The sequence below is a fragment of the Anser cygnoides genome, chromosome 3 (genome assembly GCF_040182565.1).
Source record: "Anser cygnoides isolate HZ-2024a breed goose chromosome 3, Taihu_goose_T2T_genome, whole genome shotgun sequence".
NCBI classification, from domain to species: domain Eukaryota; kingdom Metazoa; phylum Chordata; class Aves; order Anseriformes; family Anatidae; genus Anser; species Anser cygnoides.
Genome location: NC_089875.1, coordinates 63,813,346 through 63,957,524, shown reverse-complemented (window position 1 = coordinate 63,957,524; position 144,179 = coordinate 63,813,346). Strand labels below are relative to the sequence as shown.

At 39.1% G+C, this 144,179-nt stretch overlaps 2 protein-coding genes and 1 long non-coding RNA gene across 6 annotated transcripts; all 3 read right to left on the bottom strand.

Moving 5' to 3' along the window:
• Positions 1-15,697: 15,697 nt before the first annotated feature.
• LOC106032490 (uncharacterized) lies at positions 15,698-19,073 on the bottom strand. The gene is made up of 3 exons (XR_010830392.1): positions 18,914-19,073; positions 18,257-18,309; positions 15,698-17,070 (listed from the first exon to the last, which is right to left on the bottom strand). It is a non-coding gene; the product is annotated as an uncharacterized lncRNA (long non-coding RNA).
• A 6,634-nt stretch (positions 19,074-25,707) lies between these two features.
• Positions 25,708-117,984, bottom strand: ARHGAP18 (Rho GTPase activating protein 18). 4 transcript variants are annotated; one of them, XM_048048090.2, is made up of 16 exons: positions 90,993-91,243; positions 68,306-68,362; positions 62,988-63,187; positions 60,671-60,906; positions 58,305-58,377; positions 51,447-51,616; positions 48,813-48,978; positions 46,082-46,173; positions 45,258-45,335; positions 42,348-42,507; positions 39,757-39,839; positions 38,364-38,570; positions 37,399-37,545; positions 32,031-32,155; positions 30,736-30,797; positions 25,708-28,049 (listed from the first exon to the last, which is right to left on the bottom strand). In XM_048048090.2, exons 1-16 carry the CDS (start codon positions 91,226-91,228, stop codon positions 27,958-27,960), a joined length of 2,184 nt encoding a protein of 727 aa, XP_047904047.2. In that variant the 5' UTR covers positions 91,229-91,243; the 3' UTR covers positions 25,708-27,957. The 4 variants fall into 4 exon arrangements, with proteins under 4 accessions (XP_047904047.2, XP_047904049.2, XP_047904048.2 ...); XM_048048092.2 differs by lacking the exons at positions 68,306-68,362; positions 90,993-91,243 and adding an exon at positions 117,721-117,984; XM_048048091.2 differs by lacking the exon at positions 68,306-68,362.
• Positions 117,985-127,095: 9,111 nt separating this feature from the next.
• Positions 127,096-139,731, bottom strand: TMEM244 (transmembrane protein 244). Its single transcript, XM_066993187.1, has 6 exons — positions 139,699-139,731; positions 133,330-133,415; positions 132,726-132,799; positions 130,153-130,278; positions 128,330-128,374; positions 127,096-127,461 (listed from the first exon to the last, which is right to left on the bottom strand). The coding sequence occupies exons 1-6, from the start codon at positions 139,729-139,731 to the stop codon at positions 127,367-127,369; spliced, it is 459 nt and encodes a 152-aa protein (XP_066849288.1). The 3' UTR covers positions 127,096-127,366.
• Between the last annotated feature and the right edge of the window lie 4,448 nt (positions 139,732-144,179).

The window sequence follows — 144,179 nt, the reverse complement described above, 5'->3', positions numbered from 1 at the left end:
AAATTTCTGCTGTGTTATTTGAACAGCACTGAGTTTTAACAGAGGCTATGAAGTAGAAGCATCCTCGAGATTCCTAGCATGGTACATGTTGCTAATCTTTACTGTCATCTATTTAATCAAGCCCTTAATGTAAAAGCAGCTTCCAAAGTTAGACTCTAATGCTCAATGCCGTCCATTTGTGAGATATTCTGAAAGCAGCAGCCATCCCAGATCTCCCTTAAATAAAACTTAGAGAACTCAGCGAATAGCAGTTTAAACATCAATAAGAAGAAAAAAGTTGCTTTCCTGATTCTCACTAAAATGCCAAATCCTGGTGATTTTCCACTGTATGTTTTAGAGGACTATGAAATCATCACTGAAGTGTGGATTATCTTTTCTATGGGTTGTTTCAAATTGTCAAACTTTACTTTTGCAAAGGTTGTGCTTGGACATGCAGAGAATACGCTGTACAAATGTAAAAACAACTACCTACAGAAAAGACTGCAACAGCAGAAGAAAAACCGAGCAGTTTACACTCAGCAATAAAACACCACAACCACGCAATTAAAAGGAAAGTGATTTTTTTTTCCCCCACGGTGAGCTTGAATATACTTTTTCAGAATTTCTGACATGCCTGGAAAAAGGATGCATACGATATTTGCAAAATTGTGCTGCCAGAGAGCAGTCCTGCAGGGGTACTTTGTATTTTACAAACAACCTCTTTGGCATTCAATTTTTTCTCTAAACTGCCACAGGAGAAAACTTTAAACTGTGAAAGTACATTAAAGAGATGGTAATAAATGTGTTCATTGCCACTCCAATGATTTGGGGATTCTAACATTCATCAGATACACCTGAAAAAAAAGCATCTAACTCTTGGGAAGCCCTGAAGTAATTGACTTCAGTAAGTATTTCTAGTTTTCACTTGCAGCTGGTCCTTTAATATTAACAAACAGTTAATGGTTGTGCAACTTTAATGCACGTTTGATGTGTTCATTAAAGCATGCATTTGTCTCTGAAAAAGCATAATTATGGGAAATGTATGGTATTACTATAACTTCTACCCTTTCCTATCATGACTAACAAACACACCATAAAACATTCATGTGTTTATTTTATTATTTTTAATGTTCCTTGCATTTCACCTGCTCTCATCCATATAATATTTCAGGATAAAGATAAAGATAAGATAAAGATAAGCTTGAAAAGCTTAAGAAAAATAGGTGATAACATTTCAAAAAGTTGAATAGTTCCAAAATTCTTGTCAAATATGAATAAATGAAGCTCCAAGACTTACTTGTGGAAGGTATTATTGGGATGAATTTCACACAAAACCTTGACAAGCCAAGCCATTTGGCCCATCACACACACAGACATTTGCTAGTTTAGAGACACATTTCCCCAGACGCTAGCTTCTATTCAGCATGTTGGATTCTTTTTAACATAAGCTTGCTTGCAAAGTATTATACGTTTTTCAGACTTGAGGCCACAAGGGAAATTCAGACAACTGAGACTAGAACGCCAGGAATTAATTCCACATCCTTCCTCAGAGGCAAGGAACTGCCAGTGGTCTGCTCAGCCCTACATCCGCAATGGTCTTTCACACAAAGATGGCTTTGCCTTAGAAACAAATACTGGAGTTTCTGCATTAAAGAAATGGGGGGAAAAAAGCCTTTATGTTCTGTGCTCTATTGAGTTATTTCTCTCTTGCATGGCCTGGGAGGAATGTGTGGGACAGAGCAAAAACAATGAAACAACGAACATTATTACTTTTCTTAAACTTTTGTGTGGAAAGAAACAACCAGCTGCTGTTCTTGGCTAAAAGAAATAAATTCAGTAGGCTGAAACAACAGCTACTTTAGCAAATGGACAAGTTAAAAGCAAATTGTAAAACTGCCTAATTTTTTTTTCATAGATCATTGAGTGGGTGCATCAAATACTGCTAGAAAAGCTTTTTGCCTTTGAAGATTCAGTAGAGTATCTGGGAATGATCCCAGCTGCCTATTATTACCTTTTGCTATACAACGGACTCATAGATTGGTAGGTTCCGAATAGAGACTGAAAATGCCTGAAAATAGAAGATTTTGAGCCTCAGAGCTATATTCAAACTGCTAGATAGAGACTACATCAGTGTTGAATGTGCCAAAAGCAGTCATATCTTCCCAGTTTAGGACTGTAATCTAACATACATCTATAAAACACAAGTATTTAAAACCTTATTTTGGTGGGGTTTTTTTGCATTTGGAAGTTTTTACTTCTTTTTTTTGGGGGGGGGGCATGCATTAAATAGTTTTCAGTGCTAAAGTTCAAAACTAGAAAAAATTCACACAGGTGATTTTAAAATTGTATTTAAGATTAATCTTTTTGAGTGTGGTCACCTTGAGGCTTTTGTGACAAAGATTCACTCTGTGAATGGGACAAATGCTTGTTCATCTCTAGCTTTAGCAAAACTGCTATGTATGAAAAAAGTTGTGCTTTCAATTTCAAATATACCCAATTTTCAACTTAAGTGCTTTGTAAAGAGCAATATACTTGTGCTTTCTACCTCATCATACTTTCTTCTCTTCATGGAAGTTCATGAAGAGCAAACTGTTTTGTTGTCGTAGTATTGTTCTTTAGAGCTCACAAGAAAAACTTAAGATACTTAAAAATCCAAACCATTTTTCATTTGTTTTAACATAGAAAATATGAGGGATGCCAATTCCAGCTTTCCCTTGATCAGACCAACAAGAAAAAGTGTATGCCACACATTTCACGAGAACTTATCTACTGAAGGACCTACAGAAGATCACCATCCCCACATACACAACAGTTTTTAATCCTTTAAAGAAGACTTCGCCGTTTTCATCTGTCTAAGGGTTTATGAAAACCTATAAAACTCTTCTGAAAATATCCTATGCAATGAAAAAGGTTATTTTCAGACAATTTAATGAGGTGCTATAGCTGGACCACTGGATTTTTTTAGTCTAATACTTTTTTTTTTTTAAAACTGCATTTTCCAATATCAAAACCCTAGCAGTTCTTCAGTCAACCATCAAGTCTTACAGTATACATATGAGCTGAACTTCTGGTGTAAGTATGTAAGAAACATCACCTTTACTGTCTCATGCTTCATAAATAGACACAAAACTATCCAGAACTTTCTACAGAATTTCTTAAATATACTGCTGATGTGTCACACAAACCCCAAATTATTCAGTCTATATATTCCATGCTGTTATTCTTCATACTCAAGAGTATAAATAATTTCTTTAAGTAGCTGAAATCCCAGATGATTCCTGACATTATGCATCTATTTTAACTCCAAAAATCAAACTTCTCCCATTTCAAGTTTAGTGGTCAATGTAGCATAAAATGACAGCACTTCAGAAACTTAAGTATCTAGTTTAAGCAAAGGAATAAAATTCTAGGGAGAAAAAAAGAAAAAAACACTACATCAATCAGCTCTCCTCTCTCATACCTCTCACGCTCCCACTGGGACCAACATCACAACCTGTAGTTCAAATCTAACACGGTCTCACAATTTTCACTTGGCTACAGTTATTTATTCTGAGGAGAACTGCATAAAACTTTCTTAATGCTAGAGTCACTTCTTTTTTCCCTTGTTTTTAGAAGGGATGTTTGAGTACAAAATTAAACCTGTGCTTTCTGCTTGCCATTTAGTATTTAAGGTTTACTCTGTAATAATGATAATGAAAGTAGATGTCTGGCATTTGAAAGACTAACTTTTATGATGTATAGCATTGCAAAATATTCCACAAAGCCGAATAACCTGCTGTGACATCTCCCCTTTTAATCGTAATTTATTTTGACAACTTTGGTACTTCTAGTTGGCACGAGCAAGGAAGGATGACTGGCAGCTGAGGCCCTGGAGTCGTAAATTTCCCATGGTTTCCTTCATTAGGATTCTGTGCTACCGTGTAACATGACTTTGATTTAACAGCCAAAGGCCTCATTCGTTCAGGAGTTTCATGTTAGTAGGAAGAGCTGGCCATGCGCGTGCCCAGGCCTCTGCATGGAGGGACCACAGGGCACGGAGTGATGCAGGCCCCGACGTCCCTCAAGGGCACAAAGAGGTGGAATAAATGAGGGCCTCTCCTCCACAGCTTTGAATGACTTGGGGTTAGAGCCTTCTTAGGCACTGAGATGCCTGGAAGTGAAGGCAGGCCTAAGACAACACAGACTGATGGCCCTACAGTGATGTCAGTGTTTGTATCAGTTTACCCCACCTCTGGATTCAACAAGGATCTGAATGCTACAAGTTGTCTCTAATATTTCTTACTCACCATTTGTTCAAGCAACCCCTCTATTTCCTTCCTCTTTTAAAAACTTTATGTTAAACTCGCTTGAGGGAAAGTTATCACCCCTCTTTTTTCCTTGACTTTTTAGTTCTCTGCAAAGCAGAGAAAGATGTTCTACAGCTGAGGTGGGAGTCAATCATTAGCTGAAAGGAAATATTGCTGCTCAGAAACAAAAGATGCCACGTCAGTATTTTGTTACTGATGTCAGACCCATTTTTTACTTCAAAAGGCCAAAGGAACTGACTCCAGTAAGACACAACAGGCTCTCATTTATCACCATATCAGCACATGCCATTTCCAGAGCTCCGCTAGCTCTGAGGCCTGCGAGCCCTGTGAGCTGAGGCTGCTCTGTTCCTTCCGCTCAGCCAGCAGGGCTGCATGCCCAGAGCATGCCACGACCAGCAAGCAGCAAACCATGGACACTCCAGGGGCAGCAGACCAACCCGCTTACACTCTGGGTGTTCTGCTTCATTTCATGTCACTGGCGAAAGCTTTCTGCCCAACAGGACTTGGTGGCCCTGCCACAATTCACTATGACACCCAGTGTTAGTGTTACGCTTGACTAAACACAACAGAACCCCAGCTTAGAGAAAGACTTCCAAATCCAAGTAATATCAAACATTTCCATCCGTACAGAAATATCTGACCAAACAACTCACCTAAAATTCTCTTAATAGGTTCCTCAAGAAATTTCTGAGCTTCCCACAACGAAACGAACTCCCATCTCAGCAAACCTGAGATGCAAGCACAGCCGCTTACGTCTGTCACAGAACTGCAGCATCTTAAGAAATTAACCTTTCATACATATTCATTCAACCACACTTCTTGCTGCTAATGGCTGTATTATTGCTACTATTCAGTCCATTTTGATAATCTGAGCAATTTTTTCTCATTAAGCTACAAATAATTTAACAATGGGGGTGAATTTGGCTGGAATAGCTGATCAAACTGGTTGAGAATTCACTGATACTGAGGCAAGTAAAAAAACATATATAAAAAAATCAACATGGCTTCTGACTGCTGTTACAAGTCTGCTGTTTTGTAGAAAATCTCAAAGTAATAAGGCCAGGGTATGGATAATACTACAGTGCATCTCTTCCAGGCCACAGTCAGCTGGACAGAGGGGTCAGAAAGAAAATCCTCAGATGAAGATGATATATTAGAACTACTTGCTACCAGGGGTGGGCCTAAATGAGAAAACCCACTTCTCACCTACTGAAGGGAAAGATTACAACATGCAAAACACTGAATTTGGGTCTAGATAGGAGATTATACATTCGTACAGCTGTGTGGACAGTTCTGAGAGGGAAATAAGCGGGTCAGGAATGCCATTATAGCAGGGCAGAGAAAAGGGTTGCTACAGCTGGGAGTACTTCAGCTGCAAATCTGCGCCAGAGCCAGATGCAAAATGGCTCACAGTGGTTTGTTTCTGGCTTTTCTCATGCAGATGACAGAAAGAAAAAATGTACTATAAAATCTGCTCAAAGTGTCTGTATAGTCTCACTGTGTTGCTCACACCTCCTGAAGATTACAACTGTTCAACAACAAGATAATGCTTATGGGTATACTTTGTTTTTACAAGTGTGTAGGGTTTGGTTTTTGTGGTGTTTTTCTTTTCTTTTTCTTTTTTTTTCCCCAAATTATGATGGGCCAGAAAATTCACCGCTGCTTCTCTCTTTTATATAAATAAACATTTATATATATAAAGTGCCTGTCACCATATTGATAAACCACTCTGATGGCAGGGGTAAGAACAGGAGTTGGCCTGTTAGTACCTCAGCACTTCTGTTTCCAGCCAATTCAAAAAAAAAAAAAAAAAGCCACAGGACTGGGTTGCTTGGCATCCATCCTACAGAGGGACCACCAAGAGGAACAGAACCCTGCATCCAGACATTACACTTCAAAATACAAACTAAAGGCAACAGTGCTGCCTTCCAGCTACATTTAAAGATTGCGCAGTCATTATTGACTAACATCCAACAGAGCCACCTCAAACCTTGTAAGGCAGGGTTCAAAGAGGTACAGTGAGCTGAACGTGCATCTATCTCAATGCTCTAAGAACAAGTTTGCAAGGTGCTAATATATTCAGTGCAAGACTAAGGCAAGCACAGCCACAACGATCACACCTTTGCATACGTTGTCCAACAGGTATGTCATTTTATTCTTTTACATATTTTCATATACTTAACCAAGGTACCCGTGTGCTCTCAAATACCAGCAGGTATTGGCACATTGTATTTTTAAAGTGTCTAAGGTATTTTTCCATAAAAGACATCAGATGTTGCTGCTGCTTAGGAATTATTAAAAGTACTAGAGCAGAGGGAGAATTAAGTTTACCACTTAGCTGCCTAGTCCATGGACCATTTTCTGTCCACCTCTCCTCTGAAACATTTTTGAAATTTAAAAAAAAAAAATCCTTGGGGAAAAAAATCGCAACCTCCTCACTAATTAATTTACATTTGTTTTTTATATCTTTACTGGCATTTCTCTTTTCTGTGGTGATTTTGATTGAAAAGTGGTTGTTCCTCTTTTACTTTGTGGTGTGTGACATCTTTGTTACATGCTGTTTTGTGCTATATAAGAATATACAGTTTTGACTGCTACTTATTATTTTGCCCTGGTAATCTATAATTAGTCACCTTAGTGATGACATGTTTCTTTCTTCATAGCAATACTCCTTTTACTAATTTTTAAAATTATTAATTACAAAACAAAAACGTATTTGTCTATCTTCATTTTTCTACCACTTCATATATAGCTTATTTGGGGCAAGCAAGAAAACAAAGTAAGCCTTTTCCCTAATGTCTGGAAAGGGGGATGGATAGGCTTAGCTCTAGACCTAGGAACAGTCCTGTGGTAGGGAAAAACACTAACAACGGGGGGGGGGGGGAATAAAAGCAAGGGCTTGAAGAAACCAAGGTTTCTGCTTTGATAGCAGCTGTCCCTATGAAACATCAGTGCCCACAGCCCTACTTGGCACGTGTTGCAGTGGGCAAAGATCAGGGAGCAGGGGAGAGGAGCTGGACAGTTCGTAAGCTTTCAGTGATTTTTAACTCACCCTTTCTAAATGTAGTTACTCCAGCTTTATGTAGGTTTCTCTCTTGTGAGCCAGTTCAAGATGATACAACAGCACTTCAATTCTGTTGCTGGTCAAATGCAAGCACACCTCAAGGTAAGGGCAATTTTACAATCCTGATTCATTTATCAAACCTGACAAGTACTGCACATTATGATTTCCATGTGACAGTTTGACTGTAAATTTACCCTCTGCAAGATCCTTTTATATGCATTCAAACTAATTTACCTCTTGCTGATCGAGTCCTACCTACCTCGTAATTTGCTTAAATGCAGAGCCTAAATTGACTAAATCAAATGCATTTGCGCAAACTCAATAAACAGAGCCATTACCCACTGAAATAAGCAAGTCTCCTAAGAGCGTCAAATGCTTCATTACAGTGGAAGAGTTGGCTCAGGAGCCCCACGCCACTCCAGCTAACGACCATGTTTCTCTCTTCATTTCATTAGCCAGTCTGAGGCCTCCAATACTTTTTTTCTAGAAACGGAAGCGCAAGAAGCGTACATAGCTTTATCAAGTACGGCAACCAAAGCAGCTAAAGCTCATTTTCCAGTGTAATGAAAAGGAACCAGTGCAGAAAGATACATTTAAATATCCCTGCTAATGCATGCATTAGCTAAACCATAGTCATTCTTAAAGATCTCAACCACATAGCACACTGCCTCCATTTGTGGAGGAGGTCATAAAATTATTGCAGCTCTGTGTCAGCACATGATTTTTATAGCAATGCAAAATACAGCTGAGTCACCTGGCTCTGTGTCTGGCACAGCACCTCAAAAGGCACTTTGGTTCGCCATTGCAAAGCAACCCCTCAGAAACAAACACCCTGCCTTCAGCCACAAGTGCATTCCGCCCCTTAATGAACGATGCTCAAAACAGGATCCACCTGACAAGGATGAAAATTTCAGTCACTTGCACCACAATCTACCCCAAATACTTATTAGTGTAAATTGATCTTCATGGTTTTGTAATTTAAACATCATTGTAGCATTAGCAACGGAAGCCAATATTTAATTAAAAAAAAAAATGTGTGGAAAACTGTGTGGATTCAAAAGTGTTTTGAATTGAAAGTAAACTTCATGCTTATTGATAATAATATCTGAATAACGCTTGCATTACACCACACATACCAATAGTTTTTCTAATACAGGGAAGGAAAATGCAGGGCAGTGCTGCTACACTAGGTATTCTTGCTAGAATTCATTATGAGGGTACACCTGCAAACCCTGATGCAAAGGGGAGTTTAAGCACAGCTATGTTCATTGTCAGTTTCAAACTATAAACTGTATTTCATCTATCTAGCTGACGTGAAGGAGGGAAAAAAAAAAAAAAAAAAAGCTTTTACCAAAACTAGTAACAAAATGCAAACATTTTTTGCTGATATGTATAAAATAAAATAAACTCAAATATATAACTAGAGCTGAAAGTCTTAAACTACCAGACTAATTTTGGGAACAGCCACATTTTTAATGCAAATGATTAATAAACGTGGAATTTATGAAATGTTTATCTTTAAAATGCTTTAGAAATCTATTTTTCTATTAATAACCAAAAGTAGTAATCTGGGCTTGCTGCAAATAGTATGCTATTGCAAACCCATAAAATCCAGGAAATTAAGTCATCCGACACAGTAACTACACCATTCCTCTTCAGCTCTTTCTCCTTTGCCACTTCTGCCTTTAGTTCCCTATATGCTAATCTCCATCAAAAATTAGTAAGACACTGTTATGGTTTCTAATATAGCATGCTAAAGAATTATGTACAGATCTTCCAAAAACAGATTTTCCTTGTTCATGCCTGAGTAGCTCTGGTGTACCTTGATGTACATTGGTCCTGAACAGTGATAGCACTAATAAAGGAGGAGATCTTGTGACTGAGAAGTAATTATTTACTGCATGGGGTGTTGATGCTCCCTATCTCAGGTGTAAAGAACATGAAAGGCTTATAAATTATCAGTGCTTTGCAACAACTATTAATTTTTTAATATTTCTATTAAGGATTAATCATGGTTGATGCTAAATGAGAGGAACTGCAGGTTTGTAGGATGATGCCAGCTGAGAACCTTGCAGCACAAGCTTAGAAACAACATCAGCAAGGCAATGCTTTTTATAAAGGTTGGTGTGCATGGTCAATGGGTTGTGCCTCACTTAACTGAGATTATTTTTTTTTAATGGAAAAGGACATTGAAAAGGAAGGCAGGTGAGGGAAAAGGGTGTAAAGACTGCGGCACCACTGGGTGACAGCATAAAAAACTAAAAAATATATATATTTCTTTAAACAGTGGCCACTGAGAGACTTCTGCGTGCTGTATTGAAATTTAAGATATCTAAAACACTACAGTTAGGATCTTGAACGCATCTTTTTGTTTAATTTGCTTTTTAAGATTGCAGTTAAGATTTGCTATGTCTTGCCTGCCCCAAAAATGTGACAAGAATCCAGATGTAACAGCTCAGGCTACTCAGCAAGGTTCTCAACTGGTAAACAAGGGAGAACAGGATTTCTAAATACTGTGAATAGAATTAAATTCCTGGATCTGAGTCCTGGTTTTGTGTTTTTGTTGTTTTGTTTTGTTTTCTCTTGTTGCTTTGCGCTTGGTGTTTCTTTCAGACTTCTTAGAAAATGTACTTCATTTCTATGCTGAGTATTGGCTTTAATTTTTATAGTCTTTATATACAAACTATAGCACACTACATAGCATAGTAGAATTTACCCACTGGTATAGGTCCAGGATTAGTCACATCTTTCACAGCCCTCAGTCTAAGACTCAGTTCTGAATTTATCCCAGTCACAATTAGGCTTGCTTGGGCACTCAGGGAAATTTATGTATCAATTTGGTGTATCCTGAGAAAATCAGTGAGCCAAATAACTAGTAAAGATATACAGCAAGTCGCAGTGGTGTCACTGCTTTAGTTCCAGCACAGGAGTTGCATCAAAACCCAGGTGCAGCTGGTCCATTGTTTCAGTAAAACTGATTGCAGCCATCAGCATCCCTCTGCCCAAACCCAGCTCATCTGGAGCATGAGGTGTGCCACCGGTCTATAAAACAAAAATGTGCTGCAGTGGCCTAATTCCTTTATTTTCCCTGCAAGGGTGTATTAGATCACACAGCACTTTCTTTGCTTTGTACTGATACACTGCCAAGTTAAAAATTGCTAACAGAGCATACGCTCTGGCTGTGATACACACAAATAACAGCAAATGGTGTAGAAAGGTCTCCATGTGGACTATAGGTTGCTGTTTGGACTTGATGATCTTAAGGGGCTTTTCCAACCTAAATGATCCAAGGACTGTACAGAGACTCAGCTGTGGCCCCGTACACGCACAGCATCCACGTCACCTGTTCCTGCTGCTAGCAGTCCTGAATTAGAGGCAGCCCAGGTGTATCTCCAGAAATCGCAGTCTCCTTGAAGAGATGGCACAGGCAGATATTCCCAGGGGATGGTCAGTTTGGGAGCAGTTTTGTACCATTTTTTCTTTCTGGACTGCTGCCAATGCTGCCAGTGGCACACAGCTGTCAGTCACCCAGGCTCTTCAAGCATGTGGACAGCTTGTAGAAATCTAGCCTTACGTTACACGGAGATGATATATAATCTCATATTCCTCTCCCTCCCTGTGGCATGACAGCTGGCAAGCAAGTATCTCTAAAGAAGGTCCACGGACATAGCAAACCCTTTTATGCTTGCACAGTACAGAGTGATGCTGTTTTAAAAAGCAAGATTAATTCAACCCAGTTCCATCCCTCCACTTCCTCATGCTCCTTCCCTCAAAACGGACTTCCTTGACTATGGGAATGAACAAGAACTTATTTTTAAAAGGTGTGTTGTCTTCATTTTTTCACAGCAGATTAGACATGCACATATTGTCAGTCTGTCTCTTGCTGATCTGGTTATAGTTAGTGCAATTTCAAACTAAAAAACAGAATTCATCACTCACCGCCTTATCTTGAAGCCTGTTTAATGGGACAAGTGCATGGAAGAGACAGCCATTGTAGCAACATAGATAAAATTACTCTCTTCATGGACCAGAGAGCAACTGCATGACTCTCAGGAACCAGTGGTTGGTTTGTTATTGTTGCTGTTTTTCTAGTTGGCTTCTCCCACTCCAAGGGAGATAACAGTTTATACCATGCTAAAATGACTCCTTTTGCTCTGCCCATTGAGACATTCCATTTCTTCCTCAGTTTCTGACTTTCCAGTTTCCTGTCCTCCCCTTGCCCTTTTTGTGCCTGCCCCAACAACATTTGCCATGTTGTCTGCAAACCCAACCTGAGTAAGCTGACAGAGAACTATTGGTCCCTTCAAGGCAACTGAGAAATTAGAGGAAGCACTGCAGAATCAGAATCTGCAAACATATTTGAGGAATTCACTCTGAGCAATACTCCAGTCAGCATTTTATTACTACATTTCTAAATTGCTTCCTTGCAGTTCACTATCAGACACTCTATCCAATCCCTCTACTTTAAGAAATTGTTTAAAGTAATGCCAGCTGACAAAGATGTAATTATTGTATGTACAGTACATGTTAAGCTTGTCATGGTGCTGCTTTCTCAGGAGGCTTCAGAAGCCAGACCAGCATGGAGCTGTGCAGCTGGTTTTCCTGCTCAGTATCCCTGTTTTTCCTTTTCCCCTGACAGCTATTGCTAGCTGGTTCTCTTCTTGGTATTAGAAGATGGTATTAGAACTCTTCATATACTTGTAAAATGGGATTAACACATTAGCACAGCTGCAGATAGGGTTATTTGTCCCACTTCAGCATTGTAGCATAAACATGCACAAGAGCTTCTATGGAAGTAAGATTTATTACAAAGTTCTCTATAGATCCATAACCATGGAGACTACCAGGATAGTATCAACTACATTGAGAAGAAGAGGCAAGCGATTTGAATGCTGCAGAGCCTCCTCAATGTCTTTGTCTTAGAGTATATTGTTTAATTTTACTTACAGTCAAAGTAATTTAAAATTATTATTAATATTTTTAATCTTTTCAATTCAACTTAATATCATATCAAAAACATCCACTACTGACCCCCCTTCTTTGAAATGTTTCATGGTCAATTTTCAGTATGGTACTCCGAGGGATATGGTGAGATCCTCCATATTAACCAAAAAAGGACCTATTCCTGCCCTGTTCCCCACTGTAAGTCAGTGCACAGAATTAAAGGCTAACACAGCTTTCATATCTTCAACGAAATGGCAAATCCTTATGTGAATGAATTTCAAATACTTTAATAGATTTTTTTTTCTTAACTCCCCACCTTTTTTTTCCCCAGGAGCTGAAAGGTCTACAAAAGGTGCAAAGCTAGCAGACAGGTAAATATCGTGTTCATGAGGGAAATTTTAAAAACCTGAAAAAAAAATGTAACTCTAAATCTTTTGCATTCATTTCTAAGCAGATTAATGTCTGGGAATCTTTGCAGAATGAAGTTTTGGATCTCAACATGCATCTCAGTTCTTTTTCATGAACAGAAACTCAACCCTGCCTAAAGTGCAATTGCAGCACTTGCAGAACAAGTTACTGATAGAGCAATGTCATTAACAATGTCATCCTCTCTATTATGGCTTCTTGATCCAGCCTACTGATGAATATTGGGAAAGTGTTACTAATATGCAACAAAGCACTATACAGTGCACATTTCATAAATCCTCCTTCTTTCATGTGTATAAATGCTATTGACTGTGGAAGAACAGACTGATGACATTATTAAAAAATATTTTTGTTATTGGAGAACATGAATAATTTTCACTTCAAAGACATCCTGACATATATAACACTAGTTCACTTCTGAGGCTCGGGCAAGCCAAGAAGGCCAAAACGTCCTGGCTTCTATCAGAAATAGCATGGCCAGCAGGACCAGGGAAGTGATTGTCCATCCCCCCGTACTCAGCTCTGGTGAAGCTGCACCTCGAGTGCTGTGTTCAGCTTTGGGCCCCTCAGTACAAGAAGGACACCGAGGCCTTGGAATGTGTCCAGAGAAGGGCTACGAAGCTGGTGAAGGGCCTGGAACACAAGTCCTGTGAGGAGCGGCTGAGGGCACTGGGGGCGTTTAGTCTGGGGAAGAGGGGGCTCAGGGGAGACCTCATTGCTCTCTACAACTGCCTGAAAGGAGGTTGTAGCAGGGTGGGTGTCGGTCTCTTCTCCCAAGCAACAAGCGATAGGACAAGAGGAAATGACCTCAAGTTGTGCCAGGGAAGGTTTAGGTTGGATATAAGGAAAAATTTCTTCACTGAAAGGGTTGTGAGGCATTGGTACAGGCTGTCCACGGAAGTGGTTGAGTCACCATCCCTGGAGCTATTTAAAAGATGTGCAGACCTGGTGCTTAGGGACATGGTTTAGTGGTAGGCTTGACAAGTGGTAGCTTGGTCAATAGTTGGATTTGATGATCTTAGAGGTTTTTTCAAAACTAAATGATTATGTGATTCTAAGCATAATGTTTCCCCTAAACCACAAGTCCTACAATACTGGCCAGTAGTTGCTGTCCCCATCTCTACCGTAACCTTGATAGTCTGGTAGTTTTCAATGCCTCCACCGACTGGGTCTCTGCATCTTCTTTGAGGAACATGGCCCAGGAGCCCTACAAGGACTGTGATTGTACCTAGATCATGTTGCTCTCAGGAGCCTATGAGCTCAGCTTGGCTCTCATCTTTCCTCTGTCACCACTGCCCAGTAGAGCTTATAATTTCTACCCACCTCTTCACTTCTTGGGCTGTGATACTTCAGTGGCCCATTAGGACATGGGAATTGCTGCTTCCAGTCAGACCCCATCTACTCCAAGCATTCAGAAAGCAGCCACAGACATACTGGTGTTAGATTAGGTTCAAGGACCCTTCAGTAGGCTGACAGAGGAATAATGGATCCGGAGGATGACTCAGTTCAGGCATATCTCTGACAAGCACAGAATGACTTATGAACACGCAGAAGGAACTCTTTTCTGAAACTTCATCAGCTCAGCATGTAGCAGCCCCTCCCACAGACTGGCCTTGCCTCACACTTTTTCCTAAGTAAAGAAAATCCTGTACTGAAGGTCTCTGTCTCCCAGGGAAAAAAAAAAAAATCCTGTTGGGGTATACAAATAATCCAAAAGAGTTTATGAAATCACAAGAAAACCTTCACCCATCTCTCCCAGCTGTTGTCATTACTCCCAGTGCTTTTATCCCAGAAGACCCCTTCTCAACAGAAAAAATTACACCAGCCTCAAGCTCCTACAAGTCTCTTTGAATAGGCTATCTTGTTCAGCTTGCAGCAAACAAGATCCTACATCATGCTGCTGTCACTTCCAGCTGAAGAATGTAGCATTCAGTCCAAACCACATAACAAGCCAGTTGAAATTTCCCTTTGCTTGCTGCAACATCAGCGCCTTGTTATTTATATAAATATTCAATTTCAGATTTTGATAGATATTGATTTGACATTGTTCAGTTTCACCGAGCATTCCCCTCTGCCCATGTTGTAAAACAAGGAACAGGGATGCTTCCAGTTTCATTTTGTATTACATTTCACAGCATACATCTTTTTCTAAATTTTTTCTGCCTATAAAACTGAGAAGTAATCTCATTTCCTACAGGGCTGAGCAAAGAGAATGAGAAACTCATTCTGCCATGCAGGCTATTCAAAGTGCACGCATCTGAACTGCAGGATAGGACTGATGTCTGATCAATAAAGGTGGGTGGTTTGTCATTGTTTCTTTAATTTGCTTTTAATAGTTTTTGTTAGAATGTAAAATCCAAGCATCAAACTATAGCTTTAGCGATAAAGGCACAGACCTTTTGAAAGGGTAACCACTTAAAACTGTGCTCATCTGTCTTTGAAAATTGCTTTCCCAGTTAGTTCTCTTCAGTTCCCTAAAATACTTCTAGTATAATATGAAAAGGAAGTACTTTCCACATGCCAACTTTAGAAGCAAATGAATACAAAGCCCAGTTTTTCTTATGGATAATTTGTAGCAAATTATGCCAAATTACGCCAAATTACTGAAAATGGAATTAAAAAGAAAAAAAAGTGCTAGCTGATATAACTTCAGTTGCTACAAAGAATTAGCTACCTGCTAACCAGTATCTCACTGTTTCAGTATCATATTGTTTAATGTTTAATCATATTGTTTAATGATCATGTGGGATCATGCTCTTAGGAAAAAAAGGAAAAAAAATAGTAAGTTCATATGAAAACCTGGCCCATAAAAGTTAGAACTGACCCATCTGTTCCTTAATAAACTTCAGGGAGACACCAGAGACAATTAGGCTGAATTCTGCTTACTTCACATTTTCTGTTCTTCTGTTATAAGACGGTTCAACTTGTTCTGTAGGGTTGTGTGGTGTTTTTTTTTTTTTTTTTTTTCTCCAAAGGTAGCTAGGTAAACTCTGAGGACAGCCTGAAGGGGAAGAGCAAAAAGCTCTTCCTGGGGGAAGGGACATGAGGAAATGCTATATTAAGGTAAATTTGCAGGGACTTCTACTTTAGGAACAAATGTAGTAGTTTTCTCCAACCTTGCCATCAGATTGCCCTCTGTCTTCTGAAATTTCTGCCCATTCCTGAGCTAAACCATTTTTTGTACACTAACCATAAGTAAGGGTAAAAGTGGGGCTCCATATTGAAGACGTGGCTGTTGCCATAACTTCTGAGATTAATGTTCTGTACCTGACACTAAGAACTCCAGCTTCTTTGTTCTCCCACCCCCTCACCAGAGACTAGACAGCAGGTGCATTGATGAGGACCAATTACACTAAATGAAGCCAAAAGCAGATAAAAGTCATCCTGAAACATGCTCAGCCAAGGCATTCCTGACACTGTAAATACTTTAAAGTGATACAAAAGGTCAGAGGAGAAATACATTAATAACTTAAGAAAAGATCATTTGTACTTATGCTATTTCATTCAGAAATGAACTGCATTTGTGAGCAGTGTGAGATTTAAGAAAGACTGGGTAATTACAGAGGTTGTTTAACTTTTCTAAGCAGGTCTTTGATGAGAACGAAGAGAGAAATCTTAAGGGTACAGGGCTGCTGGTGGCTTGCAGTCACTGTAAGCCTGAATATATGGAGTGCCTGCAGAAACCTAGCTGCTGGGTTACAAATATAAAGCAGGCACAGCTGCCCTTCTTCAGGTCCATGTGGCACGACTGCCTTCAAGGTCACGGGGATGCTGAAACAGCACAGCTGTACTGGAAAGCAACAAAAAGGGGTGGAAGGAGAAGAAGGAGAAAAAAACATGAGTTGGGAAAGAAAACAGACTTTCTGAGCCTCAAGGACAAAAAAGAAGTCGATTAGGATTCAAACAATATAAAAAGGGGAAACCTTGCGTTCCATCAAGATTTTTTTTTAGTAGTAATTAATAATCAAATTGTCAGAAAGCAGAGGAACTGTGCTGGAGCAAACCCTTGATGAGAAAGCCAACAATCCAACAAGCCTGCTTCTGAAATGCCACTCAGAGGTACCCCATCAAAACAGGCGGCCTTCACAGGGACAGTTTCAGTGCGGTGCTGACCTTCCAGAGACACTCTCTTTTTAAAAAGCATGGAGAAAGCAGGTTTGCACTTCACTTTTGTTCATTTTGGTTCTTCAGCGAGCTCTCAGGGCCATAGGGTCAGGGGTGCTGGCAAGTGTTTCTGTGCTTTCAAATGAGACCTGGAGCCCTGAAGGCGAGCTGCTGCAGAGGAGAGCTGAGGACTGGCAGCGCAAGGAGTGAGTGGTTTGAAACTTTCGCTGCCTCTTCCGATGCAGCCTGTTAAGGAGACAAAACCCTCAGTCTCGAGAGGCACTGTAAGTGTTTCACACAACATTAAGCACAGAAATGACAAAGCCCTGTTTAGAAAGCACAATTCCCCCTGCCTCGGTACACCAAAGCACAACTTGACACAACCTGTCATGCTGCTAAGGTGCCAGGGTCCCAGCCACTTTTTTTAAGTGAATCCCATGAGAGAATTGCTGTGCTTTTGTGAACCGGGACCTGCTCCAGCACGGACTCCAATAGAAACTGGCTGCAAAATGTAAAAGAAAAATATTTAAAAGGTAAAGAAAAGCAGAGTTGCCCACAGGTGGGAATCACATCCTTTGAGTAGCACACTACAGGGAAGGTGTTACAGGGGAACAGAAGGGTCTTACAGCTGCACTGACGACTCTGAAGCAAAATTTACATTTATATATGTTTAAGACAGCATTCAAAGACAAACTGCACAGGGATCTGGACACTCTTGAATTCCTTCTACCGTGTACAAAATGCTACAATAGTGCAAAGGAGAAGACCAACAATGTGAATCCTACAAAATATGTCCATAATCATGGCAGAAGCTTCAAAACACAGGTCTTGACACTGCAGCAGGGAAAAGATGAGCAGTCTAGGCACAGTGATTCCCCAAGGGTCTCAAGACAACCATGAAGCTTGTCACCAGGGCAGTCCAACAGTGTCAGCACCTGCAACATCCCCATCTCAACTTGTGTGAGAAGCAGAGGTTCACATTAGCAGCAGCCTGTGTGCCACAACAGCTCCATGCCTATCTAGGTGCTAGAAACCAACAGAGTCCACCTGAACTGCTCAAATTTTTCCTTAGCTGAATGGTAATAAAAATACATGAAGTTACCATCTCTGTGGTGGAGCTGATGTAGCAAGAAGTCTCATGGTGTGAGATCAAGTTAATGAATACGGAAGTCATTCTCTAAATGGGGTCAGGACTGTGGTCCTTGTTCTTAGGAGAAGGGCAGACAATACTGTGAGCTATCGCTGAAACTGTTCATATCTGTGACTTTTGAGACTAAATGGACTAAAGAGTTAAAAGCCTCATAAGCTGTGAATAAAGATCTGAGTGGAGGGGACCTGTTTTATGGTCTATACCTTTACAAACAAAAAGTAGACTAGGTAGGAAGTTAAAGACTACACCACCAGTGGTAGCGTTCTCTGAAATGCTCCTTACATTGCAATGTTACAGAAGTGGTACAGAAGGTCCCATGGCATCTGAGGAAATTTCTGGAACAGAAGGAAGAGAGGAAAAACTGTACAAGAAAAATATTCTTCACCTAAGCCCATACAGAACCATGTTGCTACCACTTTCAAGGTTATAGGAAAATTTTAAATCAAAGGCAGATGTAGAAGAGCATACTGTTCAGAGTGATGTCACCTGCAGAAAAGCTCCACAATTTCAGATAAAGGCAAGTGACAGAGTGGAGCAGAAAAGTGCCATTTAACAGGAGGGAGAGAGGGAGGGAAGCATGACCAGAAGTCTTTAAATATATATATATATATATTTATACACACACACACCTGGATTTGATTAAGAATATTACTATGATGGGGATATCAAAAACCAGGGTGGGAAGGGGGCAGAGGGAGGACTAACATGCTGCAAAACATAGTAATCATAGATACAAATTCCATACACAAGGAAGAGATGTGGACTTACAGAGAAATAACAGAAACCCTATGGACTCAAATCCTAGGCAGAGAAAAGAAGAACGTGGTGTTATGACCCAGCCATGAGCATACCGCTGACTGTCACATACTGGAAGAGGCTCAGAGGTCAGAGAAACCACAATTAAAATTAAAATTAAGAAAATTAACACTAGCTACTTACCAGCACCAGATGGTCTTCACCCACAAATTACAAAGAATTCAAGTATGACACAGCTGAATTGCTAGCTGTAGTAAACCATTCCTGAAGAGCGCAGTTCTGTAAGGTCATGACTTCTGAACCCATTGGAGAGTTTTTGAGGAAGTCCATAAGCATATGGATAAGAAAGATCCGCCCCCCCCCCCCCCAAAAAAAAAAAAAAAAAGTCAACAAAAGCCTTAATTAAGAAATTAAGTTGCTGGAAGGGTGGGAGAAGATTGGAAGAAAAGGTTCTCACATGGATAAACAGCTGTTTAACAAGAAAGAAAAGGTACAAACACATGGTCTCATTGCAGGCAGGTGTAGTGCTCAGGTTCATGCCCTTCAACACAGCCACAACTGATCTGGAGGTGGGAGTAAATAAGCAAAGCGATAAAGGTGGTTGCTGATACTGAATTACTGAAAGTTTTAAATAAACAAACTGCAGAGAGCTCCAGATGGACCTCATGACACTGGTGACCTCAGGACTGACTGGTGAAAAAGTGACAGATGAAATTCAGCATTGATAAGTTTTGCAATTAATATGAAAGAAAGTCTTCAACAGCATACACAGTGAGTGACTTTTAACTGTCCACCAGCAGACAGGAAAGATCACTGATTTAATACAAATAGTAATAAAAATGTCAACTCAGTGATTAAAAATACACAAACACACAGACACACACACACACACAAAAAAAAAAAAACAGAAGTCATTAAGGTACAGAGAACAACAGAATTGCTATCCCACCATATAGACCATTGCATGTTTGCACATTCACCTTCTGAAAACCTGCAACTGGAAAGTACCTTCCTGATTTCCCCTAACTTGAAAGGACAGAGCAGAACAAGAAAAGGTTCAAACTAGAGCAGTGAAGACAACCAAACTTCTGGAATGGTTTCTGCACATAGGACAATGAAAAGAGCTGCAATTCTGACCAGAGAAAGGCCATCAAGAAGGCCTATGAAACCGTAAGAGACATGACAAAGGTGAGCATGTAGGACTGTTCACTGTGTGAGGAAGTCCCTTCCAAAGGGACAACACACAGTTAACTGAAAAACTCATTCCCATAGGATGTGGTGAATGTCATCATTTTGCAGGGGTTCAAAAGCAATTAAACACACTTTTTGCATATTGCTAATGGGCTTTATAAAAATTGTGAGAGCTAAAATTAGTTAAAAGTAAAGGTAGAGATAAATGAAAAATATATCACAGATTTTCACAGATTTCTAGGTTGGAAGAGACCTCAAGATCATCGAGTCCAACCTTCGACCTAACACTAAGTACTCCACTAAACCATATCGCTAAGCTCTACATCTAAACATCTTTTAAAGACCTCCAGGGATGGTGACTCCACCACCTCCCCGGGCAGCCCGTTCCAATGCTTAATAACCCTTTCGGTAAAGAAGTACTTCCTAACATCCAACCTAAAACTCCCCTGTCGCAACTTTAGCCCATTCCCCCTCGTCCTGTCACCAGGCACGTGGGAGAACAGACCAACCCCCACCTCTCTACAGCCTCCTTTAAGGTAACTGTAGAGAGCGATAAGGTCGCCCCTGAGCCTCCTCTTCTCCAGGCTGAACAAGCCCAGCTCCCTCAGCCGCTCCTCATAAGACTTGTTCTCCAGACCCCTCACCAGCTTGGTCGCCCTTCTCTGGACTCGCTCAAGCACGTCCATGTCCTTCCTGTAGCGAGGGGCCCAAAACTGAACACAGTACTCGAGGTGCGGCCTCACCAGAGCCGAGTACAGGGGGACAATCACTTCCCTAGACCTGCTGGCCACACTGCTTCTTATACAGGCCAGGATGCTGTTGGCCTTCTTGGCCACCTGGGCACACTTCTGGCTCATATTCAGCCGACTATCAACCAGTACTCCCAGGTCCTTCTCGGCCAGGCAGCTTTCCAGCCACTCATCTCCCATCCTGTAGCTCTGCTTGGGGTTGTTGCAGCCCAGGTGCAGGACCCGGCACTTGGCCTTGTTGAACTTCATACAGTTGACCTCAGCCCATCGCTCCAGCCTATCCAGATCCTCCTGCAGAGCCTTCCTGCCCTCGAGCAGATCGACACACGCACCTAACTTGGTGTCATCTGCAAACTTACTGAGGGTGCACTGGACGCCCTCATCCAGATCATCGATAAAGATATTAAAGAGGGCCGGCCCCAGTACCGAGCCCTGGGGGACACCACTAGTGACCGGGAATAGCCACTCTAATCAGTATTGCCCACACTCAGCATTTATGAAGGGAATCTTTAGGATATTATTTTGTAAGAGTAAGGACATCTCACCTGTACAATGACTTGCGAGACAGCACACAATAAACAGACATGGGACATCACCAGTCCTGTCTTCATCAGCACATCAAAATATGCTTTTTAGAATTCAGGCTACGCCATTGCTACAGGTGTCTTGGAGAAAAAAAATCATTTTTTTTCCTAGCCTTACCAACAGTGTTTTGGACTTGCTTAGCAAGTCTTTCTTTATTAAGCTGATACCTCTTACAACGATCCAAGCAGATTTTAGCAACTTAGAAATTCTTAGGAAAAATGAAGAGCACATAACATCCACATTGTGATTGTACAGAAAAATACTTCTAATTATACTCAGTTTTCACTATTCCCAGCAACAGCCTTCAAAGAGAGAAAAAAAAAAATTAAAAAGAAGGAAACAAACAAACAAAGCACACACACCATCTACAGGGAACATTTCCTCTCTCCAGGCTGACTGGGGCATGGGTGTTCTCTGCTTTCAGCTCTTCCTAGAAGACATCTGATCAAGCATTTCTGCATGGATGACAGTAACATTTGGTCTACAGAATTGATTTGGTCTACAGAATTGATTGTCAACTTGGAAGGAACTGGAATAATCAAGAATCCTCTTCTGAAGTATTCCATTTCATACTCACACAGTGGCCTATCGTTACCTTAACAATACTTTCAACAATAAGATTTTTTCTTTTCCAGAATTGCATCTCTTGCATCTCCAGAATTCCAGCTCTTGCATCTCCCTCTACCATCTAGCCAAGCAAAACTGGAGCAAAATCAGAATACCTTCCCTGCAGTATTTGTAGTTTGTTACAACTGTATTTTATTACAAAATTAAATATATATATATATATTTTTTTTTTTAAATAGAAAAAGTTGAATGACTGAAAAGGGTTTTGCATGGTATGTATTCTGATCTACTTTTTGCAAGAAAAAAAAAAATATATATATATATCTGAACTTGTAACTATGCCATGCCAGAATTGCTCTTTGTCTCCTTGCTAAACCCAATGAAAAGAAAGTCCTTTTTTTTTTTTTTTTTTTTTACTGGTTCAAAATGGTACGTTAAAAGCACCAGCGCAGGTTTTAGCGAGGATTCCAAGACTGCATAATAATGGTTTCACAAAGTTGCTCTTATCTCTATCATCCTTATACCCCTACGAGATACAGCTTATTTGAAGATCAAGCATTTTAAACAAAACACATCCCTGATGGATGTCACTTGGCTGCATCCCAAGATTTTACAGTCAGAGAAGCAAAATGCTGTACTGAGTAAGTATGAGACTGCACAGAAGAAAAGGAGCCAGGCTGGAAGACTGAGATAGGCAACTCTCAGCTCTGTCTTTCATGGATGTGCAGCTCCCCACAATGAGAGCCTCAATGCCATTTTGCCTACTCAGGCTGCAGTTCCTGCTGGGAAAAAAAAAAAGAAAAAAATTCCTCTGTTCATGCAGACTTAAGCAGATTCATGAATAAGGATGGTTTCTGGCAGAGGATGAGCATCCAGAGTAAGAGTTTGGGAGCTCACCTGCCTTATAAATTATACAACAAAATGTGGAAGCATACAAGAATATTATTAAGGCAATTATATTAGGTTACACATACTAAGTTTCAGACTAATCCAAAATCAGAAGGCAAGACTTAAATTAATTATCTCTTCTTGGATTAGGGGAAAAAAGTCAATAAGCGAGAAACTGTTTTCCAGGTGCTAATCTAATGCAGCCCAAGGCTTGGACCCTCAATCAAATTCTTGAGCTTTTCTGTGCAACTATGTGTTCCCTCATTTATTCTGGGTCACTTGGAGCAAGTCATACATTTGCACGTTGACAACCAGCAAAGGCACGTCCAGTAACTCACGTAAGCTTGTGAGATTCTTCTGCGCATTTCAGTCCTCGCAGTTTCACCATGTCCAGACAATTGGACACTGCAGTTGTACATCACTGAGGCATCACCTCAGATAAATGAGTTACGTACATTGTGACTATCTGCAGGTATGAGGAAAACGTTAAATTACATACATCAGTTTAGGAAGTCAAAGGGCTGCCATTACGGATGACAGGAAGCATGGCACAAAAGCAGACAGGAACACACGTGTGACCACTGGTAGAGAGCACATCTCTATACGGTATTTTAACCGAGCACTATATTGTATTTTAAACTCTCACCTTCCCCAACAGGTATTGATTCACTACTATTTATGTTGCCAGAGAGACGACTAGAGGTTATCAGAGGTGTGTAACCAGTGTTGCAGCTCCCGGCATTCTCAGCGCGTACCCAGCAGAGGTGTGCACGCAAGCGCCAGCCCTGGGCTGCCACGTGCTGCTCCCACACCGTGGGGAACACCGAGCAGAGGCAGTGGAGCTACGGACAGTCACAGACACACCAGGGGATGGACACTTGGCTGGCCATGCCCTATCCAACGGGGAGGTACGGACATTCATCCGCCGCGGCCCCAGCTCTTCGCTCGCTATCCAAGCACTGCAGTGAATTAGGATGGATGGCAAACACACCTTAATGTAACCACATAGTAGCTTCTCTGCTCTGAAAACCCAGGGAATCCCATGGGAAAGAAACCCACAGCTGGCTTACCTGCAGGACCTGATCCAGTGGCTAAACACACAAGCACAGGAGCTGAGCCAACTGAAGCAGAAGCTAGACGTTTTTGAGAGCAATGCGTTACAGAGGTAAGACATAATAGTAAAATACACAGACTTTGACTCTCAGCATGAATGAATGCTGTTTATTGGTCTTACAGAGACAGTAAAAGAATGTCAGATCCTTTCAATTATCCCCAAAGTGAGCAATCAGGGAGCGGTAACATCTGTAGGGATTTTGAACCAGCATCTCCGCATGATTCAGAACAACTTGAAAGGCAAGTTGTGTTCCTGCTACTGCTTGTGAAGGCTACCATTTCATAACGGCCTGTTTCAGATCAGATCTATGTCCAGGATGAAGGTAACTCCCAAGAGACCTACAAGAAGGGGGAGCAGATCCACCACCACCCACCTCCCAGGTGACTGCATTAACTGCGGGCACAGCTGTGCAGGAAGGGTGCGCATTTAGGTGCTGAGCCCAAAGGGGATGAGCCACGCTAATCAGAAGCTATGGAGAAGCTGCACCACAAAAGCCAGCCGAGGAGAACAGCTGCAGCACAAGCAGCAATTACTCGCATCAAGTCAGGGAGGAAGCCTCCTAAGACAGAAGGCAAGGCAGGTGAGGGCTTTCACGAGCACGGCCGACGCTAACTGCCTCTGGGCTCCTTCCACGGTCAGAGCACGCGCACGTCCTCTCTCCCGCCTCTGTTCCAGTGCTTAAATAAAGGTTGAATTTATGCTGTCATCCTTCCTTCGATCAAAGGACTTGTCCTGCCTCTGTCTTCCTTCCAGTTGCCTCGTTTTATGAAGCTTGTAGAAACTTAATTATTTTTGAGACATTCCCTCCCCCCCCCAACTCTCTTTGCCAAAAATGATTGAAGTCTGCCAGCAGATTCAAAAGTAATTAGGGGAAAACACACACAGGCAGCAAGATTACCCCAGACACCTTTCCTTTGGAAACCAGGCTAAAACGCACAGTATTGTATTTATTAAAACAGTCCCCTGAAGTCAGATTCGTGATTGCTGAAGTCCCATTATTGGCGATACAGCAGATTTTTAAGACAGTTTTTGGAGGATTATATTCGGTTTCTACAAATCAGATTGATTTTGCCCCTTCTGGCTGCAGGCAAGCCATTTATGAACAGTTTTCCCATCTGCTAAATGGAGATGAGAAGTACTTACCTGTCTCAGATGCAGTCTGTGTGCAAACACAAATAATGGTTTGAAGATCTTATAAGCACTGCTCTACATAAAAAACAATTATTGTAAACATTGCTATAAAATTAGTGCAATACGCATTTCATTCTTTTTGCGTGGCTGCAACCTTTCAGAAATAGAAGTACAACAGAGATCTAATCCTTAGATATATTTAGGTGCATTAGAGGAAATCACTCAGCAAATCTCTCACCAAGTTAGCTTTCTGCTGCAATTTAACTCTTAAATGCTTACTAAATGTGTATGTTTTATTGAAGGCTTTCCAGAAACACCGGGCAGATGGCATCGGAGGAGACCACCGAGACCCCTGCTCCGGCAGGGCCGCCCCGAGCAGGGCACCCAGGTGGCTTCCAGGGTCTCGGAGGAGGGGAGCCCAGAGGCCACGGAGGTGGCAGGCAGCTGGGGGCCGGTGGCTCTTAATTCTTGGGTGCTGAAGGGTAGAGAGACGGAGGTTTCAGTGGGCTCCCAGCAGGCAGCTGGTCCCTTGCCTTGCAAGGCGTTACCTCAGGGTGCTGGGCAGCCTGCACGGCCTGCTGCAGCCTTCACCCCAGGGCTGCGAGGCTGCTGTTAACATACCGAGCAGCGTCCCTCTTCACACACAAAACTACAGAACTACACCTGCAAAGATGTAAACTGTGAAATTAAAAAGTAACCGCCGCTTGGTGTCGTTTGTGTTTTGCATGCTAACATAATAAATGAGAAGAGAATTCAGAAGAAAAAAAAAACATATTTAATTATAAAAGAGCTTTTTAAATTAAAAAAAGATAATGGCACTAAACCAGAAACAAAGTTATTTAAAAGATCATAGCCAGAGGGCGGTTGTAATTTTACGCTGAAACTGTACAGCTGTTCTATCCTCTGCACTTTGCTCCTGCTTAAAATAACATCTAGCACTGCAGTAGCAAGCAATCTTTTACAGAACTATAAAGAACACACATCATTTTTGTATTACATGACAAAACATCCTCTATTTATTACATTAGATTCATAAATATTTACCTAAGTATTTCACCATTTCTCTGTCCCTTACGTTTAAAGAACAGCGAGTGTATTTTGTTCTATTGACAAAACGATTTGTCTCATGGGGTTTGCCCATAATGGCACAGTGCAACAGCACGTAGGGGTACCCGCCGAGATGGAGCAGCGGGGGCAGTACAGCCACATTAGAACAATTTCCGATTTCATTCATCCTGCATTTGAGATTCCTTCCCTACGTGCTCTCCCTATCAAGACAGCCGTCAAAAAACAATAAATACTTACACCCCCCAAATTGTTCGTACGCTGTGGATAACTAATCAGTAGGTGCCTAATTTTTTTTATGACCTTTCAGAGTTTTCTTTCACTGCTTGTACAGAAAATGGAGAGTTCCAGTGGTTACTTTGGGAACAACACAGGGCCCACATCCAAAGCTCAGCAGAAAGGCCCTTGATTCCTTTAATCAGCTTTGATCAAGTCAAAAAAAAAAAAATCTAATCCAGTCCTTGATTGTATGTAGAATATTCCCTAAGAGGTCAATATAATCGTGTGTGCATTGAAAGAAAATACTTAGTTCCTAAGCTATAATTTCACAGTAGTTATTTCAGGTAGTCTGCACACAGGTATGAGCACTTAAGCACTGGTGAGCTAGTTTTCAAATAAATTGTAAAGCGGTACACAGGTTAGTGAGCCCAAAGCATTGCTGTGGGACCTGGGCTCTGAAGCTACAGTCCACAGCTCTTCATGCTGCAGTAAGCCATGTCAGCCTATAATTCATTATCAGCAAATTCCACAGGAAGCTTTCAGTCCTTCCCTTGCAAAGAGAAGGATTTGCAATAGTTCATTGTTGGACTATTAATTTTTAAGTGGTTTAGACAGTATCAGTCAAGGAAATCAGGACTTGATTTCTAGCCTCATCTACGATAGCCCAGATGGTAGATAACATCCAAAAAGCCTATGTAAACTCCATGGTAGACCTTTACACAGATTTTGAGTGAAAGGTTTGGTGGTTTGCTAGCTATGAAACTGAGGCTACAGTTTCTCTCCACAGCTATTTTATTCATTTTATTAATCCTGAAAGTTTTTATTGTGCTAGTAATTGGCAGGTTTTGGCAGTTCACAAAATGCTCTGCATTCTATCAGATGTCCTAAAAACCTGGAACCAGTTTATGCAACATGTCTGCATATCACTGCTGAAAAACCTAGAGGTCTTTCTAGTAGATGACAATATTCCAGAAAGGACACTGCCAAGAGTGGTGAGCTTCAAAATTACTCACCTTGTCATATGGTCCTATTAAAAAAATAGTATCAAGAATACAATCAACCAGAATAAGAATAAAAAATATTTAAAATCTCTAGCAAAAAAAAGCTGCATAGAAAGCATTTTCACAGTTGTTGTTTGTTGTGTTTTTTTCTAAAGTTTTTTTTTTTTTCACCTAGAAAGTGAAAAAAATACGATTTCCAAAGACAAAGTATATTGCATTGCAGGTTTTTCCTGTGAATTTCACACTTACTTGGGAAACAGTTTTAAATATTTTTAATACTGTACCATTCAGAAGTGCTGATCAGGATTTGGTTCTCCAGTGTAATAACACTGCAAAAACCTACATGAACACACACTTCTACACAGATTGTAGATCTCTAATATAAAGAGGTTAAGCATCTGTTTGAAAAATAAATTCTTCTGAAACAAAGCCTACCAGATGGGAGTATCATCAAGGTAGATTAGTGCCATTAAAATATTTAACTGACTTATTCTCATAACAAACGAGTGGGAAAACTGTGTTATCTCTGATATTTTTCTGTAAGTAAAAGTGAGAATTTACTGGTAATCACTGTTGGGTTTCCACCACCTTTTTTTTTCACAAGATAGGTTTCTATTAATACATATAATACAGTTGAATGTTGAAAGGATAAACTATCCCTTTAAAACATTCAGCATTAAAAGTCCACAGGTTGTTCTTCTGCCATTTGTCGTGAGCTTAACTCTGCTTAGATTTTATAACCCACTCAGCATTTGGGTTGAGCTGGTATAGGTCCTTCATGTAGGTATCATCATCAAGGCAACGTTCCCCTAGGAAAAAAAAAAAAAAAAAAAAAAAGAGATGTGTGGTTACACTGGTATCAACAACAACACCAGGAAATTATTTTCAAAGTTGAGGCTTTGATCCATTTAGTTTTTTAAGCTATCTCTGTGGTACTTAACAATGGATGACACAGCTAAAGCCTGGAAGTGCTCTTATCCTTCCCATGTCTAGGGGAAGTGGAGCAGAGATGTAGGGAGGGAGGGAGGGAAGGAGAGCAGGGGCTGTCATTGGGGAAGCTGTAGAAAATTCGACTTTGTGACACTGGGTCCAATTCTTCATGCAGACCAAGTGCATGGGAGCTCCCCTATGTGAAGGTTTTAAAAAAGGAAAGCAGGGTCCTGGTTCTCTTGTGGTTAATTCAAATTTGCATGGAAGCCCATTAAAATTTCAGATTATTCTCCCTTTCTGAAATAGAAAGTTTGAGCAAGGTTTGTCCTTGCTAAGAAGGCGTTACTCTCCATCCTGCTCCTCTTGGTTAGCAATTCTGGATAGCACTTGCAATGGTTACTATCAAAGGAGGAAAAGAGGTACAATGGTTTTGGTGCACTACAAGCAATTAATTTATGTCGAGTAGCTATGATGAAAATACCCTACGCTGATCCATCAAGATCTGCTTACTCCTCCCATTCCCCCCCAGGCAAAGCATCATCTCATGCATTTGCAGATGTGCATCACAGCTCCTCTCCTACTCCACCGTGCAAGCGATTGGGGTAAATGGCTCACAGCCTCTTTAATGTGCCAGCCAGACGTTTTTGAAATATGTTCTCCTAAAGCAGGAGGCAAGCAGAGGTGCTACACTGCAGCCAGGTCTGCCTGCCAGCTGTCTGGACTCCCTGCTCAGAGCAGGCAAGCCGGCAAGACTCCCTGCTTGAGTAGGCTCCCTCTGCTCCCTCTCCATCCCCTCTCAATGCCAGGTGGCAGCCTGTCCTCCCTCTGGCATTTTTATCCCAGCCTGTGTGCCATGTACCACCCATGCTCCTGGACCAGACTCCCAGTGGGAGCATAGGGACAGTGAGTTATCGTTTCTGTATCCAGTCCTGGTCACAAAGCAATAGCAGAAGTTCTGAGCAGTGCCTGGAAGCCCTACAGTGTACTGGGTACTCAAAAAAAAAAAAAAAGTCCAGAGACTTCATCAGCCCCATCTGTTAGGGGAAAGGAGGATGGTAGCACTGCTCATGTTGCAATTATGAGTGAAAGCACAGGAGTGTATTACGAGCCTGTCAAGTCTTCTCCCATTTCGGCTCCCTGTGCATAGGTCAGTCCCACTGGGCAGAAGGAAAGAAATGGAAGATCAGGGCAGCTGGTTTTACCTGTACAGCATGTAAAAATCAGGGAGTTTCTCTTATTTCAGCTGAGAATATTAATAAAGACTAGTATTTGTAAGATGCGATCAAAGTTAAAATTGTCTGTTAACAAGTCATTCAAACCAAGGAAGCATCTAAACTTTCTAACCTACTCCTTTAAAAAAAAAAAAAAATCTACAACTGGCCACATATTTGCTCCAAGAGAGACGGATAGTTTCCGTCACATGTTTAAAGTGATACTAGCTTGTTCCAGTTTCACAGGAGTTCTGTTGCAAAAACTTTTTCTAAAATTGTAACACCTCTATATAATAAAAAAGACAGTCTCCCTCCTTTAAAACAGTTGTACATCTGGGATCACAAGCTGCTTTAACAGGCATGGCAAATGTGTGTACATACTGGATATGCAAAAGAACAGATAATACGTTCATCTGGCATCCACATATCTTAGTAACTTATTTTTTGCCTTCAGACTTAGTAAAAACCCTAAAACATATCTTCCGTAGGGAAAGTAGGAAAGTGTTATTTTTAATTTACATTTCGAATTTTTCAGTTTAGAAAAATTGATTTAAAGTAGTGGATAGATAAAAGGGAAGAATGCTAAAAACAGCAATTATATACAGGATTTTAAATTGCAGAGTACAAAAGTACTGGGTATTCATGGAATTTTAAAGCTTCAAATAGTTTAAAAGGCCATGCTTCAAAAGGAAAAAGCAAATGTAAGATGTTCAATACAATACAGAAGTCCAGTACAGAAGTGTTTTCTAGTTTTTTGGTTTGTTTTCTCAATATATGAAAAATACTGTGATTGGGAACTGATTCCTAGTTTAAAAGTACTTTGCATTCATCAAAGAAAATTTTAGATCTGCATTCAAAATCATCCTTTGGACTTAACCTTGCTGATCTGCTATTTGCTTTAATCAATGGTTACAGAGAGCAGGATAGACTAACCGTCTTTCATCATTAGGTCACTTTTCTGTTTCAGTGGTTATTTCCCTGTAGGAACCTGCAAGCAAAACTCTAATGCAAAGCATGAAGGGCTGTAAGTTCATTTATTATGCCTCAATACAAAGAGATGAAGAAGATGAACTTCAAGCACCTTTCTATTCAACCTTTTTATGCTTCTTCATTGTACATATGTACCAGGAACACCTGTAACAGCAGCTGTCTTCCTCTAGGAGAGATAATAATGTACTACTAATATGATGATCATATCACCTTTTCTGCTTCCTTCTCCCCAAGGTTAACTTTCTGTCTCAGTGTCAGAGAGAATTAGGGACGTGAGTAAATGCAATCACTCAATGAAAGTGCATGGACAAAGCGCCAAGCAATCCTATTATAGCAAGAGAAGTTGTTCAGAAGCCATCCTTACCAATATTTCCTCCTATTTCATAAAGAAAGACCTCTTCTTTCTTGAGTGTTTGAACATTTCCACTGTCAGGAACAGAAAACACTGATTAACTATATTGCAAAAGAGCTTGTACACCAACCACTGAGACACGTCTCGGAGAAGTTATGCTAATTAAGATTAGCAGTGGACCAGTTGTAAACCCTTTGTGTTTATGCTCATTTACTGATACAGTAAGTGAACAAGAATATTCTTGCATGCCAGTGCAATTGAATAGTCCTGCAAGTGAGCAATAAACTACAGAAAAGGTATAACAAGATAGGCATGAAGAAACTGTGGATTTTCAAAAAGCATTCCATTGTTATTAGCAAGCAGCCTGATATTTACCCTCTAATTTTTCTTTCACTGCTGCTGCAAAAATAAGTACTCCCCTTACACACTTCACATTTCTGAAAAAGCCAAGTGGTTGGGTAGGGGAAACCACATTCTTGCTGTTTATAATTTTGCTGCAACTAAAGCAGTAAAAAAACAGAGAGTGGAAGAATAAAGTCCCCAAATTATCAAGAGATTTTATTTTTCTCACTGCTTAACTGTAATAATATATGCTATGGTGCAGCCAGAAAATAACTTTCTGTCAAAAGTTTAAACCCCTGTAAACAGCATTTAGGAAAAAGTGGCTTCTTGATCTCAACCAGAGCATAATGTTATTCCTTTAGCATGAATAGTTATATATGATGCACATGTGTTAATTTTTTTTTTGTTAAGTCTATTCTGATTTCTTACTATGCCCATAAAAAAAAAAATATATATATATATATATATATAAAGTAGATGTAAAAGCTTGATTAAAACTTCTCCCTTTCTAAAAGGATTTGGATGACTCAAATGTAGCTTTACTTCTAAATCAATGCACAAGCAACATTTTCACATAGTTATATTCCAAAACCTATAATACAATTATATATGAATGGATTTTTAATTAAATGCTTTCTTTCTCTTTTTCTCATTTCTTTCTTCGACTTACCTTCTTGGAGATCCTTCCTTCTTCCCAGAAAGTTACAAATGTATTCCTGACCCATCAGACTAAATAGTAGTTAATTTTCTACTAACAGCACTCATGCATTCTTGAAGGCTTCATGAGCTTTAGTGGTATTAGAAACTCTAGGTTAATTCCTCACACGTGTATTCTAACAGGATAAATTTGACCCTAAGATTCATGAACTCATTTGGATTCAAACTGTTTTAAAACTTTTTTCTTGATAGAAAATATGAAAATCCACTTTTCCTGACAAGTTAAGAAAATAAAAACGTGTTTGTACCTTTTCTGGCTGAGAAACCTGGCTACTATATCACTGGCTTTCAGTTCTTCTGTCAGCTGTATTGCCATGGAAACTTTCGAAAGATGAGGCGCTTGCACCCGTATCACTCCCTGAGGAACATCAGCCTGTAAAGCAATAATGGTGTTGGAACAAAGCTGCTAGCAGCTGGCTTTGATGAGTTTCTCAAAATACAGTATAGAATAAGTAACAGTACAGTGCTCTGTAAGTGCACTCCACTACTGTCTACTGCACTTCGCTGCAGAAATATGAGAACTACACAGAAATTCAGTAAATTACACCAGAACTTCAAATCTCTTTTTAACAGCAAGAAGAACTTTAGAACAAAAGAACGGTAGTATTTAATTATTTTTCAAAGATGTTAAGAATAACAATAACAATTACCACTCTATTAAGAACACTCTTGGGTATGATAAGAAGCACATGAGATTGATATGGAAAACGTTTGCTGTAGGCATGAACGCCAGGCAACTCCTCCATACCACCCCTATGAAAACTTCCAGAAGAAACCTTTCCCTTTTCATTTAAATTGATCTTCATGGAGGAAAAGAAAAAAAAATCACAAAGTATTCATGGGTCATTCTACTTTAAATGATTCCCCTTTTCAGGAAGTATAATTTCCTTTTAAAACAGGTATTCACTACAGCAGCTTTTTATCTCTATTTTTTTATTCTCCAGAATATATTCAGCTAGCCAACCTGCAGGTCTGACTACATAATGGATTTGTATTTTATTTCAACTCAAAAATAGCTGATGATGAATATCAATCATATTACTTACAGAGAAAGAGGACTCCAAAGGATGTTTTTTCTATTCAACTTACAGTACATGCAATTGAAGTTACAGAAGGCATAATTTATTTGTGAATAAGGTTCTAATTTCTGTTCCTGAAAATCTTAAGGTAATTTTTCTATCTGCATTACATTACCATTTACCAGAATGTATTCATTTTGATAGGAAAAGAAATGTAAGACTATCAGTAGCCAAGGTTGATTATGACAGTTCATTCTCTTCTTTTTTTTTTCCCCACTGTTTACTGCAATTTTAAGGCTGAACATTTCTTCTTCCAAAATCAATGAACAAATCTGGGCACCTAGGAATCTAGAACAGTTTCTCTGAAACCATCTGAGCTAAACTAATAGAGAACAAGTATAAATGTGATCAGAATCAGATGCACAGCTTCACAACACAGCTTGAGAAAGGCTCATTAATATACACAGGTGATGTGCTACGGTAAGTAATTTTAACCAGACAATCCTTCTATATCTGGTCCTTTTATTATCAATTTTAAAAATAATAGACATAATAACTATTTATGTCTAAATCATTAAGAATTACCAAACTGAGAATTTCATAATAAACATGCAATCAAAGATTCATAAGGCTGCAACTAATCTCAAAGAGCAATTCCTTGTATCTATCTTTAAGGCCTCCACCTATGAAAATAATGGCTGTAGCTATTCACTAGAAAGCTAACTCCTGTTTAAACATCTTTTATCATTTTTCAAACTGTTGGGATCATACTTCCTGGCAAAAGGAAAGGATACTTTCAAGGATGCAAAGGTTATTAAATAAACTGGTCTTTCATCAAATTCAGCACAGTAATTTTTTTTCATTTTAGTACACATTTCTGTGTTAGTTTGTCTCAGTTCATTTTATGGAGACTTTTCAAACTTCAGCTGGATAAGTCTTTTTCTCTGTACAGCAGGCATATAGTAAGTATTTTAAAACGCCTGCCTTGAGTGTATAAGAGAAGGAACAAGAAACATCTAGAGAGCTGTAGCATTACGGTCACAGATCAAACAGAATAATTACTTTGTTTATTCAAACAGAATCATTATTAGCTCAGCTAATGAATGCATTTTGCCACTTTTACTACCTGCTTTTACAGAAGAACGCATGCTCAGCTGCACTGTATGTTCCTGGTGCCCAGCTATAGAAAGAACAGATACTGAGCATCCTCTAGCCCATTCATCACGCAAGTTGGTGCGACAAAGTGACCACAACCACCTAGGAGCTGACTTGCAGAAGGAATGTTCTCTGCATAGCATAGTTTAAAACATTCAAGTTAGCATTTTTGGGGAAAGCTTGAGCTATGTTTCACAAAAGAGCCACAGGTGCTTGGCTGTAGGATCTGGGGTGGGTCTCTTGTGGTCCATTTTGCGTCACACACTTAGATATTCATCAGGCTAGACAAAGACAGGAATGAAGTGACTGCACAGATGATGGAATAGAACATATACCTATGAAATGTGCAAATGATACCAAGCAGGAATGGGGCACAAATGTTACGTAGAACAAATCTGGAATTCCAAATGAACTTGCTAAAGTCTGAAAGAACAGTGGACAACAAATTCAGCAAGGGTCAATAAGTTTATGCTATGAAAATTCAAATGTTATACAAACAAAATGGCTATAGGACTCATTGGTTATTCTAACGTGTATTAGAGAAGTCCAGTAGCATTGCATTGCGCCACTAACATGACTGCTATTTTGGAACAATAGTGACAGGAATATAGTGACAGATGGTATAAATCTGGCTATGCTAGTAGTTAAATACCTAGTCCTGAGAGCATCTTTCTTTGCCTGGCCTAGGGCACTATGCACACCAACAGCAACATAAAGACTTGCTCCCTAACACAAGTCTGGGCCGTAGAGCTGTATGTGTAGGTGCTCTGAAAAGCAATCAGCCTTCATGAGCCCCATTAACTGCTCTTAGCGCTGTACAGAGATTTTGCCCCAAATCTGCTCCCCTTGCACAGTAATTTTTGTTTAACCTCTGTCTTAAAAAGGGAAATGTGATTGAGTGAAAGGCCTCATCAGAGATAAGATGAAATTTTATCCTTTACGCAGATTACCAAGTGAGCTGACTGTCATTGAGAATGCTGATACTGTGATATGTCTGAACATTATGGAAGTGACACAAGCTCTGGCTATCTATGTTTAACTACATGCGGTACCATAGCATGTGGTAGAAAACAGCAACCTTCACTTAGTTTTTATTCAGCTGCAAGCAGGATGATTAAATTTTAAAAGTTACAAACAGCTTTCTCCGGAGCGGTGATTCACCACAAGTTTAAGTACTTCACTTGCCAACTAATAGTGGAGTTCAGTTCACAAACTGCACAGTTAAATCTCCTCAATTTCAAATTAAGTCAATTCAAATTGAAAATTGAAAAAAAAAAAAAGTGTGTTTTGTTTTGTTTTCTTAAAGAACTGAGTTAATTTTAGGTATATGGAAAAACGTATAAAAGTCATTTACAATGAAGCCATTTCATATTTGGGAATATGATTTTAAGAGTACTTGTTTGCAGGCACCCAAGTTATGGAATGCTTTGTATAAGAATGAAGGATTTCAGAAAAAATCTACCATTTAATTTTGCAGGGAATCCCCAGAGATTTCTAGGGCTTAAAGAAAATTCTTTAAAAGCAACTTTACATTTATGTTTGGGGATGAAGTTTGGGTAAGTATTACATGACATTCCAGTCTTAGCTCTCTAGTGGATTAAAAAGGCATATTTTACTACAAAAATCAACAGCACTGAATTATAAAAAATCCTCTGAGGATTGCAAAAGCACTTGCCTATTTCAGTGTATTTGCTGTTATTTCCATGTTGAACACGGGATGGCAGCATTTCTTTAAGTGTCAGCCCATGTTAATTCAACTGACTTGTATTCAAAGAATCCTCTTTTTATTAAACAGTATAAAACAAATGTCAATATTTAATTGGCTTTATTTTAAAATTGTAGATAATAGCAGATTCTGTGTATAGATTCCTTCAAATATATTCAAATAAATATGAAAGTATGGCTAGGTATCACCCAAGGAATTAATTCATTTTGAACATTTAACGATGTCTCAAATACTGCATACAAAAGGAACCTCATTTAGGTATAGACAGGATGTAGGTATATGATTCTAGCAGATGTTGGCTGCAAATAAGGATCCATCTTTTTGCAGATTCAAAAAAAAAAAAAGAAAAAAGAAAAAGTTATAGGATCAAACCAGGCAGATATGGCAGATATTATAATATATTCACCGTATTCTATTTTTTATCTTAATATGATGTTAACAAACTGTGCTTTTAGCAGAATATGACCTTTTTTTTTTTTTTTTTTTTTTTAATAAGAGTTTGACATGCACATCTTGATAAGAAAAAGATTCTGACCAATGCATTTTTACAAGCTACCACAAGATGTCTCTAATTCACCGGAATCTTCAATATGACCTCAACCCATAAAACGGTACTTTCATAGCACCTTAATCCAGTAAGTATTCAGTATGTTATGGGGTCACATATATTTGATGCTATCTGTATATGTATTTAAAATATTGGAAAAATATATTTCAAGTGCATTATAATTTAGATGCTATTCTGTATAGTCTAATAAGGTTTATCAATTGTAATTATTAACTTCATTAAAATTGTAAATAAAAAGCAATTTCAAGATGCATGAGACATTTTTGAAAAGTCAGCAGGAGGAGCTCAATTAAAATACTTCTGAAGTAAAGGAGAATAATGACACTATATTGCCAAGGAACTTTTTTTGTCTTTTTTAAGAGTTACGAAGAGTGCTACATGCCTTGACATCACTGAGGGGTCTAGCAGTAGTCACTTACTTACTGAACTAAAGGTTGTGTTCACAGGGATAAGTTGGGATTGGACACTTGGACAATAGCTAATTAAGAAGTAGTTTATCAGTTTTCACATTTGTTTTGTCTTTTGTTGTTGGTAATGGTTTTGTCTAGTTTTGCTTGTTGGTTTTATTTTGGGGGGATAGAGGGAGGGGAGAAGGGGAGAGCAGCTGTGCACGCTCTAGCATGCTTCACGTTACCAGGAATACTTAAATTCATTGAGACAGAGCTCAGTGGTGTGGGAGCTCCTATAGGCATGAGAATTGAATACTAGCTTAGTTTCCAAACACTGTTAAATATGAAATACTGCAACCTAGCAGAGAGATTGTGTTTTGTTTTGTTTTTAAGTAAACACACAGAGTTCCATTAGACAGCAATGCATCTAAACCTTGGTACAATAACAAGTGTCACAACACTTTTTCTCTCTACAAATACTGACCTAACCTACTACTGTTTCAGATGCCCAAATTGAAACGATCTATGGGATATCATTTTTCAAAATAGAAATATTTTGAAAAATAGGGGGAAAAAATAAACAGCCCAACCTTCCAAATGTGTCATGCTGGTAACCCATAACTATAAAACCCATATGGTAATCTGCTATTTATTGAAACTCTCTGATAAATAAATGCAGATATCCTCTCAGCTATAGCCACTTTTTCACTAGAGATGGTAATCTTATTAATACAGTATTTCAGATATATGTTTCCTTACATCGTTAGGGACTTTGTCCTGTTTCTCATGCTTTTCGCGGTCATAAGCCATCTTTTTCAGCAGTTTCTTCATAGCTTTGTCTTTTTTCTCCTTCTTTTGGCTTTCTGCATTTTGTTTTCTCACTTGGTTAACAAGAAACTTGGGAATCTAGATGAATATAGATAGTAAGTATGAATATATACATCACTTCAATAAATAAATTATCAAACATTGTAAATTTACAGATTGTTAAGTAGAACTGGAAAAAAATATCTATTTCCAGTAGAAATCTGATTCAAATAATATGAAGTTTTGAAACAATTTAAAAAAATGCTACACTTGTGATGTTATATTCGATTCAGTAAGCTCTCAGAGGAAGAGAGTTGGAATTATACAGTGTTTTTACTCTCCTCAGAAAAAAAAAAATCACTCAGCACATTTTACATTGTCTGTGCCATGGCAGTAGTAACTATTCCACATTTGCAGCAAAAGTCAAGATTGTTTAAAGTTCCTGATGGACAACAAAGCTTGAAGTTCTCCAGTCTGTCTAAGTGAGAGCTTTGCTTGAGAACCATGACACAAGTTCATGTTTTTATCAAAGCATGTTTTATATAATACCAAGTCTGGCCCAAAAGAGAAATGGACTAAAACACCATGTGTGCTATGAATATCTCTAAGCAGAAAAGAATAAATTCCTTGTAACAATGCCTACCAATAGGCCAAATACCAGGATTCCCCAAGGACTTATTTTTGAGTTCACTTATGGTACATACTAAATACTAAAACTCTGACCGTCAGACCTTAACTCCAACACAATATGTAAATGTGATTCTGTTTCACTCCTACCTTGCTACCTATGAGCAAGGCCCCAGCTGGATGGGGCTGATCTTTCTTTAAATCATGGAAATAAGTTCACTTTACTTCTTTGTTCAGATGCCTTGTTTGTGAAATTTATGTATTTTTTCCCCCCTTAGGAATACACTTACTGTCCAGAGGAGTTTTTGGTGCTGAATCATAAAGCGCATGACATTTGCTGTTCCAGCTGCCATAACAAACTCGCTTTGTTCGATAGTCTTTGAGCCAAACCCATGAAATGTGAAAAGGTTTGGGGCCATCACCATTGCAACATTGTTTAGCGTCATTTTATTTTTGTCTCGATGATCAATTACCCTTTGGAGGAATTCAAGCAGTACCTGAAATTACAGCAGAACTTAAAGCTCAACTTTGCACAAGAAAAAGTTAGAGTGAAACATGATGCTACATATTCTTGGAAAAATCTATTTATACCTAATAAAACTACATTAAAGCAATTAGAATAAGAACTGTGGATATGTTCCTTCACAAGACTGCAATGCAAGTTTTCTTTAAGTAATGAAGTAAATAATTCTTGTTAATTTTGTGGATAACATTTTTCAAAAATATTCAAGTGACTTTGAAGCTCTGTAGAGTAAGACACTTCTTATGTAGGTGCGTAAGTATCATCACACAGATACTTTTGAAAACACTGCTATTGGCTTTTCTTAAATAGAAGGTGAACACAATAATGCCAGCTGTCATGAAAACATGGAATAGCTAGTTCTGTAAGGTACACAACTCATGAGTAAACCACACTGCATTATGAACGAGAGGCAGCCAGTTACAAACCGTCAGTCTTCAATTAATTCTGTTCCAGATATTTGTAACTCAAGCCAGGAACCCCCCTGAGTGCTTCTACACAGTAAATAACTCAAAAAGGAAGCTATGTTTAAACAATAAGAACTAATAGGGTTTTTTTGGCTGTAGTAGAAGATACTCTGCATTCCATACAAATCCTGCAAATTCATTTTTCATTGTAGCAAAATAGTAAGCATATTCTGAAAAAGATGGCTGGCTTTGCTACAAAAGGGCAAGCCCAAGTTGGATGTTTCCAAGAGTGATGTACTGCAAGTATCAATAGGAAGTGTAAATTTCTTGCTTATTGGGTTGAAACGCACAGCACGGGCAAAAGTGAAGAATGAAACAAAAGAGCTAAACCTATTTCATAAAAGCAAATGTTCATCCATAGTATTATAATACTTTTTCTTTTTCATTGCAAATAATAACTGCTGCTGCTAAAATAAGGAAAAAAACTTGTGAGAGAAAAAGTCATTCACTGTGAGATGATTATTGCAATCTGGGAAAATTTCAAATCATACTTTTAAAGTCATTTGGGAGGAATTAGGGTCCTAAGTCATTTTTTATTTTTTTTTTAGTTCTGAGAAATAAATTTTAAAAAAAAAGAATCATTAATTCCAGCATTAACTTTGAACTAAAAAGAAGGATGCTAAAAGACAACATTGCTTGTAAAGGTGGGTTCAGAAACAGACAAAAGTGCAGGAAAAAAGCATTAGCAATTCTAACCTTCAGAGTGTCTCTGTTTGCTTCAGGAAGAAGGATAACCAAAAGATTCAAAGCTTGCAGCTGTTGTTTCTTCGTTGGAAGATCTGCCAGTGAAGCACACGAACCTCAGTATTTTAAAATTGTCATTTGTCCTCTTCAAACAGCATGATTTTAAAGTGGAAACCTCTTGTAAAATGCTGAACGCATACATATGGCTTGTTGTGATAGTATGACAAAGGACTGGCAGATCCTTCTTTTCTAATAGTCATTTCCAAATGGTCTCGTATGATTCAGTTGCTGTATGACTCAACAATCTTCTGGCAGTCCTTTTTAGATGCCTTGTGATTCTTTATTTTGCAACATTATGAAGTAAAACTAGTCAGCTAATGGTTCCTCCCTTTTTAATCCTGTGCCCCAGCATACAACAGGGTATATTCAAAACTGCTGTCACGGTTTGTCTGACTGCCTAAACAGTTGCACCGTCTCCCAGGTCACCCCCGCAGAAGGAATACCACAGGTTGCTGAGTAAGGCAGGTCTCCAGTAACATGAGCAGCAGCAGCTGCAGTGGCAAACCAGTGGGGATAAAGACAATAGCAGAGAAGCTTAACACATATCTGCAGCAGTAAATGTCATACTAAACGTGGCAAGCTTTAAGAAAAGTGCCATTGGTTCTGCCATCTACCCAACTGCTAGGTGGTGAGTCATTCAGCCAAGATGCTGGATGAGTGCATCCCTCAATTTCTCTGCCTCCTAGGAAAGTTCCTAAGTCCTGCCAGTGTGGAGCAGTGGAAAGCCCCAGCTCTCTCTGGTTTCTTATTGTGAAAAACTTCCTCCTGTCATGCCTTAGGGAAAGTGCTCTGGCAAGTCTTCTCAGCAGATTCCTAACAATCAAGCCATACATAACGCAGGGGAAGAAGGGGTACTTGCACCTGACATAGTTTTATTACACTATTTCAAAGCTCAACAGGGCTGTTTTTGTGTATTCTAATGGGATTCCAACTGAACTGCTATTTCAAATATATTTCTTCCAAAGCTATTTGGGAGATACAGCCAAAAAAAGTTCACCTATGAAACAAAAAACAGCTTGCTGACTACTTTCTACCATAGTAATAAAGTAGGGATATGAATAAATTAGTGGCAAATTATATAGCCATTTAAAACATACAAGCAGTGACAACAGTGTACCTATGTGCTTAGAAAGACATACAATAAAAGGGAGGATTAAATTTAGTTCCAAAACCCCATGCCACAATGCTCAAAAAGCAATAAGAACCAACCTTTTCTTTGGAAATTAAGTTAAAATACAATTGCAAAACAATTAAAATTCATTACTTAAATCATGGTTTTCCATCTGTTTACCTAAATAACGTTTTACTTTTAGTTCTTTAAATTATTTAAATTAAGAAAGTTGTTTAAATTAAGTCATTTAAAGTCTAACCACACTAATTAAATACACTCTTGAAAAATCCTGTTTACTGTCACAAAGATGGCCCTTTTTCCTCTAACACCTAATCTTACTGCATGCACACAATGGGCAGACAATTTAAACAATAGTAGGCTATGAAGTGTTATGTCTGTTTTATATCATATGCTTTGGCTCCGTGTATGTTGCATCCTGTTACCTAAGTATTTTCTGGATAAGTAAAACCACATAAGCCTTCAGACAGCTCAGGAGTGGCAAGCAGAAACCATCGTGGCTCCAATCAGTATCTGCTAAGTGGAACAACCTTGAGGAGCTGTTAGCTGCCAGCATCACTTGAAAACATTCTGGCCTGCTTTAATTTGCTGCTCATTGCTGCAAAATCAACACCACTATGTAACAGGCTTAAGCTCCAGCTCCTATGCACACCAACTGAATGGCCTGCAACCTTGAAAAGAGCTCTCAGACTGGAGAGTGAAACAGCCAACAGTAAAGATTGACTGCCTGTCCATGGGAATTCCCTGAAAATACCCTTAGAAATGAGCCATCATTCAGCCTACAAAAAGACAGGAATAGATTTGTCTCAAACCAACACTCCTGTGTTGGCTGGGGAGTTAACGTCTGTGGATCCGCACTCCACAAAGCTGCTTTCTTTCTATTACAACCAGTATGTTTACTGTCTTGGTGACCAGTTGGCAAGGAGGACATTTTCACAGGAACTTACTGATCTCAAGGGATGAAGGATGACCAGCAGTTCTGACAATTCTGGTCTAACTCTTCCTGTTGTAAATGGATAAAATATCCACCATGACTACGTTAAAGAGAATAAACTACCATTTGTTGGATTTTCTGCAGAACTATTGTATCTTTGCTATTGTTTTCTTTTGAAACAAATATTGTTTATAAACTGATACCATCTTAAATAATTTTCTTATAACTCATCTATAATAGTTCTAAAGACTATTAGAAGCATATCAGAAAATGAGTGTGCTTTTTTATTTTGTGTGTAAACTACTGAAGTAGATGTTTCATGAAAAATGGTATTTGTACATTAGCAAAAATGTACCCATCTTTTTGATGAGAAGTCCTATTTGTTCACAGAATATTAATGAAAATGCTGCTATGGCAAAGAAGCACTTCTTGGCACTGGTATCACTTCTTTGCAACTGAGACAGAAAGGACACTACTCACTCTGTACATCTTGGAAAGCTTTGAGATATTCCACAGTGAGGAGTGGCTGAGGCAGTTCACGGATGAAGAGTTTTAAAAGACTTGCTGCATCATGTTGCTTTACATTTTCCCAGTTGAAAGTCCCTTCATAAAATTTTGCTTCCAGTTCTTGGCAAAGACTCTGAAAGGTAGTAGACACAGTGAGCACCGATAACATTCGTCTGCTGTAAGTTATACATTATACACATGGCAATATTTTCCTTATTTTGGAAGGGGAAAAAAAAGGGAATATCTGAAATATTACTTAACTCCAGCTGCCGCCAATCTTTTGCTACAAAAAGATAAATTGGAGATCAGAAGCACTGAATGCAAACAAGTAGTAATAGGCAGCAGACTGCCAAACTATACAGGAAGAAATCCCATGGGCCTGTCTCGGGGCCATATGGAATATAAGAACCAGATACCATATTCATTCATGTAAGAGTTACGGCTTCTCCTCCTCCCCAGAAACATTAAGATGTGGCTGTCATACTCAACTATCCTGAAACTACATACCAAAGGGTACTGATTTAATGTATGCATGACCATCTTCTTAGATAAATATGGCAATTATACACACTGACAGGCAGTTTCTTATCAAAATATATATTAAGGTGGGGCTGGTTCTCTTTTTAAAGTAAAGGGAAAAGATTAGGGTGACAGGATAGCTGGATGTCTTGCCATCTGTAGGGAACTCCATGCCTTTGGATCCATAGACCTTTGTCTAGTACTGGATGTCAAGTTCTCCATGGAAGGGGACTGCAAAATATGCTGTTAAGAAGCAGAATAAACAGCACTGATAGTCTCAATGACACCTTGTAAACCCTGCCCTCGTGACAGTGCTACAACTGAGCTTCTAGAGATGTTAAGCATGGGAACACCGCAATGACTGAGCTGTTGAGTCCCCACATAAGCATCAGTCCCGCTGCACGCACTTCATTTGTTTCCCAGTCTGGCAGAGCAGGAATCGGCCTCGGAATTCCTGTCCCAGTGAAGCCAGTGGCACTGCAGGCACCTCTCAGCAAGCCTCTTCCTTCTTAGTGCCTAAGTTCTTCCAGACAAAGAACAAGACACTTACTTGTTTTGCAAAGAATGTGAGACAAAGTGAGGGAAAATGCTATGGAAGAATACGGCCTTAATTATTTATCTGGACAAGAAGGGCACATTGGATAGAGTACTAGATACATTTCTAAGATACTGTTCTCACTGAATTTAACTTTGTATGGAAAATGGATCTATTTCCAAAGAAAATGTGGACGCTGAGACTGACGTGAAAATTGGATGTTCTCAACTGTCCTCAGGGAAGATCTTCTGTCTCCAGGGATTACATAGGAGGTTCAAGGGTGCTAAGATACTAACTCTGATGTCTAAAGTCAAGTGGGTATCATTTCCTTCCCATCAACAAAAGCAAGCTTTAGAAATGAAGATGAAAATTTTCCCTCTGAGCCTCTCCAGCTCTTCCACCCACATTTAGACTAAATCACCATGGCTAATGTAGAATTAAACTACTAGATAAAATGAATTGTTTTATCGGAGAGGCAAGAGCAGAAATGTTAACTATGCATCCTAATGGACCAACTCTAAGGTTTTACAGTAAATGTATTCAACTACAGGGTATTGTAAATATGCAATATATTTTCTTAATTAGAACTCTAAAATCTATAGAGTAAGATAGTGATTTTTTTTTTCTTCATATCTGCACCATTTTGTGAAGATACATAAGAAGGAATATTTTTTTGTACAGGAGAAAAAAAGTTTAGTAAAACTAGAGAGAGCATTGGTCCTTCAGTATGCCAAATTCTTTGTTTTCCTATAAAGTTTTCCATTTAAATAAGTAAAAGAATGTAACACCTTTACTAACAAAAGAATTACTTAACTCAAAGAAGCAAATTCTGCAAATAAATAAGCAAAAAAATAATGAAAATCAAATAGTTAATGATCCTCTGCCTGGGAAATTGTATTAAACTGATAAAGATCAAAGAATAAACAAATAAACAAAACCATTCCAAAATCATTCCAGTATGCAGAACTGATGAAGAGTGGAAAATAAAGAATGAAGGAAACTTGTAAAAAAAAAAAACCCTCATAGTTACTGGTAAATAAACAAAGCCAGTTTCCGTAATATTCCCTTCTTTTCAGTTGTTTCTAACGAACCAGGTGCTGGACAAAGTTTGACATGACGGAGGCTGGCAGATGTCTTCAGACAGCTGAATCCACTTAAATTATCCTTTCTATTTAGCATTTAAAGCCAGTGCAGACCATCTTTTTAACACATTGACTCTTGGCGTGAGTCATACTGTGTATTTAGTTTCCTGCATTAAGGCAAATGCTGGGGAAGAGTCTGTGTGTAATTGGCACTCATTCTGTAAAGTGTCAGTGTGAACGGACGTGCCTAACAAGATTGCGCTTAGAGAGCTGAGCAGTTATATTGCTGTTCATAAAAATAAATCTGAGGGGTTCTTCAGTGCATGTTGGCTGCCTTGCCCTGTAACACGGGTTAAGTCTAGCTATTAAAGCAGGCTCACAATGCCAGAAAAAAGCTTTCTCCTGGGGTTGAAAGACTGTGTATGAACTGTTCAGATGATTAAGCTAGTTCAGGGAAAAAGCAAGAGGCTGGAAAGCTTGTGCCAAGAATTAATGAGATTTTGGCACAACTGAATTTGAAACATAGCCTTGACTCTGCTTCCAACTTGAACTCTCCCCAAAACTACACTGGATCAAACCATCAGCTTCCTGGCTAATATAACCCAGTTTTCTTTCTGAAGAGATTTTGCTTTCTGTTTTTGAAGATTTTAATAAGAACCTGGCATTAAAATATATTTTCATGACTAAATAAAATCACTGAGTGCAGATAAGCTTTTGAAGGTGCTGAGAATCCATGCAATGCTTTACCTTTACTCTTGTTGCAACTCCTGGTATTCGAAGAAGTCCTTCTGTTTCCAGAGTTGTCTCTTCTATCTGGGAAATTAACTGTCAAACACAAACCAAACTGCATAAATGAAGATGTCAATTAAAAATTACTCATAGATAGTTCTAATATACGGGAATCTTTATGTACTCATATGTGTGTACAAACATATATTACATGTAGGTACACAAACACAGTTGAGAAATGGATTAGAGTTGCTGTAGATGTAGAATAAAACCTTTAATATGGCTCTCGGCTCACACATTTTGTGAACACAATTAAAGAGTTTGTCTATTTAATTAAAAAAGAAAACTGTATTGTCTACAGACCTCCTTCAGAGACTGAAGCAGTTTTTTTCCAAAACTACTCAGGCTTCAAAAATAAATCCCAACTACTACCCCTGTTAAAATGTTGATTCAAAATAATTACAGTAAAATTAGAGATACAGTACTAACTTTCTCACAAATACTCTTCTTTACATCTTTAACAGAGAAGATCTAAGTACTTAGTACTAAGATCTAAGTATCCTGGAACACACCAGTAATCATTCACAATGCTAATAAATTGGAGAGCAATCGCAACAAAAAGCAAGCTCAATTCATTTAAGTCAAAACACGCAAAACATCACATTTACTAAATTAGTAAATAAAGCTTTTTTAAATAAAGTTTTTTTTAAGTTTTTTAAATAAAGTTAAAATAACTTTGACTGGAGAAAGCTTTGCTACACGGAGCAAATAAATTCAGGACAAATGTTATTTGATTGTCATTTGCAGGTATGGAACAAGTTGACTTATTTGTGCCTATTTACCTTTTGAAAAATCAGTGGGATCTTGGTGCCTGGCACCTTCTTCTGATCCTGTTCCAGTAAAACTGACAGTGGGACACCAAACAAGCCAGAGTCTGAAGAAGAAAGCAGAAGAAACAGATATTATCCTTATCTGTTCCAACACATGAGGTAGTGGCATAAAACTGTATTTTTGAATTGATAATCCTATTCATTCAGAGCTATTGACCTTTTGTTCAAAGTGTTTAAATGTCTTTGTCAATCAAGTTATTACACAAAACATTGTGGCTAAAGTGACTCATTCATCTCTTCCTTCAACCATAAATTAGGATTCTTCTGTTTGGACTTCAAAGTGCCATCCACATATTCTGCAGTACAGTGAAGCAAATTGCATACAGGAACCATCTGCATGGTTCTGGTTTGTAGAATGGTTGTAATGATGAACGTGGAATGCAGATCTTCATCATTCAGTGCAAGTTATTATAGTCAAGATGCAAAAGGCATGAGTAAAATATCAAAAAAATTGGCTGCTAAAATTAAACATGTAGTTATTACCTAGAGTTACTCTCAATACCTCCCTACAACCATTTCAAAGAAGCACTATTCAACCCTTCAAGTGTTTTTTTTTTTCAACATCTTGTTGAAATTGTTTTTCCAGTTGTTGAAAAGCAAAAATACAGTTAAATCTGGGTTGGAAAATGGCCTTTACAAGGTGCTAAGGTAGCACAAATAAAAAATAAAATGAAACCTAGTCTCAGTTAATCTAGCCTTGATGCAAAACTAGCCTTAGTCTTGAAGTAAATGGGACACCCATGTGATTATGGCCCAGCTGAATAGAAGAGAATGACTTCAGAAACACTGCTACACCAGCAACTGCTAACCCAAAGTCAGTTGCCAAAGAACTCTGTCACAAGTACTGATAACTGCTGCATGTGCCATTTTTCTGAAACGGCATATAACATTACACGTACCTAAAAGCTCCTGCGTGGTATGATGCCATGCCAATATTGAACACAGAACAGCTGTAATTACTAAAAAGATGTCAGCCCTTGAGGGAATGTGACATATATATCTAAGAAACATAATCTGAAGTGCCAAATCAGGGCGTTCTTGTATCTCTAGCAGAATAAAAAGTCTACCAATACAGTATGTAGACTCATACATAGACCAAATAGCCATACCCAATAGTTTTTATCATCTTGACAATCTTGTCGATACAGTTTCTATTGAGATGAAGTCGGAGAGCAAACTGTAGGACGCCAATGAAAAGGCCAAGTTGGCAACAGCACAGCATTCCACAGAAGAATCACGTTTTCATCATCTTTATGTACACAAGCACAAAAGGGAACAGCCAATATATCCACCCTTGTACGAATCAATTAGCCAAACACTTCCTGAATGAAGAGGATGGGGACAGGTAGAGCAACAAGGCACTGAAGACAGTACACTGCAAAAGCAGACTTGTAGGGGAGGAAGGCTGACATGTCACTGTCTTTTTCCTACACATTTTGGTAAGTCTAGCCCATCTTTTTAATTTGGGGAAAAACAGGGTTTTTAACCAATTCAGTACTCTTCATGACTGCCTGTCATTTAGATAATAATGCTATGAGTAAAACTCAATAAACAGTAAGATTTGGCAAGAAGAGTTAATTAAAACTAAGACTCAAAATATAAGAAAATGTTTTGTCTCTTCCCTGTGTATTAGTAATAGTATAAGCACTTCTGCGAGAAGAAAATACATTTACGGGAACAATGTCTCATAGATGTTTCTGCATGTCGTTTGCATTTAAGAAATTATTTTCTACTACCGTAAAGACCATACAGTATTCTGAAGAATCTATTGTACCTTGCTGCATAGCTCTCAGCCTCCTCAGTTGCTTTCAATTATTTAAACTGAGCTATTGCACTGTCACGTTCACCGAACCTTGAGAACAGGGTTTTGGCCAAAGCAGGTTTGTGATTAACCAATAACACATTTCAAGCTCATGTAAAACATTTAGCAGAAGCCAGGAATACAGAAAACAAACAACGCACTGAAAATCTCTAGCATCTTTAAATTGGCTTCCATGTGTATTAAGTTCCCAAGAAAAACACTGTGATTATATCTATGCTTTATAGGCTTGTAGAACAAAATGACATGTTGCAACTGCCTCAAAATCCTCTGCAAAAGACTCAAACTTCCACTTGGTATGATGCCACTCAGAGCAAAAACTGCATTCTGGCCTTAGTAAATATCGGATGGGCATGGCTATGTGATACAGGAAAGTCTGTACCAGGCATAACAGGAAAGCAGGTGACAAAGGCTCCCAGCATCTCTAGCCAAGGACAAGGAAAACAAAAAAGGATGGAGTGGCACAGTATCTAGCTTCATGAGAGCAGGAGAATACCCACAAAGAACAAAACACATACTCTCCCAGCAAATATATGATCATACTAATTTCTGTGAAGCAATTCCTCCTATATACCATGCTATTGAGAGGAAGGCCCCCCTTCCTCTCTCCTTGTTTATCTGCTCTGTATCTGGCCTGAGTTTTAACTTTATACAGAGAGCACAGTCCCTTAGCTAGAGTGACTTTGTGCATGAACTTGCCTAAAATGTGCCTTGAGTCAAGGTGTATAATTAAATGCTGTTCAGTATCTATGTTACTATTTATATATTAATACAAATTTTCTCCAAGAAAGTCATAAATAACCAGATACCTTTGTTTCACTGGATTAAAACAGACCAATTTGTTTCAGAATATGAAACTCTTACCTTTGGTTTTGATTTTTGCAGCTTTTTGCTGCTTGAATTCTGTCCCAAGTGTGTCATAGAGAGCAGTCAATTCAATCAGTGCTAAAGAATAGACTTTCTTCATGTCCTGAGGGGCAAGGTCACCAATCTTTGTGGTACCCGTTTTGTCCTTTGGCAGTCTGAAATTCTAAAAGCAGAGATTTGTAGCACAGTGAATAATCCGAGTCATAGCAAATTACTTAGCTCTAAGGCTGTGCTCCCTTCAGGGCCCAACCTTTTCATTGTGAAGCCTACTGCTACTAACTGTGTCATGGAAGAATCCCACAAATAGTTTGCAAAGCAGACAATTTTAGAGTCATAGGAGAATTTAGGTTCCTAGTAACTTCTGGAGTTCATCTAATCCAACTACTCACTCAAGCAAGGCTAAATTCAAAGTCTGATCAGCTTGCTCAAAGTGTTGTCCAACTGAATTCTGAAAACCTCCAGTAACAGAAATTCCACAGACACCGTGGGCACCCATTTCAGTGCTTAACACACCCATGGGGACTTTTTCACTGCAGAACAGAATTTCTCTTGTTGCAACTTATACCCATTGCCTCGTCATTTCACTGGGCACCTACAACAAGAGTTTGGCTTTGTCTTGCTTGTAAACTCCACCCACCCACCTTCTGCATCCTTTTGCAATTTATAGCAGTGGAAATAGCCATCCATGCACAATCCTGTGCAGGTACAATTGGGATAGAAATCCCCCTGCACATATTCACAAAAAATAACACATTTGACTGCCATATGAATAAAAATAAAGGGCTTCCCTAATTAGGGAAGGGGGAACATAATAATGGAGCATTTCTATTGCAATAAATACGCAGAAGCAGTAGTCAGACACCATTATAAATAAATAAGTTCATACCAGGCAGGAGGGGAGCTGAGGGAGAACTGGAGGGAGAGGGAGAGGGGGAGGGAGAGGAGAGGGAGAGAGGGAGAGGGGGAGAGAGGGGGAGGGAGAGGGAGAGGGAGAGGGAGCTCTATGAGCTAGGAAGCTCATAGAATGAGCTCATAGAAGCTTTTTTAACTCCATCTTTCACCAGCAGCCTTCTAAGTAAGACAATTGCCTGTGCCTGGCATTTGCAGATGCATGACTCAAAGCAGCAACATTGACAAGCCTTCCTCTCCATTTGGAAAGAACAAATATTGTACTCCAGAATTATTTTCTCATCCTGTACAGACCCAGTGATAGCACAGATGAATTGGTGGCTATGGTACATGGCTACAATGGTACATACTTGAACTGTACATAAACATAATTTACAAATTGTAGATATGTTGTCAGCCTCTTGCCTTGAGGTTTCATTGATTTGCACAAATATAAATGTTTAAAAATAGCTGCCAATGACGAAGATGCAACAGACACAAACTGTAGATTTAAATGTGTAACTCCCTTCCTTTTCCAATCATATTGCTGCTCCTTGCTGCCCAGAGAAGTTGTGGATGCCCCATCCCTGGAATTGTTAAAGGCCAGGTCAGATGGGCCTTTAGCAACTTGGTCTAGTGGGAGGTGTCCCCGCCCATGGCAGAGGGCTTGGAACTGGATGATCTTTAAGGTCCCTTACAGCCCAAACCATTCTGTGAGTCTATGATTACATGTAGTCCATGACTGTATGTAGTACACACACATATATATATATGTATACAGAAGTAAAATAGACTGTAGCTCTCACTTCCTTGTTATAAGCTGCATTACAGAAACGTGACTCAAACACTTCAGAACCTATTTCTAAATAGCCGTCAGTGTCTGGTTTATAATGTTTAAACTAGGATACAAGGGGTAATTCCTACTCAAAGAACTGCATATGTCTTTATCTAAATTAAGTGTTTGAAGAACTGTGAAACATTATTACTTCAGGCACTACATTTACTCAGATGTGTTTGGATACACTGTTAGATCAAAAGAGATGGTTTTTGCACGAGTCACTAGTTTACAGGTCACATGTAACTTCATGCTCATGAAGCGTTAGGCAAAGAGAGGTCCATAAAGATGCCTGAAGATCACTGACAGAACACCTTGGAGGATCTTCCCTAGTATCCATTTTGATTCTTTCTGAATGAGCCTTTTGTTTGAGGTGGGAAGTAAAACAGCACGAAGTAATCCTTAGCTTCCCGCCACTTCACTTTAGACTTCTATAGACCATTCTGCTCTTCATTTTCCTCCCTCACCTATCTGCGTTGGATAACTACACAAGTTTTCCACAAGCATCCACTAATCCTTTTCAGAAGATGACAGATATTACTACTACAGAGATAAAGCATCTCACCTCAGATAACAGGTAAAGGGGCTGTAAACGAATGAACTAAGGACACAGTCTGTGTACAACTAAGCCACTATTCCAGCTTAATTATTAAAAGTCAGTTATTGTGTACACATAAAGTGAGTTTTCCTAGAACAAAAATGACATAAATAGGCATACAAGTTGTAATTTCCATGTTATTGAGAATATTGTTCCCAAAAATGAGTTATCTTGAGGTTTATCCCCATAGAGCTCCGTCCAACAATATTCTTTTAAACCTAATTCACCCAGTATCAGATAAATATCATCCAACCAATACCACCAAACTAGTGAAAACAAACAATGAGAGCAATAAATAGGAAACATGTACCAGGGGAAGAGTGTCACCACCTCCACCTTTGCACATTTTGCCTACTGAGCTGTCTTTGGTATTAGCTGCCTGTTCTGCAAAGGGTATCTCCAAATTGATGTCAGTTTCTGAAAATGGCATGTCTTGAGGTGGGGTCTTCTGCTCATTAGTTCCAACACTGAACTTAAGACCTGAAAACAAAGTAGAAAAAAAAATAATCAACAGCAGCAGGGTTGAGCATCACTCATTGCATGAGTAAGCATTTTAAAACATGGAAATTAATCCTGTGCAAGGGATAAACTTTCTAGTTACAAATATACTGACTTCTGCATTTTTTTCCAGCTGAAAATTTGGCTTCTTACAAGGTTCCATCTCTTATAGATTTTTGTCTAGAATAATTCTGCCAAAGCATGGAGTGTTCTCGTATTTTTCTATTATGAAAAGATTAAGAAATCTACCTCAAATAAATAGCAGATTACCAGGATCTTCCAGAGCCAAATGGCTCTGGCATCAGGAGTTTCTTGCCATCGCTTTGCATCCTCAAACACTGCAATATCATGCAAACAAAACAGCTTTTTTTTTTTTTTCTGCTGTCACAATTTCAGAAGCAAAACCACCATGTTTATTCTACAATCCAAAATGTTAACATCACAAAATCACAGAATGTTTGAGGTGGGAAAGGAACCTCTGGAGATCATCTGGTCCAAACCCCTGCTCAAGCATAGTCACCTATAGCCACTTGCCCAGGACCATCTTTTGAAGATCTCCAAGGAGGGAGACTCCACAGCCTCTCTGGTCAACCTGTGCCATTGCTGATATTTAGACAGAAACTCCTGTGTTCCAGTTTGTGCCTGCTGCCTCTTGGCAATGGGCAGCGCTCGAAAGAGCATGGCTCTGTCCTCTTTGTACCCTCCCTTCAGTTATTCATAAACGATAAAATCCCACTGAGCCTTCTCCTCTTGAGGCTAAACAGTCCCAGCTCTCTCAGCCTTTCCTCACAGGAGAGGTGCTTCAGACCCTTCATCATCTTCATGGTCCTTCATTGGACTCTCTCCAGTATGTCCATGTCCCTCTTGTACTGGGGAGCCCAAAACTGGACACAATACTCCAGGTGTGGCCTCGTCAATGTTGAACAGAAGAGGTAAAAGATCACCTCCCTTGACCTGCTGGCAACACTCCTCCTAATGCAGCCCAGGATACTGTTAGTCTTCTTTGACACGAGAGCAAATTACTGGCTCATGTTTCAACTTGGTGTCCACCAGGACCCTCAGGTCCCTTTCTGCAGAGCTGCTTTCCTGCTTGGTGGCACCCAGCACGGTGCCTGGCATTGTTCCTCCCCAGTTGCTGGACTTTGCATTTCCCCTTACTGAACTTCACGAGGTTCCTGTCAGACCATTTCTCCAGCCTGTCAAGTCCCCTCCGCATGGCAGTATGTTCCTCTGGTGTAACAGCCACTCCCCCCAGTTTTGTGTCACCTGCAAACTTGCTAAGGGTACACTCTTCCCATCATTCAGATTATTACTGAAGATGTTACGTGGGACTGGAGTATTAACCCCTGGAGTCAACTGACTCCTGCTATTGACTGACTCCCAAGTAGATTTTGTGCCACTGCCCACCATCCGTTCTGCAAACAGACCCCTGGGCCTAGCCATTCAGCCAGCTTCCAATCCATCTCAATGCCTGCTTAACCAGCCCATGCATCTGCGAGTAACATCTGGGAATAGCGTGCACTACACAGATCACGTTGTTGTCCTGACATTCCTGTCCTGACATTCCTGTCCTCACCTCAGCCTGAAGAGTCTAGGTTCCTCAAATCTGTCTTGACATGCTTCATGATACAGGGAAGGACTAAGTACAGAACAAGCACATTACTTCTCTTTCTTTGTTCTTTATACACCAGTTAAACACTAGACAAATTCGGAATATTTTTTGCTTAAAAAAAAAAATAAAGAAAAAAAAATAACGGAAAAATCTGGAGAGGCAGTTCTGCTTTTAGAAAAAGAAGAAGTGTACTTTGACACACGAAATCAACCATAGATTTTCAGTCTTCAGTTAAAAGATACTGGGATAGAAGCAAAAGGGAAATTGTATTGTAAATAATTTAATACACAGCACCAAAGATAATTTAGCCAGATAAAGATTCTGATCTCTCCAGCATTACTTGTGATGTACTATTTCTTAATGGATACAGCCAGGACTAGGTTATTCCTACAAGACTTTCCAAATACTTTGATGTATTTGCGTTTGAATTCAAATTTCCTAAAACCAGAGCAAATATAAGCAAATTAACACTGCTCATTTCAATGGGACCATGATTCCGCCACTAACTCCTACCCACAGGAGACTGCAGTCTATTCAAGGATAACATAATAAGCACAGAAGAAGTGGGAGGAAAACAGACGTGAGTTGAGGAGAACCAACAGCAGTGTATATGCTTTTGTATATGAACATGGTGTAACATAACAGTAATTTCTTTACATCACCGTTTGAAATTTTCGCACGTCCTGGAATAACCATGCTAAACAAGGCCAGAAAATCTCCCAGAGAATAGTTACAGCTGCAGCAACATTTGACCTTGAAGCAGGAGAAAGGCTCTGGTGGGGCTGATTAAGGGAGAAGGCATCAGGGAAGTGCTGCCCTACACTGATACTTCCAGGGGCCTGATAAAAAGCTGAGGTGCAAACATACAACCCAAATAACATATAAAGCATTAATTTAACACAAAAAATATATAGCAACTTGATTTTTTCTTCTGAACTGTATCTCTGTCTAATTGAAAGACAACACATAAGACAAGACTAGTCACTGCTGCGCTTTAGTGAATCCTGAAAGTTACCTCCATCTGCTAGGGAAAAACTCAGGGGTTCTGATAGAAAGGCAAATGGCCAAAGCCACCAATAGCCACTACCTGGCAGGGCACAATGTTTAATGCAGCCACTCCCACTTCAATTTAATTGATCTGGAGCTAAGACAGTTCCAGAAAGAAGAGAGATGGATTTGAGTTAAGGTGTTTGACTCTACTTACAGCCAAGCAATATTGTAAGAAATAGAATAAAACACTTCCGAAATGAACCTGTTGTGGATTTCCAGTTTCTCTTTTCAGAGTGGCATCTGCTCACTCTCAATAGACCCTGAAAGACTCCTGAGGCATACACTGCAGATTAAGCTGATCCTGAAACTAGAGCCGCTGCTTTCAGTAAATAGATATATGAGACCTCAGGAACCAAACATATCCAAGGTCAAACTCTTCTCTGGCTTCAATTTCTGGCCTCCATGTCCGTATGCCTACATATATCATGTAAGCTGTTTAATGCAGCTGTACTGAAGGAAAAGAGTTCACTGTCACCCCAAGACTTCTACCAAGCTATTGTTGCCTGTACATGACCTACATACTTCCTACCAGCATGGGACAGATCTGATGTTAACAAACAATAAAGTGGTAGCTCCTATTTCAGATCTCTGGTCATACTAGGCACTGTCTAAAGCAGATGTCTTGGTAATGGTGTGTACATTTTAGAAGTCTGACTGCTTCTGTTGCAGGGAGTTTCCTCTTTATTGTATAGCCTTGTTCCCGTTGTTGTGCATTTATTAACTAGGAAGCAGCTGTAAGAGGAAGCAGCTTCAGTGTTCTGTCAACCTGCCAACTGCATGCACTATTTCATGAGAAATGCAAATGTGATACAGAAAACATAAATATTGTCTATGAGGATGTGGTGGCCATATTTTAAATTAGCCCTATACTCCTTCCCCGGTTCAAAGCGCTATTTTAAAGATCCCATACAATGAAGGGAATTCTTCAGGAGTGGGCTGGGGAGTTGGGTTTGGGGTTTCTTTTTAATGGGACATGAAAACATTAGAAGTGTCAACCTTGTTATTTCCTTGTTTTGCTAGAGAATGCTAGAGTATAGAGTAGCCATAAAGCTATACTCATAGATCTTAATTGATAATTGGAAATGTAGAATGGCTGTTTTTTTTTAACTGACAAAACATCTACTTATAATGCTAATTTATAGCTGACTTTTAAGTAGAGAATATATGTTTATAATCTTTTCACTAGCCCTTTATCACTCCAGCCATATATTCTTTATCATGTAAAATGAAAAGCAGAAGCAAACTCAATTAATAAAATACAACCACATTTCAGTCTTTTTTCCTATCAAGAAGCAACTATTACAGCTCTTTTCCCTCATGTTACACCTACTACGTTAAATTCTTTCATCCATTTGCCACATCATTAAGCTTTGAGCTTGCCCTTATACACAGGTTTTATCTAACATTCTTCCCTTGCCGCTAACCCACTGTGTTTAGGAGGACAACTAGAGTCCCACAGTAAACTGACTTTTGCTGTTCCCCTATTCAAGCTAATGAGTATTTAGCTTTACATCTGTTTATTCTTTGCTTTTTATTTCTTGAGATGTTTCAGCCACATGGATATTTATTCCTTTTCACAAGCATCCAAAGAGAATTGTATTTTTTCTTTTGTAGCTGTTGAACATATTGCTAGCTTTTCATGATTTCAGTGAGTGTTATGGATTGTCAAAATGATAACATATTTTGTCAGCTTAATACACAATTCTAGATTTTCTTTTTTTTTTCTTGTAGATATTTCCTGTACCTACAAGAAACAAAGAAACATCAGAGCTAATAAGTAAGGGTCCTTCCAAAAAAACTCAAATATGCAGCTATTAACAGAAGAAACATAGGAACTTATTAAATCATTGCATTTGATCAGGATCAGACAGAAGAGAATGAAAACATAATGGTTTTGTAGTATCCTCCAAGTCTGCTTACATTATTCAGACAAGAAAAAAGGTGTGTCAGACAGGCAAGAAAGGAGGAATGCGCACAGGTTCACACAACTCATGTATGCTCATTCTGTCAGAAGCACTTGAGAATGCCGCATTCAAGTACTAAATTAGAAGCGGAGTCATCACCTTTGGAGAAGGGCCAAAGAGCCTTCATTCACTCCAACAGTTTTAAGAAATCCAACAAAATCTCCATTTAAGCTCTGAAATTTCTTATGTCTGAGATGGTGTTCACATTTTTCAGGTGAAACTGGTAGTATTTCTTTGGTAAAGAGGGTTTCCATTTTAATATAATGCCTTTGGATTTATATTTCATGAATATTTAGTATCTCTGAAATATCAAGCACTGTTTACTTTTTGCCTTAAATTCATTCACTGTTTGTATAACACTAATTAGCCCATCATTCTGGAGGAAAGATCACAGCACAGCAGTGAAACAGGTGCAGTGCTTTTAACGCTACTAAACTTGGATGTTTTTTTCTTCCTGCTCTAATCTTGGGAGCAGAGCCCGTTTTAGCATGTTGACAGGAGCAGAAGTGTATCAGGATGGAAGAAGGCTGCATTTGCAATCCACATCACAATCTGTGCTGTGGAGAGTTAGCATATGGGATTTGCCTTTCAGAATTTCCCATTTCTGCAGGGTTCATCAGGGCCACTGGAAAAAAAGAACCAGATGTGATAAAAACTCTGTAATAATTGCTTGGTAATTTTCCAGCTCTGAGTCCTACAGTGCAGTTTATTGACACAAGCACCAGGCATCTCTTCCTTCCCTTCTGCTGAACCAGCAGCCTGGCGGTCTTCCCAATTGTTTTTTTTTACAGTTCTTACTCCAGTGAGGTTTGCTGAGAGTGGGGAAGGGAAGGATTAACAACACTTCTGGAAACGCACAGTTTTAGTGATATTCAGAACTGTTTTATATTCATCTCTCCCAATTCAACTTCTAAGCATATCCTGTATTGTTTGTTACTGTTTTTTTAAGTTTAATCCTAAAGCAATCATTTTTTCCAGAAAACTACAAGTCAGTATTCTAAAAGTGGAGCACAAGTTTATTTGGTGGCTTAATTACAGATAAGTAACTTGTGTTAGGTAACTTGATCTACCTGCCTGCCTATTTAAGGAGACTGCAGGGTCCCATATGATACCTACATGCTATCCAGTCTCCCAGAAGAAAAAAAAAAAAAGACATATAAACAACGCAGAAAAGCAATTAAGTATCTTAAAGCTTAAATGGCTGCCAGCTAATGTGTTGATTACAGCAAAACGTATGATGGTAGAGCAATATAGTGCTATCCCAGCTCAAAGATGTGGGTAAGATACAGGGCAACATGTTTTTGTTTTTTTGTATTGGCACTGAAGAACAGCACAAAGCTTTGTCAAAGTCTTTCATCAAAATTCATACCCTCAAAACAGAAACTATGGATTCAGCCAAGGACTTCTGTTATGCTCTGTCCTACATGGCAGTGCGAGGGAGGGGGAAGTTCTGCGGGTCTTCAATGGGTACTGCACTACTCATGCATAATCACATGCTGTTGAACCAGCCCAGTCCTACACGCACAGAATGATAATTCCTTTACATTTTCCTTAAAAAGGTAAACAGCTTTTTTCTTCTGTTTTTCCTTCATTTTGAGCTGCAGACATATAGCCAGTTCTCGCCTTTATTGTATATTTATAGTACATTTGTTTTTGCTCTCTTGTATGCACTGATGAGCTTATGTATAATAGTGCTTCATTTCCTGTACTGTACAGTAGAGATAATTCAGAAGGGATAAATTAAGGATCAGGAAAGACCTAAGCATAAGCTATGGGAGGAGAATTCTCCCAGATGACTTCATTATAAGATGATCACTGGTAAAAAACAAGGTTTCCCAGATGGCTCAAAAGACACAACCTACAGCCACACTTAAAAACTTTACAAGTGCACAACAACACAGGCTAGACCAGGTTTTCTCATAAGAATTTCATTTTGCTTTGCTGAAAATTTATTTGAAATACGGACCTATGTAGTAGATTGTGAAATTGAAAGACTACGAACAGAAGAGGAAAAAAAATCCACAAGATTTCTGTCTGGCATTACCTTTTGTTTCATCCTGTGTTCCACTTCTGTTTTCAGTTGTTCTTACAGCTGAGGTTTCATTTTCATCACAGACCTAAGAAAGGGACAATAAATATAAATTTGCATGCCTATAAAGACCAAATATGTGGTTGTAGAAACTCCTTTGACTCTGTGCAGGATTAAGATACATACTCCTGCAATCCAAGAATACGCAGAAGCGCATCTGTGTGTTTCAGCTGAAATCCTTTTGACAAAGTCTAAGGGCATCTGAAATCTAGGTAATTAAGACAGCGGTAATTAAGTCCATTCCCCCTCTTCCTAAAATTATAAGTGGGTATAAGACTTAATTTTCCAGTGTTGCAAGGGATGAGAACATGTAGTCTTTGACCTGAAGCCATAGTTTGCTGGAAAGGCAATATGACTGCTCAGAAAATTATTACTGTTCCATGTTTAAGTAGAAATAGACTGGGAAACACACAAATAAGCAGACTGGGAAACTGTCAAGGTACCAAAAGTCTAGCTTCTCTTTGGCAGGAATATGGCAGGAAACAGCAGAAACATCACAATACTGCCTATTGTTTTACCTTTCCTCCTGCCTTCCCCCAGGTGAAGGGAGGTTGCAGGATTTTCAGAGACTATTATTAAACTGGAATGACTTCATACAGCTGTAGATGGCTTCAGTCCTTTTTTGTTACAGAAAAAGCTTTTTAATGATGGGAGAGTGATAAAGTTCTGAAACAAGTTACCTAGGGAGGTTGTACAAAGTATCTCACTACAGGCTTTCTGTGACAGGTTAGATAAGTAAGGACAAGCAATGATTTCATAATAATTACCTTGCTTTGAAGAAAGGAATGCAGTATAGTTTTGAAGGCCTAGATTTACATTATTTTATTGCAGTCAGGAAGAGAGGTTTAGAAGGATTTTTTATTTTATTTTTTACTTATTTCTATATTTAATCAATATCCTGACCTATTGTGCACATCTTACATGGCTACGATCATCTGTTTGCATTACTTCTCTTTGATATCATCAATATCAAAACATGTAGCTTAAAAGAAAAAGAAGTCTACAGAACACTGTAACATATGATTCTGAGACATTACAATATGTAGTTTAAAAAGGAACATGAGTATTTCTTGTACTTGACTGAAATAACATACTTGAAAGGGAAATTATACTGCTTTAAGCTATATGATGTTTTACCTAAATTGCTCTTCTATTTGATCTTGTAATTTTTAGGTGTAGTCAATTCTAAAACAGATCCTGGAAATCTTTTATGGAGTTACTATCTCTTCTGTAACCACATGCAAAGCAGAACAGCAAAAGGGAAGTTTTGCCTCCAGAATACACATTTGAGCTTACAAACATCCCCCACTACATTTCACCTTTACTGAATTTGAAAGGAGCTGCCCAAGAAGAGGAAGCAGTTGAGGGAGGGAGGAAATTAACTCCTCTCAGAATCCACCATGCTTCCCCTGCCACTGTGATGCACGCTGCACGGCAGCAGGAGGAGAAAGAATGAGGGATGGGGCTGGGATCTGGTAAACTAGCGGTGTACTGCCATCCAGCCCGTTTCTCCTCGCAGCTGAAGATCCAGTTGCTTTGAGGGGAGTAGAGAGAACAGACATGCTTCTCTGCAGAAGAGGAATTCTAATTATAGTCTCTGTTTCCCTCCTTCCCCTTTCCTGCATGAGGAGCTCCTCTGTTCATTAAACCACAAGGGGAAACGAGTCTCTTCAGGACCTGTCAGAGCAACTCACCACATGCAGTTTAATGACATAGAGGGGCCCTGGGAGTTAGTATAGGGGTCTAGCCCCCACAATAATAAGCATAAATGCCTAGCCGAAAAAAAAAAAAAAAAAAAAGAGAAGGTTAGGCTGATGTCACTTTATATCCTCTTTTTAAAAAAAAAGAAAAAGAAAAAAAAAGAAAAAGAAACAAGCAAACAAGTACACCAGTAAATACAAGCCATATTGTCCCCTATATGGCAGACCTCTCAGAATGACTGTAGGCATTACCACCTGAAGTGTAGGCTTCTGTTCGTTCTTTGGGTGTTTGTTGTCATGATTTTTGTGCCTTGGTTAAAACTAAATCCAAGCAGTTTCGTGACCACAGAGTTGTTGTTTTATCTATCCCCTTTGAGTAACAAAAGACCAACATACATACTCATTTCTACGTACTAACATTGCTTAATGCAATGTCAACTCTGGACCAATGCTATTTCCATAATTGCAGTACAAATTTCCCTTGGAAACTGGTAAAAAGTTACACACAAATCTTCTGGAAATAGCCCTTTTGTGTGTCTGTCTCCCTCTCCTCTCCTCCCACCCCTACCTGTCCCTGTCTCCTCTCTATCAGCATCGAAGAAATGACAGCCAGGAACTTACTTTTTCCTTTGGGTCGCTTTGTAGCCTGAAGATATCTCTGACATCGGGAATCTGGTGGTGTTTGTTCTTTTTCCTCAAGGTTTGTGTGACAGTCTCTACTCGTTTTTCTACTGCTGCCTTCTGGGTTCGGGTCAATGTGGACAGGAACACCATGCTTTCTTGGGAATCACCCGTGCTCTCACCAAACAGATTGGACAGACCTGCTTCCTTCAGCCATTCTTCTTCCAGTTCTCCCTCTGAGCCAGGCAAAGAGAAAAGAGCGTAAATGTTGGCTTTCCAGTATTGTTAAGCACAGCAGATTATGATGACGTGATATAGCTACTGCAGTTCACAGGGAAAGGTCCACAGGAATACACAATACAGGACAATTATTTACACTATCATGACCTGGTAAAAAGCTGTTGTTTGTAAAGTGCTTCAAAAGGGTTAACATATCATATCAAGGCTTTTAAAATGGTTAATCCAATACAGATTGCTATGGGACAATTTTTATCATAACTGACAGCACTTCTATTAAATCATATACCATTTTACAAATGTTACCTAAATACAAATGTGTATGGGAAAGCCTGAAAGCCTCTGATCATTGCTGCTTCATTGATTTTTAGGTCAAACCTCAATCTTTTTAGCTCCTTTACTGACATGGTTCTGCCCAGTTTTCTCAATACATTAATCCTACAGCTCTCCACTAGCTCAATTTAATGAAGGACAAACCAGGTTACAGGAGTCACCTTAATGCTATTTTTTAATCAGTTCTTACGACATCGTCTCCAGACTGCTGACAGCCCATAAAATGATTGTTGCTTTAGTCTTACAGCTGGTAAGGCATCCTTCCTTGACAGATCACTGCACATGAAGGAGGAGAAAGCCACTAAATACTGTCACCTATGGCAAAACTTCCACTTCTGAAATCAGTATGTCTCTAATGATACTTTTTTTTAAAAAAATATTGACACTAAGTTCTGTCAGTAGCAGTCTAGTTTGTGCTGAATGCCAACAACCCTCTCAAACTTTCAAGCAACATTTCAACGTATAAGCTGTCTAAAAGTGCTCCTAAGCAGTCCTGTCAACTTCACTATTGACTGCAGTTTCCCTCAGTGCCCAGTCCAAGGGGTCATATGAGTATTAACAGTGTTCAGAAAACAGATACAAAATTTTAAGTATGAATTTTGCAATGGCTGTGCCACCAAATCCTGACTCTCTAACAAAGCTCTTGCAGATTTTGTTATTAGGGCTAAGAAAGGAGGTCTACGCCTATTCTCCAGAGCAGACCTGAGCAAGGCATACCTTGTCTCTCCCCTGCCTTGTCTTTGCATGGCTGTGTCTCAAGTGAGCCCCCTGCCTGGCCAGCCCGTGGGCCAGATGCAATGTCTCACACGTTCAGGAGCACTCATTCAAATGAGGTGCTGCACATAAAGCAAGGTGTGCAGCACAGCAACATCTGTTCAAGCTCATCAACTCAGCTGAGCTGAGTTTGGCTTCATGCCTGGGCTTCGTGCCAGCACTGCCAGATTCAGCAGCTGGAGCTGGAGGTAACTAGGGGAAGAAGGCTATATATAAGTAAAAAGGAAACGGTGGGTTTTGGAGTGCAGAGCCTGAAGCCACATCAGCATCACTGAGCTGGAGTAAGAAAAGAGACTCATATACTGTAGAACAAGCTCTGCTGGGGCCATACCAAAATGCCAAGCTCACCATTTTAATTTATTGAGTCTGTGGGCCTCTTGTAAGAATCAGAGGGGCAGATACTGCAGAGTTAAAAAAGAATCTTTTTGAGAGAAAAGTGGGATTAAGGATGTTACTTCTCTTCTGTCTGATATGACAAGAAAAATAAGGAAATTGCCCAACTTATTCTGAGATCATGCCCTCAGGAATGATGCTTCGGAGACACAAAAACAATACAACTGAACAGCCAAGACAGTTAAAAGTTTAGAAGTTACTCACTAAACTTAAACAGTTAATCATTGGCTTGTGTTCTCAAGCCTGAGGTTTCAATCCACAAGAGCTACAATAACAAACAACTTACACAAAGTAAACTGCAAAATAAGCTTTATGATTACAGGCACCTTTCTCATTTTCTGCAAATACTGTTTAAAGTAAAACCAGCCTTTTACTTATTTCTGATACAGTTCTCTTTCAGTGCACTGCCTATTTCTGGTGTTATATATCAGAGGCAACTAAATTTTCAACAGTGCATGTTTAACAAAGCCCCTTTTTTTCATCTAAATGTGTTTGGTAGGTGTCATTTCTTGAAATAACACTTAAAGAAAATCCCTATATCAGCACACTGGTAATCATTCACAACAATATTTTTCATTACCATCTGGCTCTTTCACTACAAGTGCTTCTCGTTCCTCATGATTATTTCTTCTGGTTTCATGGATGTTTTCAACTTCCTTCCAATAGTCATCCAAAGACAGTTCATCCAAGGAGTCCTGGGAACCTGAGCGGTCAAATGACGCTCCATCCGGGGTCTTCTTGGAATTGTCATGGTTCATTGTATACTGGCCAGAACGACGGCTATTAACACAAAACCGAAAGCAATTCTTTGTTAGTATTTTAAAATACAGGATATATTAATACCTCTGAAGGCAGTTAGCCACGAACTATGTCAAAGTATCAAAGCAAGCTACTGTCAACAAGCAAGATATTTAAAATTACTTTCAATATCTAGAATATATTTTTAATTTAACATTTCTGCTATACATATCCCCCAGTCTGGAATGGCACAGAAGTCTGTTTAAAGAAGAAATAACAATTCCAAGTTCTGGTAATCCTACTTACATCAAATCTCTAATTCAACTTGCAACAGTCAGTTCCACTGACTTCGTGGTATGTATCTTCCCAGCACAACTGGTCATGAAGAATTTTTGAAAAGCACTTTTCTTCATGAATAAGTTCTTATAGCTTGACAATACCCCTAGGTTTTGCTTTGCTTTCCTACTTCTATTGTTTTTCTTTTTTTTTTTCATGTTTAGTCTGCTATCTATGACCTTAATTATAAGTGTGAAAGGACAAAGTAGAACTACTAAAGTTATGGTTTGTGAACTGGTGAGTCTAAATGTCTGATCAAGGTCACTCTTTGTTTCTTTCTATCTTGCTTCCCCTTTGACTGACAGCCTACCATTTTTATAGTTTGATGTTACCAGTGTCCAGTACACCCTGCAAAATGTACCTTCAAAAAGCAAACTTTCATCTTAAGTATAGCTGCCATTAGAAAAAAGAAACCAACAAGCTGAAACCTCTAGGTCTAATCTTGACCCCATTAAGCCATGGCCAAAATTACCAGGGGTCCAGCAAAGAACTCATCTTAAAAAGTGCAAAGGTTGTTATGACGTAACCGAAGCCGCAGGTCATCCCTACAGTCAAATATACCAAAATAGAAGCCACAAACTGATTCATAGTATCATAAAGAACATGTGGATTACAGGACTAGCAACGTCACCTAACTTCAAAATTAGTCCTACTCTGAGTGGAGGCAGACTGGACCAGATGACCTCCAGCAGTCCTTTCTAAACTAAGGTACTCCACTACTACGCCAGTATATCCAAATTCTTCCTTGTATTAAAAAATACTAAGTCCTTAACACTTCAGGAACAGCTTCAGATGTATTTCATGCCTGAATTTGTCTCCATATTTAAAAAAAAGCAGGGTTATGTTTGGGGTTAAGTAATAAATATCTGTTATCCCAAGAGAAAAACACAGCAAAGATCAAGCTTTGTATATTTATTGCAATGTAAACCCAGTAAAGTAAGAAGTCCTACCTTCCCATTTGGGTGACTTTGCAAGTTTATCTAGAATTAAAACAAAAGCACCTAGTCCCTACGTTTTATCTTGGGACAACTGACCCTTTTTAGTTACCCCTAAGTTAAAAAAACATACCTTTCTCTCTGAAGATAAGCCCCTTGTATGTCCAGCTCACAGATCCTTTCACACCATACGTGCTTGATTCTCTGATAAGAAATACTAACTATATGGACTTTGCCTTTAAAGGTAAAGAGCCTTATGGAACCACTATCAGTCTCCACCCGCCCTGCCTCTCTGCTCCAGATACAAGTTAATAAATGACAATGAATTACGAAGATAATACGCACCCCAAAATCATTCTGGATCCTGTCCTTACACGAATGCCCAAGAAAAAATATATAAAGGAGCATTAGGCTTGTGCCCCAATGGCAATAACAACACCTTGCAGTGTGTGCTGCCCAGTAAGTACAATTTCTCCGTGCAGCTAACTTGGTCCTTAACCCTTTCCTTACAGACATGTCCTGTTTCTGATCTGGGCTGCTTGTGAATCCAACAGCAATTATGTAAAATGATGGGCATGGAGCTACATCAGAAGCATCCTCAGAAGCCAGAGCAGGGGCAGTGCAGCTGCTTGGAAAGCTGGCTGGGCTTGGCATGGTTCAGGCCTACTGCCTCAGACAGCCAAAGGTGCTGGATCCTTCCCAGGAGCAGACTCTGTACACTTGAACTGCCGAGAAAGGGAGGTCAGATTGCAGCTTATCGTCTCTCTCCGGTCAACCATTCAAAGCTGCTTGGCAGGTTTTTGGTGGCCTTTCACCTTTGGAACAACCTGCTCTGGCTGACCCACCTCTGCTGAAATTTAACCACCGCTGAACACCATCCAAAAGGGAAAGTCAACAGACAGGATATGGTAAAAGCATACACTTTTGGGGGACTCTGCCAATTTGAGGTGAGATCATCTGCAGCAGGCTGCTGCTCCAGGCCACACATCCACGGAAATGCTCATCCTGTCCTTCCAGAAAAGAAAGCTCCTTAGCTTCCCCAGATTAAATCACACCTCAGAGAAGAGAAGACTGTGCCCTGAAATGCACAGCTGGCATCTGTCACAAAGACTCAAGGCCATCTTCAGGGTCCTGTGAGCGTTTGCTGCATATCAAAAACACTCCCTTAATCCTCAGAGACTGCACCCTCCAATGACAGCTCCCAGGTTTGCTCTAGCCGAACAAACACAGGCTCCTTTTCTTCTAAGGCTCTCCACAGCCCGACCTCTCCATCTCCCGTTGATGAATCAGCACAGCACCTCCCAGCTTTGCACAGACCATAATGCTGCCCGGCACTGTGAAAGCCATCACCAAGAAGCACGTGAGCAACCAGGAAAACCTCCTGAGAAATGCTTGCACAGAAACGTCACTGCTCTGCTATGAATCTCTCCTCCACCTTCCATTTTGCTTTCAGGCCTACTAAAGCTATTGGGCCAGAGGCGGCAGCACTCGGGCTGTTCAGGAGCTGAGGCCACAGATCGTCACGCTGCTCACACCCTCCTCACTCCTCCTTTTTATTGCCTGATCTGACGCTATCAACCTGCTAGCTCCAATTTCTGTTTAGGTGGCAAACGCTTTCAAAGCCATCTTCTTGTTCTGCATGTCTCCACACCCACAATTAACATTTCTATGGGCCAGGACATAAATAGGCTCACGTTGCGAAAGAAAATTGCTAAAACTTCAGCTGATAAAGTAGGTCAGATCTTCATACAATTCCGCTTGGTTCCAGTTTCTTTGCATGTCCTTCAAGAGAAGGATGCCAGTGAAGCAGTGTTTGGTGCGTAATCTGCATGGCAGTGGTGCCAGGCATCCTCATCTCTGCCTGTCCTATAACCTCTGGGCAAAATAAGGCACAACCAAGAGAAAGAGCCATTGAGAATAACGAGCACAACCTTGATATCATATGGTTGGCATAAAGGAAAAAGACACACACAAAAGAAAAGGCACGATAAAGGTTGTCAATTAAGATTTTCATTTTTACATGTCTATTGACAAGACCAAAACATGGGACTTCCAATGATACCTTCCAATAAATTCAATCCTTTTTTCAAAAATATGCTTAGCAAGCACTAGTTGTGTATCCAAAAATAAAAAACACATAGCTGGGAACAAGTTACAATCAAGAAAAAAAGAGAAGGGGAAAAGCAATCAGTCTTAGTAATAAGATTCTGAAGAACCTAGAAGAGAGACGCGTTTAAAAAAAAATATTTCATCCCACATTCACAGCAAGATTCATAAAATATCAAGCTTGAAAAATTATCAGCAGGAAATAAATACAGTCCATTAAAAAAAAAAATCAACTATTACTGTGGTTGCAGGAGATATGTCACTTCTCCAGTATGTCCTGAGGCTTTCAGTTGTTCAGCTTTTCTGTTTAAAATTTGAAGAATACTGCTGCTTTTCACAAGTACTTTCAAGGAAATCTCTTTTCTTCCCCCCAGAAAATGTAAACCTCTGCTAATAAACACAGTCACTTAAAATAATTTTCAAACATATTTAGCATTCCAGATTACTAACTGGTGAGCTCACTCTCCAACAGGTTTTCCCTAGAAAACACTTCTTTCCATTAAGGTCTTAGCTAACAACACAATCAAACTCCATTAAAAGCTTATTAACATTTATTTCTAATTACTACTAAATAGTTCACCCTCCAGATAGCTTTACGGGGCGTAGTATAATACTTTCATTTCTAAATTATACAATAAACTCTGACCTCTGAAACTCAGACACATGCCCTTTGCAGTCGATAAGATTTTTACCTACTTATCTCAGTACAAAACTGAGCCCCCAGGTAGAAAACCCATTCTTCAATATAATTAAACATTCCTTTATTGCAGTCTCTTACCAGAGTTATCTTCTTATCCCACCCACCAGAGATGCATTTATTTATTAGGAACATCAAGGATGCGAGACGAAGCGCTCCAGCTCTTCCAAAGGGGAGCCATTAAAAACAATTCTCGTAATGAACACCACTCGTTATACACTTTGTAAAATTATGAGGACACAACTTGTATGGAAAGGAACCAGATTTGGATTATTTCACTAAGCACTGAGAAGCCTCATGTTGTGGCAAGTACTTAACGGAGAAGAACTGTATGTAAATATTTTCTTAGGCCTTTCCTTTTGTGACCAACTGCTTCCTTTCTCAGCATGCAAGAAAATGTGACCCTTCACATCATTCACTGTTTTACACAGTTTAAAAAAATGTTCTTCAGGTTCTGTCAGCCTGGGTTTTATTTCATCAATAGCCGCTTTATACTGCAGTTGTCCTTCTTCCCCATGAAAATCTTTCCTATGAAATCTTAACCTCCCTGTCTGTTCCATTGCCTGTTTAGCAGTTCATACCTGATACCTATCACAGGTAAACCACAACAGCTGGAGAGGAATCAGTTAGTAAGGTGCACTTTCACTGGTCTTACTGATAAATTTGGTCCATGGAAAGCTAATCTCACCTTTACTTCCATTCTTCTCCCTTAAGGAATATGGATTATGTTGTATTTTAAAACAGTGAGTGGTGAGGAAAAGATAGCTTTGTCATTTCTGTAGTCCTAGCCACTAATTTTGGAACCAAATATGATCTTTCTTTCTGCATCACTACGCAAGTATAGTAATTGTATGGTATCCCTACATACTATATATATATGGATGCATATGCATGTATTAGATGTGTAAATACACTAAAAGGTAGACAGGCTAAATGCAAGGATGTTTGTAGTCAGAAAAACTAGGGAATACACTGTTGAACCAAACAGAATAGCTTAACAGTTTTGAAAGAGAAGTAGAGTTCCTCTGACAGTATTACTACAGGAGAGCTCACTGACTACAGTAAAGGACAAAATCCAGCTTCTACCTGCTGTGTGAATATAAAGCAAAAAGATTCCAGTCCCTATAATCAGTAATCTTCTTCCTGAAAAAAAAAAAAAAAAAAAGCAAGAACGGATGAAATGCAAGTGAAAGGGAGGAGTGGGAAACACCTTTTCTAAACATAAATCAGGACTTTCTATACAGAGATCTTTTTTTCTACCCTTTTCACAAATTTTTGAATTAAAATATTCAGGCCTCGTTCATTCCTGAATAAAAATTGTCACAACTATAGAAGTGTCACAGCTGGAACAGGGGAGACCACCTGATTAATTACTGGGTTTGACCTCAGTTAGGATTCAGCTTTTGGGGGTTAAACAAACATGGTCCTTTTACACAGCGGCCTAACAAAGCCTATGGGAGTCTTAATATTGTCTTCAAACAGGCTCTAAATGGAAGGTCCATTTAATGTTTTACCAGACTAAAAGTTTCACAAACGTTTGCTAGTATTAGTTAACTTTCGTCACTGAGAACAATGAAAAAAAAAAAAGCATTGCACTAGCAACCAATATAATTACTGGTCAGCCTGGATTATTACATCCACTAAAACTGTACACTGAAAATACAATCTTCATATTCTTGACCTGAAAAGCTTCTTTAAGTAATCCTGGCCATAAACCATTGCTACTAGGGTTCTTGTACACGCACCATGTTGAGCACCACAGCCACTTTAAACATACTCTGTCACCCCAATAAAATAGCACTTTGCTGACTACAGCTATATGTCAGCAGCAACTTCTGAAACGCCCAAGCAAACGGAGTCATCGCTTCCAAAGCCAGCGTCCACTTGGCCATTTCCATAAAAGCTCTTAATAGTAGTATTGTAGCCATGCTTCAGCTGATACTGGGGGTCACTGGCACAGAGCATCATACAAACGCACGGTTAAGAGTTAACAACCTGATAAACAAGATACACAAAGGCTGTGAGAAAGGAAAAGAGGGGTGGGTACTTGGCCTGAAGAGCTGAAGCATGCTATTCAAATTCATGGTGCAAATAAGTGACACAAACAAGAATAATACTCGGATCTCTGAAGTCTTTCCCCATGGACCAGGGAGCTTTAAAGATTGAGATCTGACCCATAGCGAGCTGAAGGGCAGATAAAAGGAAGCACTTTTGTTGTGTGTTTGTGATAGACTCCAGCACCACGTCTATAAATAGAGCAGCTCTCTCAAAACAGAGTTATCTTGTTGATATAGGAGTTACAAAGTTAAGAGTGATTCTCATAAGTAATTTTTAGTTTGTACAAAGGCTAACTAGATTTAAACAACCAATAAAAAAAAAAAGGCAACTTTTGGGTACTGTGACCCATTTTGGTAACTAATTACTGAGCAAATAACATGCATAGGATGCTGTGCTCTTAAATATAAATACAGGACTGTCCATGTCCTTTGCAAACTGAATGAACAATGAAAAAGATAAGGAGAGGGAAACAACGTGGTCTCCTGTCCAACTTTTCATCCTGAGAGCTGCACTACAGAAGCAAGGGACTAAGAAAAGCTCCTCCATCCCTCTGCTTTCAAGAAGCCAAGTAGCACCACAGGGAGCAAAGACTTCCCATCTGAATTAACCAGGAGAGCCCTAATCTAGTGTTTGCAGCAGTTGCCTGGCTGGAGCATCCCGTTCCCTGGGATGTCTGCCTGGGAAGTGACCTACAGACCTTCCCACAGCCACAGCACCTAGCAGAGGCATTCTCATCTTTCACGGTTTCTAGACAAAGCTAGACAAAGAACCCAAATGACAGTAAAGGCCTTGATTCCAAGAACATTTTAAATCAAGAATATTTATTACTAAATCACTCATTCTAATTGATTTCTACCTGATCTTCAAGAAATTTAAAGCAACCCCTCAGCAATACCTAACGAGACCCAAGTCTGGACATCGATATCCAATCCAAAGATATTTCTCACCCCTTTTAAAGTGCTTCATAACTTTTAGAAGGCATTACAGCAACTTCAGCCTGAGCTTGAATTTCTGCTTTTTATTCTAGCTCTCAGATCTTGCCATTTGGTGCAACAACTGCATCCTTTTCTTTCTACCTTTCCTAACACTTGTTCTTTCTACAACTGGCTGCAAACTCTCCTGCAACTCGGTATTTTCAAAAAAGTCATAAAGGACACACAAAGTAACAAACCAACATAACTTCCAGTATTTTCAGTGAATTGACACTCAGCACTCCTTTTCCCACAACTTAAGACTTTTCTTATAGCTACTTGATGACCTTACGGGAAATTCTGAATGTCAATTGTTACCAAACTTGCACAAATCCCCCTGAAGCTCCAAAGAAAAGCTAGAGAAGTAGGAAGTGAGACAAAGTTCTGTTCTCCTTCCAGGGAGTACAAAGTCATTTCAAAGAGGGTGTAAAACTTTCTAAGTGAGCACAAAAAGGGCTGAGCAAGGAGAATCACGTCTCTTAGGATTTCTTGTAATACCTTCAGCTGCTGCTAATACCTGAAAAGGAAAAAAAAAAAAAAAAAAAGCATACTACTAAAGCTGTCATTTTAAACACCTCCATGAATAATAAATGCCAAAGTTAGGGCTGCCAGACTACAGACCTAAAAAGTATATACTTATACACATACACTATACTGCTTCTTTACATATCCTCATTACTACACTATATATCCTATACTGCTTCCAGATATATCCTCATTATTATTTAAGAAAGATTTTACCTTATTGAGCATGACCTTTCCCTCTCCTTTCACAACCCCAACCTGTCACTGCAGAAAACAGGAAGGAAACTGTAGCAATACTTAGAATACTGCACTTATTATTGTGGCAACTATTAGAATATTACATTTATTTTAGAATATTACATTTATTATTCTAATCCACTACACCAGAGATAGGAGATTGCAGATACTATGCCAAAAACTAATCTGTCTGAACTATATGCAACGTTTCTTAGCTAAGAAGATTAAAATATTTCATGACATTTCCTTTAATAGGACATCTTGTTCCTACAGAGCCACTTAGACTCCATCTATATTCTACTTATGATTAGGTAAATTATAATTATGGTAAACTGATATACATACACACATTATCTAAAATGGTGTATAGATCACTGGCCCCTGTGTATGTATACATGAAATAATTTATTATCAAAAAAGGTGTTACAACTGTAACATATATACTTTTAGAATATTTGCAAAAAAAACGTTATTTGATTTGCCATTCCAGATTCTTCAGTGATAAATGTGATCTTGTTCCACCACCCAAAAAAGGAGAATTACAATTCTGGATTGAAAACTGCAGCCATGAAGCCAGTCCCCCACAAAATGACAAAACTAGTTGCATTTCCCTGTTTTTTGGTGACTGTTGTATTCCAGTGTCTGTGCTGCTAAACAGTCTCTCAATCTTTTAGCTTTCATTCTGCGACCATAAAATACAGACACCCGCTTATTTCTTTTAGTGAAAGGTAAGTCTCATGGTACTCAGTTTTAGAGCTTTAAATAAATCATTTATTAACAGACTTGCAATATTATCACTATTAGCTAAACTAAGGAAGTAGTATCAGAAGAAATTTTTGGTTTTAGTTCTGCTTTGACAAAATGAGGTCGCCTGTGTTGTCTCAGGTTCTGCCACCCTACTCCTTTTAATTCTTATTCTACTTAAATGAAGACTCCCAAAGGCTTTGAAAATGTTTTTGTTTTTTTATTTTTATTTTTTTTTTGCCCATACACAGAAATGTCTAGTTCAGAAGCATGTATTTTAGAGAGGAATATAGCAGTCAGTTCCTGGGAGTGTCAAATCCACCAGTGGGGAAAACAAGGGGATGAGGAAAGCTGGATGACCTGCACAAGTAAAGTCACACCACTGCCCCACTTCAGAAGCACCCCAGCAGCTTGTGCACACTTTCAGAGGGGCTGGAAGTCATTATATTGCCAAAGGAAAAGAGAAGTCAGTTTCCAAACTGACTCAGTATATTTCCATTCCATATAGTTCTGTTTAAAACTCCAGTTGCAAACAAGACATAGTGTACATAGCTGGGAAAACAAGGGAAAGAACAGTCCCACTTGAATCTCCTCTGTCATATTTTTGCCTCTGTCCCTTGGTGAGTTATCTGTCTTTCTCATTCCTTTTAAATGACTTCCACATCACCTGTCTCCATATGGGCATTTTTGTCTTCCTCTGCAGTTTTAATTCTTTTATTCTCTATAATTAATATCAATCATGAAAATACATCAAAATATGTTCTCTACAACTCTCATGCTGCTTATTGGAAAAAATATTCAAATACATCGTATACATTTTTAAAGTACACTTTTTGTGTAATCTTCTAAGGGAACCACTGGAACTAATAATCCAAAGAAGAGAATAAAACCTGTGTGAGATTACTTCAGGCTCTACAAATATCAAAGAGCATAAAATAAGAAGTGAAATGGATACAGTATTTGTAATTCCATTATTGAGAGGCACAGAGGGGGAAGATTTAAATAATTTATTTTTCTTTTCACAGCGGAAAAAAAAAAGGCATGTCAACAAAGCCTGATTTAAGCTATCCTGGCAAATTCCAGGGCCATCTGCTAAAGAACAGCTACAGCCATGAAATGATATTGGAGGCACTTTTGTGCCTTTAAAAGCAATTAGCTCTCTAAAAGCATTAGCTCTTACCATGTTAAAAGATCTATTAATTAGACCTATAACCCTGTTAGTTACTAATATAAGGCCTACAGCACAATTCAGTCGTTTTGTTTATGCTTGAAGGAAGTTGGCACACATTCCCAGTCAATTTATTACAACATAATCCTTACATTCAGTATAAACTGTAAACCAATTTGCATGAGCGTTCCCAAACAGCAGGAGAGAAAATCCATGCAGGAGTCTCCAGACATTTCATAAGGAAACTGTTCTCATTATCCAAACAAGCCACCAGCAAGGACCCACTAAGACAAAGCAGGTAAGCGTACAAAAGCTGGAGGAGACTGCCTGCAGAAATAACCACTGATGAGGTGAGATACGGGCCTGCCCAGAAACAAGCCCAGTGCCAGCGAGGCCAAGAAGCACCCGTAAAGGCAAGAGGACAGGGGAGAGCGAGGCCTCAAGGGCACCACGAGGGACACACAGTGTGGGCTAGGTCAGGTTCAAGGATCAGGAAGAAGGTGTTTGCAAGCCAGCCTCCTACGCCAAAGGACATCAGCTTCAAAAGTGGTCACTGTGGTTTCACCTGCTCTTGGAGGAGCGAACACACAAAAAAGCTGTGTAGGTACGTCGCTGCACATGAGCCAAACGTGCTTTGTGGAAGGAACATCTCTACTAGGTGCCACACAGAAAGTGCCACAGCAAAGGCAGAGGGCAACGCAGATTGCCCTGATCCAGCCGTGTCCTTCACATGGCCCCTTCCCAAAGACCCACCGCACAGCAGAAACACCCACTGTCACCTCAGCAGAAGAAAAGAGATTGGGAAAAGCACACACACATAATTTTTACATTTTGTGTTAGAGGGTAACTGCTAAAAAGTCAGGACTCCCCAGAATCTTTGCAACTTCTCCTTTCCTACCAAATGCCTTTTTCTAAGCAGATTCCCAGGGAATACCTGCTCCAGGGATGTAGCAGCTAAATTGTGGGCAGCCCTCTCTGTCACATGCACTAATGAGCACTTCCAAAGGCTTGGTGTCCTATGACCCAGCAGGAACCCCACTAAAGAAAAAAAAATACATTAATATATTTCCCCCCTCCCCTCATATTGCTGATAGCCTCTAAATGTCGGTAGACAAATAGGGAAGCAGAAAGCTTCTCAGAAGCACCGATTCTGTCCTTCCCTCCCCCCTTTGCTACCATCTCTGTTTTCCAAATATTGGCAGAAAAAGCATTAAAATGCGTATTTTTCCAACCAAGCTCTCAGCAAAGCTTTAATGGTCTTGTATGAAAAAAAAAAAATCCATCCCTTCACTTACAAATTAAGTATACAGATGTACAGCTACCAATTTGAATATGCAAATGTTTTCATGTGCAGGTTTGGAAACTAGCAGGAGCCATGTCACAAAAGCCTGGTCTGTAATTTCAGAGCTCTGGCTGCTCAGTTGTTTCACTCCCACAGCTCAGAAAAAACTTTCCACGCGCAGTGGAAATGTCCTCTAATCCAGAATGGAGGTGACACCGAAGGAACAACAGGTTTTCTGATGTCGAGTTCGCGAGGAGCAATGGGGAGTAATTACCCAGAGTAATTAATGTTTTCTCATAGTTTGGGTCTCCCTCACTAGGATGTCACCAGCCGCTTAATGACTGCCACAGCCTTCACAACCGTGCTTTCTGTTAACGAGGTCTGGGCATCAGGATTTGAATACAATGACCGAACTTCCAACAGCAAGGTCTGAAAAGAGGCTTTGTTTCGTTCCATGAGAGGGGAGAGGCAAAGAGAACACAATAGAAAATAAATGATAGGGGCAAAAACAGAGAAGAAACAAATGCTGGAAATTAAGAAAAAGTAAACAGAAAACATGCAGAGTAAATAGCCAATTATTTAATAGGACCAACTACTCAAAATGAAAAACAAACACTACAAAACAATCCCATATGTATTCTGTTATTAGTTGATCCAGAATTTTACACATATAACCCTTGTTGTTCCTGTTTCCTCTAAAAGCATTACATTTTGTCTTACTCTTAAATCTGATTATTTTTTTTTTGGAACAAGCAGACTCTTCCATGTGGGCACATGGGCAGCAAGTTCATCAAAACTTAACACACTCGTGGAAGACGTCATCAGAAGACAAGAGAGAATGTTCAAAACTGGTCAGAAGAAGAAGGCTGACAGTCACAGCATGCAAAGGCTGTTGGCTCAGCAGCTGAAAAAAAATATGCTACTTTATAATATAAGGAAAAAATGTTTTAAGAATTATAGAGACTAAAGAACAAAAAAGCTCTTATCAACTTTAGTTTAAACTACATTCATCAAAACAAGGATTCAGCCAAGGACTGCAAGAATTCTGGGATTTAAGTATTAACTACTGCTATTAAGTTAAAAAAAAAAAACTATTTTTTTAGCTTTATAAATAAAAGACAATTCTTAATAGGAGTTATTTAGGAAAATTGTTTGTTTTCCTTCCTAAACAACACCCCCTTCTTTACCAGCATCTTACAAACATGAAAGATAACACTCTCAAAGTCGCCATGTATGTGGTACATATATGTGGTTTTTCAGCTGATAACATTCTCCGTTATTACCACTCTATTTTGGATGATGGCAATTAGTTATATAAAGCAATGCTGTAACAAAGTATCAATCAGTCCTTTCAAAATGATTGCATCACTAATATTAGCCAGAACTCTTACCCCAGATGCCCAAACAAAACACTTGAGTGCAGGGACAACTGCCAGAAAAAAATGCAAGTGAAAAATGATGTTGTACTCTTTTAACTGTCCCCATGTAGCTAGAGGTTAAATCCCTGACTTCAACTTTAGACATACTCCTTTGTGTAAACAGGGTAAAAATAACATTTATTTGTAACACTAGGAAGCTATGATTATCAACCCCAGTAATAATCAGGGAAAATGAAATACAGTGCTTCACATAAAACACACTAGAACTCAAATTAGGTGCAATCTATATGCCAGTGTTTCTATAAACTCCTATTTTCTTTTGCTGTATGTACATACAGTGTGTACAAAAGAACAAGAAAATGTTATGTACTCAAGTACTACATTCCATAATTTTTCATTAGAGGACCAAGCTCCCAATGCTAGACATCTGTACTTCACATTACCAGACACATCTACAAATAAATACCAGATGTTTTTATACCAAATTACATGTGCATAGAAAAAAAAATGCTGTGTGCAATATTAAGTCATGTGAAAATTCCATTCTAATTAATTTGAAAGCATCATATTTTGACAGTGGCCCAAGCTTGCAATTCAGAGGAAAGGGAAAGGAGGAAAGACAGCCAGCCTGAGTGGACTTGATCTGGGTGCACAGAGCAGTGACATTTCTAGACAGGGAATCCCTGATCCGAGGCAACGCTGAGCAGAAGCTGCAGGGCACCCTGCAAGTCAGGTCCTGGCTCCAAACCTGCACTGCCCGACAGCTCTGTCCTGTCCCCATCCCTCACACCACCTTGCCATGTCGGGCAGGATGCTGGTGGCATTCTGGCTCTGAAGTGCTCCCTGATGTTCCCTAAGCACTAGGGGTGCACCCTGCATCACACTGGAACCAGCACATCCCAACAGTGCTGGGGAGGCAGCGAAGGAAGCAAACATCTCAGAGCCTGATCTGGGTGACAAGTACATCCTTCGAGTTCAGACAAGGTGACACAGTTCAGCACCTTCCTACGAGGCATACTAAATTAAAAACATTCTTAATGGTTGTTTTTGTTTGTTTGTTTGTTTTCATGGAAAATGCATTCTTGCAATCTTGTTTTTTTTTGGATACAGGAAATACTTGGATACAAGAAATATATAAGTACCCAACTTTGTCTCAAAAGATAAAGAACACTTCCCTCAGCAAAATAAAGCACATGGGCAAAGTCTTATTATATACTTACGAAGACTGTACAAGTACCAATAGGTTAACACAGAAATGGAAGCATATACTTGTTAGCATCAAAGGGGTTTAAAACCTACAGTGTAAGTCAACAGAGCAACGGCAAGGGAACTATAAATCTCATTCAGAAGTAAATCAGTTAGAATGATTTGTACAATGCCCTCTAAAAATAAATGACCTTTTTTTTTTTTTTTTTTTAACAAGTATATACAATATTGTCTTAAATGAGGTAATACACTGAAGCTGTCTCTTCCACAGAGTGCCCCAAGTAATGCTCTTCAGCTGCAATTCCTTCTCTGTTCACACTGCCTTCACACCAGAGCAACCTTGCAGTGTCCCAGGGCAGATATGCCCAAGGGCAACACCTCCAGGCCACTCCACCCTTCACAATAACTTGCAAGACTCCAACACCACCTTCTAAGCACCCTTCTCGGAGTGCCACAAATCCACATCCTGAAAAATCATGTGCCAGACCCTGAGATGGGCCAGATCCCTCCCTGCTCACAGACAGAGCTCTTCAAAGACAGCACAAGTAGGAAGGTAGCCAGCCCGTCACGCACCCAGGGTTATTCAGGGGAGATAGAAGGGTATCATTGTTTACTAGGAGAGACAACATGGGAGAGGTCCAGCCACCAGGTCTGTCAGAGGACTGTATGACAATATTTAGCAGAGTTATCTAGACGCAAAACTCAAGCACGCCACCTGCTCAGTGCAAGTCACCACCCTCCCCAGCCACAGCAGAGAATATTTCTTTATTCAGAAATAGTGACAGGTCCACATCCAGAGTAAGACCATCAGCATGACATCAGCACAGCACCTCCATCGGCAGCTAGGCTTTCTTCTGCTGGAGGTCACCAACAGACATCCAAGGCAATGCTGTGACCCTTTGAGCAGCTAAGCCACCTCTCACACAAAATCCAATGCCACTGCTTTTTCCTTTGTATTACTCATTCAGGTTGACACAGCAGAAAACTTGCATTTCCTAGCTGCACAAAGGACTTAGTCTGGCCCTCGTCATTAGTTTTTCTGGACAGTCACATCTGTCTAGCAGTTACCCACATGCAAGTCTGCCACAGTTGGATATGCCAGCCACTGTGGCTTTCTTCCAAGCTATGAAGCCAGAGAAACTTGGGCAGGAAGACCTTGGTATATCCTGCAGAAGGAACATGCAAGACGTTTTGGTCGTATCTCCTTAACTTTAGTAATTTCCTCGGTATTATGGGGAGCCCACTCAGACAGAGGATGACCAGGCAGAGTCCCACTTACCCTACAACACCAACTTGGTGACAACCATGCAGAGCAAGTGCTTCTGAAAAAGGAAAACATGGGGCATGAGGGATCCTTGGTACAGGAAAGCAGACAAAGTAACACCCTCTTCTGTTGTAAGGGTCACAGGCCTCCTCCTTAGGACTCTAGATGGATGTAGATGCCCTTTCGGTAGCTTGGGACAACTGGTTTTCCTATGGCCCCTCAGTGCAGCAGTACTCTCCCACCCTTCTCAGATGGCAACCAGCTGGATGCAGACTGGGCAGCACACGGAGCTCAGACAGCAGTAAGATGGCGGACTTCATGGGGTAAAGTTGCCAAGCTACTGACCGACAGACCACCCTGGTGGACAACTGTTGATGAGGGATACAATAAACTTTGGGAGGAAGGCCTGAGACACATGTTCTGTACCTCCCAGAGCTAATGAGGCCAGCCACCAGGCAGCTTTCACACCAATAAATGAACGTCTTACTCATGATCCAGAGGACGAAAAGACCCTCTGGGAGTTGCTAGCAGTGGGCCTGCATCACCAAATTTGGCAGAGGCAGTGCCAATTTCTGCCTCCAGCAATTCAGTCATGTCCTGAACATGCCTGAGAGAAACTCCCCTGGACTGGTTCAGCACCAAGCAATGTGACCTAACTTCTGGGACAGACACTGGCCACACCGGTGCACGTATGTATCTGCCTGACCCCTCCTTCAGAGGAGGCACCAGCCCCTTCTCCCACACAAGCTGCAGCTGGCAACCACATGCTGGTAGGTAAAATCCACCACGCAGCTGTTGAAGGACAGCAGCAAGCAGGGCCTCACAGCACCTCACTCGGTACGCAGTGAAGGCTGAAAGGTGCTTGCTAGAGGCACTTGGGGACCTGCTGTGCAGATGCAGACAAAGCATTTTCACCACTTGCACGGCCGTTGGGGGATCACTGAGGCCAAAGAGCACACTCAATAGCATGCCTCTGGTGAAATGGTATCTTCATATTGAATTCTAAATACCAGCTGAAGAATCTCTGCTTTATGCTTTCACAGTCACAGAAGAATAGCCAATTGTCCCCCAGAAGCTCAGGGGTCCCACCACAAAATGTAAAAGCTGAGGAGATCCTTTTCTAGTGCTGAAAAGGCTATACAAGGGCTGGATGGATTCCATATCATCTTAAATGGTATGGAACTTCATTTAAAAGTGACTTAATTTTAAAAATGCTATTGACCGAATTCTGACTGCAGTTTTTTAAACCTTCTTTACAGCTCAGCTGTCCCTTCTCTGAAAAGATCTTTTGATTCACTGGTGGATTTCTCCCCATTTATTCATGCTGCTGCAGCCCACCCCTTACATTGTTCATTATCTCTCATGAAAGTCCCACGCACACGCACTGTGAGAAGCCACCACAGATACAGGGAGGATGTGCAAAGCCACCGTCAACACAGGGAGGAAAACAGAATGATCACTTTGCATCCGAGTAACACTCAGGTATTTCTAAGGCAATGCCTGCAGCAGGAAGATGGTTCAGCTTGCTACAGAATGGGAAGCTTGGAGAAGACCTCTGTTGCTAACAGAAACACAGTGCTTCACATAAAGCACACTAAATCTCAATTAAGGCACAATCCATTCACCCGTGTTGCTATAAGCTCCTATTTTGTTTTGCCATATGTATATGCAGTGTGTACAGAAGAACAAGAGCAATGTTATGTACTCTCGACTACTACCACCTGTGATTGTACACAGATGCAGAAGATGTGCTCCAGCAATTACATAAACGTGTTGTTGTGTATGGTAAAAATACTTTACACATTACATGCATTACTGCAAGTTATTTCCTTGTTTAAAGTACTATCAATGGCTTCTGGTGACAGCAGCAGCTTGAAATGGGACAAAGGATTGTCTCCAGCTAGCTCAGAACAAGCCACAGAATCAAAACACAATAGTTGAAGATAAAAATAGAAGCTTTAAAGGATTACAGTTTCCTCATTGACTACTATAAGCTGCAGAAGTGTTGCTCCTACTTTGAAAAGCATCTGAAGCTTTTAGAGTATGCTTCACTGAACAGTTTTGTTTTTCTACCTTATGTCAAAAAATCTTACTTCATACTAATATTTTGACTCAGATAAATTTCATCAGTCTTCAGAAGAATCTTAATATAACTTAAACTACTGGTGAGTACAAATTCTTAAAAACAAATAGAAAATAATTCAGTTACAAAGAACGTATCAGCATAAATGTTTCTTTGAATTCAAAAATGGAGAACACTTCTAGGAAATAAAATGAAGGGTAAGAAACATGTTCAGCTATCCCAGGGTCCTATAAAGGTAAGATAACTTCAACTTCAAATATAAACAGATATTAGTTTCTCATGCCCACAGTGTGGTTGTATAACGGAATAACTTGAATAACTCACCTAGGAAGCTTTGGAGTAAAGTGATAGGTGAATAGGCTTTATAACTGGAACAATGGTGTGTAAAATGAAAAACTGCCCAGTTACTTCTCATTTCTAGACTTCCAGCTTCACAAATATTCTTATGAACACGTTTGGTTTGTGGCTTTTTTTTTTTTTTGCCTTTTTTTCCCAAAGATCTGACAATATTATGGGGTATCTAGTGGACACCAGAAAACTTTTTCAGTTTTAATAGCTTTTAAGCAGCTGTCCGCTGTTTTGAACAAAACATATTAGCATATTCAGATGCAACCTTGATTCTTCTGTTTAATAAGAACAGTACTCCTACTAGTGATTTGTGCAATATAAGCTACTTGGAGAAATATCCTCTAAGCAGTTGAAACTTTATTGGATCGAAGTCGAATTACAAGTTTATTGGAAAATACCTATGTGAGAATACTCAGAGGGTGAGAAAGAAATAGGGTTCAAAAAGCTCCAAGAGAGTAACATAAGAGAGCATGGTACAAAAGGCACCAGTCTTGTCCAGAATCAGAGGCTGTGCACCTGTGTCAACATCACACCACACACAGGGGAAAAAAAGAAACAGAAAAACAAAAGATCAACCTGGGCTGAAGGAAAGGTCTCCCAGTTTAGGCTCAAACCACATGAATACAGACAGCTATGCGTCTTTGGGGATGGAGGCGACATACCTATCAACTGGGCAGGCTCACGCTGGTGCTCAGCTAAGGTCTGGGCACACTGCGATGGCCACGTGCCCCCAGCACATCCTGATGATCTGCCCACTCTTGGGGTCCTGGCGTTCATAGGACAGGGAACACCCCCGTGCTGAAAGGCAGCCAAGAGCTGGGCTCCAGGCTCCTGTGAAACTCTATGTACAGGCTTAGATTATAATACACCATTTGAAAGGTTTGAAAAGACTGTCACATAAAGTTGCTTATGCTGAATTAGTCTTTGTTGTCTCATCCCACACTGTCCCCTGCTCTGTTTCTCACTGGCATGGCCCTGTGCAGATGTGCTGACCCACAGTCTGGCTCCAGCTACATTTTTCAGACTAACTAACTGCTAGCTGCTAACTCTCACCTGCTAATTAACAATATATCTTAGCAGCTTCTTCGAAAGCGTACAACAGAAACTGAAGTTGTGCCTTTCAGAGGTTAAATATATACATACATTTAAACTGAAACTTAACAGAAATTGTAACAGCCTATATTGAGGTCTGTGTTTAGTGAAACCTGCATCAAATAATTCTGCAAACGAACAGTGACTGAAAATGTCTAAGAGAACGTGTCCCTCACACTCCCTAAGAGAAGACTACTAAACTTTAACAATCACTTCAAAAGTGATTTTGGGGCCAAGAAAGGCCCCCAAACCAAAAGACTGTGACAGCATTGCACACATTTTACTACCATATGTCTTCATAAGCTGTTTTCTGATTTGAAGTACAAAGTGCCAAATACCAGCTTTCACAGCATGAAGCTCATAAAGTTTCCCATAAACTTTCATGAGCAGCTTCTACTTACACACAGAGAAAAAATATCATGTTTTATTTTGTGCTTGTATGCACTACCCATCGTAAGAAATTCACACAAATATGTATTTTTCTAAGCTTTAACCTCAAAGAAGAACAAGTACCACAGTGCAAATATCCTTCTCCACAAGAAGAAGGCAGGAAGAATTTGGGTCACTGGACAGGTGCTTGAACATTTTAATTAGTACATAATATTTTTACTGACATTTGTAATAATGTCTTATTATTTAAAGCCTTAGTCTCTTTTACCCTTAAACTAGAAAATATTACAGTGATGAAAAGTTAGGTTGTGTTTCTTATAGGAAAGCCTATGAGTAATTCTGATTATTCTTATTTACGATACTGCTTCGATGTACTTACTGTGTGCACTATGAAACTAGAGCGATCTTACTAGTGCAAAGTTCAGAGCAAAGAAAGGTGTGTTTAAACAAGGCATCAATCAGCAAGCTTTCACAAGCTTATCAACTAACAACCAACTGTAATTCAGAAGTTGCGATTTAATTTACCTCATTACAGTGTGTGGGAATCAAAGCTGGGCTTTTGTTTCTTTTTTGGGAAGCACACTGCACTATGCAATTAATACGTGATGAGGGGAAGGCAAGCTCTCCGCAGCTCCATAGTAAGGGCGTGGGTGCTCCACGGTATTCCCCACCAGGGATCAGCACTGGATCCCAAGGATCTCTCCTCGTGCTGCAACGCGCCTTTTGCAGGCAGACGACATGCACACTACTGAATCACCGAATGGCATGAGTCAGGGCAAAATTAGCCAGAGGTTAAGTTTACACCAGCTTTAGAGTGACTGCTAAAGGACAAAATGTACCTGAACTGACTAAAAACCTGCCAGCATAAAGCTAAGCCACCAAATTATCTTTTTAATAAATCTGAACCAATAGATTTAAATTATATCCCATCAACCTCTTACAAGATACGGCCATAGCCAGTACTAGGACTCATAAAAATGAGTTCTCTTGTCAAATCACAGCCCCGTAATGATCACATTAAGCTGACACAGATGTAGGCTGCTGCCAGAGGGTTCTGTCAAATCCTTCCTTTTCTGTGGGTTTCTATAACTTCCCTTGTGTCAGCACTGTCACTGATGCAGTCACTTGCTAAGTCAGGTTAAGAAACCAATCTGTCTGAAAAAAACTCTTGTGAAAAACACTGCTTTCAGATGGATATTTTTTCTCTTGATCCAGCTCAGCCTAGTTCGATCAGACCAGAAATGTCAATGCCAGGGAAAAAAAAATGTAGGTGAAAGGTGGAAGGAAACTCCATTTTCAGTGATGTCCCCGCTCTTTTCAGCTCATCCCAGCCTAATTGGCCACAACCTGCACCACTGTCACTGCACATCAAAACTTCTGCTGGTTTGAACCCTCTGAGGCTTCTGAGATGAAAATAAAAAGTTTCAGTAAATAGCGTAGTATCTCTCCTGAGATAACACTTTCAACAGAACAAGAAGATATTCCTCAAGACTACTGGCATATAGGCTTCTCAGAAGATGACGCAGCTTAGCAGAACACAGCCACCCTCTGCAAACAGGAACGATGGGAATCATTTTTCCTACAAAAGCAATGCTGTTACTAGCGTTCCCTTACCTGGCTGTGGCAAAGGAAATCACGAGGTGAGGCTCCAGAAGCTACACTATGGATGTCAATAGACCTATAATCCTCTTAGCAACTGCCAAGAGAGAAAGCATTTTCCACTGGCCCACGGTAACCATAGCTCTGGTCTCTCACTGTGACTGCTAACCGAGTACTGGCTTTGTAGATGGGTATTCACCAGCACTTCCTTGCTGTTCAGCAGCTGAGGCTTTCGCTTACTGCACCAAGTTCCTTCCTTTGTATCTGGGATCACAGGCTCATGACCATGGCTATAACCACAGTTGCTATATCACTCCTTGGGTGATACAAACATGCAAGAACTTCCCGATCTGTTTGTCCAGTTACAATCTAGCTTTGCACTCTCCCAAACTAGTCACAAATCTCCCTGTTATCTCTTGATATAGTATACTCCTGGACCTTGATGTTGTATTTTACTAAAAGCAAAGAATTTCTCACAGAGGGAACATTTCAACAGTAGCCTTGAGTCCAGCCAACTATTGTTCTGATGATTACACAGCAATCAGCTAAAAATAATCAACTGATTAAAAATAATAAAAAAATAAACAATTTACTAAGTGCCATATCACTAAATGTTGACAAAACAATTCTCACACATCCTTTTAAGTATTCTCCTGGTTTTCAAACAGGAAGTAAAGTTAAAACATCTGACTTCCCTAAGTCTGAGTGAAAGCTGCCTGGGTGATTTAGGGACTGGTGGACAGGAAGAAGAGGTAGTCTGAGGAGTGGTAAATTGAGGATTTGTATTGATGCTAAGTCAAGCCAAACACACCAACTGTTCTGCTGCAGTTTGGCACTGAGTATGCATGATGAGATATTTATTTATGTGCTGAAGACAGCATTATTCTTACCTTGTTGCTTTCTCACATGTGAGATACCTTCAACCATATTTCTAAGTATGCTAAAAACATTCACTTTTGTTCCCCCTCAAATACTTCACCCCAAACCACTTTACTCTTCCAACAATAACACAGGCAACGCAAAGTAAATATTCCAATACATGTTTATGTATTTGTTGCCTTTTGGTCTAAGAAGCCTCCTTAGGAAGAAATGGTGTTGTAGGAAGAACACGGGTGAAGTCTCCAAAATTCTCCTGAAAGCATTTCAAGGCTAAGGGGACTGGGATGTTGTAGCAGGAGGGGCAGGGAACAGCCTGACAGAACAAGGGTGAATAAGGAACAGGTGATCCTTGCGGGACAGTATCAGTAGGTATCTAACCTTTGCTGTGCTCACTTTTACTCTGTTGAAATACAAGACAGTTGGCACAAAACAATAACCAAAGAGTAAGTGCATAGCTTCAGCTTTTCCAGGAGGGCAGAAGGGTAACTCGCTCGCGTGCTCAACCCATTACACTGGTTGGGTTGTCACCAAATACATATCCCAGAAGACGGCGTACTTTATAAAATAAATCAATTTTTTTACACACACAAACACTTTAAAAACAAAAACCCTACATTCTTCTTACTTGTTTGGCTAGAAATATTTAAATTCCCTGCCTGCACACAATTATTTTGAGATCAGGATTCCAAGGCAGAGACAGGTTCACCGAAAAACAAGCAGCCCTCACAAAACAGCTCATTGTCACGTTGGAAATGCTCAAAACTTACTAGTGTGGAATTTTTCTTCCCCTGGCCAAGTTCATTTACTGAGTTTGGAGTGACAGTCAGTGACCCATACATAACAGGAATCTGCAATGCCACTCACAGCGGGAACTTCTCTGTATCAGTTACTGTAATTACAGCCTCAGTTCAGTTGTAGCATTCTGATTCACAAAAGAAAAAAAAAATGAAGGCACACATTCAGTAAGTCTAGTAAAAAAGCATAACTATAGAGCTGGGTACTCGCATTGCAGACGTCTCTGAGGCACTTATGAACAGCCTTTTAAAACCTTACCACTTTCAGCTCCAACCTCTCTGGTGGCAGCTATGAAACAAGAGTAAATTACTGGCAATAACAGTTTCAATCTTTTCAATAGAGTGCCAATAATAGCAGATGGGAAAAGCCATTAGTCCTATTCAAAATCAAATTCAACAATTCTGCTCTTCAAAGAAAAAGAAGAGATGCAAATAAGAAATATTCATTTGATGCCACATTTAGAGCTAAGGCTGAAGTTCAGATTTACAAGGTTCCTCTGGCACTTTGCTCATCAGAAGTTCAGCTGCTTTCTAACTTTACATAAAGACTACATGCTTATAACAGCACACCTAGTAATATCTTGTGTTATGCTCTGTATGATCTAGATTTGTACACACTCAAGAAAGCTGTTAATTAAAATGTTCAAAAGGCTTTTATGCTTCACATTCCTTATAGGTATGTCACCTCATTCTCTCTATCTTATTAAAATAAAAAAGAAAGCCAGTATACAGTGAGCCCCAATTCTCCTCTGTTCTGCTACACAGCTCCACCGATTCAGCACAGTTATTCTCATTTGATACCTATTTAAGGGCCTGACCGAGAGTGGAACTGAATAGACTGTTTTCACAGATAGCAAAGGGCATTAAATCCAATCTAAATCCATGACATAGAATGATCCAGGTCAGTTAGTGAATTGAGCTTATTGAAATAATGTTGTTTTATAACACTGACAGACGTTAAATGGATATCTAAGGGCATGACCAAGGGACCATGTCTGCATAATGAGGACTGCCCTGAAAAAGAAGGGCTTGAAAAATGCACAGAGGACATGAAACTTGAGGTGAGTTCCAACAGGATGCTTAGAAAAACAACCATGCCTGCAACTGGATGTGGTGCTAATTAGCATCATAGAAGTGATTTTACCTTTGTGGGTGACATTCATGAGACTGACACTGAACTGCTCCCTGTAATTCAGGCTGGGAAGGCAAAATAGCGGGACACACTTAAAGAAGGATGCTGAAAATTGAAGAAATTAAACAAAAGAGTCACCCAAAAAAATGTTTTTAGACCGAAGAAACAGAGAGACTCAAAAATAATTACTTATTTAGTCTACAAAAATAAAATTGAGCAGCAGCTTGATGATGAGTTAACAGGCAGCTGAAGGGCTTTTTACTCTATTGGAAGGACATAACAAGAACCAAAGGCAGAAGCCAGATAAATTCGAAGAAGAAATAAGGTGCAAACTAGGGAAGGGTAACTCGAGGGAGACAGGAATCTGGACGCAGGGAAGCAGGAAATGGTGGGCTACCACATCTTGCTGTCTGTAGATCAAGTTAGCGGGATTAATACACTGGTAACTAAGCAACACATTAAGGGTGTGCAGTACGCTACATATTTATACATGCATAAAGCACAAAAGACACAAAAGCGATTCTAAACAAAGCAACTTAGAGCGCTGTTGTCTATCAGCTCTATTTGAGTATGTCGGTAGGCACTCGACAATAAATGCTGTTCAAATTAGCAGGCAAACTCAAGGCAGGAAAGGATTTTTCTAAGGTATTTGTACTCACATAGAGCCTGTAAACTTAGATAGAACATTGCAATGATTTTGTAAAGTGAGCTGAAGTGTGATAGATCTTTGCTTTGCATAAAAGCAAGCACCACATGGCAGGTACTGTGCTGGGGAATCCGTACTGGCATCACGGCAGACAGGTTACAGGGGGTAGGAACAACAAATGCCGTGATGATATAGAAAACCCCAGATCTGTGCTGTACTAACAGCTTGCAAAAGAAATTGCAAAAGGCTCTGCCACCACAAGCCCATTGTTATAATCAGCTTGTGAGTTTGTTGCTCACACACTGAGCATTACATGCATCTCTCACAGTGCTTTAGTCCTTCAGACTGGATTTCACTGGATTTCAATTCCAAGAGTGAGTCACTGGTGGGAAAAGAGAGGGAAAGGAATGAGAGCTTTTCTCTCTGAAGGAATGAGAACAGAAACTGCCCTTCAAAGAAGGCATGAATTCATATTCACTACTAGATTTCTTCTTGGCTTGAGATGCAAACTGTTAAATCTTCAGATTAAACTGAGCAAATACTTGAACAATGAAAGGCGATCAAACTGTGAGTGATTTAGACCAAAGCTGCCTGTAGAAAACACTAAGTATTTTATGCCCCTCACTTGTCACCCATCCCAACAGTCAACACAGATACTACAACCACTAAGTTAATAAAACCCGTATTTATGAAGATAAAAAATATTTTCTTTTATGCACGCTTGCGCAGTAATCCACAATAATGGGCTCTTCTCCACAACAAAAACTGTGACCCTCTCCTCCACTGCCACACACTTCCAATCTTCAGCTGACATCTCCCAGATTCACGTGGGTTCAGCAGTTAATCAGGACAGTGAATCTCCAGCACCATGGGTGCTTGCTTGCAGGCATCATTTGGCAGAGACCTGAGGAGGTGGAATCTTCTGTTTTCCAGCAGCCAAGGGTTACAGCACTCTCTCCAGAACTGGTCTGGGTTTTAGTTCCATCTAAGGGAAACTGGGCTTGTAGTTCTCACTTTGCAAGCCAGTGCTGGCAAACCAAATGCAAGATTTAAATACAGCAAATAAGTGAGGGCGCGCATAGGTACATGACCTGTGAGGAAAAAGAGTCATGTTCTAGTCTTTATGAGATGCTGGAGTCCTTCTTAAGAAGTCACTAGCAACATGAAGATTCACAGTACCTTTGGGAGCATGTGATATTAAGAAGGCACTAGCTTGCAAAGCTTCAATACTCAAACTGGTCTTCTGCAATAAGCTTAAGAAGTACAATGAAGTGGCAGCAAAAGTGCACATGCTGGCTGCTGCTGAGAAAGCACGGTGACTCATTGGAGACATACAGGGAGACTGTGACTCACATGACAATTTGGTACAGCCAGGGAGACAATACAGAAAGGCAGCCTCTGAGATAACGCAAAGGTAAGGGAGACAAAAGCAAAGTCAACTTGCTGTGGCCATCACATTTAGAATCATTTATCTGTCACTCCGTTTGCATTTTAAGCACAGCTCTTGAAAATGCTCTGTAGCAGGATTTTATTTTTCTCACACACCAGTACGCATGCAGTTAGTTTTGCATGCATCTAGCTATTTGCAATTTTTTTATATCCTATTCCCCACCTATTTGATACTCCAGACCTGGCCTTCGCCTTACAATCACTTAAAAGATATTTTTAGCTGCATATATACATACGCACATTCACACACACATTCATTCTTGAACAGGAACAGTCCTGCAGAGGCCTGTCTGGATGAGACCGTTGTCTAAGGGTAAGCAAAAAGAGCCCTATGAAAAGTCTGTTGTTACCTGAAATGCCTGTGTGTGGCTGGCAAATATGACACAGGACCTGCAGCTCTTTCTGCTACAGAAGATGCGGTAAAATCCCCAACAAGAAACCCAAGCAGCACTGGACGTCTATGCTTAGGTACGTCAATTTCACATTTCTCTCATGCATGAACTTTACATGCCTACAAGGGGCCAAAGTGGCTGTTGAAACAGAGTCGTGGGCAAGTTACTTGATTCACTCTTATTTTCCACAGTCCATTTAACATCAAGCAGTTCCATGGGAAAAACAAGAAAAATGCCCGTGCGTGGACATCATAAAAAAGGGAGATAACACAAAAATGCAAGCAGCAAGACAGCCAATAAGGCAATAGTGAATCTAGTGGGTCAAAGCTGAGAAGTGAAAAGCAAGCAGAAAACAAGCAGTATGGAGGGGAGAGCTATTAAAATTAAACTTGACTGAGTAAACTGCTGTTGTGATTTCTCTAAGGAAGTTCTTAGATAAATACTTAGGTATACCACAGGAGTCACCCATAATCAGTATCTAAAATATAAGAAGATATTCCTTTAGCTATTACTTTAATATAAGCTGTAAAATAAATTCTATGGCAAAGACAGCTCTGATGCTAATTTAAACTTTGTCACTGACAAGACAACATTGCTAAATTGTCAAACTTGGAAGTAATCACATTAAAGCTGTTCTAGATTTTAGCCTGATGAACCAATAGTAGGGTAAGACTTTTTTACAGGAAGTATTTCACAGGCTCATTGTGCCTTTAAAGGGCCAGAAGAGAATGGTAAAGTAGCTCAATAATCTATTAGATCAGTAAAATATTGCAGTCCTATGAAGCAGGACTTCTTGTATGCCTGAAGAAAAACAAATGGTTAGGGAACATAGTTTCCTAGCTGCCACTTTATCTGGAGCACAGCCAATGCACTGCTTTTTCCAGGATGCACCAGTGCCATGCTTCTCCAACAGTCAAAAAACAATGCAGTCTCCAATGTTCATTGTTTTGAATGTCCTCGAAAAAAAGAAAAAAAAAAATCAACGTAGTTGACCATTAGTCTTTCCAAAAGGGTTGCTTCATTACAATACGAACAGCTGGCACTGTATTACATCAGCTTCCTAGTGCTCTGATTCCCGTTGAAAATTACAGAGTTTTCGAGGCAGCAGAGGGGTACGTAGTGATACTGAAAGCTGTGACATGGAAAGAGGCAGCCTTCTGGATCTTAGCTGAGAGCTAAATGGCAAACGTGCACGGTCTTTGAAGCTGTAATGCTGCCAGTGGCAGAGCTCAGGCAAACTAAATGTGGGAACCCCCTGTCCTACCCAGCTCTAACGTACACATTTCTAATGCTGTAATTAAGAAAGGAGACCACTTCTCACCTTTATTCCCTATACACACACATAGTTACAAGGAAGGGAGCACCTCAACAAAAACAGGGCCGCGGCTGTGCTGTTCAAGCACTCAGTAAGCGCATTGTTCAGTTCGGTTCTTGCCTTTGCCGTGAACTCTTAGCGTGCCATACCAAGGCACATCGGTTATCTTTTGTCCAGGGTGACATCCAGCACTTCCTTCTATCTTTTTTTAATGAGATTATAATCAGTTTGGTCTGACACGCTCTACTTGGGCACGCGTGTAAGTCATGTGCCAGTGCCGATACCGTCCCGGTTTCGGCCAGCTTCCCCGCGTTAGTAAAAGTCCCATGTTTATCAAAGGGACCTTTGTGGGCACTTCCAGCAAGGCCAGGGCAGACGGAGCGAAGACAAAACTCCTTCCCTCTCAGCAGCCTCTGCTTACTGCCAGGGCACGCAGCCCGCGTTACACACAGCCTGCGGGGCACCCGGTGCGGCCGCCCTGCTCCCCACCACCCCCTTTCGAGCTGTCAAAACCTCCAGCAAGTTTCCCTCGGCCTCACCTGCACTTCCTTCAGCGCTCCCCGTTACAACAATAACAAACACCCACCACCACCACCACCACCACCACCACCGAGCACCGAGCCGCGCCGAGAGCCGGCTGAAGCCCCCCCCCGGCCGGATCCCGCGGGGCTGCCGGGGCACGGCTCCCCCGGGGCCGCTCCCCGCCGCCTCCCGCCCGGTGCCCGCAGCCCGGCCGCCCGCGACCGGCCCCGAAGGCGCTTCCCCGGCCGCCCCACGAGCCCCCGCAGGGGCTCCCCGCGGGGCCGCCGCCGCCGCTCACCCGCCGGGGGCGCCGCCGCCGCCGCTGGGGTGGTAGGCGGTGAGCACCACGCCGCGGGAGCCCGGCAGCCAGCTCATGCTGCCATCCCCTCTGCCGGCGCCTCGGCGGAGCGGGGCGGCTCGGCAGGGCTCGGCACAGCGGGGCAGGGCCGCCCACGGCAGCGCCTCCTGCGGCCGGCCGCCGCCGGGCCCCTCCTCCGCCGCCACCGCCGCCACCGCCACCGCCGGTGTTTCCATCGCACGCCATGGTTACCAAAATGGCGGTGCGCGGCGAGGTCAGGGCAGGACACCAGGCAGCCGGGCTCCCTCTCCTGCTGTCCCCTAGCCCCGCGTCCGAATCGCTTTTTTTGCCATTAGGACTGGCTTCAGTGCTGGCATAACTATCACGTTTCCTTCTCCCTTGTGCAGCTGCCCTGCTTGCAGTTAGGTGTCTGAAAAATTCGGCGCGGGGCTACGTGAGGTGCTCAGGAGCGCTTAGGTACCTCGAGGTCCCGATCTTCATGTATGTATACCATCTGCAGGGCGGTAATTTTGACCTCCAGTCACTGAAAAATCGCTCCCAGCAGAGAATCCAACAGGAAAAACTTCCCGTCGTGTCTGAGCGGGACTGGTGTGTCCTTCACGGCCCTCCACACACCTGGAGCTGTTGATTTTGTTCGTGGGTGATACCCAGACATAACCAAATTTTGTCATTGACTTAAGCAGATAACTTTATCCAGGTTTCTTCTTAAAAGGGTGGCCTTTTATGGGACACCGAAGGGGCTGTCCTTTATTTCTCTGAAAAGGGTAACATCCCCATGAAATGTTGGGAAGACTCTCAGCATGACAAGCACAGGGAAGTGCTGCAGAGTTCAAGAGATGGAGGGGCCTTTTCACTTCTTCCACTACTGAAGGTCAGCTTTGCCTTGGTTTTAGGTGCATACAAAGAACTGAGGGTAGGGGTGAGTTTTAACGATGCCTGACTCTCCCAGGACTTCTGTACGATGTTTTATCTGTAGGCAGCTGGCCAAGGTGTTTTGACTAAAATGTTTTTGCACACAAATTGACAACTTTTCATCAAAATTTTCAAATTTAAACAAAAAAAATATGAAAAACAGGGAGTAGTACCGGTAAGCTTTTCACATATCCATTGCAATAAAGTAGAAGAGATCTATGAAATAAGTGGAAATTTTTCTTTTTGTCCAGTTGTCTCAGGGCAGATCTACTGCACACACCAAAGGCTGTGCACGCTGCCTGACCTCCCCAGAGGTCCTTGGTTTCCAAAGGGCAAGAGCAAGAGCGCAGCCTCTGTGCTTGCTACCTCAGCAGTGTCTCAGTGGTCCAGCTGCAAACAGCTGAAGTAGCAGTATTCACCAAAAGCAGTGCGCTGGGTCAAGTTACCTGTGTAACTTGCCAAAAAACAAGGATATGAAAACACTGTAAAACTTAGAGTTGTGAAAAGATTTCCTTGTACCCTCAGTACACAGGTACAGCACTCAGTACACCTCTCAGGCTGTGTCAGAAAGGCAAAAACTGGGGCCTGATTTCTCACACGCAGACACAAGCAAGACCCATCTCTTTTCACTGCTCACGTTAGAAGCACATCAGCATGAGACGACAAAGCACCCTATTAATATATGCCACTACAACTATTTACTGTTGCCTTTGGCTCTGTCTTTAAATGCATGTGTGGCTAATTGTTGAACAGCCTATGCAGAATACAAAATTATTTTGTTAAGGACCCAACCTTTTCCTTTTAAACTAAAACAAGAAAACTACAAATGTAAATGAAGTGAAATTGCCTTAGGACTTGGCAGTTTCTAAAATCTTCAGCTAGCTGTTTGCACACCAAATACTCTAGTCAGTTGTAAAACTTCCTTTAAAGAATAGATTAAAAAAAAAAAAAAAAAAAGTAAAAATCTTTAAAGCATTCTGAGTTTAATGAGTGCTTGCCAAAACCCTGTGCCCAAAGAATATATATTAGGTGCCATAAGATTAAAAATCTAAAGTATTTATCCTTTGATAAGCATCTTAAAACACATTATAATTAGGATACACCACACTTCCGCTGTAAAAAGAATGAAGAAGCACAATGTAGCCAGCACGGCATCAGAAGGAACTGGTAAAAAAAAAAGAAATTACTACAAATGGAAAATGGGGAGAAGAGTTGCATGCTGCCAAGTCCACAGGGGAGTAGTGGAGGCAGATAAAGAATGGCAAAACCCAGACTGAGTTTATAGTCATCAACTGGAGAATAAGCACACTTTTGTAAGTGTATCACAAGGAGGGTTGGAAAAGGACCTAAAAAGAAAGAAGTTCTATTAATAAGTGAGAATAGAGACTAAATTACTGGTAACTCAGAAATAACAGATAGCGATTCCCTTATTTAAATCTGTCTTTAGTATGACATGCTTCAAATGTGCTGAGCATGCAACAGCTCCTGTGGATTTAAGAGCTTAACTCCAGGCACGCTTTTTTCTTTACTCTGGTTGATAGCTTGATAGGATCAAACTCTGTCCTGTTATGACAGCATAACTCCAGCACAGTTTAGTTTTCTTGGCTGAAATTATTCTGGAGGCAGATAGATAATCTAGATCTACAGATGCATTATTGCTGTAAACTGACAAGAATATCACCACTCTTCCACTGGTCTGTCCTCTGCCTAAACCAACTTATACTCAGTAATTATCAAGTTTGCAACTAGTATTCTTCTTCTTAACAAGGTACAGGTATACTTATTTGAAAAGCAAGGTTGTTTGTTATCAGCTAGATAAGAAGGCAACATTTGAGACATATAGCTTTATGTGGTAGAAAGAGATATAATTGAGAAAGGAGATTACAAATCAGGCTGTCTTACTGCTGAACCCAAGACTCCTTCAAAGAGTTCAAATATTTAGATTAAGATGTCATGCGGTACCTTTACACTTAATATAATCAGTCACTGGGGCCAAGCAGTGCAGGATTCTCATGCTTAGTATTTTCTTCACAAACCAATTGCTAAAAAGAAAATGCCTTATCAGCACCATCCTTCATCACTGTTTTAAAAAGACTTAATATATATTTGTTCAACATCTACTTTTCACTCTTCACTGCAAAATGACTTTTTTTTCCTTTTTTAAGTTTTTTTTTTTCAAATAAAGTCCAAAACTACACAGATTTGTTTTTTATTATTTTTTATTTATTTTTTTTATTTCCAGGTGCTGGCTGATTTTTCACATTCCATGTTCCTGATGATGCAGCAATTATCAGCAGGTAAAAATGCAGCCTACTGAATTTTACTGAGTACTGCATTTTACTGCTTCTACCGAGAAGCACTGGTTTGAAGAAATTATAACAGATAAGCTTAGAAGTTCCAATTCACAGACTGACTTCAACAGCCCAGCACGGATTTATTCCTGCTGAGCTCCAGAGATCCCCTTAGAAGCAATACTGTAGTGTTCAGACAACAAATGCAGAGCTGCAGTGAATGGACAACTGTACCTCAGGACTTGTAAAATACATTTGTAATGACCTAGTCCAGGAGAGTTTCATCCTTTCCCTAGCATTACCTACTGTAAAATTTGTTCAGAGAGATTTTCAACTGAGAAGAAAATGTCTCAGTCAGCTCACTCACCTAATTCACATTCTAATAAAGTGGCAGCATTTCCATTGTCCAAATTATGTTTCCAGGATTCCAGCTAACAGCCAGAAAAGGCATGAAGCAGAAAGTTGTTCATATATTGTAAGATGAAGTCTAACACTTGCTAAGCTCCATACCCCACGTGGTGGTGCACTTCACTACACAAAGAACCGCACACTTAAACAGTGCTCTGCAGCCATTAATGAGCAACGCGAGCAGCAATACGGGAAAGAATATTATATATAGGAAAGATATTCTTTCCCATTGTATATAGGAAATGTGTATTTCCTGTAGTACAGCAAAGAGTATTACACATGCAGGGTATGATTTCTGCTGCTTAACAGTTGATGTCTATATCCATGCAAGTGATTTTAGGCTCCACTGAAAGTCCATGAAAGAAATTCACTTTTAGTGGGTAAAATCATCTGACCTATGTCATCCATCCACTTTAGGACATGAAGATGAATCATGCTCTATAACTGTCTGTTTCCTTCCACAGGCTAGAAAGATAAACTAGATGAGTAGGTCACATGCAGATGTCCACATCTATCAGATAAGCTACTCTTTAATTTTTTTATGTTGCCTGTGAACATACAGAAGACAATGTTCAGTTACAATGTGCAACATATGGCATCTAAAATGTGGAGTATTCAATACTTTGAAATGTACTAGTATGTAGGAGGTGTTTTAGACCAACTTAGCTGCCCCCAAATATCAAAATGGGGATGAAGTCACACATGCACTTTTACACAGAAAGTACATTTGCATACAGAAAGCTGATAACATCCTTGCTAGCCTGCACATCATGAATATTTCTGATGGTCTGATCCTTCAAATGAACGTGCATTCCACATTCAATTTTTCCATAGCATTCTTTATGGAAAAAATACGTCCAATACTGTCAGAAGACAGCTCAGTATGAGGGAGAATTTTGTAAGCAACCCAGAACTGACACAGAAGCAACTGCAAGGACACAACAGTGGGTATGAGAAACAAACCCCTCACGGCTTTCTGCAAGTGCTGGCCTTCTCCCTCACTGCCCTCCACACACAAATTTGAACAGCTGGCTTGTTCCAAACCTCAGCAAAAAGAAAAGAAGAGGGGGGGAAACTTCACATCTTCCTCTCTTTTCCTGCAAGTTGCTCTAAAATGTATCTGGTGCACTCTGGTGGCTGCTTTGGTAATTCTTTATGTGATGAATGGAAAAGGTGAAACGGTAATTACTGATGCCGTTTTTGAGATTATCCATATGAAGACTAATGAGCATATGAATTTATTCCAGTTTATTCAGTTTGATTTTTCTTGGACGCAACCCCTGGAGAAATTCAGGTCTCGCCCATCACAGTCCATCTGTTTACCTTACAAAAATCACAGGGCGTTTTGATTGCATGAGGTTCTCATCTCATCTGCTTTAATGTTTTCGCTCATGGTCAGACAGCTGCTGAATTTTACCCAGAGGCATATCAGTTTCAGTAGTGGTAATTTATCCACATTTATTTGCTGTGTGACCTTGCACAATCCTCATACCCATGCTTGCCTCCCTTCTCCTATCCATATAACAGGGCTAATAATACCTAACTATTTATGAAGGTTATTCACCATACGTTGAATTGCATTAAAAGGTACCAAAAGTGCAGTGTATTACTTCTTGTTGCTTTACTATGATGAATTTTTTTTTGGTGTGTGATTTAAAAGGGATAAAATGGCATGGGTTTCTGTATCCAGGAGCACAGAGAACAAATAATAAATCTTTTACACTTTGCAGTATCTCAACATGAGGTATAGGATTTTAGAGGAAAACTTAATACCACAACTGAAGTTCCATACCACGTTTGAAAAGTCATCATCAGTGTTGCAGGCTAAGGGTTTTTCACTGGTGATTCTGAAAGCCCCCTTTCTCTTGAGATAGTTTTGATACAATTTTAGTTGCTTAAACTATCACTTCACATATGCCATTAATTCTGAAAAGACAGTGTATTTTCAGCATATGATGGCCTCAGTCTTTATTAATGCTCCCAAAGCGTCACTTAGATGTGGCACAGGTAGATACATTCTCCAAGTGTAATAAAATAAAGACCAAAGAAAAACTCTGGTGCATGGTATCTATGTTTCTGATCAATCCTGTCTTAAGTATATACAAGGCAGCTCTATAACCCTCCCAAAAGTTTTTTCCTGTGTTAAACATGCTACGTGCTTTCACTTCTCTGTCAGAGAGAATGCTTCTATCTTCCTGGCCATCTTTCTTGCCTTTTTTTTGCATCTGTTCCAATGTGAATCAATCTTCCCTGAGCATGGGGGTCCTGAACTCTGTAGAGCAACTGGTATCTTGCACAATGTCACAAGCACTTTACTGTGGAAAACGTTAGCTTTTCCCATGGCTGTGTCACATTGGTGCTTACAGTCCTCCTGTGACCAGCTTGAACGTACATGCATATGATACAGTTGGAGCAGATTTGCTGACCAGTTTGCACATCAGAGCATTCACGGGAAGGTCATTCCAAAATCTGTTAGGGATACATGCAGACTGGTGGGGGGCATTCAAATTTTTGTTGTGAGGTTGCTGTCATATGAAAGCCAGAAATCCCAGTTTTGTCTCTCCCCTTGGATAACACACCCAACATTAAAACCACTGGAGACATGGGAGTGGAGAAGGTTCCCATAACTCACAACACTACCTCTCTTATCCTTTAAATTAGGCATTAAACTGCTATATCCAACATTTGGGTGTAACTGGACAGATGGAATGGCCAGCTCAAGTTTCATCAAGTGAAGTGAGGATGGGGGCAGCAAGTGCAGAGAACCTACTTGGAAACAACCATGCAATTTGCTGCTTTAAAAAGCAGGCTGTCTGTCACCCAGCTTCACAGCCTGTGCCAGCCATTCTCCCGGACCGCTTTAGATCAGGATTGAGTAGGGACTGGGATGTTTTTTTCACTCTACATCTGGCGAGGAAGTTGAAGGCATGCTCCCTCTTGCACACACCCTCTAAGTCAGCCTGCTTTTTGACTCTGTGCTCTTCTCTTCATTAACCTTCTAATTTTGCTGCTGTCTGCAGATTTCATCACAGCGCAGAAACATCTGGTGGAGTAAAACATGCAGCAGCAATGACAAAGATTATTTTCTCGGTTTAGTCAGAAAAGCTCATGAACATTGTGACAAAATCCTAAACCAAGTAAGCCAGAGCTATCCAGAAATGTAGCTGCTAGGCTGGCAACAAGCGCTTCAGAACAATGAAAGAAACAATTGCCTGAGTCATCAGCTGCGTGGAAGAAAATGATTGCTCTGTAAAGGCTTTTAAACTGTAGCTTACCCAGTAAACTTCAAGTTAACCTAGAGCAAAGTATTTTTAGTTATTTCTTACAGATATGAAAAACAAAAAAACTTATTTTGCATCATTCTCTTTCACCCCAAACATTCTTTTTTAAATGTTTTCCTCTCCCTTGTTTTACACAGTTGAATCAAATTCAGAGACCGTTCATATGGAATATTTCAAGCTGTCAATATTTGTATTATTTTGCTATTTTGAATTGAAACAGTTTTCTGAATCCAACATAAATTCACAAATGGTTTGCATCAACTCAGAACTGCATTTTCCAGGAATTTAGCTAAACTGCAAAAGAAGGCCACCACACTTCAACTACATATAAAGTCCTAACTACAGTTTGAGAAATATCACATTAATGGGGCATCATCTCTTAAAACTGTATCTGTATGTATCGGAGACAAATCAGAAGTGAGGAATTAAAGTCCCCATATTTTCACTTTTTTATCAGCTTACTAGGCTCATTTCTGTTATTCTGGAATTCTGTAAAAATCCTCAACACAACCAAATATTTAACTATGACTTTTGCACAAATTTGCTTTGCCACCAATGCTTAGCACTTGTAATTCTGAATTAAATAATAGGATATTTGGAAGTGTTTTCCAGTAGGTTTATTGCAACGAGGACTGATCAGATTTAGAACAAAGAAATTCACAAACATAAACTGCAGGAATAAAACTGATCATTTTTTAATGATAGTACTCCTGATGCTTTTTATTTGCTCTTCATAACTATTCAAAATGTAACTCTCCTGAATAAAAACTACAAAGAAAACTAATGTGAACACTTGTGCAAGAACTTTTACAATAAATACTTGAGTATTTGTTTGATTCTTTGTGATTGAAAACAGCCCATGAGAAAGATGAAAAAATACCAGTCATGCAGCAAGAAAAATAAACTCAAAGCAACATTATCGCTGTACCCATGCGTGTATAGGTACAGCTATATTGCTATATGTACCTAGCAATAACTTCAAAGTTCAGAAGTATTTCTAGGCTGATGCATAGCCACACACACTACTCACAAGCAATTTTAAAGAAAGCATAAAATTCATAGCCTCTAAAGGCCTCTGTCCTCTAAGGGTTTATTTGTGACAGTCACAAATGAATAAATTTAATAAATCATTCATTGTAGCTAATTTGCTCATCTCTGTCTGCAGGGAGATTGTGACAGACAGGTTTGCACTGCAAAGTTCAGAGCTGTAGAAATACAAGGCAAGAATAGAGTACCAGTGCTGTGTATTTTGGAAGCAATAGCTGATGTTACAGAAGGCTAAACTTGAAAGTTTGCCTACAGCAGAATATAATCTGTGTAGTTTCTGCAAGAAAAACATAACATTTACAGTTCAGTTGGAAGATATTCACAAGAAATGGTATTTATGTTACAGCAGTCAGATTTACTTTGATTTAAATCAATATAGGATCTTGTTATTTAATAACGCACGTGATGTACAATACTGTTCACCATATGTCCAGAAAAAAAAAAAAAAAAAAGGAGAGAAATGGAAGCATCCTATAAATAAGCATGCATTTAGGGAAACATTTTGGATATATGCATGTGTAATACACATAACATACAAAACTGGTGAAGCCACCTGAAATGTCAGTCTATGAGGATGTAGCATGTGTGGCTTCACTGGGGGCTTTGTCCGCATAACCAGCACAAGGGAAAGCAGCCCTGGAGCAGCTCCAAGGCACATGGCTGTCACCAGAGCACAGGGCAAGGAAGGCTCCTCGTTGTCACTTAAAGATCAAGGGAAACAGTGCTCCTAACTTACATCAGGGGAAAGGCTAATTTAGCCCGGGCATAAAAAGCAGTTCCCAGGATCAGAGCCCACCATCCCTTATGCATTTTCAGGTACTTTTACTAAATACAAAATCAAGTTGCCAGAAGGCACTACGATCTGATCACTAGTATTTCCATCTCAGAATTTACATCAGTCCATCATGGTTTCTTGTCAGGGAACGGATTCTCTGAAAATACGAAATAATCATCAGGTTCTCTTTTCCAGCCTTCCTCAACCATAAAAGAAAGCTCTGTGTTAATTTACATGATGTGAACGTGTGTGTATGACAGACAGGGGCAAAGAACTGAGGAGCACATTTTGTGTTAATGAAAGGTGACATTTTTGAAAGGGTGCATCTATTCCAGCCACAGCATCATCTCTTTATCAGTAAGCATGCATATTAACAATCCCTGAAGAGTAAGCTGGCTACAAAAACTCTTTTATCTGTTTCCAAACTAATCTTTTACCATCTTTAAAACCATACTTCAAGAAGTAAGCACTTTCAGTAATATAGGGTGGTTATTTCACAAATTCTCACGGAAAAGATTCATTTTCTATTTGAGCGTGCATGGCAATGAAATTTGGCAGAATATATTACCTACAAAAGAGATATTTCTGATACCATAAGCTCTGCTGCTCTTGAGGGAATTTAGCACCTAATTCATTTAACGCTGTTCTGGAACATTTTGCAGAAGTGCACATGGGGATGGTCACCTGCAGAAGCTTTCCTCCAGTTGCCACCTGCTGGCTAACATCCAAAGGCTTCAACCACACACAGGTACCTGCTCCACCACAGTCTGAAATTTGCTCAGAATTGTAACTGTGGCATTAACAAGTATCATAAAAGTATCATGTATGTCAGCTCAGCAGGTTAGAGTAATCAGCTAGTACTCATGGTCACTAATTACATTGTTTGTGCTTTGCTTCTGTCTGTGCTATCACACATAATCTACATTTAGGAGGACAAGCTACAGGGTATTAAGGTGAAGGACAACTCAGAAACACGGCAAAACCAGCACATGTGCCACATCCAAACAAGCAAGGCTCAGATACTGTCCAAACGCTTTCTCACTCATTGACTGTATATTGCATATATACGTATAATGACCAGCACTTATTTCCATATTTTGTAATTGCCTAATTGACATAACCAGAGAATTGTAATAGGTTCTTAGTAGAGACAGATATGGCAAATAGTGATAAATACACAGAAGATAAATTGATAAATGATATGATAAATGCTTACGTCATAAGACTAGAAACTAACAGATTTCCACAGCTGGGATCATTAGTGCTTATGAAGAAGGTAGCCTTACTTCATCAAAGCATGAAAAAGCTTTGGAAATGAGGTTAAAAATGACAGGAGAGTCGCATTTGTTTTTTTGTAGCTAGAACATGTGAAGCAAAATGTTGACCCCAGCAGAGTTAGACACAAAGCTTCTACTCCTTTTCCTGGGACTAAGATTTCAGCCCCAAGTTCCCATTCTGACACCAGGCTGCCTCATGCTCCTCTTGGAGAGGATGCGGGAGAGAGAAGCAACGCAGCACTGCAGTGAAAGCACAGCTCTACTTCAGGACTTGCTACGCTTATCTGTGATCAGCTGCTGCAGGAGAGTCTCATCCTCTCCCTAGCATTATCTGCCGTGACGTTTGTTCAGGAAGATTTTAAACTGGCTCCTGCAAGGACTTCAGTGCCCTTTCTTTGCCACTAATGAAAGCAGCGCTGGGTGCAGCTGGAGTTGGCTGGTCCCCAGTCAGTGTGAGCTTGTGAATTCTCTTCTGAGGAATAAAGACATTACTAGGGTAAATTGCTTGCCCTCACTTTGAGTTTTGGATTCACAAAACATTTGTAATGCTTAAAGTGCTTTTTCCTTGTTTTTCTGTTCATTGGGGATAATTTTAGGACAAACAAGTATTTTCCAATTCTGCTTTTTATTTGTGCTTTTTGGTTAGATCAACATTTGGTTTATTTAAACTTCACTCTTTGTACTACATAGGTCTTTTATGAAGCAGCAACATGATCAAATGCTTACATCTCCCTTTCCTTGGTTAAATAGGAGGGAGGAAGGAACAGAAACCTGAAACTCCGTAAGGATTCACTCACTTACAATTCTTCCCCCCAGTACTTCCACTAAAATGACGAGATCACCAAGGGTTAGCTCATCTTCACGCTCAGAAAGAAATTTCCTGTTCACGCTCATCACAGCAGTACCCAGTTTTGGAGCGCTTCCCAAAAGAATTAGAAGAATTACTGAAAGGGGGCTTTCTCATTGGGTCTTGGTACAATTTAACTTTGCAATTCTACTCTTCCAGAATTGGTAAAGAAAAAAAGGAAAAAAAAAAAAAAGAAAAAAAAAAAACAGACCCTAGTGTAGATGCAGTTTTATCAACATAAGAGTACCTGTAACTAATTTAATACTTGTTTGGGTATTTAGGTGGCTGTAGCAATCCAAAGTGTTCTACTATATCTGCAGTAGGGCTTTTACTAAAACAGCTATTGTTAATAAAAATTCACATTTCTCACTGACTCACATTGTTTTCAAGAGTGCAGAAGCACAGAAATTACAGAAAAGAAAAATTAATCTTCAGCCATCAAACCCTCGGTTTTAGTTTTACCCAAGAATCAGCACAGAGATCACATGTCTGTATGCTGTTTCTGGGGCTCCTGGCCAAGTTCCTTGCAAGTGTGTCTTCATGAATATAAAGTTAAGGGGAAAAAGCTGCATGCTTGCCAAAATAATCCTTCTGCTTTTTCTTTTCCTGCTACTTTCTTCCCTTCAATTGCTTTGGGGCATCACTAAAAATACAGAATTGCTATAAAAGATTATTGTTATTTATGAACAGATTTCAAGCTGAAGATTATTTCCTTTTCATAGCCCTAGTTTGAGAGCTATCTATTTGTGGAAACATCAAGTTCTACAATATCATCTATGCAAAGTGCATTTCATTACAGTAATCATAGGAAGATGCTTTCACAAGGAATCTGTGCAACGTATAATGTGTGCTGTAATGTTATGCAGAAATATGTATTAGAGTATATAACCATAATAGTTATAAAAGTGTTAAGTGCTGCCTAAAGTACTTGTTACAAGGGTGAAAATGGAACTCTGCTTTTCCCCATGAAGCAAGTGCATCATTTGTTAACAGCCAACAAGCTGTGAAATGGGAGTAACTTCAGGGCATTGCCATATCCCGCACCACGACCGCCAGCCTCCGGGCTGCAAGCATCCTGCTTCAGTCCCTGGAACTCCCTACATCCAGCTATGCAGTTCAGAATAGTGTAACTGTTGAATCAACCTAATTTCTCGTTCATTTGGTTGCAGATAAGTACTTTAATGAAAAGCAAGGGTAATACTTTAAAATGAAGCCTCGTAACAACTCCCTTTGCACATGTACTGTGTATTGTTCACATTTGGGGATGGAAAGTACAATGGTGTTGAAATAAAAGATCATTTAGTATTCCTAAATAGCAACCTACATAGCATATACAAAAAGCATAAGAATATTGGGAATATACTTACAAATCTAGTAATGGCATTTAAAGTCTTTTAAGCCATAACAGTACATGGTGAACTCTTCTGGCATAATATACACTTACTGAAGTAAGCAATGCACATTGATAACAAAATAACTATTGCCTAAATCACACAGCCACACCACATTTGCAATTAAGAGGCCAATTGCCCCCAACACCTAAACAAAATATAATCAAAGCTGTGTTTAGTTAAACAATATCAATATTCAAACTATATTAAATACCATTTATAATTCAGGGGTCATACAGGTAACCCTAGCAATATTGCTGTCAGCTACTATAATTATAGTCAAAAAAAAAAAAAAAAAAAAAGCAGGGAAGGTAGTCTGCAAGTGAAGCCCAGGCCCTAAGCAAGATACAAACTTTGAAGTGAAAAAAAATAAAAAATCCCAATGGATTGTTCACCGTCTCTTCCCGTACTAGAACTAAGGGGAATTAGCTATAGCTAAAATGAAAAAGCAGATTCAAAACAGACAGAAGGTGGTGGCATTTCCCACAAAGTGTCATTACGCCATGGAATTGCTTGCTACAGGATGCTGTGGAGGCTAAAAGCTTACAGAGGTTTGAGGCAAGACCAGAGAAGCTGGCAGAAAAGAAATCCATTGAATATCACCGAATCTGTAGGAAGAACATGTGGCTCAGGAACTGCCTGGCAGTGTATGTTTGCAAGCTGGTGAAAACACCATGAATGTCAGCCCTGCTTTAGAATTCATGTACGGGCATCTTTTAAGTGTTGATAGGACACCATATATACAGACTTCTGGTCCAATCCAATAAAGCAAATACTGTGTTCAAATTGCTTGCAAAAGCAATTCTGGTTCCTTGCACCAATAAAAATAGTGTAAATGACACGTTTTGTATGAATGACAAAAAGTTATGATTCAGCATATGGTACAGTAGCAAAAACACAACAAAACAAAAAAAGCCCAAAACTTTATTATACTGCATTTTAAAAATTCACAATTTAACTTTTTTCTTTCTTTCTTTCTTTTTTTTTTTTTTTTAAATAACACATCTTGTTAACTTGGTGAGCGAATTACTTAAAATTTGCTGAGGATACAACTTTCTCATTAGATTTAAAAGCACCACCACTGCAGGAAATCTGGATCACATTTAATCTGCTGTGGACACAATCAACTCTCAGGAACTCAGCGCTCAACCTGGGCCCTGTGATGCATAGCTCGTCCTGCTCCCACATTGCAAAGATGAAGCAATTCTTCAATTCTAGCCCTGTAGCTGAAGCATTTTAAGCACAGAATAACACTGACAGTGCACTTATCTGCAGAACACAGACCCCTTTCTCAATTGCAAGCCAGGTTTTTAGCTCACAGGGGATGTTCAGTGTTATCTTTATTCAGTGAATTATGTATTAGCAAAGTAAACCTGTATTTAAATTTTAATGGAGCATTTTAGTCAGGCGTATTTACGCCCTGATTGGAAATGTAAATATCAAAAATGTCAATGGACAAACAAAAAGATGTCCTCTGCACTCCAAATTTCTGAGTGATATTTTGAGTTAAACAATTACAACTCCCAAATACATTTTGCTAGGGCAAAATGTACAAATATTAAGAATACCCCTGAATTGAAGACTTTCTTAAAAAATTCTATTCTCGCTATAAAATGTCAGTATATATTAACAGCTCCCATGTCCTTCGAAAAATCACATTCTCACACATACCCAGAGCTCATAACGCTGCCCACACTGATGTGCACAGACTGTCCCACTAACTGTTTGGTTCCGCTGTTATGTTTGAGACAGCAGGGACAGAACCTAAGCATGCACTTTAAATAAACTGTATTTCCTTCAGACTAAACTGAGATAGATGGTGCAAATAAAAGAAACCCTCCTGAGAATACTCACAAGAACTCAGCTGTTTAAAGACGACATTAAATACAGTTTACACGAGGCCTTCAATATAAGCACAGTATTATATATTTTGTTTCCTTCCATTTTATCCCTAAACATTTGATCACTTTTTATACATTCTGCAGTGTCATAAAAATGCCTGTAACATTTAATTTTATATACGAGGGCTTGTAATATTTGTATTTTGCCCCAACTACTTATATTTGCACAGTCTCATTATCAGAAGCAGCTAGTACCAAAGAGCACTACAGAATCCAGTGATTTGCTAGGCTAACAATCTTTGCATGAATGTTACCAGAGTGTGTCCAAAGAATCCTCTTAATTAGAAACTTGTTGTTGCACAAACTCCAGAGCGTGATTCTAGAAGTGAACGAGAAGTTCAGTCCCTGCCCATTCAGTCCACGGCATGTTCCAGCCATGGAGATCACTGTGTTCAAACACAAATAATTCTGCTTTTCACTCTGTGTATATGCTAGGAAGAGCAGACAGTGGAGTAAGACCACCTGTACTCTCAGTCATGCCATTAGGAATATCTCATGTCCCAGGGAGCAGTTTTGCCTTCACTTCTCAGAACAGTCACTGGGCTGGTGGCAAGGGGATCCGGGGAGAGCTTGGCCATGAGCCCAGCTCCCCCAGCACGAGCTAGGAGTCCTGCTGCTGGACGTTAAGAAATGGCTTTGAGCATTTCTGCTGCCAGAAACAGGATTTTTTAAAATAATTGTCCAGAGCAGAGCATGAGAGTTCCCAAACTGACAGTGACGTAATCCTGCTCCCCATCCTGGTGTATTAGAGAGTTGTATCCTCAGGACAATCTAGAGCATACATACACAGTGCTGGGTAACAGTGGATGCAAAACAGGTGCCCTTCATTGCCTGTGATTCTCTGTCGATATATCCATCCCTACTTTGAATTCACCTGAAATTACAATAAAGTATTTCACAGAATCCTTCACTTCTGAGTTTTTGCTCTGAAGAGATAAAAAATTATTTGCCTGACTTGAAATGTGGATTTTTTTCCCTCTCCTCTGTCCATGCCTGCACTTCATTGTGTTCCCAAGCTAAATTCAGAAAACATCCATGGAGAGGGACAGGATCTTCACACTAAGTTCTCTCACCTCACAACCAACATTGGTCACTCTTCTGTATATCACCTGCTCAAGAAGAGATTTTTTTTAAAATATTATCTACTAAGAGTTCATTTATACATTACATTATAACATTACAAATGTTTCATCTTCTGATTTCAAGAAATAATTTATTTAGCTTTTTTTTTTAATCTTCAATACCAAATTTATTTGATATATATGAGCATACCAGCAGCTGTCAGTCAAATCAGTGTCAACCTATCCCACGATCCAGCAGTGTCCACACCAAGCTGTCACAAGTGGGTTAAAGAACTTCAAGCTTCACCTACGTATTACAGCAATTTGAAGCTCAGGGAACACTTGAGGCAAATGCAGCCTAACGTCAGGAAGGCAGCAGCTAGCAGGAAATGTGGAGATGTCAGCCTGCAACCCAGGATCTTCCAGCTCCAGGAGCTTCAGAAGACCCTGCCAGCTTCCCCCTTGGCCTCCTGCCAAGAGTGGAAATTACAGTGTCATGACACGCAACGCTTACTCTTTCTTCTTATGTGCGCCAAATGTCTGTTTTATTTCTCATGACAAATTTTGGGTTCTGCTATCCTATTTGACACCCTCCACTCTATAGATACTTTTAAAAAAAAAATGGTGCAGAACAACATTGGTTCTTTGGATCCTTACTCCGCAGACAACAAAAATAAACAATACTATACTACATGTAATATGGGTATACATTAAAAAGGTTTTCACTGCTATAAATATGCATATTTAAGGAAACATAAAGTACAACCGGAACACATAACACTGAGATTGCAATGGCATGAGAAACAATCTACCAGAATTTTTCCATTAAAATAAACAGGAAACAGTTGTCAGATGGCAGCACGATGCCAGCAGTCAAAAACGAGTGATTACAGAATTCAAGTCATCCTAATCCTAGTGCATAAGCATTAATAGAGGCTTTTCTTTCATCACAAATGAGTAATGTAGCTAACCTCTGACACTAGCCTGAACTTCTGACTTACCTAAGAAAGCTGTGTTCTGTTGCTAGCAGTGCAATAGATGAAGTAATGTTTCCATTAGCAAAAACATCATGCAGGATTTATAAATCTGATGTAAATCTTGAGATGAGTAGCAACACAAAGCCAAAAACATTTAAATGGTATCTCTGCATTGGCTCTAAAGACATCTTGAAAAAAAACATAACACCCCATACTGCACTAACCTAAATCTATTATATACAGGTCAACAAGATTTCCTCTTTATCAAATTGAAATTGACCTTATACCCTGCCAAGTGAAAGAGTTCCACATAAATTGCCAAGGACACAGACTGCAGGGGGAGTTCAGCCTGTACGAGGGAGCTCGCTGCATGCAAACGGCTCTTGCTTAGGAGCAGAAATGCAGTCCTGAAAGACCGTGAAAAGAAAGACACTCCAAACTGCCATTTACTCAAACACTCCTGTTCTGCTCTTTCCTCATTTCACGTCTTCTTCATCCTGTAACAGTGAAGGTCTTTGCTGATCCCATCTGTAGCAAGTGTATGTACATGTGCACACATTTCTATTTTTAAATGATTAGTCGTAAAACAACTTCTTACACCATCACAATTATATTTTTAAAATATACATTTTAATGCACTATTATAATCTACATTTTGATGAGTGGCAATGTTATTGTTACTGTTATGACAGAGGTCATCTTCACATTCTTTCAGTTTTGTTTCATCGGTTGTTACTGACCATATTGGGCATATCACATAGCAGATAGCAGAGTGCCACTGTGACCCTGCAGGGAACAAAAGCTAAGGACAAATTTGCTGCTGCAGGTAACTCAAAGGATTATCACACAGCCCAATCCTTAAATTTTATTAGAAATTGATCCCCTAACTGAATTAACTATCCACAGCAGGTTTTTATCCAAATTAAGTTTACTTCTTAAGTTTGTCTAGAAGCAGATGGCAGTCTTTAAAGATTATTGGAGATATAAACCTTTCTATCTCATATATATAATTACAAATCAGTATCAGGTCTCTAATTTGTAGACAGCATGCACTTTTCTCTGGCTATGGAATCTTCTGTCATTACGCCCAGGTCTAATTGCATTTACTGTCATACTAGCAAAATGCAGCATTTATCTAAGAGGTTAATCTACTGCTAGTGTTGGCTACCAAATGTGGGACCATATGCTTTCCTACTATGAAGAGCAGAGGACCAAAATTGTTTAAGCAGAATTAGAATTTCCTATAGGGCAAATGCACGGGAGACCAGTTCTCCTCTAGCACCCACCCTTTGCTCTAATCCCACACCAGTAAGACATAGGGGAGAAGGTCCCACAGATCACTTACGTGGCAAGGACTCAATTTAATCACCTGAGACAGACTGAAACTGGTTCTAAAACACATTTCTCCCCTAGCTGTCAGAATGTTACCACCACTGTAATCATCTTTCTGCACATGCGTCTGCACATCTGATCAATTAGGATTATAACGCATGTCTGCTTGCAAGAGTCAATGGCCTTTCTGTTAGTGGCAGGCTTAAAGAGACTGCCTTCCTCACAGAGGAAATGGTAAGGACTATGAAGCACAACATAATGCACATTCCTTCAAATTGCAGTGGAAATTTGGTTTAAAATTCCTGTTTAGAAGGTGCCTAGTCTTCTTTCCACTGAACATTACTGGTGCAGTATACACTCTTTGTTCCTTTCTGTGTCCAAACGGAAGTATTATGACACAATGGCTGGGTGTCACCTCTTCTTGTGATCACTTGAATAAGCGTAAACTTCCAGCAAGAGTCCTGATTCTCAGCTGAAGCAATTTACTTTCAAGTGATCCATCACTCCCGCCATCAGATAAATAGATATCTTTCTCCTGTTTAGACTGGCTGTAAGTAAGAAACAAAGAGAATTTTTAATTCTGTGAATAACATTTGCCTGGATTTTAAGCTCATTTTTGTGAGGACATGAAGCATGAGGGCCTCAGTTCTTAAACCTGCTACATTTATTGAATGCCTATGACTACTTCCTTTTTGCTGGACATCTTTGAGTTGAGTTTGCCTCCAAATGTCATTTTTGCCACTTGTTTTTACTTGTATTCTATGTTTAGGCATAAATGCCCTGGGTGGGCATTTTTAATTAGCATGCATTTCTGTTCCCTCATTGCTTGTAGCTGCTACTCTCAGTGGGAAGAGTATTTTTTACAGCTGTTACTACGTACTGTTTTTTGTTTGTTTGTTTGTTTTTATAAAGTCACCAACTTCTTGCCATAACACTGCTTGACTTGTGTATCAGTAATTCCAGAAAATGACTCAGTCTCTAATTACTCCATCTGATAATTATTCAAGTTCCCACAGCTCAGTGGGAAACATAGATAAGAGCTGTTATGGTTTGCTGACTTTCAGTAGGTAAAATGTACTTGCCTACATTATTTCTTTGGTGGATTTTCTAAAAATTTTCACTGTACTTCTAGTCTCATTTAAATCTCTGATCTCATTTTGATCTTCCTGCTACAGAGAGAAAAAAATGGTCAAGTGATGCAACCATTCCCTTCAAGCTGACGGATTCCAATGGCTACATTGGCTTCATTTTTTGGCTGGAGATTAGGAAGGTGGTTTTGAAAGTATAAAAGAGGAATAAAGCTGATAAAAACTTGTATTTAATACATGACAGGAATCAAGTATCCAATTATTCTACTGACCACTGTTGCAGCAAATAAGAAATGGGATTATTTGGCTGTTCAATTACTCGTTGCAGTCAGTTTTGTTGATGAGCGGCTGCGGCTGAGAGGTTAAGTCAGTGAAGACAGGAGGAAATAAGTATTTGAGCAGGAAGAGCAAGGGAATAATGGTGTACGTGCATCTAGCAGAGTTATTATTGTTTTATTTCCTAACAGAATGAGGGAAATGATTGCTCAGCTATCGCAGATGTTCCCCTTGCTGGCAGGGTCCTGCTAAAGGGCAGAGCCTCCACCTCCAGACAGCAACAGCGTCCCTCTCCCTCTCTACTGCACCTGGCAAGCCTGCTGAAAAACTGCAGTGGTGAGTGTTTCCCGAGCTCTGTGAATCCTCCCACCTTTGTATAGTTTTGGGAGGTATCGCAGGGAGATGAATGGGCAGAAACGAAATGCTAACAACAAATTGGTGATAGCCTTCTTTAGTCAAAGAGCGGTCCTACAAACAGATGAGAGTCACCACCATATCACCCATGTTTAATTGAGTGCAAACAGCTGAATGGGCACTGAATTTAGTTTCAAAATTTTTTGTCATCTGACATAAATTGGTTAGAAAGTGGTTTAAGCTACTTCAAAGCAGCTATAATCACATACCATCTTTTAGAGCCAAATGTGCTGATGAAAGAGGCTGACATCTTTGTAGAGCTGATGGATTTCAGTAATCATTTTTAGTCAATACGAGCTGAATTAACTACTTGAATACAGTGTCTTTTCTAACACAGAATTTTGCTGAGTGAACGCGTTTTTTCATCCTATGTCACTTTTAAACAAAAACAAGGTTTCAGGCTTACATATTGATGATGTTAAGACCTTGAGTTCTCTGTTTTACAGCCTCACCATGGGCTTCTCATATGTTCAGTATCCTCTAAGGAAAAAGAGGTGGCAGTTCCACTGACAAGTGTGCAGCATCTTCAATTGAAAAAATACATGGATTTATCTAAACACTATACTTGGTATGAGCAAAAAACCTACAAGAAAAGGGGAAAGAGAACAAGAAAGCTGTGTCCTGGAGGTCAAAAAGCACAGGAATAAAATGAGAACTGCCAAAAGTTGAGTCTTGACAGCTGACAGGTCCTGAAACTTAGTTTAAATTAAAACAAATGTATACTGCTCTATGACAGTATAGAGAAAAAGAGAACTGACATTGCAGTGAAGTTGTTACACAGTAAGAATGGAATTGCAATAAAAAATAGTGTTGGCGTGTCCACCCCAAAAGAAAGTAAACTTTCTGACTCAGATTTCCATAAAGGGAATGACAGCAAAAGCCAGACAACTGATGAAAATGTGGGTATAACACGAAATCACATTCAAGACAGAAGCAAAGCTTTAAGTCCTGGTTTCAGCTAGGACAGAGTTAATTTTCCTCCTAGTAGCTGGTAGGGTGCTATGTTTTGGATTAGGATGAGAAGAGCGCTGATAACATGCTGATGTTTTAATTGTTGCAGAGCAGTGTTTACACCAGGCCAAGGACTTTTCGGCTTCTCACTCTGTCCTGCCAGCGAGCAGGCTGGGGGTGCAGCAGGAGCTGGGAGGGGACAGACCCAGGACAGCTGACCCAAACTGGCCAAAGGGGTATTCCATACCATCTGACGTCATGCTAAACAATATATAGGGGTGGCTGGCCGGGGTGGGGGGGCTGGCTGCTCGGGGATAGGCTGGGCATCGGTCAATGGGTGGTGAGCAATTGCACTGTGCATCACTTGTTTCGTACACATTATTAGTAGTAATACTATTATCATTATTAGTATTATTATTATTATTTTCCTGTCTTAATAAACTGTCTTTATCTCAACCCACAGGCTTCACTTTCCCGTTTCTCTCCCCCATCCCAGAGAGGGAGGGGGAAGGGTGAGCGAACGGCTGTGTGGTGCTTAGCTGCCAGCCGGGATAAACCACAACATTTGGTAAAATGAATTCAGACAGAATAGATAATCTCTCACCATTAATAATGAAACAGTTCACCTATGAAATGGGGAATTCAGTAGTAAGTCATTAAAAAATATATATCAGCTCAAGTGATGTCACATTAAGACGAGGGGATCTGGCCTCAAGTTGCGCCAAGGGAGGTTTAGGTTAGATATTAGGAGAAATTTTTATACTGAAAGAGTCATGTGGCATTGGAATAGGCTGCCCAGGGAAGCAGTTGAGTCACCAGTCCTGGAGGGCTTCAAGAAACGTGTAGATTTAGAACTTAGTAGCATGATTTAGTGGTGGACTTTAGTACTATGTTAAAGGTTGGACTAGATGACTAGGCAAGGGCAACGAAGCTGGTGAGGGGTCTGGAGAACAAGTCTTACGAGGAGCGGTTGAGGGAGCTGGGATTGTTCAGCCTGGAAAAGAGGAGGCTCAGGGGCAACCTTATCGCTCTCTAAAGGTACCTTAAAGGAGGCTGTAGCGAGGTGGGGACTGGTCTATTCTCCCACATGCCTGGTGACAGGACGAGGGGGAATGGGCTAAATTTGCACCTGGGGAGGTTTAGGTTGGATATTAGGAAGAACTTACTGAAAGGGTTGTTAGGCATTGGAATGGGCTGTCCAGGGAAGTGGTTGAGTCACCATCCCTGGAGGTCTTTAAAAGACATTTAGATGTAGAGCTTAGTGATATGATTTAGTGGAGGATTTGTTAGTGTTAGGTCAGAGGTTGGACTAGGTGATCTTGGAGGTCTCTTCCAACCTAGATGATTCTGTGTGATTCTGTAAGACTTGGAGGTCTTTTCCAAACGGGATGATTCTATGATTTTATTTTCTGAATTATATATATTATGCTGACACTCTTGGGTAGAGAGAAACTGTGGTCTTGGCAACTTTGGAGTTATTACTCAGAGCTCAATAGACTGCAAGTCTCTTAAAGAACTTCGAATGAAATTATATTCTGAGATGAAGAGGGAAATGGAAAAGCGTGATAAACACAGCATAGCTTTACCAAGGTAAATAGAGAGTTTGGTAGTAAAACAGTTTTATTAAAAAGTTGGGATGCAACCAATGTAACCTTTATGGACTTCAGTATCGCATTTGTTATTGAACCACACAAGGAGCACAATTACATACACAGTTACATAAATAAGAGATTGGGAGCGATGCAAGTTTATAAACTGGGGAAAGAATTAGCTGAAAAGAGATAGCATTACATTATATGGAAAAATGAATTGACAGGTTAGGGAAAGAGAAGGCTTCCTATTAAAATTTCTCAATGTTCCTTCTTACTAATCATCTTGTTATTTAACATTTTTGTTAATAACTTTGGCACAAAAAGAAAAATGTGAAATTTGCTGATAGCATGAAATTGGGAATATCAATTTTGAGAAAGTCCAGGCTATTGTACAGGAAAAATGGATGAATAAAAGGACTGGAAAAAATAAAAATGAGACACAAATGCATGTATTTAACAGACTAAATAACTAGATTTTATGCTATAAACCAGGGGACTCCTCAGTTTGAAATGAGAGATATTAATTGTTCATAAGACAGCCATGAGACACAGCACCATACAACAATACAAAAGGCATATGTAGTCCTACTATGTGTCAGGCTAGATAGCAAAGTGTTAATATCATCAAACACTGATGAGGCATTGCTTAAAATTATAGTGTCACCTCTGATCACTCTTAATCAAGAAAGACGTATTCAAATGTGGAACAATCACATGGGAAAGTAAAGAATCTACTCAGTATGAGCAACTAAGAAGCAAGGATAATATAGCTGTTATTGCTGCCTGTGAGTGCTCATAAATACAGAGACCTTGTATGAGATCTAAGTTAATGGATAATGTCAATACTAAAGAAACGCACAGAAACCTTCTATTGATAACTGTAGCTTGAAAGTTAGAAATCCATTCCTAAATATCTAGAAGACCAAAGTTTCAGAACAGCCATCCAGAAGGGCAAAGAACTTAATCTTCTTAATCTTTAAAAAAGCTCAGTATGCTTATCAAATCAAATCAACTAGAGGTTGTAGCCTCCTCTTTTTTTTTTTTTAAATAAACCACAAGGTAGGACTTAGGGAGCTCTAGGAAGTTCTTCCCAACTTTGCATCCTCTTGTGCTATGTTCCTACACTAGGGTGGAAGAAGCAACAGAGAGTAAGTACATCAGATAAAAAGCAAACAAACAAACAAAAATTTATATTAAAGATACTTCATGTTTGTAAAGGAAAATAAACTCAAGAACTTCAGAAATCAATAACGTCACTTCAGGCATATGTATCCTGATAGGTTGTGTTCATTTATAACTTCACAGAAGGAACAAAATTATGTACAAGTATCATACCTTTGATTTTATTTCTTTGTAGAAACCAAAGGCCAGGCAGGGGTCCATGCAGACCATTTGCATGCTAGCACAAGGGCGTAAGGAGTCACACAACGATACCTATACTGCGTAACCTCACATGAGGCACCCAGCACCCTATGTAGTCTTCATTGTCCAGCAGGGATGGCCAAGCTGGTACCAAGTCCTCAGAAGAGCGGAGGCAAGGACACCCAGCTGGACTCAGGAATCCCAACAGTTTCCTGGGGTGCCCTAAGAGGGGCATGAAACTTCTGAAAAAGAAGTTCCATAGGGAAACATTTCATCCAAGAATAGTCAACAGGAACGCCAAACCAAGAGGTCCAGACTACGTGTTTTTGTAGCAACAACAGCTTCAACCTCTAACCAGGTGGAAGAGTCATGCTGCTTCCTCAGCCTCTCTGCTCCTTCCTCAAGCTAACCCCTCACAGCCACTCAACAAGGTGCTGGAGCAGCAGTAGTGCTCCATCCAGAGTCCCAGAGCCCTTTGAGAAAAATTTCCCAGGCCTGCCAGAAACATTCCTCAGGCAGTGTTCAGTCCATTAGCCACATCTTGAACCATGCAGACCCCAAATCATGGATTCTTTTTTCACTGCTGACACTGCTGAAGATAGTAGGTGAGACCTCTCTTGGTGAGCATAAAGATGCTGGAATCAGAGGGCTGGAAGAAAATGGGACTGACAGCACTACCAGAAGTATTATGACCAACTGAAAGCTGACCAACTTTTTAAAAATATAAAAATTGCACATATCAGGGGTCTCATGACCACTCTGAGAAAAATAATGGTTTATTTGTTGCTGTTTCAATTAACAATCTTGCTGCATTTCATGTGGCCACTTTCTGAGGTGGGTTATAAAAGCAGGTAATTCGTAACAAATATTGCATTTCCAAAAAATCACTTCAAGTCTGGGGCTGTTCTTTTCTAACCATGTAGCTTAATTATTTCATTTTTTCTAAAATAGAAACTGTACCTAACATAAATGTTTCAATTCAAATTTCTGCAATGCATTTTACTGCGGAAATATTATTGGTAGCATTGAATGTTCACTCCCCTGATGAATGTCTTACATTCATGGGTCTATGTCTTTGTCTTCGGCTTGTGTTGCTTGGTGTTGTGCTCTGGAGCTGTTCTATCTGCCGCTGTCTCCTTTGTTTGTTGTTCTCAGGAATCACTGCTCATCTCATTTTTGTACAGTGCTCTGCTTTCACATGGTGCGTGATCTTTATTTATGTGGAGATAATTACGTAAAGCATATTTATATGAAAACATCTCACCCTTGATCATAAGTTAGTAGTTTTTACAATGATTTTCTTGGCTGATCCGTTCCCATTCAGTGAGCCTGCTTTTGTCTGACTGAAGCCAATTAGAAGTTTATGGCTGAGCTGAATGGGAACGTTGCTGTTGACTTAAATGGGTACAGTCATCCTCTGTAAGTGCTAATTAGTCAAGGTAAGAGACCAAGTACTGCTAAATGATTTCTCCTAGCAAGTATGACTACTGTATTTCAGCGTATTTACTTCTGATTTTCAGAAAGGGCATTTTTCAGAATTGCTGTACAGTACCCAAGGGTGCAATATTTTTCCTGTAGCTTTGGGATCCTTTTTTTTGGCAATGATGTCAAATTAAAAGTTAAAAAAGATTCATATGGTTCCCATATTTCTGCTAACTGTGCAAGTCCTGTAGCGATTTGAATTAATTATCCGTTTTTCCGTAAGTATTGAATTAAGGGCATAATTACTATTCCTAGAGGATCTGATTATAACAATTGTTTGGGCTGCTCGATGTACTATTTTATTGGCATAGTTTAATCTTGTCATAAGCTGTATTTTTCTCAACTTAGTAAGTACAGTCCTTCACATTCAAATATCTTTTTCTTATGACATTATTAGCACAACAGTTATTCACTTAACTGTGGTAGAACCTTAAAATCCAATTCATGAACCAGGCCTTGTTGGTTAAGTATTTACACAGAATAAAAAGATGACAGCTGACCCAAGCACCTTATCATTTAACTGTATGCTGCACTCATGGGGAGACAATGCTGACGATAAGCATTTTTCCCAGCGCTCCAGCTGCCTATCAATTCTTCACTCCGTAGAATAGCTAATTTTTCTATTTTCTTGCTGTTTTGTTTTTTTTTTTTTTTACTATTTCCATTCTCATGTAAATGAAAAAAATATTATTTCATGGCTAACTAGAAGCCTACTAAGATGGTTTAATCAGAGCTCATAGACAATACTATTTAATGAATATACCATACAATCTCATATTTATGCACTCTCCTATTCCACTTTTTTTTTGTGTTCGTAGTTATCCTGCTGGCCACTTGCCAATGGAAGCACAGAAAAGCCCACTATAATGCCAAATAGTTGCTGTTTGTGCCTGAATGGCAAGGATCTATCTGTCATGATCTGGTGTGGTGAATGGACAAACGTATTATGCAGTTGTGCTAGAAGCAAGCCGCGCTGTAAGCCTGCAGATGACAGAGTACCCTTCCCCTCTCTGCCCAGAGCAAAATTATGATCTCTCGCGCTGATGAGTATTGGTACCAGGGAACACCTTTTCCTCGTTCATGTCCTTCCAGCTACTGCCACTATTTGCTACTCCAGCGATACTCAATGAAATATTTGTCCGCTTTTTAGCTGTGACAAATGAAAACTTGTCCTACCTCACATTTATTCATCACTATAACATTCAGTTTCTTAGCATGGTGCATTTATTGAGACCCCTTTGCAGCAACATCTCCAACAGCTCTGCCTCTCCCATGAAAGCAAACAGGCTGGACTTTTAAACACCTAACCCTAATTCTATTCACTTTATTCGGTCAGTACTAAAACAACCAAATCGTGCCTTCAGCCACCCACTTGTTACATTTCCAAACATGCAAATTTTCAGGCATTCGCAGCTGATGCTCATTCAGCATGAGAAGAGCTTCCTGTAAGTTTGGTAAACCTGTAAGTTTGGAAAACTTTGGTAAACTTTTGCATCCTTTCTCATGATACCTACAAAACACCCAACAGCGATGGGGCTGCTGATGTTTTAAGAAATTAATTGTACTGTTTCGCTGCATCTCCCCTTCTGTCTGCGTTAATTGCTGCTTCCTAATTCAGATTGTCTTTTTTTTTTTTTTTTTTTTCGTTATTATCTGATGGATATATAGCAACCAAAACCATGAAGCTCTGGTTCAAAAGCAGCAGCGCCACGCTGCTCAACAAGCAGCCGCTGCCCAGCGGGGAGAAGGGAGGCAGGGGAAGGAGCCGGCACAGGTGTCTCCTGCCCGAAGAAATGCCTTCTGCATTTGCCCAAGTGACAAGCGCCAGGCGGGGACATCCCTTCCCGCACCACCTGCGCTTCTATCTCAGCCCGAGCTCCCTCCTGCGACACTTTTCGCCTTCGGACCTCTTGCGAAGCCCTCGGGCACCTGCGCGGGCGAGGAAAACTCCGGCTCCCGCCCGCCACCCGGCAGGCGCAGGCTCGCAAGTGTGTCCCTGCCCGGCCCGGCCCGGCCCGGCCCGTCCGCCCTCCGGCCCGTACCTCAGGTGCAGGTACTGCACCAGCTTCGTCACCACCGTCACCATCCCGCCGCCGGGACGCCTTCCCCGCCGCCGCCGCCGCCCGGGGACGCTCCCCAGGGCTGCCGCCCGCCTGCCCGCTGCCCTCGGCCCGGCCCCGCTCCGGGAGGCCGGCCCGGCCCGGAGGCGGAGCCGCTGCCGCCATCTCCCGCCCCGCGGCCTGGCACGGGGCCGTGAGGATCGCCCTGTTCCACCCCCCCGCCATGGGCAGGGACAGCTCCCTCCAGACAAGGTTGCTCAGATCTCAGTCCGACCTGGCCTTGAGCACCTCCAGGGATGGGGCATCCACAGCTCCTCTGGGCAACCTGGGCCAGTGCCTCACTACCCTCTGAGTGAAGGGTTTCCTCCTTACATCAAATCTCCCCTCTTTTAGTTTAAAGCCATTACCCCTTCTCCTAACACCATATTCTCTGACAAAGAGTCCCTCCCCAGCTTTCCTGTAGGCCCCCAAAAGTGCTGGAAATATCACATATAAGTAATCTCTATATAAATCTCCATATAAAACACACATAGAATCTCTATAACTATTTGATTGGGATTACTGAGGGAATTCTGTGGTCTCTGTTCTGGAGATCAGGTGGCCACAGAGCAGACAATCACAGTGGTAACTCCAGGTTTTCAAGTTATATTAATTGCATCCTTTCTGCTGCACTCCAAATTGAGAATATCCCTTCAGCCTAATCCTGCCTTTCTCATGCATCCATCCTGGGCATTGAACCAGGCAAAAATCTCAAAAAATAAGTATGTGAATGTAATTCAAGGATGGTCATAATGCACACAGCAACTTGTAAAAGGGAAGGTTGCAAACAAAGATACACTTCATATTTTCTGTCTCAGAATGCTTGATTTATAATAATGACTTATCCTAATGAAGCACTTCATTGTGTTGATAATATTCAAATCACTGGAACTGTAGAAATGAAGGGAAGTCACAGTACGTAAAATGTTCCTAGTTCACCAGTATGCATTTTGGGACCATGGATAGCTTAGAAATAAGTAGTGCCACAAAGATAAAACTCATACGTTTGATGAAAAATTAGAAGATTTTTCCTATAAGTAACAGTTTGGTCACTGTACCCTTCTGCAATAAGTTGAGTACTATAAATAGTATTTCAGTTTTTCTAGGAAGAACTGACTGGAAATCCCCATAGCCAGTAAGAATTTTCACTCAGTTTCTGGTTTGCTGTAGTCTCTAATCCTTTCCATCTGCACATTCTTGACAATATCAGACTCAAGAGAAAAGCGTGTGTAGTTTTTGTTGATGAATCAGAATACGGAGATTCTGTAAAGATAGAAGAGTTGAAGGAGATAGTTAAAAATAGATCCTTTTTGTTGCACCACTGTATAAATACTACTATTTAGAATATTTATAGCCCCTTCTACATAAAGCTTTATATGCCAGATCCTCGGGCTTGTTGTTTTCATTAGTGACTATTTTCCTCAGTATACATTTTTTTCTGTACTTCCTGTATTCCTCAGCTCATGTCAATTACAGCACAAAAATACATGCACTTCACTTGCTAACTTGTCCTCATACCCTTCATGCTGCTCTACAGCATTTACACCTCTGCTCCATCTGTGGGGGAGAGGTAGTTTCATCTCTAGTAGATGTAACATGGCTGGCTTCCTTTTGTTCTTAATGACCCCCCTTTTCATCCGCATATTTGTTCTTAGCATTTGTTATTTCTCACCAGCATTCCTAAATTAATCTTTAGCTGCTAAGTCTACTTTGTAGTTATTCTCATAATAAATCTGTGTGAAAAAAAAAAGAAATTCAAAAACCTGAAGTAGGTGTAGTATAAAAAATCCGTTAGCATAATCCAAAGTGTTTTTTCCCAAAATCTTATGAATTGTTTCACTAGATTAAAAATTCAATATTTTTTCTCTTTTTCCTGCAAACATTTAAAGTTTCCATGGAACAAAGATTCTGAAAAGTCTGCTTTGCAATTTCTAAGTGGATTTTAGATATCAAATGTTTAAAATAAAGTAAATAAATTTTACACCTTAGGGGTTTTGTGTCGTTGGTTTTTTTTGTTTGTTTGTTTTACTCCATTGCTTGAGGGTCTTTTTTTTTTTTTTCTTTACATTATGTTCTGTTATAATTCAGTAGTCAACAGGATAACATACATGTTTCGATAAGTTTCTGCCAACAAATCTCAATTAAAAAAAACCTTTCCTTGAAACTTTTAGATTTTGTGTAATCATTATCTTCTGGCAGAATGCTGCCCATCAGAAAGTTGTAAATAATGCTGGGAATCAGAAATTTAGCCCTCTATTTTCCCCATGCTAAGGATGAAAGCAGACCTTTTTAGAATAAGATATTTGGTCACACATAGTGGACAGCTGAGGCATAAGCTGCCAGAAAGGGGAAATTAATACCTAATCCTATTAGTTAATAGGTGGCTTTCTCTGAGCTGTATAATCATATGTTCTTTTTACAGTATTTAACTGATGTAATATAATTCTTTGTTTTCACATTCTTACATTTTTGGCTTGCAGACCTCTCTGTGGTGTGCACAAATCAGCAAACCTCGGCATATTGGTAGGGTCAGGGGTAGTGACTCGAAATAGAAGACAAGTGTAACAAGCATAATTAAGGGTAAAGAATTTGAGAAAGAGCTGATGTCTTTTGAAGTCACAGCTTTGCCTGCAGAGGAAATCCTTGAGAAAGGATTCAAATAAGCTTCATGGAGTGAAGAGGTACAGTCTGTATAAATATATTCTCCATCAAAATGCACTTTGAGTATTGTCAGAAGAGTTCACTGACTCTAAAATGGATCATGTGATTAAGATTAAGTGTCAGGAGAATATAGGAGCTATCAGATGTCTTGAGCATATCATGTTCTAATACATAAAAGAATCCAGTTCCATCTAGAGAATTAAGCGTTCATAATTTAACACAATCTATAGGCAAAACCCCAGAGAAGAGGCAAAAGAAGTTTCTGGTGACAAAACTTGCATTTGGTAGCTTGAAATTATCTGCATTTGTGGGGCTTGTGTCCTTTAGCAACATTATAAGCCCTAGGATTTGTGTGAGATTTAGTTTTGATAATTTTGAAATACACTTTTCTTTTTTCCCCCCAATGGAGAAAGCAGGCTTGAGAAAAGATACACAACACAAACTAATAACATTAGCATAGGTCTCACTCCAGCTTCAAAAAGAACAGTTAAGATTGCAATAAAATTACACGGCATTTGTACTGCTGTATGAGATACACAATCTAGTAAACATATCAGCAGTTAAATGTCAGTTTCTTAATCTGTTCATTATTCGGTCTGTATCATGGACAATACTTATGCATACTTGATCATAGGCAATACTTAATAATAACATGAGTTTTATAATTTGCTTTCCTTAAGCAAGCAATTATGTATTTCAAATTTTAAAGTGAAATTATAGGAAGGTATATGCCTTCCTAAAATTCTCACCAAGTATCTATGTGTTTTAGTTAAGAATATGTGGAACATTTTTTCCTATACTATTTCTGAACTATATGGTTATTTGTTTTTTGTCAGATATCATTTTCTGCCTTATTTACTTCCAAAATCAACCAGAATCAGTGTGAAAAGGATACTCTTACACTTAACTGTAACAGTCTTCATAGAAAAAGGCACTTTGTAGAAAAAAAAAAAAAATGCAGTTTCAAGGTAACAGCAAGACATCAATTTTCTGTGTTAGAAATTAACATAATGTTTTACATAATGATCCTCTTTGCTGATCATTAAAATAACATAGTTACCTCGGCAACTGGAACATTTTGCAAATGTTATCTAGTGATACATAACACATTCTAAAAATATATGCAACAAATAAAGTACGAAACATTATCATTTGGGAAGAATTATTTTTTCAATAAAAATACCTTCTAGTCTAAGCAGATTTTTGTGAGAATATTTCAGTTTAAGGCAACTTTGTTTTTCAGCTAAACTGATTTTATATGCTTGAAACCTGAAGACCTGTTGTTGCTTCATTTCATGACAAAGGAAAACAATAGCTGGTTTTCAATTACAACCTGATGTTTTTTCTTTAAATGTATCACTGGTAAATGTTTAGAAAATAAAATTTATTCCTACATCAAGTGTTGCAAGCTTAAAAAGCTCCTTGAAAAATATGACACACCAAAAAGTCGACTAATGAATTAGATTTAGAGAGTTTACCACTTTAAATCTGAATGCATCCACTGCCTTTCCAGACCTCTCATTCTCTTCTTACTGGTACCCGTGTGAGCCTCGCTGGCATAACTGAAATCTAATGTGACTGAAATGAACAGTCATTGACACTCTTGACCTCCTCTCTTTTTCAAGCAAAACTCATTTAACTGTGTTCACAATTGGTTTTGGCTGTCTTAAAACTAATTTTTGTGTAGAAATTATTTTCTGAAAAATTTTGCCCGGACCTAGTTACCAGCACATCTCCCATTAGCGAGAAAATTGCTCCCAGGTATGCAATTTGGTTCATATCCTCCAAAATCTTTTTTGCTCTCCCTGGGTACTAAAGACACTACAACCTTGAAACACCCTCTTCCATGTGCTATTGCCCCTTGCTGGCTGCTCTTCTCTGTCTTGGGAGTGTACTAAGGAATACTTCCTACTTCCATAGAGTTTGCTATCATTTTCCAGTGAAGCAGTGTTAAAAATATTCCTCAGAATTCGGCTTAATTTTAAATGGTAAATACAAATTAATATAAATATAATTTACTTCTGAGTTTTCCCATGTAATTTGACTAATATCTATTTTTTTCTTCCATTTAACATCGTCATGTGAGATATCAAATACATTGGTTTTTTGTCCTTTTTAAAGATGAATCTTTACGTGGACCCCTATCCCTTTTCAACCTTCATGAAGTAACTCAAAACACATTTTCAGTGTATTTTGAAAGCTGCTGATGTAGATGTTATTTCAGTGCAAAGGTGTCTGAAGACTGCTATGAAATTGGTAATTCTTAATGTATTTGAGCATTCTCCTTCAGCTGCTGAACATCTGGTGACAAGTTAGCTTTGAGAGAGCATCTGTGTACATTTAAGAGGTCCTTTGCTAGAGTATTGTTCCAGTGGAGATAATGAGATCTTTGCTATTGGAAGTGGCAGTGGACTAAAATCACTTTGAAAATCCACAACAAATAATCTCATAACAGGAACATATAGAACAGGAAAGGCCAGCCTGTGACTATCTTTGATTTGAGACAATGACAGCAAGAATTTGAGTGTACCTTTGCATAGTTCTTAAAAGCTCCAGCTTCAGTTACCATCCTTGTATTTGATTGCAACTGTTTTCTAGGGGTAGATAGCCTTAAAAGATTGGGGTCTGGGCTTTTACTCAGGTTTTGGTTGCCCATAGTTTGTGTCCTAGTATTGCTTCCAGATCCCCAGTCCAGCATCCTATATGTCAGGATGACGTCCAGGCATATATCTTCCCCATTGTTTATCCTTGTTTGCAGAGTACACCTGTGTATATGAACCGGGAAACAACTGTAAGATGTTTATTTGGTCCCCTGAGCTGGAAAACAGATGGAGTAGGGCGCAAGTCCATCTTAAAGCATGCTTGCCCTATGACATAAGTATAATTACCTAGGTGCATCTGAACAGGAAGGCACGCCTCCTAAGGGATCCATATTATTCATCCTGAACAGAGGAGAGTTGGGGCATGAGTCTGTGTCTTAAAATCACAGTCTCACACTAAAAGGTGTAAAGCCAATAATAAAGGTATTAATTACATCATCAAATTTTATAGCCATTCCTAAGACCTTTATCCTCTCTGACATCTAATGAGACAGTGCCTGCTGTCTGGGGCTGTGATTAGCTCACAAAAAGGAGAGATTAGAGTATTAGCCATTACTGAGCAGATGGATCATTACATAGGATCTTAAGCCAAGAAATAAATATTCTAAGTAAGTCACATTTGGAATATAAAAAATATTCAATAAAGCGTTCAATACCTGTGGAGATTAATGAGGATCCAACTTTTTGGTGTGACAACACACATACCAGAAGATGGAGTGAAGAATGTATAAGGCATTCACATCTTTCCTCTGGTTAATGAAGCTCACTCAGTCGCAATGACTATTTCTATTCAGCAGTCTATGGGCCATAGGAATCCTGTGCATGAATATCAATTTTAGGAGACTGCAGTCAGGTGACTCATGTACCTATTGCTGTTTATCTAGTATTACTCAGACGGTTTCCTGTATTTATCAGTGTTGCAGTTGTTGGGATTTTTAGTACACAAATAATGAGTACTGTAGGTTTTTGCTTTGCTTGCATTTTTAATTTTGGATACAAAGAAGGTGGTTGATAAAGTGTTTTAGAGAGATAGAAAAATCATGGGCTTAGTCTGAAGAACTAGCTCGTTATTTACTTCACTGTGAAATTGTAAGTATTTAAATCTATGTTTTTAGGAAAATGCCAAATAAAATCATTACATTGTCTGTACTGTATAGTTTTATGTTTGGCTGTGTTTACAAGGTTGAGTCCTTTTGTTGGTCCCAGAACAACTTCACAAAGTGTTTTGCACTCTGACATTACATCAAAGGCAGTGCTGTTAGAATAGGAATATAAACTGAAAGTCTCAAAAAAAAAAAAAAGTATTTCACTCACATTCTTTGTTACGAGCAAGACACCATTTGAAAAAAAGAGTGAATACAGAGCCATTTAGGGAGAGGACTGAATTGAGGAGAACTATAATCTATCTCAGTTGGTGGTTGGGAATGACAGAAAGGATTTTGTCTCTGAAAAGAAATCTTAAAATGACTTTAAGTATGGTGCTTTTAAGGTATGGCATTTCTGCACTGTTCCGTTGGTTTCTATAGCTAATGTTTACGTGTTCCAACTATCTTCTCTGCAAACTCTGCCTGTAATCTCAGAGTGGAAGTGGATAAATTCTCCCTCTGCATGCAATATTTTCTAGAATATTTACACCCCCATGACACCTATGCAAACTCATGACTACTAATCAGAAGGAGTTAAATAACCAAAGACTAAACCTATGTCAACTCAATTACTCAATATTCCTGGGCCTGGTCGAGCCAGAGAACAGAGGATACTGAAAATCCTGGGGCAGGAACCACAGATTAAATCACAGATTATAGGGATATTTTTGGATGTGGAGACTACCTTTCCTAAAATAACGTAGGCACAAGCAAAAAACAGACTGTGATGTACATGTGGCAGTTGTATTGTGACATTCCAGTGTTACAATTTCAGCCTGCAGGTCTTTTTTCTTTCACTGATCTTGCCCATTTCAGTGTTCTCCTTTCCTGCTTTCATTGTTCCTTTTCCATACGTGGCTGTTGTCTTTTGATGTCCCAGTTGCTTTTCTTGTAGTCTTTGGCAATTCTGTTGTGAAACACATAGAAAGCCCTTCTTTTCCTCCAGAGGATCTTCTTTCCCACCTGTCTTGACTGTTATGAATTAATCACATACAAATTGCTCATGTGGGTCACTTCTTTATTGTTGCAGAAATAGCCAGGTTTATTATATTCAAAAGTGCCATTTTGGTGTTTCAAATAGAAATCACACAGTTTAGATAAGACCTCTGAAGCCTTCTAACCAAGTAATGCCCAAACAGATATAACTGATATTTCTTACAGGATGGAAATTTGTTTAATATGAACTTGGACTACACTTTAAACATTATTTGTAATATTTATGATTGATGCTCAATATAACACTAACAGAAAAAAAATAATAATATATAATTCCGAAACTGTCTCATTGTTAGACTTTTGGAAGTAATAGAAAAATCTCATGATGTTTTTAATAGCTTGACTAAGGTTTTTAATCTTCAATAGAGTTTTTACTGTGATTGTTTCTCTACTACTGGCCTAGTTGTAAATGCTTTGGAGAAATTCTGGGGACAAAGCTCTCTTTATATAGTCTGAAGGTATTTTCTTGCTGGTGGATTAAGATTTTAAAGAGAAAACAAAAGTTAAAAATGTCTAGACTGGGCAACAGAACTATTGCAAGCTGCAGCAGGGCTGACACCCAAAGAGGAAAATCCTTCCAGTTTAAAAATAGAAACTTGTTCCATCTGTGGATTATCTTTAATCCACTAATGTTTGCACATGGTACCCTACCTACATGCACGAACTGCATATGGACTAGGACAGAGGCATGGATTGACATTGGACTACTTAATTCCCATCCATTTTTATAGTTCTAAACTGAAAAAAATCCAGAAGAAATCTGCAAATGTCTTTCAAACAGATAACACCAGTCAGCTATGGGAACACTAATATTTATGGAGATAGAAATCCATTGAACTCAAAGTGGTCCATGGCTCAGTTCAGCCATCAATGCAGGTCAGTTAATCAACTCTCTGGAATTATCTCTGCTAACTTCAGTACACAGTGTATTATACTTCATTTGGTCTTAATGAACCACTTCTAAAGTCTAAGTCTTTTCAGTACTGTGTATTTACATGTCTGGTTTGTCTCTAAAATTACTTATGTATCTATCATTCACAAAAGACTATCCCATACTTTTGGGAGTCTGAAATGTGCTTCTCATTGTATGTGTACTTTCAATATTAAAATGTACATACAAATTATAAAACTTGCAATGTGTTTTAAAATGTTTGATTAGATCTTGAGGGGACATATTCTTCAGAGGCATCATCTGCTGTGTAAGATTAAGGCAAATGCAACACTGTGCTCCTGTGCAAACACCAATCCAGTCCTGCTCTTCCAAGCAAACTGCAGTTGAAATTCAATTACTAACGTTGTATTTAAGATGAATTTGCCTCCTAGCAATTTTGCTATTAAGATTTTATTATGGTTAAATAGATACAGCCACTACTGTGATTGGTTTGTTGTTCTTTTGATTACTACTATCCATAGACCAGTACTTCAGCGTGGGCCACATGCAGCTGTGGGATACATAAAAAAGTGACTGTAGGCAGCATTTGCCTTTCATCGTTCCAGCACAGTCACACCATAACTGGATCATTAGTGAAAGACAGAATGGCCTGAAGCTGTCACAGAAAACATTTGGCTGTAGCATTCCTGGAAGTCAGGGAATCAACTAAATATTGATGATTGTAAGTCTGCCTGTTTCTGTCTTGAGCACCTTCTAGGTGAGAGCTTTAAGATGGAAAGAGATATGCAGAGATATGCGCTCTTCAAGGGGTCTTCTTTGCTAGGGTTTCGCCAGTAAAGACTGCTTTATACTTAAAATGATGTATGCCAGCTAGGGTGACTTTAAAGTTCTGCACTTGTGAGAGGCCAGACTCCAGCCTGAGTTACAGTCAATATTTTATAAACTGCAACAGATAACAAGTGGTCTGAAAACATTAAATACAAATCCATTTTTTCTTTTAGGATTTTGCAAGAGTGCTGCATCATTACTCTTATCCTCCTTGTGGTTTATTTGTTTTAAAACGGAAGTAGTGTGTCTAATTGCTTAATGGAAATTGTACATACAAAAGCTAAAAGTGATTATATACAATAGCTAAAAGTCATTACATTGACTTTGCAAACAAATGTAAGATACAAGAGTTCTGGTAAGCTAAATACTAGCCTTATGATTAGACAGTTTCTAGCTTCATTTTAATTATGCTGTTAAATAAATCTTTGAAATTATACAAATATAAAAACAAGTTCTAAATTGTCTTTTCAAAAATCATCTAGAACTGGGTAAATGAAGTTATCTTTGAACAAGCAGTATGCCAAAATCTGTCCTCCACAGATCATGGAAATTACTCCAGATCCTGAAAGAAAAAGCATGACTGTTTTGTATTAATTTTTGCAGTGGAATACAAACATTATAATAAAACTTTAGTCAGCTTTTCTTATTTATTGATTTTTTAAATGGTCTGTTTACTTAAACATTTTGCCGAAGACTTTAACCACCCACACAGAGATCAGTCCCGGTAGTTGCTGATACAAAACCAGTTGCAGGACAAGGGATTTATTTGCCTGTCTCTGTCTTTTAGGAATTTACTACAGCTGTTGATCCATGTTATACTTCATAAAAGAAAGAAGAGCAGAAGCCAGTACTTTCTCCCTTAACTGTTTTCCAAGATAATATATACTACTGCATGATTATATTTCTAATTTTACAGTAAATTAAACATTCTAAAATATAGATTTGCTATTCACTGTAAGGAAATGTGATGACTGAGATTTTTCTCATCTATCATAGTACCTGTACATAGTGTTTTTAAAATCTGTTTCTGAATGTGTCTATTTCTTTCCATTGATTATAAAGAATACCAAGGAAGACTGGTTTGGCTAACTGTCTTTTTGACTCCTGAATTTGATGAAATAGATAGCTTGATTATTCAGGAATGAACATGGCTCATTTCAGCAATGTGAACATATCTGCTGTTTGGTAGGAAGAATAACATAAATTGTGTACATTCTGGTCTTAAAATAGGTGATATTTTAAGGCAAGTCAAGTGTTAGCTTAGTGCTACTTGCCTGTGTCCTTAAAAGAAGTGTAAATGAAAAGAATATATTTCTTCCTTAAATACTGACAATTCCCAAAGTATTGTGACAACAGACATATAATAGAAAATGAAATCATACTGTAAATGCAAATTTTCTAGATTCTAGTGATTTGAACTTTAATTTTACCTAATGCCAGCCACCAGTGTAACATCAGAGGGAATTCAGACATAACTGCAAGGAAAAGAAAAGGAGAAGTGTAAGTTTTTAAACAGTAAGTATGAGGGTATGCAAACATTGCATTACAGTATACGGTATCTGCTCAGTTATCTTTCAGAAATTACATGCTTTAGATTTATTGAAATTGCAAACTCTTATTGAGGTCCTAATCATTCAGATATTTGGTCATACTGTTGCATGAATGTGGGTGGACAATCCTACTGGAAGTTGTCTTTAAACATTAAAAGTGTGTGCTAAATTGAAGTTTTAGATTGTAAAATCTCTGAAAAAGAAATGTTTTGTTACTACTTAGCTGTACAAAGTTTAGCATAATGGAGACACTGATCACCTAGTAGAGTGCTTCCATATTGCTGCAATGCAAATAATTTAACCTGTCTAATGTTTTCAGTTTAATGGGTGATAGCATATGAAAGACAGGCTAGAACTGTGCACTGAGTCTTCACAGTTACCTAGCTTTGCTATGTGTCATGCAGCTACCCTTGTGTCTCGTAAGATGACCAATATCTCCACCGTATGATCAATATGAGCCCGTATCAGCCCCCAGAAGAGCCAGCAGGGCTGTTGAGGCACTGAAGGGAGTTAGGAGGCATGCTGCATGCTCTGGCAGCACAGTTGAACTTTGGTTGGCCATTTGAAAGCAACAATAACAGTTCTGGTGTTGTTTGGAGATCAAAGTGCACCATATGATATAATGATAGAAGGTAGTTTAATACATAAAATATATAGAAAGAAGAATTTTTTGCAATTTTTGTAAATTCCTTGATTTAAATTAAAAAAATACATAAAGAATAATTGTAGCTTAAATTCTATGAAACCAAATTCAGTAGATGAGAAATTATGATTAATTTTTTAAGGTGAACTCTTTATTGGTCTCTGGCATAACTTGACATGGGAATCAAGGAATCCCTTCTTATATAAACTGTTAAAAGACAAATGAAGCATTGGAAAGTGGAAGATTAAGTATTATGTAGTAGAGTGGGAGTTCTAATTTGACAGTGATTTTTTCCTATTCCTAAATTCTAGAATACAAATATTAAGCTCATTGTTATAGGAGAAAAAAATCCCCATGTGGATGGGGTTAAAATGTATTTCTGAATCAGCCATAGCAGCCTCCCGCTAACCAACATGAGAAGAGGGAGCAGGATACTAGGTACTGGCACAAAATGGTGGTGACGCTCATGTACAGCAGCCAGTTCTTTTCTCCTCATTTGCAAAAAGGGGAAGAGTTTCAGGAAAAAAATAAAAAAGAAGAAGAAAAGAAAGAAAAAATGCTTCAGTGGTAAAATGCATTAATTTCCTCAATGAAATTCAGTTCAAATTATCTAACTTAAAAACTCTGAATCATCTTTGTTGAAGTAAGTCTCATTTTTGCTTTGAATTAGTGCTGAAGTTTTAATGAGTAACTCTTAAAATGTCAGAAATGGACAACTATTACTTTCTTGTTTAAAGGAACACACCTCCCAGAAATTGTGTTTAGGCTAGATATTTGACATTAACTGTCAGATTACAAGCTAAAACTCTGAAATTTTATAAGAAAATTGTTTTGTTTTGTTATTATTATTTTTTTAATACTCCAGCAAATACAGAATCAAGTTTTAAATGTCAAGATTTAAATACATGGATAAATCAAATGGATGGAAAGTACAGATGAATGTGTATTCAGCTCCAAGGAAGAATGATAACATTAGTCCCATAGTACAGTGGGTGAGTCACGGTCAATTGGTCCTTCAGTCTGTGACACTAGGCATATATTTAGCAGCAAACCTACTTACCAACTGAGGTTATGATGATATGAATAACAGTAACTGTTACAGCATAATCCCAAACCCATTCTTCCACAACCAGGGCAAATAGCAGGCCACAAATGAAGAAGGTTATTTCCAATGAGACTACAAGAACTGTAAATGAAAACAGGATGCTTACACCAAGCATAGTTTTGAAAGACTTTTTTCTTGTATTCAAAGGTAATAGCATTAGGATGTTAAAATCTCTGATACAATGCTATGCAAATTATTTCTGATTAGATCAAATATTACACTGATGTTTTCATTATAAAGTTCATTTCTAATTTTACCACAGACACCTGCATGGGTTGTATCCCAATTTCCCTATAGACTTTCAAATGTTCCATATTTTGTGTAAAAAACATGAGGACGAACAATGCTCTATGTGTTGCCTAAAAGAGAAATAGTGTGGAAATCCTTCTCAGAGACTGTCTGTCCAGGGTCTTTGTGTATGGCACTAAATAGACTTCGCTGATACTGACATAGGGCAACTATTTCTCTTCCAAAACAGAACTATGTGGTTAAGGGGTTACGTTCAGTATGAACCTTCACACTTTTCTCCCTGTCCACTTCTTTGCATCATACACATGTATCAGTGCAACTTAAAGATGAGACATGCAAGGGGAAAGAGAGCAGAGAGCCTACGAAGCCAGCACAGGCCATCCATATGGATCTCATGGTGCATAAAACCAGAAGGACTGGCTTCTCAGTTCTGATAGCAAGGCTGACAACTGCCATACTGCCACCACAGCGCGTACACCTGCCATCTCCATTGTCTGGCTTTGTGTTATGTTAAACGACAAGAGAGGATTCCCCACCAAGTGACAATAACTGAGTTACGTTGCTGAGACACTAATACAGCAAGCTGACCATGGAAGTCCGCCTCACAGGCGAGCTGTGTGGCCTGCAGAAACCACCTAGGCCGACATGGAGCAGAGGTGCTAGGCCGGGCGTGGAGGTGCTCCTGCTCTGCTGGGAGGTGCAAGCTTCCCCAAAGCCTCGCTCAGCTTTGCTTGCAGGGCACTTTCGTGCCAGTATGGAAGGTAGGACCAAGAGAAACCCTTGCGGGTCAGCCCTCGTGTCCTGCTGGGTGGCTACCTGAGCTAGTGGGGCTGAATGGAAAATGCCTGATGTCTCCTCCAGCTTCAGCCCTTGGTGCTTATGTAACGAACGGGCAATAACAGCGCACTACTGATTCATAGGATTTTCAATCTGAAGGCTTTTCATTCTTCGTTTTAATGTCCCTAGGCATATTGAACTCCCATTTTTAACTGAATTTTTTTTTTTTAATTGTAGTAATGTAATAGCTAACATTACTGTAACTCGGAGTAGAGAGAATGTTATTATTTTTTGCTGTATTTAATTCATATATTTGGCAGCATTTTGTGCCTCTCAATTTTATTATTTTCTTTACACAGTCAATTAGTTCTTACTGTAATATGGATCTTTTATCCAGCAGTTAAAAAAAATGTAAAAACACCAAGAAAAATATAAAACCACATGTGGTTAGGAAAACAAAAAATGCGCTTCAAAAAAGTAATGTTTGTAATGCATAAATGCTTTAATTTATTAGATTTAATGTTAGTGGTATTCATTTAAATTTTGCCAATAATTCTGTAATTTCAAAAGTAAAAACCATGTATACAGATATAATAAAAAACAGCATACACAGATAAAATACAGTGCAGACAGATGTTCTGTATACTTTTCCACAAAACTGGGCCAGTAACAATAGCTCAGTTCTGAGCTGAGACTTCCATTTTTATTTTGAGATTATCTTTTAAAGACATCATTCTGTTTTTAACAGGCATGAGTGAGACCCTTAAACAAACTAATTCTGCTTTGCAACACCATTCAGAGAGCTCAGGTTTGTCTCTGTGCCCATAGCCTTCAAACAGATCCTGCTATGTTTTGCTACTCCGTGTTACTTCTTCAGGTGGATAAAATGCAGGACTGAATATTACCAAGTTGCGTGATGTACCAACTGTCTTTGGCACCTTATAAGCATGCTGCATAAAATTATCTGATACAATTCTGGAACAGAAAAATCATATTGAGATACTGTAATTACATTAGAGCCTTGAAAAGTAATTTTAATGGAATATGTTTTAAATTTTCTTTTTCCATTGCTACAAATGAGATGTTTTTTTCATCTGAAATCTGTATTGTCAATGTACAAATATACATAAGTTTTTATCACTCTTTTTAACATGATCAACTGAACAATTTACTTTTGAGAAGTTCTAATTACAGGTGATGTCGTTTGCCTTTGTAAAATAGATTACAAGTCTGAGAAAAATTTCACCTGTGCATGTAATTTAAGAATGACAGTTTAGGAAAGTGAAATTATTTTGAAGGCTTCAGATGATACTGCAGGAATTTGTATTAGGATATATAAAGGTATGTTTAGGGACTGAATTACAATCAAACTCTGAAATTTTAATGCCCACTATATTACTGAAAAGGGCTCTAAAATATTGTCAATAAGGAAAATGAGTTTATATCCAGATGTAATCTATTTTCTTGGCTGGGGAAAAAACAAAGAAAAAAAATTAAATTACCTAAATAATGTGGGTTAAACCATGATGGATTTGTCTTAAAATCAAAAGGTGCCAAACCATCCAACATTTGAATCCTGTGGAAATAGAATCAATAAATTTAACCATAGATTTTCAATAATGCCTTAGTGATTGCATAACATATTATAGGTGCTTTTAAATAAGATTCCAAATGGAATATTCTACATTTCATTCATGTTATGGTCTTGCCATTGCACACAGTTTCTGTGATCTCCTCTCCATCTTTTTATTTAAAATGCCTGACACTATACATGCTAGTCAATAGCTTCCAAAGGGAAAATAATTTATATTTCTTATTGACTATAAAATCTTTCCTTTTTAATTTTTCATGTCATCTTTTATTTTATTTATTTACAAGTGCAAGGAAGTATATTAGAGCCAGCATTTTATATTTACTTTTGAGTATTATTTACTTCATGCATTTAAATGAAGGTTCAGGTATAAACATTTAACTGAATTTGAAAAATATGTTCACAGAATAATGGGCTGTATGCCTCCAGTCTGGATGCTTCCTCTACAGAGTCATGGTTCTACCCACTATATACATCTGTAACATGTAGTCATAGTAGAGACATGGAAATCTTACTTGAATACTGCAAAGCCAATGGAAAGGACTACATAATAAACGGTGTAGAAAACTGCCATGCATATCAACAGGTTCAACAGAACAACCTGAAAAGGGAAAAAGAGAATAAAACCTAATGCTGTGTGTTTACATTAGGTACATAATTGTCAAAAATAATTCCAGATGTCTACCAATTTTAATAATTTAGAAAATGTAATATTTAGTCAGAATTTTTTCTGTTGCTGATTACAAAAAGGTTGTTAAGGGTTTTCTAGTAAACTTTAGCTCCTAATTTGTTGTTATAATGCACAGTTCTTTGTTTTAATTGTAAGTCTACTATTTAGCTACTGAATTTCTAAGAATTCAGGGAATGAGAAGCACATTTGAGAGTTTCAGATCATTCAGATGTGTAACTAGCCTAATTTTTAACTTAAAAGAAATGCCATCCTCGTAATTATGTTGAAACTATGTAAAAATAAAATGTAGAAAATTGTAGAGGTGTGATTGTTATGTTTTCCAGCCTCTAGAAAGTATGTCATTCCAGTGTTTACATCCAAAGGTAGGGGTGTAGGCAACTTTAATGAGTAACGAGGGATAGCTGTTAAACACCTTTCAAAACTCAATTATTTGTGAATTTATTTTAAATAAACTCCAACTCCAAATTTTAAAAATGCACATAAAAATATGAGCTTCAGAAAGTACCACTATCTTATTATCAAACATTGGGTCTTTAAAATAAGAAACATTATAAAAAGAATTATACAAAGAATTTGTGCTTCCTAAGGTATCATGGCATCATTATTTCTTTCATTCCATTGAAGTGTCTTCACTTCTGACCTGAAGTTTCAGAAGTAATGCATCCAGATCAAAAATTGTGATCCTTCACCTGATAATGTTCCTAAAATGCCTTCAGACCTTTTGTCTTCAAGTGAAGCATAATTCACATTTGTGCTCATCTAAGCTGGCTTCCTGAATTATGCAGGCCCTAGGAGTCATATTAATTCCTACAGGTATAATGTAAAAATTACGTTTTCTCTAATGATAAAATGACGTTCCAGATATTTGTGCTTCTGTTGCTCGTGGGTTGGTTTTTTTGTTTGTTTTGGTTTGCTTTGCTTTGGTTTGGTTGTTTGTTTTTTGTTGTTTGTTTGTTTTGTTTTGTTTTGTTTTCCCCTAGAAAAATAGCACATATAATGAACACATATAATGAGTTAAAAATTTTCTTGCCCATTCTCCAGTTTGGCTACAAAATTGTTGAAACTAGCAATGTGTGTTTACCTGACTCATCTGGTAAGATCTCCATAGATCTCCGACATATGAAGCATTGTAAGTTTTATTGAAAATACAGTGTTGACTGTTATTCCAACAATAAATTTTACATATAGATTTTGATCATCTAGCCTCAGCCATCTAGCCATCTAGCCTTTTGTGCTGTTTTACCTATTCCACTTGGAGTATGAATACTATAGGAAATTTATCTTTGAATTGCTTCCTGTACTCTTAAGGGTGAGGAAACCACTGCAAAATGCTTCTTCCTATGTAAAGTTCTGTGTCTGTTGCAGCTTATCCTTTTCATCAGTATTGTGGTTTTGCCTCATCTTCCATATGTGTTCCGTTTTTCCTCTATTAAATTTTTTTTTAATCTTCCGTTCTTTAACTGTATTCTTAAGCTTACATTTTGTTCACCTATTCACTTCATGTTTCTTTATTTGATGCTGCTAGCATGTCCTATTTCATACTATAATTTTTAAGATCCTGTATATTCTGACTTTATCTGAACTTTCCATTATTTCCCTATTATGAAATTTGAAGATGTGATGAAATACTGGTGCTTTGTCCAACAGCGGTACTCTCTTATTAGTTTTTCTTTCATCTTTCCATATTCTTGAGGTTCAGCTAAACTTAACATATAGTGATAAACCCTCTTTCATTGTACTTTGTTTTTTTTGAGATATACAGACAACAGTAGTATCATTTCTCTTTCTGGTACTCCTGTACTTCTTTAGTCAAAAACTGAACATGGACACTATTAACAGCAACACTCTACACAGCAAAACTGTACTGATGACCCATAATAAGATCATTGTGGTCATTGTGATCTCTTACCTAGTCATTCTGGTTCCTCAGTTGCCAATAATTATTTTGCAGAAGCTAAATCTGTATTTCATTTCAGCTTTTAAGTGTCTCTCCATCATTTTCTACTTTACTTCAAAGTAAAAGCTGAGTGGCAGAAAATGCATTCTTAAGAATGCATTAGTTTGATTTGGATAGCATTTACTCAAGATGTCTGTACCCTGTGTTCGATGGCCTGTCCTACTTAAAGAATTCAAACTTACAGCTTCCACTTTCAAGAAAAAAGCTGTATCCCACTTCTGCATGGATATATACTAGTAGATTTCACAATGACTAACTAGACAAAGTAATTTTTCCCCTTCAATAGAAATTACAGCCTTTACAGTCTTAGTTCTGCAGTGGACATTTTAATCATGGTCTAGATATTTAAAAAGAGAACACTGCCACAGAAAAATGGTGTTACGTAAAATACTTCTAGGCACATCAAAAAAATGTACCATTCTAGTCCAAAATTCCATTTAAGCCATATTCTATACTTTACAGTAGCCAAATGTGTAAACTGGGGGAAGTAGTATAAGGATATGGGAAGTACAAGTAATATTTATTTCCACGGATAGATGTTTTAACACCTTAAAACCTTTTAAAACCAGAGATTGCATCCACATCACAGCATTTTGAAGACCTTGATGGGTCTTTCTTCCACTACTTTTTCAACTTGCTTTCATTTTCCAGAATACTTTCTGAAAAAAGTAGCACAATTTAATTTTGGGTGTTGTGAGAAAATACCTTGGGGGGGGGGGGGGGGGGGGGGGCTTTAAACCTACTGAATAATAGTTTTAATGACTAGCTGGTGAAATACCTTCTAGTTCTTATGTTATCAGAAATAGTGAATATTTTGTTCCCTACTTATATTTCCTGTGTTATCCCTAATTGTTTCTGCCTCTGTACTATCCTATGTGTCAGATACCTAAGGAGAAAAGCTCTCGCCTACTTAAGTCCCTCCAGAAACAAAATCTATACTATATCAGTGATTGCCATTGTTGTCTTTGCACTTTTTCTAGTGAAAAGATGTAACTAGATCAACATTCAACTTCCTCTTCTATTAACAGGTTTTAAATTTTGTCAAGGTACATCAAATGATTTAGTTTGAAAGTAGCCATGGCAGTTTTCATTGCCTGAGAGCAATGTCGTACTGCAATAGTGATCTAAGGGGAATGTAATTACTATAGTGATTCCATTATTAAGTAAATACATTTGGACACGTAAATATGGATCCGAAGCCTGCAAATTTATGTGTGTGCCATGCAAGATTTCCTGCTGAATTTCCCTACAGATCAAATTTAACTCAATTCCAGAGATGGAATTGAGCTGATATCAAGTAAGTCTGAAAGTTCTTATGTTTTACCAAAATTCTTGTCCATGCTAATCAAAAATAAATTTAAAATAGAAAAATGAACACTATGATGAAAAATTGCAAATACAGATATTCATTCAGAAGTAAATTCTTGAAAAGTAACCCTGTATAAATTAAATAGATCGTAGTGAACTGTACATAATTTTTCAGTGTATCAGAATGGCAAGCAGAGATTATGAATTAGGTATCGTAAAGCACTGTGTCAAAGCAAAAGAAGCAAGTGTTTCTGTCTTTGATATGTGACACAATGGGACTGAATTTAAGAAAGGATAGGTAAGAACTAATAGGGTAATAGAAGTCCTTTTCTGAAGAAAAGTAAAAGAAATCATGTGTGCAGTTTGGCTACAGGGAGTGACGTAGGGAAAATAGCTGCATGTTTATAACTAAAAATGAAAATGAATTATTTGGAGAAGTAAGATGAAAGAAATTAAAATCAAACCAAACATAAAGAAATTATAAGACGCTGCAAAGTTTCACAAATCATTTCCATTTTGCAGTGTTTGAAAGAGACTTGCTCTTTTTATTTATTTGCTTTTGTTCAACAATTTTCATCAAAATTGGTTATTGAATAGTTCTATGCCCTCATCCTTGCTATGGATTTTGAGGATAAAGTTGGAAAATGTTCTTGACAAGTGATTCACAAATAATAAAGACAAGAAAAAAAAAAGAATATTTTTTGAAATCCTCAATATTAAACAAAAGTCAGTTTTAAGGCAAGATTTCAGAGAAAAATGTAAAACATAGCCAACTTGGAAATGTAATTTTCATTTTGATTTAACTTGTTATATGTTGGTAAAAGCTGTTGAAAAAGGAGCACTTATTCAAGGAGGCATGGACTCTGAAAAGAGCTATAGATAAACGTTAGCTCATCCTAACTCAGTTTTATGAGCTTGTCTTGCCATACTGTGACAGAAAACAAGCCCTCAAGGCTTTGGGATTTAAGCTGGGAGAATATGAAGAGAAATAAGGAAGAGGTATTACCCTTAAACACAGCACTTGGGAAGAAAAAGTGACAACAAGTTTGGTGTCAACATTTTTAAAAAATATGTTAAAAAATGAAGAAGGTGCAGAGAAGAGCCACAAAAGAGAGATGGTGGCTAGAATTTTTTTTATTTATTTTTATTTTTTATTTTTTTTCCATTAGCACTACAACTCTAAAGAGGTCAATCTGTTTAGCTCTGAGGGCTGATTTGATTATGATGGATAAGTTCCTTTGCAGGCGGAAAATACCAGGTATTAGGGGCTCTTTAATCCATCAGAAAAGCCACATGAAGTAAACAACTTCAAGTTATAGCTGGACAAATTCAAAAGATGCATGCAAGACATTTTCAACTGTAAAGGCAATTAGCCAATGGAACAAACTGCCTTTGGAAATAATGGATTCTTCAAAGCAAAACCAGGTGCCTCTCTGGATGAAGCTTCACTCAGACATCTCTACTGTTCACTTCTGGCCATAGGTCTTTGAATGGCTGTGTGATAGATATATTTACAGAACCATCTGACACTTACAGAAGTATGGATACTGCAAATTTACTAACCATTTATATTACTTTTATTTTGCTAGATACTGAAAATTGAAAGTACATCACTGCATTTATCTCTCACAGTTGCAAGGAGGTAATATTCTATTTCTAATGCATTAGAAGAGAAACCCACCATGCCTATACAAACTGATATTTGACAATCTTATTCTATTTTTATTTCTCTACATCAAAAGAAAGCAAAACAAAAACTGAGAACATTTAATCTCTTGTCAACCAGTTTTATCTGAGGGTAAAATACAGCTCTCCTTTTTCCAGTATCTTTAATTTTATCGTAAATGACAATTGGCCAAATAAACTGTTTCATTCATTCTTTTGGATCATGGTGTACCCCATGGCCAGTGTAATGTTCATTGACTGCAACGTTACATGCAAGTTTAGTAGCCATGCTGTACCTCACCTCCTGAAAGTATCCCTAAACATTGGAAGTTGAATCTTGGGCACTTTTTTTGTTGGGAATCATTTTTATCCCATTTCTCTGAACAGACACACATTTCCTGGAATTCTCCTTTATCTGCCTCCTTTAAGCCTTATCTGCTCCAGATGCAGATTTGTACTGTAATAAAAGTGGTGAGACAGGACTGAAGGGAAAATAACAGAGCTGAAGGAAGGCTGTGAGCTGATGGCCTGTTGACCTCTAATTACAGTAGGTGAATTCCTGGCCTCTCTTGAAGTCAGAGACAAACTTGCATTGGCTTCAAAGGCTCAGGATTTTTCTCTTTGTACCCAGAATATTCTTAGTCCCTGTCTAATGTAGTGAGGTATTAGCTTGCTTTGCTCACTTGAGTACAGCTAAAGAAAGGCATGCAGCGCAGTGCTAAGAATATACTCTTAATTTAATAACACGAAAATAGAAACTCTTTGAAAATTTTCCATTTCTATCACATTCAACTTCTTTTCCTTTCCACTGAAATTTATATATATATATATATTTAAAACTCAAAATATATTTTATTTTTAAACTATTTTTTCCCTTTCTAACCCCTCAAATATTTCAAAGTGGAAAACACGAGTTAAAAACTACAGGGTCATTTATTATATGCTAAAACAATTTAAAGAAAGAATATTAGGAATAACCTGGTGTCATTAAATTTCAGATTTTATTAGACAATTCCAAGAATTAGATCTCATAAATGCAGCTACAGCACACATTTTGAAATCCTTCTTGTAAGGTGCACTTAGCAGTACTTACTACCAGCCCAATAATAAGCTCTCCCGTTCTTTTTGCTTTTTAGGAAGCGAACATTGAATAATACTCTGTAAGAATGAAAGCAATTGCTTTTTCAAGACCTGCAGTAGCTACCTAATGCTCTAAATACTACCCAGTGACATACAGCACTATACAAACTCAATTCCCTTTACCTTGGTTTCAGCAGTTTTGACCTTGAGAGCCATGGACACATGATGAGTGAGAGGAAGTGATGTTGCTATATTCCTTATGTCAATATCAGTCGGAAGAAGCAGCTGTTTTTCACCCCAAAAAACATTCTTATAGGTGAGTATAGGCAGAGTGAGGTTGGTTGATTGGATTAAACTGAATTGAGACAGAAGCCATCTGTGAGATAACTGTAAGCGGCTGAAGACCAAACAGAAAATCCTACTCACTCATTTAATGTTCATACTTTTGTACCTATGGGCAGCTAAAGCATATCTATAATACAAGTTGGCCAGTTAGAGACAAAATTCTGAATACTATTTTCTACCTTCTGTTTGTGTTTTTTTTTCAGCATTCATTTGATCACCATTCCTTAGGTTTATTATACCTTCCTACATGTAATTAATTTTACAATTTCTAACATTAATCCTGTTGACTGTACATGTAGAACAGTACATTCTTCACGTTGTTCCTTTTAACATTTTTATTCTGACTATCACTTTATTACATCATGTATAATTCACATTAAATTAGGTATAATTAGGTTAAGAAATGACAGACTTATGTTATGGCTCTTCTCCTTTTCCTGAATCATTATTTTTTCCTTCAGTAGAATGAAATTTAGCATGCTCTAAATCAGATCCACCTTCTACTGAGCAGTTCCTTAATGGATTTGGATTTGGCTTTTTACAGACACATTATGATTCACTATGCTGCATTACATAGAAAAGGAGATAATATAAGGGAATACTTCTGAAACTGAATGAAGAATGATTTATTTATTTATTTATTTTACTATCACCAGCATAATCTGAGCAAGTTTCATTTTTTTAATGTCCTTTTAATTGTACAAAATTAGTGCTATCTGCTTTAAGATGTCATCTGTAGTCAGCAAACAAGAGCTTTTGCTCATGGATTCGATAGTTCCAGATTGTGAATACTGTCAGGGAAATTACAGGTAGTATCTTGTGAAATTCCTTCCTGCTGAAAATGCTAGCACAAAAATCTGTGCATCAGTTAAATAGTATTTTGAGAACTGAAGTGATGTCAAAGGAATAGAATGAAACAACAATAACAACAAAATTAATTTGCTTAAATTATTGCATTAGTCAAAAGTAGCAAACTAATGAAGAGATATGTTAGCAATTTATATTAATCAAAAAATGTTTGAAAATGAACAAAAGGTTCCATTGAAAGAGCATCATGTCTATCCAAACAGATCAGCTGAAAACATCCATGACCTAAAATTTGCATACACTTTGCAGTAACCATGAGTAGCAAGCTAATTGAAAAAGTAATGGATTACATTAATCTAAGACCATTATTAAATACAATATTTCACTGACTTGTTCACAAAGAGTCAGTTTAATCAGACAAAGTTTGAGGATAGAACCAAAGTCACTGAGTTTGACTGAAATGTAATGGAAGCTATAGGCATGGATTTACTGAGGAGATTGAATGCTTCTTCCCATTCCTATTGTGAAGCTGAACATTTTAAATACTCTGAGAGAGAGGATAGGATTTCTGTTGAAACCTTGCTTCCAAGCATGGAAACAACTGAATTGTGGTAACAACAAACCGCAGCAAATCAAAACTGGGAGTGGCAGAAACTGTGTGATCCAAAATAGTGACTAGAAAGTCAGTAGTGAATGGCAATGGAAGAGATATTGTGTTGCTGTTAGCAAAATGTTAAGATAATGGAATAATCATTTTGGTATTTTTTTTCTTATCTTCTTTTTTACTAGGTCAGCTATAGGAAATATGACAATTCCTATTCAGCACAGGGAGACAGAAGACAAGTTTTAACACCGGTTAAACTAAATGATCTATTTTGGTTTCAACTAGCCCTATTTTTATTTTTTTTTTAATTACAGACTGTTTTCTGAAGCATTGCAGTGCTGATTGTTATTCAGGATATGAGAAAAAATAGTACGGCATTAATTTTTAACCCCTGGAGTTTGTGCTGTTTTGTGTTATGGAAACACCCAGGAAACAGTTACTTCAGTAGCATGTTGAGAGCTTATCCTCACATGTTTGAGAATCGTTAATAAACACTGTTATTTAGGATTTGGCTGTACCCATGTACTTCCTTCATATGAATATGGACTCAACGTATAGTGATCAAAGCATAACTGCAGACAATTGCAGAACAGAGAATAATTGCAGAGAGCTTTTGAAAGTGAAATTAAGTATACTTCTATAAGGCAGTATCTCTTTCAAGTAACTGATAATGGCACTTCATATTACTCAGGCACCACCTACTTTCTATCTGTTACCTGGCGCAAAACAAAATATATTTTGTAATAAAGAACTGTGAGAAAATTTATAAACGCTTAGTGCTTAGTTTGCTGTCTAAGCTCGTTATTTACATTTAAAAAAAAAATGTTCTCATGTAAATCCACAATTTATAATGCAAATGTAATTGCAAAAAATAATTAACAAAAATTTGAATAAATATATCATACATCAGTATTGCATGAATATCTCTCATGGAAGTTAACAGGTGATTTATGTTGCTGTTATGCCGATTGTAGGCTCTACAACACACTGTGCCTTAAGATACATAGCCAGACCCAGAAACACAATTCTTAGGTAATTTGAAACAATGAAAAATCTTAGAATTGGGGAAATTACTGAAATCCAAAGTATGTTGATTCATTACCCTGCAATCCTAAAGAAAATGCAGAGATCAACCAAATGGATGCTGTCTACATTCTGTGGTGAGAGATGACATCAAAACATGTGTACTCTGTCTCCATCTGCTGATGGGAGGATCTTTTCTTAAATTGTGTAGGAGGAAGAGCTTTGGAAATAAAAATTGGCCACTGTCTTTATTCTTTTACTATAGTGACTGCAAGACTGTCGATGAAGTGAAGACAACTTGATGAAAATACACATTTTAAAACAAAAAAAACACTTACATTTATTGACTTACATTGTGTTAACAACTGTTGTAAATATAACTTCATTGTATCTTGAGAAAGACACAACCCATGCATAGGTTAATGTATTATACGGCCTTAATATGACAGCTTGGTTTCCAAGCCTGGAAGAAGAGAGAATTCTGTGAGTTCTAGGCTCTACCTCTTTGAGGATCCAAACAGTTAGGTTCTTTCCTTCTTTCACCTTGGCTGCAGGTGGATAAATTTTGAGGGATGGGAAATCTGAGAATTCAGTGGAAGTAGGAAGGTATTTCGGATGGACCAGTCTATTACTAGTTTCAAAGTTTGTCAGATTGCCTTTAACGATGCCCTCATTCCTGATAATATCATATAAATGAACTTTTAGCTTCTGAAAAGTTGTCTCCTTGCATTTCAGCATAAAAGGTCACAAACTCTAAAATGTTCATTGTACTAAACAACTTGTTTAACTCAAAAATTGGTATAATTCTTTATGATTTGCAAGCAGCAAATGAATTAAATTCCTTTTGAGATATTTAACCCCAATCAGCTACTTGTATCTATGGAGCTGACTTAATTGCAAAAACAGTAAGTGACATTTTTTGTTTTGTTAACCGACACTGCTGGTTTTGAAAACAAGTTCAGTATAGAACTTTAAAGTGTTGGCAAAGGAACCAATTTAATAGGCTTTATTTATTCAAACTGGAAATTAATTTTATTGTTTGTAAACGATGTGGGAGTAATAGAACTGAAAATGAAGTCTTTTATTTGTCTAGAGAGACATTCTCACATGATTGCAGCAATGTAAACTTTCTACCCTGGCCCTACTATATGCCTAAGAACCAAGTTTAATTGTCTGTATTCTAAAAAATCAATATTTAGCCTTTTTGCTGTGAAGCTTAATGTGTTTATTGCCACAAGCCCAACTTTGGAAGATATTCTGGCATCCCCACTAGTGTTAGTGGGACTTTCTGTGAATTATAGTGAAGCTCTGAAAAATCTGTTTAGGACTTAGGCCCATGGAAAATGGAGGAGAGAACTGAAAACTTGTTGCTGTTAGAGGAACATGTATCATGCTGGATCAAACGTCCTGAGAGGGATGAGGCTTCCTTGCACACCTGCACTTGCTCTGGTTGTTGGCAGCATGGACACAAGGACCCTCTGACCCATGGTCTGACTCCAGCTGCTGGCACCACAGATGTGCACATGGCATGGTGTAGGCAGTCCCTCACCCAAGAGAGTTTGAAAGGAATTTAAGAAGAAAATGGGTCAGACCATGCTGATCAGGAGCAGGCCATGACTTGTCTGCATGCTGACTGGAAAAACATCCATTTGAGACTGGCCTTTTTTATACCCTTTCCCATCTACTTCCTCACATTTGTTCCTCCCCAGAACACATAAATCCCTCATTTTCAAGCCTTTAGTTCACCCCCCCCCCCCCCCCCCCCCGATCATTCTGTAATAAATCCTGCACAATGCCCAAATGCTCTTCCCCATAATGTGTCCTACCCCCTAGGCAGCAACCTTCTAAAAGGACATCTGGAGAGCTGCTCCAGATGGGTTGTGAT

Coding starts and splice junctions, on each gene's coding strand:
- ARHGAP18 (XM_048048089.2), bottom strand. CDS start 65,070: ATGCCAAGCCCAGCCAGCTTTCCAAGCAGCTGCACTGCCCCTGCTCTG. Junction 51,617..58,304: donor AACACAGGATGAAACAAAAG/GTAATGCCAGAC, acceptor CTTTGTTTTCAG/GTCTTAAGTTCAGTGTTGGA. Junction 30,798..32,030: donor AGGTTTCTCAGCCAGAAAAG/GTACAAACACGT, acceptor TGTTCCTGACAG/TGGAAATGTTCAAACACTCA.
- TMEM244 (XM_066993187.1), bottom strand. CDS start 139,731: ATGGCTCTCAAGGTCAAAACTGCTGAAACCAAG. Junction 132,800..133,329: donor ATTGGCTTTGCAGTATTCAA/GTAAGATTTCCA, acceptor CTATTTCCACAG/GATTCAAATGTTGGATGGTT. Junction 130,279..132,725: donor GTTTAACCCACATTATTTAG/GTAATTTAATTT, acceptor TTTCATTTACAG/TTCTTGTAGTCTCATTGGAA.